Source organism: Poecilia reticulata, chromosome 19, assembly GCF_904066995.2.
Source record: "Poecilia reticulata chromosome 19, P_reticulata-male-v2, whole genome shotgun sequence".
Classification (NCBI taxonomy): Eukaryota; Metazoa; Chordata; class Actinopteri; order Cyprinodontiformes; family Poeciliidae; genus Poecilia; species Poecilia reticulata.
In genome coordinates this window covers 16,964,177-17,106,579 of record NC_088848.1, presented here as the reverse complement: position 1 = coordinate 17,106,579, position 142,403 = coordinate 16,964,177, and the positions used below count along the sequence as shown (strand labels likewise).

The following is a 142,403-nucleotide window of genomic DNA, read 5'->3' as shown; positions in this document are numbered from 1 at the left end:
CATATATTCAAATTGTGGTGTCAAAACTGAGGACTGGTAGAAACAATGGACATTTCTCAACTTGTTCAATGCACCATCGCGGTTATGTAGCCACATGTGTACTATAATGCATACATGTTGGCACATCGTAACTGTGAGAACGCTTAGACGTAGTCAGTTTCTGTGGCAGCAGCACAGTTCTGCTGTGGCTGAAAAAAAAGCTCAAGAACTCAGCTGGAATCCTGAAATATATTCACATAGATCATCTGTTCCTGTGTAAACGAGGTGCTGCATGTGCTGAAATACAGCTGCTGACCTAAAAAACAAAAGCCCAGAGTTTAGCACCTAAATAGAATGATGGATTTTAGATGTAGTTTGGTCTCTATGTTGGTGGGTTTTAAAACAGTTTGTAGAATGACATTTATTATTCCCTCATAAGGCCATGGTGACATGTTTGTAGTCTGTGCTGTAGAAACTCCAACCACCCAATATCATGCAAACTCACAACAGGAAATGAAATAAGTTTTTTGACGCATTTATGATCTCAACATTGAACGTTGTCTAAGCTACGCCATTCGTTCTTCGAGGCGCTAATCTGGTTTTGTCAGTGTTTTCATGTCAAAGCCTAAGAACTGTTAAAAAAAAAGAGAAAAAGAAAAAAAATACACCCTCTGTTGACATAAAACTACATTATAGAATTTATTTTAAAACACATTAACAGTTCAGATGGTAATATTTTTGATTCTTTTTGTTAGATAAGTTAGGCAGCTGAGTCACTGATCCTAAGAACTCGTCACGTTTCCTGAACGTTAAATTCTGAGAAGGTTCACACGGGAAAAAAAACACACCAAAAATATTATTCTAGAAAGATAACAGAACCGGTCATTCAGAAAATATCCTGTTCCATCCTAAAGTTTGCACAGAAATGTCTTTCTGTTCAGAGTCAGCTGGTTTTCACAGGGTTTGGTTTCTTTCCAATCCATTCAGGTTTGTCTAGATTTGAAGAAAATGTTTCTTATGACATTTTTTATTTTGAGTTTAAATGACAAAAATCCATCTAGATGAAAAACTTTTTTTTTCTTTTTTTTTTTTAGCTCAGTCAGACCTGCAGCATGGATAAACCTGAACGAGGACTCACCACCAGGGGCCTCTAAAACAAGGTGAGAGAAAGTGCTGAATCTCTTTGGGTTCTAAAGATTTTCCATTTTTTAAAGTGTGTAAATACACACTCCCTGATGAAGTTAAAGCTAATTCGTAAGCTTCCATTATTTTGGGGGTGTAAACAATAAAAAAATAGATCTCTAGCAGGAAATAAATATATATATATATTTCTTTTTTTTCTTTTGCACTCCATATATTTCTTCATGCCATAAACATTGAATCTGGTTGAGGACTTCAGAAACAGCTTAAAGGTTCAGATATAAAGAGGAGAAAGTTTGACTTGGAGAAGGCAGAGCTTATTCATGTACACAGTCTTCAGAGCATAAAATATACATAAAAACAGGTGCAGTATGAAAGCACACCTGCAGGGGGCAGAGTTTGTAGGAGAGACCCAATGTTCTGAAAGTGCTGGGCCGGAGGGTGGTGATGAAGAGGAGCGAAAGCATCCAGGATCAGATCCGTGGTTCAGAAGTCCATGGGAGGAGTCTTTATGGTCAACAGAGAGTCCTAACAAATATATATTTTTATATGAATCTGTGTGTGTGTGTTTGTGTGTGTTGGGGGGGGGGGTGCGTGTGTGTGTGTGTGTGTGTGTGTGTGTGTGCGTGCGTGGGTGTGTGTGTGTGTGTGTGTGTGTGTGTGTGTGTGCGTGCGTGTGTGTGTGTGCATGTGTTTTACTCGACTCAGAGCAGGTAAAAGTCACAGCTCGTGTAAATCTGACGCTTAAAGCAAACAAAGGACAAAGGATGTGCTGCTGGAACAAACAACCCCGTCAGAAAAAACTTCTGCCCGGAGGTTAACTTAACGTCGAGTCGAGTCGGTTAGGATAAGAACTGCATGCACTGAGGTGAGAATCGCTGATGTGTGTGTGTGGGGGGGAGGTTGTGTGTGTGTGTGCGTGTGTGTGTGTGTGTGTGTGTGTGTGTGTGTGTGCGCGTGTGTGTGTGTGTATGTGTGTGTGTGTGAAGCCTGTGTGAATGTCCTCATCACAGCGGCCCGTGCTGGCCCTCGTACTTGGCCAGGATGTTCTTGGCCCGTCCGAGCTCCTTCCTCATGTCGGCCACCTCCTGCCTCAGGGCGGAGTTCTCCTTCTCCAAGAAGGCCGCCCGGATAGCAATCTGGTTTTCCTTAAGTCGCCGGGCGTCGCGGGAACGCTTTGCTGCCATGTTGTTCTTCCTGCGCCGAGCCCAGTATTTGTCATCCTGCTCAAAAAGAAAGAGAAAAAGCAAAAAAAGAAAAACCAAAGTTAAAAATGTGGATATCTGGTGCTCCTTATGAAGTCCACTTATTAATAGTAAAATACAGTTATGAGCTAATATTTGATTTTGTTTATTGGTCAGAATTTGATTTTGAGTTACTTTGCCAACCTTTTAGGCTTCCGTAGTTTCAGACGGGAAGTGATTTTCGTGTGGAAGGGGAATTTAAAAAACAGAGACCTGCAGCTCATTTGTTCCCCAAACACTTAAAAACCTAAGAGCGAGGCAGGCGGTGGGATCACTCTTTTTTAAGCCGCTTAACCTGGAGGACCCGCCTCCCTAAGGGTAGGCTGGCCAATAGGAGGGCTAGATCTAATGATGGACAGACCAAGGACTGTGTGTCCCAGCATGCCGTGCTGCTGTGAGGCTGTAATCAGCTCTGAAGGATGAGTGAGATCTGTTTAAATCACATACTGTGATAAACATCTGGATAAATAATGGAGGGAACAGCAGCCCGCCCTGGACTTTACTGCAGGAAAGTAAAGAAAACAAACAGAAAGTCAAGCTTTGGGTGGATTTAAAAAAATATATCTTTCAGTTTGTTGGTTGTGACAAAAAATCTGAATCAAATATGATCAAACATGGACTCCTGGTTCTTACATTTCTGATAAGACTAACTGATTTTTCAAACTCTATTTTTGACCACCCAACCAGAATCTCTGAACTGTGAGTTGCAGAAATTGACAAAGAAGAGAAGAGAAAAAGAAGAGAGTTTGCTCAACTTTGCAGCAAATTTTTGCTCTCTAATTTGGTACTTTGTGTCTTGAAAAAACCCCCCCAAAAAACAAACAGAAACAAACCCTGACAGAGGACATAAAGTGGGCTGAGCGGACCGGTACCGCCCTCAGGACTGGCTCCAACTTACCTTCAGGTCATCGGGAATGAAAACCTTCCTGGCCTTCTTGATCATCGGCTGAGGCTTCAGCTCCTCGGCAGAGAATTTGCGCTTGCGCGGATCGAAGATCTCCTGACCCGGAACGCTGGACAGGGCCAAGTCCGCCGGGTCAGGTTCGTAGCTGACCGGAACCTGGATGGACTCTGGATCGATGGGGCTGGGGGTGTTTCTTGAGTTCGGGAGGCCTGACAAAGAAGAGAGAGGAAGGCTAAGAAATCATCTCAGTTTTAGCCTTTTTCCACGTTTTACTTTATTCTCCTCTGTTTTACTTTCTCTATTTCTTTACACTGATTCTTTTTTTAAAGACTATTGGCTTTTTAGATCCCTTCATCATTTAGTTTTCAGTACGCTTTTTGCTTAGCTCATCAATCTGTACAAAGGTCTTTTTTTTTCATTCCTATTTTGATTTTTTCCAGTCTGGTTTCTTCCCTATTGTGAGTTCTACTGATTTTGCTTTGTTTAATTTAAGTCTTTATTTGTGACTTTCAGCTCATTATTTGCTTTATTTTGCCATACAACCATTCTGAGGGAGAAACAGTTTTATGTGAGTAATTTCCAAGTTAAAGTTTCAGCTCTGCAAGATTTTATCTAGTGTTTGGTATCAACCACTAGGTGGCGACAAAGTGCTGTTTGTGTCAATCTTGAGCTCTGAGAACCTCGAAATGCTTTTTTTCCTATCAAATGTAAAAGTAAAACAGAATCTTTAAGAGCTTTTCATTCTTACTTTCTTATATTATTGAAGACACCTGTTGCAGTGGACTAACCTAAATATGATAGAAAGTGTAAAAAAAAAACTATAAAGACAAGCAAATGATCTGAAGATCAGTGCAAAGCCGTGGTTAGTTTATCTCATGTTTAAAACAAGCTCCTATATCTTATTTAAAAGCTTCTTCTAAGTTACTTTTGTCTTATTTCAAGTATACAAAGATATTTGCACTAGAAACTAGACAAAAAGATACTGTTTAATTTTGTGTTTTTGTGGTGTAAAATGTACTCACTCGCCAGATACAAGGAGTATTTATTATTTTCTCTGTAATGTACTGGGTACTTTGTCATATTTTGCTACGTCGGTTTATGGTGCTTACATGTTACTCTGTGTAACACAGAAATTAAAAAGTTAGTTATCAAACGTTAGAGGTTACTTTAACAAGTTGTTTACTTGATCTTAAAGGTTACAGTATTTCCTGCATTATAGATGCTATTTTACCAGACTTGTATCTTATTTTCTGGAGTTTACAGCTTGCCATACAGAAAACTTACAGGCTATTTTCTGTTTCCATCTCCAGCTTATCACAGTGTGTCTGCGCCCAATGGAAGTTGTGCGCTCTTGTGTATATCTGTCATCGTTTTAAAAAGTTGACATTCTGGGAAGACACTCTGCTGTGTCTGCTCCGGTCCGTGCCCACATTGTTCGATCTGCTGTTTTTGTGTCTGCAGGATGCCCAGGTCTTATCAAGATAAGTGAGTTATAAGCAGCTGGCAGCGCGGCGAGGCCCCGCTGAATCAGTCAGGTGTGAGTGAGTGATGGGGAGCCGGAGGCTTGAGGTTACATGCGGAGAAGCAGGTGGATGCTTGACAGTCGCTGCTGTTGAAACGTGATGCAGACAGACGGCCCGCCGACACATGTGAGTTTTAGTGCAAAACGTGAGTCGCGTGGCTGGCACTTCCTCATGTTTCCCCCAAAGAGAGCCGAGAGCGAGGCTGCGCCCTTCTCAGAGGTAAAAACGTGTCCACAGGCTCAAATAAATGTGTTCAAAAACGTTGATCGAAGACCTGTCAGGTTTATGTGACTGTTCCTTAAATTTACTTTACACAGGATATTACTTATCTAGTTACTGATATTTCTGATTCTGTATTTCTTAAGCGGTTTTATCCATCCTTCCATCCAACTGTCTTTATTCTAGGTCAGGTCAAGAGGATGACATGAGGAGAAAACCACATGCTTTTCTTGAATAAAGAAACAAATAACCAACAAATCTTAAAAAAAAAAAAACTATTTATCCAGCTATTAGCATTCAAGATGTAATCTCTGCCCATTTGGTCTTGGAAAACTTCTCCATGTCTCTGACCGTGTGAGTCTTTGTCTACAGCCCATTTTCAGCAGCTCCACGGATATTCTGTCAGACTGCCGTAAGTTTTGGTTTCATTTCCCCTTCATGGCATCATTTGGTTACCAATCCTACTTCATCTTCAATTTTCCAACAGACACTTAAGGTTGTGGGTTGAAACCCACTGGTGTTTGAAATTGCTCAAAAATGTGCCTAACTCGACCTCACTTTTTGGAGAAAAATAACCCAAGAGCATGATGCTGCTCTTGGGTTTATGTTGACTGAACATGTATATATGTTGTGTTCCTTTTGCTGTTGGTTTTTTGTGCCAAGATGCCTTTTTGGTATTGTGACCCTAAAACTTCAAGCTTGGTTCCCTCACACCTTTGCACATTTTCCCCCAAAAGGCTTTGGGATTTTTTTTATTTTTTATTTTTTTTAACCAAGTCTGAATGTTTTCAACCAAAATCTGTTGTCCATACACATAAAAAAAAACAGCACAGAACAAGCAAAATTCCTGCAGCTCGTTCAGTACCGCCGTAAATCTCTTTCAAATTACATCTAGTTCTTTCAATTAAGTTGGAGAAAAGTCCAGTTTTCGTAAGGTCACTTGTCCCATATTTCCTAATTATTGATGGCCATCCGTACTTTGCCATGGTATATAAATAAAGCTGTGGGACTGCTTGTTCCCTTCTTCTGACTTTGTACACTGAGATCCTTCTGACCCTTTGTAACCACTCTGTAAATTTTGGCTCTACACAAATGTTGCAAATGTCAAGAAAATCCAGCTGAGGCAGTCAATCTTAAGGTTCACTATAGTTGGTGGCTATGGTAAAAAAATAAACAAATAAAATAAATCTCAAGAAGTCTACGCCAAAAGATGCTTCAATAGGAGTATTAGTTTATTGGTGTATTTATTCCTCCAGCTTTTTAGCTTTTATCCTAATAAATGTTTGATTTTTAGTGAAATTGTGCAGAATGCTTTGTTGTCCAAATAAAAAAAAGTGATAAAGTGCTTTGCAGATGTAGATTTAGTCACAATTTCTCTGTGTGTTGCTTTTGTATCCGCAATAGAAACACGAGAAAAGTGATTTTGCACCTCAATCTGAAAGGAACAAATGTTTTAAACAGTGACAATTCATTCGGTTTGAGCTGCTGGAACCGAAGCTGTCTCCTCACGCCACCCTGTCTGCTCTCGTCTCTGATCCCCACCTGCCTCTCCTCTGCTAGTGTTTTTGGTATTTAATCTGAAACCTGAGGCCAGAGCCTGTGAGGGGAGCAGAAACCATTTAGGAAGGAGCTAAAACACGAGACGGCTGTAAAGGAGAAGGAGGAAACCTTCTCAGCCTCTCCACCTCTCCTGCAGGATGTTTGTGGATCTGACCTGTTCCTGCTTCCTTATCGCTTGTGCCATCCTGTGGCCGTATGGGAATACAAATATGCCAGATTATGCAGTAGATTACGCTGCTATATTTGGCCGGCGGAGCAGCACATTATCTGTGGCCTGAGCTTGACACAAGCACAGTTTGGATCTGCAGTTCTCAGGCTCGTGACGGAAAAATGATTGGAGCCGGTCAGTGGAAAAACACTGGCAGCACCCACTGGATCGAACCTTGAGAAATACCGTAATCAACTTTGGTTTAATGAGCTAGTGCTAGTTCTTGTAGAATATTGTCAAAATATAAAAAATATAATTTTTCTCATTAAAAAGATTTTTCTATCACAAACCTCAATGAAATGTCTTGCTTAATACGCTTTATTTGGTGTCATAGTTATTTAATCTCAATGTGGAACCAAAAATAAGAAGAACTAACCAATCAGATACAGAATTATTTGCATTTTTTTATTCTGATAAATGCATAAAAGTTAGTGATTTAATTTTTTGACAACTTATGTAGCCATAAATTAATTTTTATTCATTATTTGATTAGTATAATGTGCAATTATTTTATTATTTATTCATGTTTTTATAGCAGTTATTTTTTTTTATTGTTTACCAAATAGTATCACATGTGAGAGTTATTTCTTTTTGGCTTGTTTGTAATTATTGCTTAAATGGACAGCTCTGTATAATTTGCGACATTGTTTTTGTGCATGCATTTATCATTTATTTTATAACAAGCCTAAAGTTGAAGAAAGGCTGAGCGAAATTCACTGGTGTCATGAAGTGTCACTGGTAAACAAACTTACCAAGACAAAAAAACTAACTCAGTCAAATTATTTACTTATCTGATATGTAGGGAGAGTTCTAAAAATTAAGCTAGTGAAAATATAATCTTCGAGTACCCTGATAGGTGTAAGTTATTTACTTCTGAAATCACTCTCGTATTGAAGTTTGAAAAGTTTCTTTTTTAGAGCCAATGGAAGTTTCTGTTTTCTCAAAAAGAAAAAGAGAGAGAGGAAAAGAAACTTTTCCAAATATTTGTCCAGGAGGCCTTCAACAAATCAGATCCAGGATCAGAGGAAAAACTATGCCGAGATGTGTATCCTCCACCCCGTTGCAGCATGCGTGTGCATGTGTGTGCGTGTGACTTATTAGTGGATGGGAATGTAAACATTCAGTGGGAAACGTGTGGATGTGAGAGCTGCCGCCCCCTGGCCTACTTCTGCAGAGAACACTATGTTCTTAAAACACTGATCTCATGCAGGGAGGGCAGTCATACACACACCAACTCACGCACACACTCACACACACACACCCCCACACACACACACACACACACACACACACACACACGCACACGCACACACAAGTGTGCGTGTGCGTGCGAAGAGACATGCAGGTCACATGTCTCTTCGTGCTGTTAGGACGGTTTGTTTTCTGAGGATCACTCAGAGCAGAAGGGCTCTGAAAAGAGGATGCTCCCTTTAAGAAAACAAACGCCGGACAGTGAGTGAGCATGAGCGTGCACAAACAGCCGAGGCACATGAGCGTGCATGCATCCAACCAATTGTTGTGTGCATGCGCCTTCTTGCCAGTGGGGGCGCTCTCGAGTCGCTGTGGATCTAACAGGGAGAACAGCTTTTCTGGCTCTGGGCATGCGCGGCTCAGAATAAACAAACAAGCTCTTGCCAGAGTAACATCGTAGCAATTTGTTTCCTCTGTGATCCACAGGTAGGATAAAAGGCAACTTTTATAAACCCATAGAGTCGGCTTCTTTCAAATGTTTGGCAAATATGCAAAGATTAGTTTTGTGGTGTTTCGTGTAACTTGTGTGTGTAATTTGGATAGTTTTGTACTGAGCTTTGGTCTGTGTCTGATGACTTGTTTTTTGTTGTTGGAGCCTTTGGGATTTATTTAAATTGAATAATACGTCAATGTTGTGTTTGTTTTTGGGCCCTGTTACCATATTAGTATTTGTAGTATTTTTATTTCTTATACTGCCAAATGTCCGTATTTACTGTGTGTTGTAGATGGAATTTTTTGTTCAGTTTGGTTATGTTAATTTAGAATTAGATTTTATTCATTTTTTGATATTACGTTATTTTATTTGTGCATTTTGTTTTCTTTAGTTTCTTTGCGTAAACTCCGGATGTTGTTGATTGAATTTGAATTGTATTGTAATAGTATTTTATTCATTTATTTATTTATTTGTTTTTCTTTAATTGAAAATGTGTGTCAGAATAAACAAGCTCTTGCCAGAGTAACATTGTAGCAAATTGTTTCCTCTATGATCCACAGATCTTGGTTGCACAGGATTTCTCTGCCTGTGCGCCACATGATACTGACTCAGATTTCCCCGTAATCTGGTGCCGGTAAGACAATCTATGCAGCTACATCTGCTCAGCTTCTGCTTCTAATAACAACAGGCTCTTATCTGTGAAATCTGATCTTTAAGAAACCCACCTAAGCTCACGCCACGCTTCCCCGTCGCATGACCCCAGCAATGCAGCAGCTGGCCCCTTTCATGAGGATGATCTGAACTTTGTGCTCCAGGTTGATCAGAGCAGACAGTGTTTTCTCGGTCTGATTAACATACAGGTGATATGCTTGATGGAGACATGTGCCAGCAGTAGCACAAAAACTGTTAAAAGATGATGGGAAGTTGGGTTTATGAGGGCTACATATCACCCTGAGTCGGTCGTAACAAACTGGGGGCTCGTCCGGGCTCATCAATAAACCCTCAGTAAACAAATACTGCAGGTGTTTAATAATAAAAATGTCCTTAATATTTAAATTGTTCACATAATTAAACAGCTAAATGTGGTCTGGTAGGGGTGAGCAATTATCATAGTGTTTATCATTTATTATGATAAAAAATTTGATTTATTCTTGTCTTGATAAATTCCAGTAAAAACGGCCCATCTTGTCAGGATTGTTAGTTTCATCCTTTTCTTCACTGTTTATTTAATGAGATTATCATTACATATAAATACATTTAAAAAGTACGTTTAAAAGTGGTTATTGTGTGCGGTTTATTGATGCAAGTCACACTTTTTTATGTGACTGGTGTCCTAGAGAAGTGTATTACAAATGGCTGTGTTTCTTAAGAGCAGTATTTGCATTTGAGGAGCTGGAATTGCTATGTAATCAAAGATAAAAATCAAATTTTGAGTATATAACTATGAATAGATGCAAAGGTAAATAATTCTCATTTTGTAGCTAATTAATGTGATAATTAAAGTTTTTCAGCTTAAAAGTTTCCAATTTACATAACACTTTAATAATCAAATGCTGAAGTGATAGAAAGTACCTCACGGCAGCATATAAGGTATTTAGAAATGTTGAGTTATTTTATACCAAAAATCCTGAATCACTTCTTTGCTGATGATACTGTTCTTGCACCCAAATCTAAGCTCTTTGCATGGATTCTGATGGAGTGTCTTGAATGGTTGAAGTTCAGAGGAACGTGACTCTGAACAAAACTGAAACAAGGTTTTGCTTGGTTAACACAATCAGAGAAAACAGCAAAAACAATATAAGCTATGAAATTAGCAAAACTGCTGCGAATATTCAAAAATGCCACACAGACAAAACCAAAAGCCGGAGTGACTTACCTGCTCTTGCTGGGCTGCTGTGCAGGCAGTTAGGGGAGACGACAGAGGTGGAGGCGTGGCTGCTGAGGTCCATCACCGAGCGCGCCGGAGCGGACGGCACCGGGGTCATGATGGGCGGCTGGCGAGGTGGGATGTGGTGGGCCTGGTGCTGCTCCCGGTGATGGTGAGAGGGACTGGACGGGATGCCGTTCTCTGACAAAAACTCTTCCAGATCCATGTACTCCAGCTGGAAGGTGTCTCCATCATAGGAGAGGGTTTTGTCCCACAGAGTTGGTCCGAGGAAAGCTGACTGGGGGGCACTGTGCTCCTCCTCCAGGTTCTTCTCCTTCTCCTGGTCTTTACTAAAAGCTGCAGGACAGGATAAGAGAATGTTTGTCATTCTAGCCTTAGGGAAACAGGGTTCTGTTGGTACCCTAAATTATTCCAGTTGAATATTTGGGGTGTAGGATCATCCCGTCATTGAATATCACTGGATGTTTGCACCAGCACCATAAAGACTTTATTGTGTCATTTCTATTCTATTAAGGATTTTCATACTCGAATCATGGCCACAAAAGGAAAGGAACTTCTTTATGCTCATCCATCCACCAGAACCTCCATGTGTCCCTTCAATTTTTAAACCAAGATTCTGTACCTCCTCACTACAGCTCCATTTTTAAATCAGCAGATGACTCTGAAAATTAATTACACATAAGATAGCAACTTTGTAAGACTACAAACTAAATTTATGACCTCATTCAGTTAAATTACAAAGCTTGTTGGAGTGTTTCCACAACAATGTTCAAGTTAAACTCAAGTTTGTTTCTACCTTCACTGCAAGGCAATATCATCAAGTCACAAAATTCCATACAAGGTCAAACATGGACATAGTGCAGCTCACGCGCAATACGTCATCAAGTGAGTCAAGCGATGCACCTGGTAGGAGAGGTTTGCACTCCATTTGAATTATCATCTGCAGCCCAATTTGGACCCAATGAGGAGAGCGATGGGGGCTCATCTTCATTGTGGAGCCGATGTTAAAATAATATGGTTTGCTTTGCTGCTAATATGAAATGTGATCTGATTCGTTTTCATGTTTTTATTTTGCACATTTACAATCATAAAAGCTGTCCATGGTTTCAGGTAGGAGTCTTCATCTTTGCTCCTGAAGAGCCACTGACAGGCACCTTTTAAAGACCCCTAAATTATTACTGAAAACATCATTCGGTCATTGGATTCATGCTGGATTAGAGATTTAAAGATAATAGCTCCTCTAACACAGGACTACAGGTAGAAACCCCTGGTTTAAGGTTACCCCTTACTCCCACCAGAAAAAAAGAGACCTTCCCCTTCACTGATCATGTCACTTCATTTCAGCAGCCCACTCAGTGCTGCCCCCATCAGACTTCTGGAAGACAGCGGACATTTTGGAAGAGGACAGGAGCTATATCTGATTTTTATATCGAAATTCCAAACACTTCCTCACTCAAGATTTTCTCTGAGTGTTTTTACTATCCATTTTGAAAATGGGTGGCTGTATAAATATATGCACAATGAATTAGGTACGGAAAACACATTTTTCCACTTGCTGAGAGAGTTTATGGTTTCTTTCAGAGGCCACCGAAGATAAATAAGGACAGCTCTGGACTGTGACTCTGTAAAAGTTGATCTGCTGAGTCAGAAAAAAAAAACGCAGACAGCTATTGATGAAGACAAAATGTCCTTTTGAGCAAACTATGTGCTAACTTTTAATCAGCAAACTGCAGGGTCAGTCCAATAAACTCTGTTACTACAAACCCGTGTACTTATCCATTGATAACATTCACAGAGGACTCTGGTATCAGCAACACTTCTGAAAATCAAACTTGGTCTGAGTTGATCAGGTTTCTGAAACTGCACTTTGATGGAATTATAAGCTGAAACGGTTTGAGTTTTAATCAGTTGCTTAAAGTAAAAAAAACAAACATATATATAGAAATTCAATCCAGTCAAATCTGAATAATATCCAAACAAATAATGTGGAGAGTTGATATATTAATATCTTGCCTCATTTCTTAAGGCAACAAACAATCTGATTATGACTCCTGTCTAAGGGGATTCAACATGCTTTATGTCACATTTTATTCAGATGGTTTAAAATAAATGTTGAGAATTTGCAGAACAAATAAAATTACTAAAATAAACAGATTTAAACAGGAATGACAATAAAAGTAATTTCCACTCAGAAAAATAAAAAAAATATTTCTTTGGGCAGTTTAATGACTTAGCAGATCATCTATTATAAATGACTGATAAATAAAAAGTACCTTTATCAGGTGATTTCAAAAGCATTTTTTCCAAAGTAATTTACACCTGCACTACTGAAAGATTGTTCCTGACCCGCTAGCTGCTGACAGAGGCGGTAAATGTCTGATTTTTATTTATTAATTTTTTTTAAATCATTCTGAGGAACTGTTTCTGTCTTTGCTCATATCTGCAGGAACTAACCTATGCACAGCCTGCACATTAATGCTCTCTGGATGAAAACTTTGTGCGCTTGACGCACGTCTGCGCCGCTCTGCACGAGAAGCGCGCCTCAGAAAGTTCAGGAACAAAAAGATTTACAGTAAACAAAGGCACGCTTTGCATTCCTCTGAGTCCGGAAGATTATCAGAAAGAAGCAGGAAGGCGAGAGTGTCGGGATAAATGAGGAGTTTCCTCCAACTTCACCTTCATGATGCAGCGGTAGCTTCATCGGGTTCTCCAGCAGGGACTTCAGAACTCCGTGCGGGTTCGGCGGCAGAAAAGCGGGATTCAACGGGAGAGCGTGTCGGGACATCTTCTCCATCACGCCTCCGTGCGTCGGACCAACCGGATAAACAGCCTCCGGGAAGAGGAGAGGCGGCAGCGTGTAGCGGAGAGCAGAGAGTGTCGGTGTTTCGAGAGGCAGACTGGCGCTCTGCGGATTTACATGAAAAACGGCCGGAGGAGAGCAGAAATCATGAAAGCTCCTCGGAGTAAAAGTTAGTATTAACGACACGCTCGAGCTGAGGAGCGCGTGCGGCTGCTGCGGGGAGAAGCGCACTGAGCTAGTCCCGACCGCGTGCGTGACAACTGAGCACTGACGTCAAACCGAGAGCCAGGCACCCGCCTCTCTTCTCCTCTCCTCTCCACTCCCCCAGCTCACGCACGCGCGCACGCATGCACGCACACACACACACACACACACACACACACACACACACACACTTCCAGTTCAGCCAGCAGAGGCATTAACTCTTAATTAACCGGAAAAATCACCGCATATTAGCAATAAACCGAAATATAACATAGTTAGCACCGTCCAACCAGAGTTTATTATGAAGGTCTGATAGAGTCCTTGGCTCCAGGCTGTTTACAGTAGCTCCTAATAATACTGACGTTTTAAGTCAGTATTATGCTTCGTATGCTTCGTTAGTATGCTTCGTGCAAATCAAATAAACACCCAACTGGACTGAAATCTGGAGGCCAACACCTCAAATTGGTTATTGTCTTCCGTGAGAGAGCTCTTTCTTTCTGCTAGAAAAATCAGAGCAGCCATTTCTCATATCACTTCTGCGTTCTCGGTAGAACCTGACAGTGCCACCATCCATCATCCTCCCATCTCAGGTTCTCTTGAGAACTGGTCTTGGACCAGTATCAAAGCAATACCAATCGACTGTCACAGTTTGGTTCTGGCTAAACCACAAGTTGACCTTTTTTTTTTATGCTTTTCCTTCCTCTTCCATCACAGGAAGTCCACCTGAAATCTGTCTGCACTGAAAAGTGTAACGATGTCTGGTAACGTTACAGGATGTTCTATATGTTGGTGAATACAGTAAGGTGACTTTTTATTCAGTTTGAACTTCTTTTCCCGCAGCTTCACTCAGGATGTCCAACAGTTTTCTTTATTTCTGCTCGTTCCCCCTCACGCGCTCCAGGCCTGCTCAGAGGAATGCTGGGTCACATGAGTGGGCCGGACTGACCTACTTTCATCCAATCAGAGGCCGCCGTCTGCTGTTCTCCTCCCCGTCTCCTCCATGCAGCCCAGTCACATTGAATCTCATGTGCTCCGGAGCAGGAGCAAAACAAATCCAGCAGCAGGGAGGAGGAGAGAGGTGAAGAGCAGGCAACAGAGAGTTGGGGATGGGGAGGAGAGAAGGAAGGGTAAGCAAAAATGAACAGAAAGATAAAAATATAGAAAAAGGAAAAGAAAAAAATGAAAGAAAAAATGACAAAAGGACTTGATAGAGGATGCTAATTTGAAAAAGCGAATGCAAAGAAGATGGGGAAATGATGGGGAAGGAAGGGGAGGAAAATGAATGAAGGGTTGGTGGAAAAAAGAAAGGAAAATGTGAGAAACCATAGGATGTGATGAGAAAGGAAAAAGTAAAAAATAAAAAATAAAGTGAAAATGTAAAAGAATAAAGATGAGAAGAGGAGAGCACATCAGAGATTTGCCCATCATAATGCTGGAGCTCTTTTATTTATGTGATAAATTTGGCTCTATTCCTCTTTCTCTCCTTCCTTCATTCCTCTGATTGTTTCTCGTCCCTCTTCGCTTTTTTCTTCTGCAACCCAGTTCAAATCGGTCGACGATCCCAGCTACTGTCACCTCATCACGCCCTCTGCAGAGTCCAGTGATCGTTTTCTAACTTCTGTTACCTCCAGCTGTGAGAAAAAAAAAAATCATCTTTCACATTCGTTGCCAGATCTGACACTTTCTGGTGTTTCTCTGTTTATCAGACTTCAGCCCATTTAAACGACTCTTTGTCACACTCAAAATGCTAGACGCTTCCGAAAAGTTGGCTCGACTAAATAAAAAGTCAGGTTGTAAAAAACAGGCGAGGTGATCCAGCATTTTCATTGCGTTTTTTGTTCTACTTGCTTTTCTCGTTTCATTGGGCATTGCATCCATCTTGTGACTCTCTCCGTAATTGCTGTTATCATAGACAGGAGACTCATTGTACAATAATAACATTTAATCCTTTTTTTCTTTTTTCGTCTTTGGGTTCCAGTCAAAACAATTTTTTTTGTGGCCAAAAAAAAAGTGTTGTGTCTTTTTTTTTAATTATTATTATTTTTTAAACACTGTAAATCATGTTGCTTCTGCGTGAACCCAATCCGGCAGACGAAGAGGAGCCCTGAAACATAAAGCACCCTAAACGGCGCGTGTGGTTCTGCGTGCAGCGACGAGTCCGACAAAGCCGTCATTAAACACTCCTTAGCAACAGCGGCAACCGAGGGCCTGCAGTGTTGTGACGACCTTTCTGTAAAGAGGAAAGTAGGGCAGCGGCGACCGGGCCTGTTGCAGCTCTGACTCATTCCTTTAACGCGCTCACTGCCACCTGAAGAGACTTTTCAGTCACTGCACAGAAACCTTTTCAGCCGCCGGCATGCTCATAGTTCCCGTCGGCTCATCCAGACGGATGGAGTTTCAGTAAAAGTAGTTAAAATGTGCTGCTTGACAAAAGGCTTCTGCATGAAGAAAGACGAAAACTGAGTTTGTGGAAGAAAAGATTTTATTTAAAAACAGGAAGTTATGTATACATGTACGCCTTTCTCTTCCTTTCCTTCCAGCTGTTATAATGATTGCAAATTACAGTAAACGTGTGACTTTTATTTGACAGATAATAGAATCAAATTACTCCCTGGGGCAAAGTAATGGGACTTATTTTGTATTGAAGTGAATCACAGATTGGTTGACCATGAAATAATAATCTTGAAACAGATAGAGAAAACAGAAGCTAAATACATTGTAAACATCTTATTAAGTCTTCTTTAGAAACAACTGGAAAACTCTACTGTTTTCTATACTTTTTTCCTCAAGCAAAGTTAGTTTAATCTATACAGATTTGCTCCACGTTCTGCCATCTTTGCATCATGTAAAGATGTTGGTTAAAGTCCTAAGATTTTTCTGATCATTTGTCGTTACATCATCGTTCAATAATATTACTCAAATCTGGCTTTGCAGCAGCTCCCATTAACAGAGGAGTGCCTCAGGGCTAGTGGGAAAGGAACCGGAGCTAGTGTGCGAAGCTGAGAGGTTCCGGCTAGAAATAGTCGGCCTCACCTCGATGCATGGCTCTGGTTCTGGAACCAGTCTCCTTGAGAGGGGCTGAACGTACTTCCACTCTGGAGTTGCCCATGGTGAGAGGCGCCGGGCAGGAGTGGGCATGCTTGTTGCCCCCCATCTTGGCACCTGTACGTTGGGGTTTACCCCAGTGAACGAGAGGGTCGCCTCCCTCCGCCTACGGGTGGGGGGACGGGTTCTGACTGTTGTTTGTGCTTACGGGCCGAACAGCAGTTCAGATTACCCACCCTTCTTGGAGTCCTTAGAGGGGGTACTGGAGAGTGCCCCTCCTGGGGACTCCCTTGTTCTACTGGGGGACTTCAATGCTCACGTGGGCAATGACAGTGAGACCTAGAGGGGCGTGGTTGGGAGGAACGGCCCCCCTGATCTGAACTCGAGTGGTGTTCTGTTGTTGGACTTCTGTGCTCGTCACGGATTGTCCATCACGAACACCATGTTCAAGCATAAGGGTGTCCAGATGTGCACTTGGCACCAGGACACTCTAGGCCGCAGTTCGATGATCGATTTTGTAATCGTTTCATTGGATCTGCGACCGTATGTCTTGGACACTCGGGTGAAGAGAGGTGCGGAGCTGTCCACTGACCACTACCTGGTCATTGAATATCACTGGATATCACTGCACGTTTGGGCAGGCCCAAACGTGCAGTGAGGGTCTGCTGGGAACGTCTGGTGGACTCCCCTGTGAGACGGAGCTTTAACTCCCATCTCCGGCAGAACTTCAAACACGTTCCAGGGGAGGTTGGGGACATTGACTCTGAGTGGACCATGTTCCGTGCCTCCATTGCCGAGGTGGCTTATCAGAGCTGCAGCCGCAAAGTTGTTGGTGCCTGATGCGGCGGCAACCCACGAACTTGTTGGTGGACGCCTTTGGTGAGGGATGCTGTCAAGCTGAAGAAGGAGTCCTATCAGGCCTTTTGGGCCTGTGGGGCTCCAGAAGCAGCTGATGGGTACCGGCGGGTGAAGCGGCATACAGCTCGGGTGGTTGCTGAGGCAAAAACTCGGATGTGGGAGGAGTTTGGAGAGGCCATGGAGAAAGACTTCCGTACGGCTTCGAGGCGATTCTGGTCCACCATCCGGCGTCTCAGGAGGGGGAAGCAGTGCAGCACCAACACTGTTTATAGTGGGGATGTTGTGCTGCTGACCTCAACTCGGGATGTTGTGGGCCGGTGGGCGGAATACTTCGAAGAACTCCCACCAACATGCCTTCTGTTGAGGAAGCTGAGCCTGGGGACTCTGGGTCGGGCTCTCCAATCTCTGGGGATGAGGTCGTCGAGGTGGTCAAAAAGCTCCTCGGTGGCAGGGCCCCGGGGGTGGATGAGATCCACCCGGAGTTCCTTAAGGCTCTGGATGTTGTAGGGTTGTGTTGGCTCACGACTCTGCAATATCGCATGGACATCGGGAGAAGTTCCCCTGGATTGGCAGACTGGGATGGTGGTCCCCCTGTTCAAAAAGGGGGACCGGAGGGTGTGCTCCAATTACAGGGGGGTCACACTCTTTAGCCTCCCTGGTAAGGTCTATTCAGGTGTCCTGGAGAGGAGGGTCCGTCGGATAGTCGAACCTCGTATTCAGGAAGAGCAGTGTGGTTTTCGTCCTGGTCGTGTAACACTGGTCCAGCTCTACACCCTCAGCAGGGTCCTGGAGGGTGCATGGGAGTTCACCCAACCAGTCTACATGTGTTTTGTGGACTTGGAGAAGGTGTTCGACTGTGTCCCCAGGGGGTTTGTGGGGGGTTCTTCGGGAGTATGGGGTACGGGTTGTCAGGTCCCTGTATGACCGGTGTCAGAGTCTGGTCTGCATTGCCGGCAGTAAGTCGGGCTCGTTTCCGATTGGCTTCATCAGATCATGATCTGCAGCTCTCGCTGGAATGGTTCACGGTGTGAAGCGGCCAGGATGAGGAGTTTAAGTATCTGGGGATCTTGTTCACGAATTAAGGAAGAAGGGAGCGGGAGATCGACAGGCGGATTGGGGCAGCGTCTGCCGTGAAGCGGGCGCTGTACCGGTCTGTCGTGGTGAAGAGAGAGCTGAGTCAAAAAGCGAAGCTCTCTATTTACCGGTCGATCTACGTTCCCACCCTCATCTATGGTCATGAGCTTTGGGCCATGACCGAAAGAACAAGATCCCGGATACAAGCGGCCGAAATGGGTTTCCTCCGCAGTGTGGCTGGGCTCTCCCTTAGAGATAGGGTGAGAAGCTCGGTCATCTGGGAGGGACTCAGAGTAGAGCCACTGCTCCTCCACGTCGAGAGGAGCCAGTTGAGGTGGCTCGGGCTTCTGGTCAGGATGCTTCCTGGACGCCTCCCTGGTGAGGTGTTCCGGGCACGTCCCACTGGGAGGAGGCCTCGGGGAAGACCCAGGACACGCTGGAGGGACTATGTCTCTCGGCTGGCCTGGGAACGCCTTGGGATTCCCCCAGAGGAGCTGGAAGAAGTGGCTGGGGAGAGGGAAGTCTGGGCCTCCTTTCTAAAGCTGCTGCCCCCGCGACCCGACTTCGGAATAGCGGCAGAAAATGGATGGATGGATGGATGGATGCCTCAGGGCGGTGTGCACGGACCACTGCTCTTTGCACATTTACACAATCCCACTTGATCCTTTATGAACAATGGTACACCAATGAACCTGAAATTCTGGATGCGGCTCCACAGATGCTTCTCTTGTTCCTCTTCAGATTGAAATAATCACTACCTATTGTTTGAGTTTTGAATAGAATCTGTGAGTAAATCTTGCCTCATCGCAGAGACATCTCCGGACCCGGCCCACGAGTGTTTTGATTCACCCTCTTTCTCAACTACCGCCGCGGTTGGCTCTACCGACTGACATTCACGCAAACGCTTGGGCGTGCACCCAAAACTCACCAAGCACTAACCACTCCCTTCTGTTCTCCGTGTTTACATCTACAATGTTCAACCCTTGAATGCATCTTAAAATAGCAGTTATTCACAGAGGCATTCAGTACAAATGAGTGTTTCTTCTCTTACTCCCGTCACTGACCCAATTAGCGTTTTGGTTGTTTTATATGCCATCATTCCAGATTTTGTGATACCTCAGTAGAGGCTCTACAAAAATGTTTGACGCTTATAGTTTCCAACAGCGTCATGCCTTTTTATTTGCCCAATTTCTCTGTTGTTTTTTTTTCCATTGCCTTCTGTCTTTGTTTCTATGTTTGCTTCCGTAGAAACGGGGTGCTGCCAAAGTTTGTCTTAGCTGGTGAGTGAGATAGATTTACAATCTGAAATATTCTAAAAGATTATAATGTTAATAATTTATCCAGTTTCTTTATGAGGAAAATTTTCAAAATGGAAAAAGAAAAGGGGGGATTTATTGATCTCTAGTGATGAAAGTTTGAAGTGAATTTCTAGCAAAAGAGCTCAGTTACACGGTTTTATGGGTCAGTGTCATTTAGACATAATGACAAACAACATAATCACGTAATCGTCGTATGTTTTACCACAAAGCAGTCGAAGTACCGAGTTACGCAACCAAAGCTGGCCTAAATAAGCCCAGTCAGAGCGCGTGGACCTTGCGTTGCCTCTTAATACTCAGACTTATTCTTAAATCTGGGCTGTAATCAGACCTGTTTGTATAAAAAGGACGTGAACTTTCTCCCAGTATCCATCATCAGGCCAGTTATGGATCACTTTGCGCGGGTCTTTTTAATCCAAGCTGCTCATGGAGCCGATGACTCTCAGCTTCTCCAAATGGAATCGAGGAAAAGAGGCTTTGAATGTTGTGTAACATCACGGCAATGTTGGTTTTGGAAACTGTTTACACACTGCTAAAAAAACAGAAAAGCAGGAGCGGACGTGTGCGTGTTCACAGATGTCAAGCATAGGTCTCTCTTCACAAAAATCATAGATTACCATGAAGGAGTAGATAAAGAAGTCAAGGTTACGACAATTTTATTGAAGTCAGTTTAATAAAAAAAATAATAATTTTATTGATCCCGATAAGAAATTAAATCTTGTTAGTTCATTCAAAATTCTTCTAAGAGTTACTGTAGATGGTGACGGCTGCGGGGTTTAAGGATGTCCTGTAGCGGTCTGTGTTAAGGCGAGTCCGGAGAAGCCTCTGACTGAAGACGTTTTTCTATGACAGTCTCATGAAGAGGATGCTCAGGGTTGTCCATCATTTTCAGGATTTTGCACCATCATCTAATTCACAAAACTGAATATGCTCAAAATAAAGATTTCATTCAATCATGAATTCATCGAAACACTTTCGCTTCCGCTCATCTCCCGTCTTCCTCAACTGCCAGTGATCTGCATCTTAAAATAAGGAAGGAGTCCACTGAGGGTAGTGTCTGTATGTGTGTGTGTGTTTTCTGTTATCTGTGCCTCTGATAACATCATATTTATAGCCACACTTGTGAACACGAAGAAAAATCAATATTTGGAGCCGCTGGCAGGAAGACTATTGGCTCAGCTCCACCTCCAGCCCACACACACACGCATACACACACATAATAAATACAGCCTTACACACCACACACACACCGATGCTCTCGCACAGAAACAAATACGACCTCTTCGCCCAAAGCTAAACGCCAAAATAATCGGATTATGTGACATTTATTTTGTTGCTTCCAGATCTGACGTCAGCAACACAAAACAACAAACGCATCTCATGAAATGGAAACTTTTTTTTATTTTTATTGATCCATCTTCATGACATAATACTTGCTGTAGTTTCATTATAACTACAGAGCCTTCCAGTCCCACTGCTGAATAGAAGGATCACAGAATCCTGACAGGGTTCCATTATCGCTTTCTATAAAGCTTCACAAGATTTCTAAAGCAAAGCGGGGCGTTCGTTTCAGGTTTTTACGAAATGTTAAGTATCAAGAAGACGCTGCAGTAGTGAAGCAGGGAAACTGTGTTTTTCTATTTTTTTAACGCAGGGATTAATTAGAGACGTACAAACCTGCCTGGGAAACACTTTGAGTGTTGTCAGGTCATTAATCGGAGAGAGAATTAAACGATTTACATAACTGTTTGAAACATAATCAGTGGAAATCATTCAATTTGAATGACAGAAACACTGGTAGTGTTACCTACCGTCTAACATCATTATATTGAAAGGACTTTATATTACATTTGAAAAGGCATTTTGAACATGTATTCAAAAGGATTTTGAGACTCCAAAATGTAGTTTGCAAGCAAAAAACACAAAAACATGTAGATGATGACTGCCTTGCTGATTAAAGACTTTCTTGTGTGCTGGATTATATATCAAATGTACAGGTTATCTTTTTAAAGTGTACTATACCTTCTAAATATATATATTTTTTTATTTAACCAGCAATTTGTAACTTAAAACTGAGCATTTTGAAATGTTAATTCAAATAATACGATTTTTCCCGTTTCATCATCAAACTTCAGACTCCACTGGGGCCCTGAAGCACTATTCAGAAACAGAAATGCCTGGGCTTCCTGAACAACTTTCCTCTACTGGGAGTAAAATCTACAAGTTCTTAAAGATAAAAGAGCAAGAGAGAGAGAGAGAGAGAGAGAGAGAGAGAGAGAGAGAGAGGAATGAGAGCTGAAGCCTTCTGAAGAGCAGCCAACAAATGACAACTAAAATCAAGAGTAGAGGGGAGAAAGAAAGCAACACAGATGAAATCCTTCCTTAAAAAATACTTTTTTTCTCTCCCCCACTTGAATCAGATTCCAAGGAATCTGATTCAAGATTCCTTGGAATAAAAGCAGAGCTCGACAAACAGCATGTCCTCGACAAAAGCAGTTTGCTCGAGAGTGGAAACACGACAGAGTCTGAAGTAATTCCAGCAGGTGTCTTCTCTGTTGCCTTTTGACCTCCTTCTTTTCTAAGTGATTATTCGGTTTTGCACTACATACAAAAACAAAACATTATAGTAATATTTTTGTCTTTATTTAAAATAATATTTCGCTATGTTGTGGCTGTAAAGTGCAGAGAAAAAGGAGTGGAGAAAATGCAAAACATAAATGAAACGCAAGTCCAAACTTTCTGAAAAATCTTCTTTGGCAGTCAAACAGAATCAACCGAGGAAATATATATAAAAAAAGAGGAAATGGCTGAATGGAATGAATAAATTAGCATAGACACAAGAAATCTATTGTTATTAAGCGGAACATGTACCCAAAAGGTGACAAAGACACTCTAAAGCATGCATTATATGTTAAAGGGAACCTGTAGTTCACAGGAAAAAGGCTTTCAAAATAAATCAGGAAGTGCAAACTTCCCTGACGAGGACAGTGAGCGCTGCAACTCAGATCAGAGCAAGAAAAACAAAAAGTGAAATCGAAAACCACGATGAAAGAATCTGGACATCCTATGCCTTCGTGTTGCTTGCAGTATTGGTTATTTTTGCTTGTGACAAGTCTGACATTTTTGTTTTGTAGCAAGTCTATTTCACATCACAGTGTAATCTCATGTTTTGCTTTGCAGATGCTCGATCCACACCAGAGATGCTGGAAAGTTATTTTTTGCCCCCCCCCCACCAAATCTAAGTCAAATCTCAAGTCTCACCCCAATTCAGTCACCTGTCAGAAAGAAACACTCTCTCGATGAATGAATGGATGTCACTGGTTGATAACACTGGGTTATAAACAGTATCTTTTTTTTTCTCCAACTGAATTAGGACTATTTTGCACCGCTGAATCCAAAAAATGACGTCCATTTTTCTCAACCAGGTCAGGTTTTTATTCTAATATGGTTTCGAGAAATCTGATCTTCTGATTAAATTGATTACGCTTTTGTGACATGATGAGTTCATTTCCTTTAATATTCCCTTTCCATAAAAAATAAAATAAAAAAGGCTTTATGAGACAAAAAATGGCTTTCTAACAGTGTATTAATTAAATGTTACAAACTTTGATTTCTGTAAATTGAATAATAAACACTGATAAGGGTAAGTACATGTGAATTGAACATTACATCATTGATCCCAGATTCTGAGGAAACCGGTCCAGATGTGAGAACAGATAACGCATTTCTGGCGCTCATATTGCATCCATTTTTGGTGATTTTTGGATTCAGCTCATCAAAATGACTCTGAAACAGTTGGAAAACCTCAGACTATTTTTTGGCCGCTGACCCCAGTGTAATCAAGCAGGTCCTTGATCCTCTTTTGATTTCCAAAAAAAGCTATTTTACAGGTCTCTTGAACAATGCGTCTACATTTGGATCAAATTTGGCTTAAAAAAAAATTCACCTTACGTTTAAAAAAAACCCCCAAAGGATTATGAGCAGCTGCATTCTGCAGGGAGAACGCCTAGAAGAATTCAGTAATGATGGAGATGACAGGATGGATGACTGAGCTCCTACATGTTGGTCTCGAGAGCTGGACTCTGCTGCGTCTCTGTCTCCTCTCCGTTGGATTCGGGCGCCGGCGACGAGGCCTCCTCCTTTGGAGGCGGCTCGGTGGCAGTGGCGGCTTCAGGTAGGCTCCATGATGTCGTCTGGGTCATGTGACTGCCCCGATTAATAAAGCAGATGGTTTCTAGGTTAATAAATACTGTTTTTGATACTCCAGACAAGTTGAAGTTACGAGTGGGAAGGGGATTTTATCCGGTTCTGCTTCCTGAGCTTTATGACACTCAATCAAAAATCCAAACACAGATCTGCATCAGCAGCGGCAGCATTAATGTGATGTTTCTCTGGAGTCTTAATGGTTTCACTTTCTGGCTTCCAGCAAATTTAGTAAGATTCAGTGTTTTAATGTTCTCAGTTACAGATCATCTTCCTTTTTTCTGAGAACTGTGGAATCCCATCTGGAGTTAAATCCACAGAGCGTGATTCATCCTACATCTCCGCTCTTAATCCGGTCCAATCCGAACAGGTTTAAAAATCAGATCCTGCTCTGTCAAGGTCTGATTATACAAGAACCAGCAGGAAATTAAGGAAAGTTGTTGGACAATGCCTGCCATAAATAGACAGGAGGTGTTTTTAACCTAAATGAAGAAGAATTGCTGTGTTTTTGTTTTTTCTTCCTTTCTTTTTAGGAACCCGATGTTGGGATCTTACTTGACAAAGTACATGACTCCTTCTGTGGTGTAGGCCTGCTCCCAGCCATAAGGCGGACCTGGCAGGGAGACAATAAAACATCTTGATAATTATTTTTGTTTCAAAGTACTTACACCTTTAGGGTGTTTCCACATTTTGCTGTGTTCCAACTTCTTCTATGCCAACATGTTCAATGGATGAAAACGAAATGCTCAGAGGACACAAAACAACAATGCTTCTAAAATAGTCAGAGATAAAATACTTTAAAGACAATCTCAAAGAACAAAGTTAAACCAATGTAAGGGCAAAAATATGAAAAGCATACGGGAAACCGAAAGAAAACAAACAAAAAAACTAGGATAGGTAATAAATGACCATGACACAAACGGGAAGAAGTGACAGAAAAACAGGAGCGTGGATAATGAGGGTGTGGTTGCTGGATGAGAAACGGGCGTGCTGATTGGATGGAATGAATCACAATGGAAATAAATGGTTTTTGCAACAAAAGCATTACAAACTCAACTTTTTACTTCCTGGGGGTTGCCTCAAACAAATGACATCAAGAATGCAAGCAATGTATTTTCAGCATGAATACAATCATTAATAAAAAAAATTTATTTTTTGAAATTTTAAGTTTCAATGTCATTTTTATCATAATGTGACACGTGCACACAGCTTCAGAAAACAAGCTAAAGAAATAATAATTTAAAAAAATAAATAAATAAAATAAATAAAGAGCTCCGGTTTGATTTTTCAGTCTCTCTCCTTTATTTTTGTTTGATAAACTGCTGAATTTAAGTTCCTCCTTATCGGCAGTTCAAATGACTGAGACTGCAGCCGCTGAAATACATGAATGAATGCATGCGAACTCTTCTCTCATCATTTCTTCATGCTGCATGTGAGAACGTGAACGAGCTGTCTCAGAATTCATGTCATTTTTTATCACTCGGAGTCTTTTTTTTTTTTCAGTCCCTTCTGTCTCAAGTTTTCCAGGAACTCCATCGCCTCCCTGCATCTACGAACAGCAGCTGACACGTAAGTACACAGAAGCAACAATGAAGTTCTCAACACCGGAAAAAAAAAAAAAAAAAAAAAGATGGCGGTGCAGCTGGCCTTGTTTTGCTCTGAATACTAACCATCATACGTTTCACTGGCGAGGCAGAGGGACCTGAGGCGGTTGGTAATGGCGGGTCACACAAACAGCTAATATGCTAACACCTTTTTAAATCCGTTTCCCCCCCAACAATCATCCTCGAATGGATCCTCCATACGTCTTGAAGGAGTTAAGAGTTATCCACTACTTTAGGGGTGTCAAACTTATTTTATTTTCGGTCTAAATTAAGTTAATTCTGTCCTCAAGGGGCCAATTGTGACAGTATATAACTATCTATTAAACTGTTAAAATATTGTAGCGTTCTCTACATTCACTGCTTAAAAGTTAATATTTAAAATACTTTTACATTGATGTAGTTTGGCACTATACAAATAAATACTCATTTGATTTTGGAATAATACTTAAGCAAACAAAGTTGCTCTCTTTAAGTTCTCGTTCTGTGGCCATTTAGTGTCTAGAGGGCCCGAGAAATAGCTTCGAGTTTGACACTTGATGCTCTACATGGTCTGAAAAAAGACGTGGGATTAATACAACAATGATATGTGTTTAATAAAGCAGAATGTTAAGCTGCTGTGTAAAATTGTTGTTCTCACACGTTTGTTTTTGATTTCAAGTAAAGCAGCTATGCAAGAGAATAACTTCAGATGTTTTGTCTGAGGCTTGCTGCGTTTGTTGACCCAGCACCGGTTCCTCCCTTAAGCTGTTTTTCTTAGTCATTCAGTTTCATATGTCAGGTTGACTGAAACTCCCTGTGTCTAAAAAACGACTCCAGAATCCCTTAAGAAATAATGAAAAGCCAATAATAAACGATGCAGAAATCATTTCTGGATTCATGGTGTTGAGCAGAACAGTTGTAAAAAAAAAAAAACAAAAGGGACTGAATAATAGTTTCACTGCAGATTTAAAAGTGGATTTCTGCTCCGAACATTTTAGGGTACAACATTCCTTTACCCGTTTCTACAGGAATGACTTCACTTAGAGATGATCATTTATTATTAATGCGGCAGACAGCAGAGTTCAGCAGGTTCGTCCAGTTTACATACAGTGACTTAATGCGTTACACCTTCTGTTGAGTATCAGGCAAATCTGCTGATTTAAAAAGCTGTCAGTGACCACGCTGCTACTCCAGCTCTCTGTCTTCTTTTCAGTTTTTACTCCCTTTTTTTTTTTCCTGGTTTGAAATACTGACCAATTTCACTTTTCCCCCCTCCTTTCAGTGAAGCTCTAAATACAGACAATAGCTATTCTCTGCCGTAAAAGCTAATTGTGACTTTAAAATAAATGAGCAGAAGCAGCTGGAAGTTGTTAAATTATTCCAGATGTGCTTAAAATTATGTTCTATATTTTGTCTGTAACAGATTCCTGATGATTTTTTATAAATTTTTTTTAAAAAGCTGTACATAGATTCCATCTCGTGGATTTCGCTCGGATCGGTCGGACTTCACCTAAAATGTTATTTTTGAGCGTTGCTGGGGAAGACGTGGGCGTCCTGCCGTTGTCTTAGTCCCACAGACGTCCTTCGGCGTTCGTGGATAAATCGGGAGAAAGGAAGGACTGTGAGACCGAGCACGACTCGCGCAGAAAGTAGGTCAGCCTTTGCAGCTCACATTCAGACACCGACACATTTTGTCGACGATGGTTTTAGACAGAGGTGCACATTTGGAAAGCAGGACGTTTCAGCAACAGGTGCGAAGTTGGGCCTTGACTTCCTACCGGTCGTTACATGACGACTTTAAAATCCGTTTACGATTTTAAAAACATAATAAAATAGGCAAGTAACACCACAACCAGCATTAAGAGAGATACCCTGCAACTGATCCTGACACCATAAGGAGAACCTAAGAGAAGGGAGTGGATACTTTTGTTTTTTCTTCATTGATGATAAAGAAAAATAAGCAGTCAGTCATTGTGAATTTTTCCCCATAGAGGAAAGTATATGTGCTACAATACTCAGCATGGTCTGTGCTGCAGATTACATTTCCCTTGTTGCCTGGAAACAGGTTGGGCTTTAGAATCTTAAGGCTGCTGGCAGGACTTCTTTATCCTTCAGCAGTTTCTACCGGTTTAATTGTCGTAGCGCTATTGAGGTGTTTTCACCGGTTATCCTTACAGGCTAACATAATTTACACACTCTTAAGCGACTAAAAGGAAGTTTAGTCTCCTATTTACATAATTTGCCATTTTTTTTCTTCCTAAATGAAGACTGGGATTGGGAGACAGAAGCACTGACTGTGCTCTTTCCACTGTGGCCATCGCCCAATTCAGATCAACTTGTTAGTCTTCTTGGTCGCAGCAGGAAGTCACATTTTCACAACAACTGGGCAATTAACAGGAAGCAAAATATTCAGCAGGATCCACAGAAGAACGAGACGGGGAAAAATATTGCCATGACAACCTGTCATCCATCTGTAGCTCTGTCCTCGGAAACACATTTCAGGTGCGGCAAACTCGTTCACTCCAGACTTCTCAATGCAGATAGTTCAAAAGAAAAAAACAACAACAATGTCCCAGCTTCTGCTTAGTAGCTTAAATAACACTCTCTCCAATATTACGTAACCCTGACCAACTTGTGTTACCTGTAAGCTTTCCGATGTCATAAGCTTCAGATCTGTCTGATAGGTCTGGTTATCTCGTCGGATCGAGTTTAGAATGAGGATCTGAGTTCTGAAACAACTCAAGCTGTTTGGTTTTGGCTCCTTCCTTCCAGTGCAAAATTTTGTTCAATTTGGTTTATTTGAATTTAAATCTCAACTATTCCCTCGCAGCTTTAGTTGTTGTCTCTTATATAAAAGGGCGTTGCTTCTAATTGTTTCAAAAATAAAGTACAGGACATTACGCCACAGGACAAAAACGGATCGTAGTCTTTTAATTGGTCGGACTTAACTCGACCAGGAAGTGACTCTCTCTCTGTGACGCTAAGGTTAGCGTCCATCTCTTCTCACCAGTGCATCGGTGAAGCATCTGCCGAGGAAATTTATTATTCCAAGCTCTGTTCCTGACAAGTATGCTTTTCCTTTTCAGCTCATGCAAGGCAATGCATCTTCTTAAGCTCACTTATAAACACCCCCATCTGCCACAGAACCCAGAAAATTTCCGTGCAAATCAAACAGCAGTTTTTCTTCTACGTAGTGTTTTATGACCAACCTCATGATGAATCCAGGAATTCCTCTATAAAACTTGCTAAATATGTTCTTTTAAAATAGTTTTAATGCAGTTTTACAGTTGGTTACAGACATAAACAAAGTTGTCATCAACGTTTCATTGGAGAAGCACACGGGACCGATGTACAGCAGAATCCGCGCCACGGACAGCAACAACCTACAGCTCCGGTTCAAATGAGGCTCGAAGGCCATCGACGCTCGGGCACGCCACGTCTCCTTCACCGTTTCGACTAATTCTGAGATCGTGTTTGTAGAAAAGTCGTATTGTGCTCAACAGAAGATGCTCAGTCCAATTTATTTCCTCTTGTTTCAGTTTGAGATAACGGTCAAAGGTGTTAATCAAGAAGTGCTGGGTTAGATTTTAGTGGCACTTGATGAAAATGTTGAACAATTTTGGAGTTATTTTAATATACTTCTATGTGTTTTGAAAATCTGAGGCAGTGAAAATGTCTATTTTGTAGATTCGGAATTGACAAGACATTAACATTTTTGAGATGTGCCACGATTTCCTGCTGGGTTCAAGATGTGTTTTAATCAAATATTATCACTATCAGTATGTCACATCAAACACCTCATTGACACTTAATGGCCATCTGAGTTGATTGGTCACAATAACTCTAGACAAGTTAACAGTCGGAGCTGATTTGGAGCCACAGGTCTTTGGAGAACTGTCAGTTGGGAGAAAAAAGATAGAAATGGCACATAATAGTCTTAGAAAAGTAAGTAAAAAGACCCACACTTGTTCTGATTCGATGTATTCACATACCTCTGTAGCAAATATTCTGATTTCAACTCATCTTTCTACATTTTTGGCCATTTCGACTCAGAAGAAGCCCAGATCTACGGGTTATTAATGACCTGAAGAACCAGGAGAAGTTTTTTTTTGTTTTTCAAATCAAAATATTTATTTCATCTGATTGTATCAATCACAGCCCAGCTGGTCAAACAGAGCAAGCAGCTTCACAAAGCTGGTTACAAAGAACAACTCATGGTCCATTGACCTTGAATCTGAAGATTTACTCTGAAAAGGAAAAAACTGCTGATAATTCCAGATGGGACGGAAGCGTTCCCACCGCCGTCACGGCTTCCCTCCCTCCCCGGCATCTGTGGGTACATCAGGCGAGCTGGGGTTTCTCCTCGTGTGCCGCTTCACGGTATTGCTTCGTCTTCTTCGGCTAATCTACTGCACTAACACGAGCGTTCAACCTCTAAGATACAAAGCTAAACAACTGAGCAGATTAACAGTGACAGAAAGTTACAGAGACTTGGATCCTACGCGTGTGGGTTCTGGACGGAGTATGGCAACCGTTCTTTTTTATTATTTTTATTTTTTAAACTGTGATGCTGAGGTTTCTGATCTCTACGGGTCGGTGAAGGTGCTTACCGATAAGAAAAGATGGGTCAGAGTTAGAGGACCACACCAACGTTGCCGGAGTTCCACCGACTGATCGCTGCAAAATCAGATCAGGGGGTCAAACTTTGAAACATTCATGTTGTCCATCAGGTTGGGGTTTTTTTTCTGCAAGAATGTTCTTGCGCAGCTTTTTTTGTTCTGTTTTGTTTTGTTTGTTGGTTGGTTAAAATGTTGATATGCAGAAACACAGCTGTAGACTAGCACGTGTCATGCAGGTTTGCCGCATGGAATTCCAGTAGCAGGAGGCGAGAAGGTGAGGAGCGGCAGCGAGGAGAGAACGAGGCCGCCGACGTCCAGTGTCCTGCGGGAGGTGCTCCTCTAGAAGGTCAGCACTGAAATGGGGTGGGGAGGGGGAGGACAGTCACTCACGGTGGCAGCCTTCAGCTTCGTCCGGTGGGAGCGGCATGCGGGGCGGCACGGAAGACGGAGAGGAGAAGGAGGAGAAGGAAGAGGAGGAGAGGAAGACCTCTCACTTACAGTCCACCTCCAGGATGGCTCTGACGGACCGCGTGAGCTCTTTCGCCTCCTGGGCGAGCGTGGCGGCGGTCCACGGGCTTTTCCTGTAGCGAGGGGGGACGCCGTGGGACGACGAGCCGGCTTTGACGTCTCCGGAGCTGCGAAAACAGGCGAGGCGGGGTCAGCGGAGGGAAAAAGTGCAACTCAAGGAGACCCCCCGGAAATACTCCCAGAGGATTCAAACTGACCACAAAACAGTAAAAAAGTGACTGATGGTTGTAGCAAAGGATTCCTTTACATCGGACACCATTGACTTTTCTTTTTCTCCCAAGGTTGATTAAGATTATCACTTCTGAAAACAGATAGCAGGCAGCATTAATCATAGCGAGGCACAGAATGGAGGCCTTAAACTAATAAGAGTTTTGTTTTTGGTAACACAGTGGGTGCTGGGTTAAGTTTTCCTTTTTTGTGTGGAGTTGGCATGTTCTTGCAGAGCAAGCCAGGATTTTCTTTGGGGACTCCGGATTATAGTTTAGATCTAAGGGCCAAGACCAACCAAAACAAGACCCAAAATTCTAGATGGATTGGGGCAGAATTATGTGCTTGATGGTTTGAATCCTGGTGTTACAGTACAAATAGAGACATAGATAGTTAACCTGTTGAGGAAATAAAGAAGGTGGGGTGACGAAAGTAAATCAAACTGTAAACAAAGGCAGCGCACTGAATGCAAACGCTGTGGGTGGGATTCATAACATAACAAAGGATAGCATAACATGAGGAGCAAAAATAAAATGTATTTTTACTTCCAATTTTTATTTTTAAGGTAATTGGGACTGAAATGCAACCTACCCAACCAGATTCAGTGCAAATTGTTCCTCAACTTTTGGGGGTACATTCTACAGGTGTTTTTTTTGTTGGTTTTTTTTACAGTGTAGTAAAACATGTCGCTCACACCTCCTTTCTTGATTAAAATTTAAGACACTTTTCAGTATTGAAGCCTCACCTTTGCTTTTCCAAGCATACGTCTTGTTATTGTGTCCATCCTGCATTGAAACCTTCAGCTGCCTGTCAGTGATGCCTTTGAGTTTGATGTTTGTTGCACCTGTGCAACAAACATCTAACCTGATGAAGTCAGGCAGAAGTTAAACTGCAATATAGATCATTTCTCTGATGATTTTTTTTTCTTTTTATAAACTAATTTTGATTCTGAACTGAGCTCTGAGGAAATATGACTTTAATCTGTGTCAGAATACAAAAAGACATTGAGGAAGCTAGACCAGGCCATTTATTTCTGACAAAAAAAAAAAGAAATTTAACAATACTTCCTTTATTGAATCTATGGATCAGACAACGAGTGGCCTAGAAAACGAACAAACCAGAGAGTAAAAATAACAGAAATAGGACCGGGGGTCCGCTATGGGGGGTAGAGTGTCCAGCAGTTATGAAAGCTCAGGTGTCCCACTGACCTGCAATGAAATAAAAGAAGCTGGCAGGAGGTTTCATAGGTGGATGACTTAATAGCATGACCAAGTGACCGGATTTACAGAGTCCACCTTACACAAGCTCTCAGGGAGATAAACTGGGATCAAAACACGGTGGAGGAACAAAAGGATGAGGGCAGATGGAAGGAAATATGAAAGATAAACAGGCAAAATAAGAAGAGAAAAGGGAGGAATAACAGGAGAGATTATGAAAATAAGCAGGTTTAAAACAGGTGAATAAGAGCATAGATGGAAAAAAAATTATATATATATATATATATATATATATATAAGAAAAGGAAAACTCAAAACAGATCAAAAGGGACACCAGCATCACAACACAACATCAGAAACGTTAAAAACAAAAAATAAATAGCAGGATAAGGAACTTGCACAAACAGATCTGCGGTGAGGAAGTGGAAGGAGAGAAGGAAATGAGACGAAAGATAATTTATAATCTTAAAAAGTTGTAAGAGACAAGGGAATGTTATGCAATTTTGGATTATGAAGTGAACCCGTTAGCATGTTTTGTGGTGATCAGGGTTATGTGTTGGTGGTTAATAAATAAAGATCAATAACTGGATAGGGAAGAGTGATTGGTGACCTCTTACTTGGTGGAGACATTTCGTAATGCCGCCGCTCACAGCGGGAGCCCATTACCGGGAGCCAACCGGTGCTCTGCCTGAGCTGAAGTGGGCCAAGCCGGACCACTGAGTGTGTGCGAAGCCCAGACTAATGGGCTCTCTGCTGGAGACGTCATTACATGACTGAGAAACACGTCTCAGTTGCCTTTACTTCTAACTTATTTCCTGTGGACTGAACGTGCAAAGGGAACTTTCCTGAACCTCGTTTAGACTTGTTGAAAGTCATAAAGATGTTTAATGAAATTGTTAATTTGTTATTTCATTGATGTACAGAGAAACTGACACCCTGTGTTAATGTGCAGGAAACAATTTACCTAACCAAAGTCCATTATTAAAAAAACAAAACGAAACTTTGGAGTAATGAAAAATACGGAGAACGAATTATGAAGACATAAGAAAAACAGTTTTTTTTTTTTTTTTTACCTTTTTAAGAATTTGAAAAATAAGAACACATTTATTAATTCCATGATAATTTCCTTTGATTTGTATCTGTTTTGAAAAATTTTAATGAGAAAATGGTAATAACACTTTAAACAAAACTAAAATTGGTTCAAGCATATATTTTTCAACTACAAACACTAGATGAGGATAAAAGTATTTAGTTTTTACATGTTTACATGTGTTGCTGTTTAGAAAATGAATGCTTAAATACTTTATTTTTTTATCAGTCCCATCACTATAATTGTCTGACTTTGTTTTTTTTTATATTACAGAGAAAAACAAAATTATAATAATTTAAAAAAAAAAAGTAAAAAAAAAATTTATGGGATTTTTTTCCTGTTCAAACATTTGTTTACATATTTTCCCATCTGTACATGACTTGTATGTATATTTAATGTAGAACTGCCTTAACACACGCTACATGTGTATATCAGCAGCAACAAAGCAGAACACGGTGGTAAAGGTACACACACATGCACACAAACTGTAAAACGACGAGCAAAACTAACATGTAGAGATGAAGGTTGCTGGTTGCTACGGCAACCGTTTCCCCCAAGGAACCGGACTCGTTAGTGCAGACTCTAACGAATAGCAGGCAGCCAATCAACCTTTTGTCACTCTGAGACACACACACACGCGCACACACACAGACGGCTTTGAAGTGTATACCTGTAGCTCTTTGTGGGTCCGTGACTTTCCAGCAAAAAGTCCTGAACGTTCTGCAGTGAAAGGCAAAAAGCAAAACAAGAAACGTAAACTCCACAACGATGATCAAGGTTTAGATTCAGGGTTTGGTTTAACCCTCTCACCTCCACAAAACTTAGTAGCTTTCCCGTTGACATCTCAAAACCCTTTTTGGCCGTTTCACTCTTCCGTAGCTGACACTCCAGAATAGCCACCTTCTTCTTAAGCTCGTCGGCTTCCTCCTAGGTTAGAATGTAAAAATTCACGTCTCTCAACAAAACTAAACTAATTGTCAATATTGTACAGAGCTTTATGTAATTTGTTAGTAGGATGATATTTTCTCCAGTAGATCCGTTTTAACACAAAGGATTTCTTTTAGCACCATGATGACTCTGTGATTGGCTACCTTCTTGGTCATTGCTGGATGCTCCACCCTTTGAGTCTTCAGCTCGGCGATTTCAGCCTCCAGCAGGTGGATGACCTCCTCGTAGTCCATCTCCATCCCTCTGGCCTGCTTCTGGGCCTCCTCGGCCAGCTGGATCCGGGTCCTCAGAGTCCGACTCTCCTCTGCTCCCACTTTCGCTTCCTGGAGAGAAAACGTGATGAATGTGGAACATCAAGTCTTCAGGCAAACAAATTGCCCAGTGAACGCTCAACAGGGTTTGCAGGTCCACCTTTGCTCATAAATCTGCCTAAATTTCAAATGTTGGTCAGGCTACCAACATCTGAGCGTCTTGTAGTCATTGGCTTATTTCACAAATATTTAAAACTATGATGCAGACAAATTTCATGACAACCTCATGTTGTCGCGCCTCTGAGATGTCCAACGAAGAAATCAAAGCCCTGCATCGGCTGACTTACTGACTTGCAGGTCGAGACTGCTTGCACACTTGCTCTGAAGTGAATCGGGGGCTATGGGAAGTTTCTTTGACCTTACAACAGCGAGTTTGAGAACTCGTGTATGCAGAAAAACAGCTGGCTTGATTTGTGATTTAAGAATAAGCACAGAAAATATGAGGGGTTTGTTTTGCTAAAGCAGGTCTAGAGGCGTTCATGAACTCCTCTGTGTTATTCTAGAATGAAATGTGGGACTCTGAAAAACTGAATTTTTACACGTCTGCACGCCTGAATGCAGAAGAAAATCTACCAAAGAATGGCTGAAAGAGAAAAGAATGAAGGTGTAACGGCCTGGTCAAACTGTTGCTAAACCTGGCACCAGGTGTGTGATGATCTAATCAAGCTGTAAAAAAAAAAGACAGCCATTTTCACTATTGTTATTTTACATTAAATGTCTCAACACCAAGAAAAGGAAATAACAAAAGGAGACTTTTTAAACACAGTAAGCAAGTAAATGTACTCTTTTATAAGTCAAAGAAAATGTTACATACCTTCATACGGAGATAAATCCATATCACAATATAGATATTTTTTTAAAAAAAAGCTTTACTATTTCAGTAAGCACTGTCTAATGAACCAAAGATACCTGAGGTGTGTAACTCAGTTGGAAAACGTGTAAAGCTTAGTTTATGTGCTGTGTGTGACTTCCTTTTTATGACTGAAAGGAAACAGCACACAGCACATGAATTGTCGACTTAAGATATTTAGACTTTTGACCCGCAGGACACAGGGGCTTTTACTATGAGTCAACAAGGTTTTCTGAAAATCACAGCTGAGTCAGAGAGGAAACTTTCAATGTCGGTTTAATTCAACAATCACTTCAAGGCCGACCATACGAAAATTGTTCCTTCAAAAATCTGGAAGCATCAATTCTGTTCAACTCTCCCATTCTCACGAGATATTAAATTTACTTATTCATCTTTTTCTTAACAATTTGCCCTTAATCTCTTTGAAAATGAATGATAAACTCTGTGGTCTATCTTTGAATTTGCTTCAGCTTGTTTGTGCTGAATATTTGGTTTCAAAACAAGCCGTTTGCTGGAACACACCGACTGTTGGTGTTAAAATTAGACTCTTTCAGCTGGGTTTGTTGTGCAGAGGCCATTCAGAATGCACTTGAGCTGCAAGGGGGGTGTTAGGGTAACTGCAGGAACCCTGCTATGACGGTCTATGCCTCCAACTGCTGCCTCGAGGGCCCGTGAGGGCTGACCTCCAGCTGCAAGGTCAAAACAAGCAGGTCAACACACTAACCCGCTACTCACTGGGAAAAAGAGGAATTAGGGAAAAAAAAGAAAGCACAAACTGTGCAACCGGAACAATAACAGAATGACAACGGCTAATCCTGGATTAGCTCAGATGAAAAGATGTTTTTCTTTGCTTAAAAATTTCGTAAATCTGGTGACTAACAGAGCAAAATACGAGTTTTAGGTTAATTGGTTACTCAAAGTTGACTCAAAGTTGTCTATCCTGTGAAAGACTGGTGAACTGTCTAATGCAGGGATGTCCAACGCGTGGCCCTGGGGGCCATATGAAGCCCTCTGGATGATTTTGTTTGGCCTCATGGTCGACAATTCAAGAATGGAGCGAATCCATGATTAAGTTGAGATTTTTTTACACACAAAATCTTCTTAAACATTTATTTATCTACAAGACAAAGTATTTGTCTTTTAATAACAATGTTTCTGTTTTCAATGATTATACTTTGCTAAAGCCAGCAACCTTTGTTTCAAAAAGGAAAAAAAGAAAAAGGAAAAGAAAAAATGATGACAGTAAATCCCAAAACGTACAGCAATTGTCCAGGACCCTCCATATGTTTTGGGTCATCCATTACTTGCAGATTCCTTTTCTACAAAATGTAGACTACTTTGATTTATCAAAATATTGTCTAATTAGAATATTATCAAGCAGATAAAAACAACAAATATCTCAAAGAATCGATTTTTTTCTGTTTTAATTTTATAGCGTGGCCCTCGAGTTTTCTCAACCGAATATTGGTCCTGGTTGCAAAACATTTGGACACCACTGTCTAATGACCCACATGTCAATAATCATATAAAAAAAGAAAATAACATGCAATTACAATGAGACTAATGTTGGGAAAACATTATAACGATGCACTCAGAGTTCATGTTCAGTGCTGCCAAGAATCTCCTCGTCTCTCCTGCGACTGTCCAACCAACAGATCGGAAACATCCCGCCAGAACCTCCGCTGGCTTCCTACATCTGTCAGCTGTGTCTAAATCTAGATATCGATCCATTTACGCAACACTACAGAAGCCGAGAGGCGGCGAAGTGGGAGCGAACGAGGGCGAGACCCTTCAGCTGTGAATCAGAACAAACGGGAGGAGGAACTATTTTAGAGCCCGAAAGATGAGCGAATGGAGGCCTCGCACTCCTCCAGCCGCTGAGTGGGTTCAACTCAACCTCCCACACTCACACACTCACACACTCTCATGTTCATGTGTGTGTGTGTGTGTGTGTGTGTGTGAGTGGAAGGCTCCACCTGCTGATCTATTTTTACAGAAACACTCAGAGTCATGAAAAATCTAAATTTATCAGACAGCTCTCCTGCACCACCTTCAAAACACAAAAATGATGTGATTTCGTTTCATATTGAGTTTGTGTTGCAAGAAGAGGAAAAAAAAAACCCCACAACAACAGAATGAAGAAATCTCACTTCTACATCCTCAAATATAAAACAAGACGATTCGTGTCCCTACTAAACTGAGCCTCAGGTAGTTTTAGTTTAGGAAAACTAAAGGAAAACTAAAACTAGGCGATTCTATTTAAAAGCAAATATTTCTCTAAAGTCCAATAGGTGAGGGGGGAAAGTTAAGATTAGACTGACCTGTTTGACCTTGTTGAGCTCATCCTCCAGCTCATGGTGAACTCTCTGAGACTCAACAAGCTGCTCCTATTGGAAATAAACAGAATGTGTTTTTTAGTTTGTTTGTTTTTTTTTTTTCTCCCTCGCCCCCAGAATCAAACCTGGAAGGTTTCACCACAATCCTCTAACATTTTATCAGACTTCAGCGAGGTCACCTGCAGTGTCTTGATCTCCTTCAGAGCCTCAATGTGCTCCTTCCTCAACTTCTCCATCTCCTCCAGGTCGTCCGAGTCTGACAGCGACGGCTGCAGGAAGAAACAGAGGAAATCAGGAATGTCTGGTGTAAAAATATCCCTGAGGTTCTTACTGGAGGACCCACTGTCAGAGGGGTTAAAGTTTTGGTACACATTTGTAATTTTTGTCTTTTTCTATTTAAAATCTCAATTTCAACTTTGGGATGAAGTCGTTAAATTGTAACTTTTCTCTGAAGATTAACAAAAGTTAGTAGGCGTTTTTGTTAAAAAGCCAGTGTGTGAAGTTTTAGACAAATCCCAGAAGTTATTAGCGGTCTCATTATTAACTTAAATAGTAAAAAAAAAAAAAAGTATATTTCATTTTACTTTTTAAAGTGATATGGATTATTTCACTTTGGAAGATGTCCTTTTTGTTTTGAAGATGTCAGTAGATGTTTTATTCAAAAAACCTAAAACGAAGCTTGCAGATGTTTTATGTGAGTTTTAGTCCGCAGATCCCAGCCTGAGCCGTTACCGGTGGGTTGGTTGGAGACTCCAGCAGGCTGGAGAAGTCGTCTGACGTGAACCTGGAGCTGGACTGGGTGCCGAACAGTTCCTCCAGCTGAGGCTTGAACAGTTCCCGGATCAGGCTCTCGAAGTCTGCAAGCGCAAATAGAAAGGAAGAGTTCAACAGAACGTGCCCTTTGGAAAAATCTCACCTGGTTTTTTTTTTTTTTATAACTGCATTAATCTGTTTTTAATAAGTTTTTATGGTGCCAGTTGAATAGGTTTAAACAGTAACAAAACTGTTTTGTCTTATGAAGCTCATTTAAGAGTAGATCTCAAATAAAACCAGGGTTTTTTTCTTTTATTTTTTTTTGCATTTTTCTGGGCCCGATCCTATAGAACAGGTTTTATTTGACAGATCTGCCTTAACTATTCCCTAAGAAATACTAAGCTGGTCTGTGATTCAATCCTATGTTAATGAATCTAGATGCATGCATGTCTTTAACAAACAAGTAGATGTAGAATAACATGACTAATCCCAAAGAAGAGCCAGTGAGGAAAACATTGTCACAAAAACAACATTACAAATGAATTAGTCACTTTACTTTAATTGTTTTGAGTAAACTGAAGGACATCACAGAATGTTTCCATCTGTTCCTAAGCAATAATATCCCTCTGCACTGAATGAGCAACAAAAATAAAAACCATTCAGTCCAGCAGGGGGAGCTATTGTAAACATGCAAGCTCTTTTTTTGTTTGTTTTTTTTACAGAAATGTGGAGAAGTTTGGAGAATACCATCTGTGCTCATAAATGCAGGGCAGTCACAAGGTTATCATATCAGATGTAGAACTTTTCAATGAACATAGTTTTCTCTAACAATTTGTGTGGTCGGCACATGAGGGTCAGTTCTATTGAGATATCTTTCACACATATTTTCTGCCAAAAGTGACTGGTAAGGCTCATTTAGATATTTCACATACCTTAATTAAGATTTTAAGATTAGTCAGTTACAAATTAAGAGGAAATATAAATTGTGAACAAGTACAGATTAACTTCTAACACAATACGAGTGCCTGCTTCAACATGCTAAAACAAATGTTTTTAGCTATTACTCAGTATGGAACAAACCATAATGCTAATAAAGACAACCTGTTAAAAAAATATCAGACTGATGCATATTTTCTTTCTGTTGCTGCCGTTAGATCCTTTACGTGAAACATTAAATCAGAATTAAATTAAATCAGATAACTGAATCAGGGTAGAGATCCACGTCATGCTAGTAAACCTAGCATAACAAAACAAATGAAAGCATGCTAAAAGTCAAAGCTTGTTGCTATTTGAATCTCCTCCATGTGAGTGTGAAGTGAAGGATGATGGGAGTTGTTGTCGTACCTGTGAAGGCCACTGTTCCAGTTGGATCGGCTCGTAGTCTGGACCTAAGAGCCTGCCGCTGCGCATCTGTGGGCTTCAGACCGATTAGATCCAGCGCCTGAAACACACACGCATACACAGATCAATACACACAGCTAGGGGTGGTGAAAACATCGATCGGGAGCTACACTGATGTGCTTCACTCTCGTTCTCTTCACATGTTTTTATAGGTTCTACTGTGATCACAGTCTGAGGATTGGGATGTCCCGCTGATAATTCTGCAGTGGAACAACAACAAAAATCAAAACTTTTCTTCCTTTACATTTGAATCAGGCCTGAAACTGACCTGCTCCAGTCGTTCCAGTTTGAATCGACAGCTGGAACTGAGCGAACATTTCCTCTGAGGTGGCTGACTGCTCCCAGAATCTGAAACACACAAACACAGATTTATGTTACCTGGTGGAAAAAATTTATATATTTAAATATATTTTAAATGTGCTGCATTACATTTTTAGTATGTAGTCAAGTGGATATATTTGTTAAGATTATATTAAAAAATGTAGGATACATTTTTAAAAACATGCTTCTGTGCTTTTTTTTTTTTAATGTAATGTGATGACTAATGATGTTTAGAACGCCAGGGAGCCGACTCTATTTATCTCATTGTAATGAGATATAGTATTCACATTTCCCTTAAAGTGCAGCTGCTTTTTTTATCGTGTTAATTTTCATAAGCATGTTGTCACTTAGCATATTTATTTTTCACAAGGGTTCCCGTCACTGTTCAAGTTTAATCAGTTTTTCACGCTTTTACAGAGAGTTCAAATTCAAACCTCAAAATATCACTGAGAAATAATGGTTTTGTTAATTGTTGTCTTACATTTTTCCACAAAAATTACAATTAATAAAATCTTGATATAAATGGGCTACTTTAAAAAAAAAAAATAAATATATATATATATATATATATATATATATATATATATATATATATATATATATATATATATATATATATATATTGATTTTTATCCTGAACTATACTAGGCTGACCTGGAGGAAGGGAAAACGAGACAGAAAATTATAAAGGAAAAGAAAACAAATGAACAAAAATGTAAAATTAAACTTAAATATACACCCAAAGTGTAAAATGGTGAGTATATTTTACTCGAGTGAATTCATGTCGTGACGTCAAAGACGAAAATCGGGATGAATTAACATATGGAGGGAGACCTCAGGATTCCTCGCACACAGAGACGTGGTGGAGCTTCACACCTAGCTGAAGCCAATCGCAGCCCAGACCTCCCGCTCGCATCACTTCCTCCTTCCTCCTCGGACCATCTGCTTCGCTGCGACTGTAAGGCCACAGTTTGGAGGCGCTCGGCTGTTCGCAATCTGTTTGCGCTTACAGTCAGGGGGTTGTGGCGAAGCGACACGCCGTGACATCACAAGCAGCTCAGCATTTAAATGAAAGGAAGGGCGGATGGATGTATGAGCAGGTTGGGTCAGAAACTGTGATGTGTTCACATGTATTTACGTCCGCAGGGTGTTAGGTCCTGGGCAGGTGGTTTGTCGATCAGATAGGAGGTCAACAAAACAAAAAAATAAATAAATAAAGGTTCAACTGGAATGATGCTTCAGCTACAGTCACGGTAGGAAAAAAGCACACCCTTTTTTATTCTTAATGTTTTATAATTCAGAAAGTATTCAAAAATAATTAGCTCTTTTCCAACATTCAAAAATAGTTTCAATCTGTTCAGTGTATAACAATGACAGACAATGTCTTCTCCGCTTCCAGACTTACACAGGAAGGTGTGGAAGAAAAAAATGGGAACATTTTGATAATTAAAGAGATGTCTTGACTTCATCTTTCAAAGGAAACATCAGATATTTATGCCTAATCATGTTTTTCTTTCAATAAGACTATTTAATTTCACTGAACAAAAACGAAAAAAATTATTAACCACATAAAAAAGAGAACTTTCTCCTGCTAAAAGAACTTAGCAGGAATAACTAAAATGCATAGCTATTCCTGCATTTTCAATTTCACAGCAGCAAGAGAATGCTGTAGATCATTATATTTTATGGTCTTTGTAGATTTCATGTAAAATCCTACAGTCTTCTTACAGGGTTGAATTTGGTTGGACAAAAAAGACCTGAGCATGTTGGCAGTTAATTTCTAAGTTAGATCAGATGCAGAGCTCTTGGAGATTTTTTATCAGACTCATAATCTGTTCCAATCTTCTAGTATTCTAGTCTCTCTGTCGGGTTTCGAATGATGTCCTAACATTTCCTCACTACTGTATACAGATAAAACTGTTACACTTTTACTAGGCCTTTAGTATTTTGAGCGTAAGGTTTGGGTTTTTGTGAATATTAAGTAGATTTCATCATGTGGTGCAGGGGATGGCTGTTGGTTTCAGGAGTTTCAGCTGAAACTGAGGTTTCAGTTTTACAGCTCGATCCCACCATCATCATGTTAGAGGAAAAGCAATGTGAATCAAGCTTCTAGTTGCAGCTCTGTAAGTATTACTATGCGCTGCCGGCTTTGTGACTGCAACAGTGAGATCTCCTGAAGAGTTTCTGTGGGTCTCCAGGTTGTGTTCAGTTCTCCTCATTTAGCCGGTTTGAATCTTCATCAGAGCTAGACGGAAACTCACCAGGGTTTGTGTCGGCGCTGCTGTCGCTCTGTGGCACTGAGGAGACTCCCGTCTGCTCTGTTCTGCCTGGAGCGACTCGCACCTAAAAAAAAACAACAGGTCAAACGTCGACCAGTTCCTCCTCGTATCAGACAGAAACATCTAAAGTTAGACAATACAGATGCTGTGGCCCATCCATCTCGTGAATCTCAGACCTGCGTGATGTTGACCGGCGGCAGCGTCTCGCAGGCGGGGTTCCTGCTGGAAGTGATCTTGGTCACCATGGTTTGCTGCGGAGCCGTGGAGCCCAACCCAAGGGCCTTTGTCTGGGGTCCGGCTCCGACACCACACCCCTGCAGACAGACGGGGCTGTGGGAGCCGCTGCTGGAGCTGGACGACGACCTCCGCCTGATGAAGGCAATCTCTACCGTGGGGTCTGGTCTGCAACGCAAACATAAGGATGCGTTCAAACACTGTTCTTCCCCCGGACCCCTTTGAGCCTCGTCGTCACAGAGACACTCATAAATATTTCTGCTGTTCGGCTTTGATCCGCCATCGGTCTGACTGGTTTCGCTCGTGTCGAACCTGAGTTTGGTGCGCGTCAGGATGCTCCGGGCCTCCTCATTCGTCACTCCGATAAGAGACTCTTTGTTGATGGACACCAGCTGGTCTCCCACCTGCAGCCGGCCGTCCTGCAGCAGAACCACAGGAATTATCAAGATATATATTGTGCAAATCTGTCCAAAATTAGATCGTGTTCATTTTTTTAAAATAACAGGATGTGCCATTTTGTTTAACTAGTTCAATAATTAAATCAATCTTACACCTGCAACAACAACATGTATGTAATACATTATAAGAGTGAGTCTGGAGAGCAACCGGCTGTCCAGTTGGTATAATAACCACAGAGAGTTTTTCTGTCTCTACCAAAACTGGTCTTCAGTCTGATGCTTTGGTCTCAAACATCCTCTTTTTTGAAAGACAATTTCATCTACAGAAACTTCAGAGTTAATTTTATTTATTGTTTCTGTTGTTTTTCTTATTTATTTTGGATAATGAAAATGTCTTCCAGTTTCAATGTTTAAATGTTCATCAGAATTTCAAGTTTATCGGGCTTCAGGAATGCGTTCTTACATTATTCTTCCATTATTCCTATTATTTTACAACAATATTTTTGTTTATCGCAATGAGTTCTGGGACAATTTATCGTCTAGCAAATTATTCAAAAACAAGGTATCATTCCCTTCCATTTCACAACTATGCACCACTTTGTAAAGAAGGTTAATAGGTCTGGAAACTTTTGCAAGTCACTGTGTCAATATTTATGCAACAGCTTTCATCGAACAGAGTCTCTTCCTCCCAATTCATGTTTCCATCTCTGGCGATTTTGCTTTGATTATAACAAAGCATTCAGTGAAAGAAGACTCTGACCTTCTGGCAGTCTCCTCCAGGCACTATTTCTTGAATGAACACCATTGGTCCTTCAGCTCGGTTGGCCCCTCCCTTGACGACGAGTCCCAGGCCTGTTCCCTTGGCGACACATATCAACTGAATGACGCTGTCACTGCGGGAAAGAGGAGAAGAGACGACGGGATGACAGAGATTAAACTCAGAGCTCGGAGTCAGCCGGAGAGCCACCTAATCTTCATCCATCCTCCGCTTCAGAACTGCTGAAGATGCTCTTCGCTATTTTTAGTTTCTGCTGGTGTTTCCGTGCAGCTCAGTCGCAGTTGGACAGTTTATGTAACCAGAGACAAACTTTCTGGAAGTGCAGAATGAACGTGAATGTCACTGAACAGACAGCAGAATGAATAAACCAAGTACTCCAGGGATTTGTTCGTCTGCTTCCCTTATGGAAGAAGCTCGACGTTTTTCAAAAGCTTACAGCCAAGCTGAAAATTTTCTCTTGAGAAAATATGCTCAGAACTGTCATGCATATTAATGAACACTGAATTTGCTTTTAAATATCAGCATTCGGCTTAACATTTCTGTAAATTAAGGAACAAACTAGTATTTCTGCTCAGCCTCTGTCATTTTTCTCAATTTTCAGCTACCACACATGGTGCAACCTGGACACAATGGGGGATAGAAATAAATTACATCCACATCTACCACCAGGGGGCGGGATGGGTGGCATAATGGTTTATCAGGCAGCTCCTGAAGCATCCAACAGATCAGAACAATGAGTGAAGGTTAGCAAACACACAGAATGCATCATACTGGTAGATTAATGTACCAGAAGTTTGAAAGAACACAGCTCCATCTGTCATTTCTGAGTTACTTCTGAAGTCTCGGTCTGCAGGTTTCACCAATTCAGATTACAAACTTTTTAAGACCATTAGGAATGGAATTTAAGACCAATAACACAACATAAATGTACAGAAAAAGGGAAAAATAATAAACTGTATGGGCTGGCAACAGAAGTGAGCCAATGGCTTTAATTCAGATAACGGATTTGCATTATAAAGCCATGATGGACGTAAAAACAAAAAATAAAAAACTAGCTAGCCAGCAATGGAAATATTAGCAGCTAGCTACCAGTAGCTGCAAATGCCACTGCATGTGACGCAAACTTTCACGAAACAGGTAAAGTCCCGCGAGAAATCCTACCGCAACAAAAATTTAAGACATGTGATTAGCGTGTTCACGGTCAACTTATTTCCTGAATGAACACAAGACATTTTAACATCTTAATTTTAGACACATGAATTGTAAGGATGCCCAGATGCCCTGAATCTGCTGCGTGCGTCGTCCTACCTGAAGGCGTGTGCCGGAGTGTGCACGGTGTAGGCCGGGGTGGTGGCGTAATGCGGAGCGTGGCTGTAGGCGGTGATTCCTTCTTTAGGACTGAGTAGCTGTGGGCTCTCCGACCGGGAGGAAGACGAGGAGGACGCCGTGTCCGTCAGCTTCCCTGAATAGAAACAGAAGAAGCTAGCATGAGCACAGGAGCAAAACAGTATTTTAAGAATCGAACTCTTTGTTAGGATAAAAAAAAAACTTGCATAATAGGAGAGAGACCTCTAAAAGCATTTTTATTTTTTTTTAAAAAGACATGTTGGATGAATGAAAAGCTTCTCAAAATCGATGTGGGTATGTTTAAAAGCTCCGAGGACACAAAAATAATTTTGAAAAAGGAAAAAACTTGTAAGTTTATTGCTGATGAAAAAGTACTAGTTCCATTTGTAAATTATTTCACGTATACCAAGACATGTTCAATCAATATTACGGTATTATTTACTTAAAACAAGCCCCTATCTGTTGCTGAAAAGTTACTTGTAAAGTAGTTTTGTCTTAATTCAATCATACTAAGACTATTTGCATTAGAAACTAGACCAAAAACACTGGATAAGATTTTGTGGTGTTGGAAACTTTTCCAAAGAGCTAATTTCCATCAGGCTGTAGAAGCACCAGTATTGTTGAAAAGGATTTGGAGGGTGAGGATGCTCTGACAGAGAAAAAAGTAGACAAGAAATATTTTTGTATTTCTTCAAACTTGGGATACTTTTAAAGAAAGAGGAGATCGTCTTAAGTACAGATTCTCTGAGATTTTTTTTGGGAGAGGAAAATGTTTTTTGAAATGTTTCCTCAGGACGTTTCCTCCAGCCGTCGGTTCTTTGAGCGATCGTCAGAGAAGCGAAGCTGTTAGATGCGTCTTACCTGTGGACAGCTGCGTTGGAGAGATTCTTCCCGACGCCGTGACGTTATTGGAGCTGTACTTCTCCATCAGCTCAGCAAACTCCCTCCTGAAGGACACACAGATGCATCAGGCTGATGGGATTTCAGCACAGAATGATGTGGATAAACAGGATGTGCAAGCCACTTTTTTACAAACATACTCTACTGATACCTTACATTTTTCAAAGTTTGCTTGGGATTTTTACTAAGTTGCAGATAAATTTAGGCAACTCCAGATAAAATCTTACTGGAAATGCAGCAGGAAATTTCAAAATCGGTTGAAGCAAACAACATTTATGTCTCTTCCTCTCTCTATTGGTTTCAAACATGTTTTATTTTTTGGATTCGTCTGAAAGCATGAGTCTATAAAACTTCAGCTGCAGCAATGTCTCTATTTCTAGGTTTTATTCCCTGTCTGATCTGTGAGTGTTTGTCTCCCTCACATGGAGGTCAGCCGGTCTCACAGCATCATCCATCACCGCCTGATCCGATTGGCTGTTAATGCCTTTTAAAGTGGATCTGCATGGCTGCAGATAAAAAACACTCAGAGATCAGGAATTACACGCTGATCCCTTCAAACCTCTGAATTCCTGCCAGTTTTTCTTTGTTCCAAACACTTCCTTATCTTTAGTTTCAGTAAGCATCATTCCTCAAACTTAACCTGAGCTGCGCAGATAGATAAAAAAAATAAATAAATTCTATAGTGGGTGAAACTCTAGAACATTTTGTTGAATTCTCAATTTTCCAGATGTTTTAGTAGTTTTGGTTCTTGTCTGAACATTTTGTTTTCTTCTGAAAGCTGCTGACGTTTGGTTTGATTTGTTAGGGTTCAGCTATTGTTGCAGACATTTTCCAACACGTTCCAAGTTGTGGCTAATCTGCATTTCTGCAGCTCTCCCTGAAGAAAAGGAAAGGGCAACACACAAAACTGAGATTACCTCATCTGCTTAAGTTCCTGTTCACAGTTCAATCTACAGACATCCCAACATGCACTGCTCCATTAATTGGCGCCCTCATAAGATTAAATCTTCTAAATAAATAAAGAGGATATCAACTTTGTATCTGTCATGGCTGAAAGTCATCTGTAATGTTTTCCCGTTTCTGAATATATGAGTTGTAATACAGTACATCTCAAGCTCCTGGATGTTACCACCTTTCCTCTAATGTCTTTTCAGAAAATAATGTGGAGTGGTTCACTATCGTTACTCAATATAGAGTAACTAAAAAGATTGTCAATTTTCCTCTAAAATGTTGCCAATATTTCCATTGCATGCGCTCTGAGATCTTTAGTCGACCTGACGGTCTTAAGCATCGTTTTCCCCTCGGTGCGGTGAGGACACACAGTCAAATCCTCACAGCGTGATTGCCTCCGGGGCGTCCTCACGGCAACCTGCAGATAATCATCATAATTTGTTTTTTAAAGTGTGAAACAAATCGCTGTAACAATGGAGGTTGGGCTGTGGGGCGACTGCGTGACGCGTCGTCGCAAAGCTGCTTCCGCAGCAACACTCTGCCGCTTTCGTAACAGAGAGGATGGGAGCGAACAGACAGAGGTGAGACGACCTTCTCTGTGCACTCACAACACGCTCTAAGCTACTAAACTTTTTTTTTTTTTTTTTTTTTCCACCAGCTCCATCTGTTCGCCTGCAGAGCGTGACCCTCACTAAGGACACAGACTGTTTCTGCTTAATTTGGGAATGCTGCTGTTGTTTGGGATCAATAAAAGGATTATCCCTCCGTATTTTACAGCTGAGTGCAGCACTGAGACTTTACTCACATTAAAAAACTCCCAAACAGCAGAGGGAAGAAAAACAAGAAAACAAGATTTTAGCTTTGTATTAAGACGTTTCTGTCCAGATGCTGCAGATTTGAGTCAATTAAAGGAGAACCTGCAGCAGTCTGGAGTGCATTCTGCATGACTGGTGCCTGTCACCATTTTATTTTTTTTGCTGATTGCAGCGAGTAGTTGTGCCGGAACCCCGTGGTCAGACAGCAGGGCGTCCTTATTGTGTCAGGCTGTGTTTGAGTTGAGGCTGAGGGCTGACGTGGAAAAGCACATGGGCCATCAGGGGGTCAGATCAGAGAGAACACAATGCATTTTTTTTCATGAGCAGACGGAGCTGGAGGAAATAGGAGCTGTCCATGCCGCGAAACATCAGCTGGTGTCGAGTAAACATCCCACCGGGAAGGAAAGTAAACTCTTTTTTCAGAATTCTCAAATGAACAAACATCTAATAAAGGAGCTGAAACCAAACCTGCCAACATTCCTGCACAATCCTTTTTTATACTCAATGTGCCTGTAGCTTGTTCCACATGCAAAGCAGTGATCAACTGATTTACAACAAGCTGACATGTCAGGAAGGGCCACCAGGGGGCATTAATTCAGGTATCAGAAGTAGAGTGACAGAGATGTGAGGAATTGTTCAAGTGTCTACAATAGATCAGAACATTGAGTGAAGTTCAGCCGACTTTGAACAGACGTCATAAACTTAGGCGGGGTTTCTGTCAGCCCGAGGGTTCGTGTTGTGTAACCATCTGACATGACTGTCTGGTGCCCCTTACTCACTCCTTCTGGGGCTGCTTTGGTTTCCATCTAAAACACCTGCTGTCGAAGCCACGTCAAAGAGATGAATGTTCAACAGTGACGCTAATTCATCTGGTCTTTAACACACACCTAAAAATAGTTATTGTTCAAACCTTAACAAGATGTGAAGCCAATCTTGTCCACCGATCTTATCTACCTCAGCAAAGGTCTAAAAATCAACCACTATTCTCACTATGCTCTTTCTGCTCTCCCATGAGAGGAGAGCAGACTGATGGTGGTCCAGTCCACCAAGTCATGTCTGCACGTTTGTAGTTAACAATAGTCAGCTCACTGTTACCAACTCAGCAACATTCTTGCTATATTTAGCAACATTTCAGACAAAAAAGAATTTGTATCGGCAATCGGCCAGAAAACTCCAACGCTAACCCTAACCCTAATCTTAAGATACAGTCAAACTGTTTTCTTGATAATTTATTAAACAGGATGAACATGCGCAGCAAAAGCAACTCCTCTAAACTAAAAAAATAATCAAAAATAAATAATTAAAAAACTAGGAAAACTTGTAAAACAATAAAACTATAAAAAAAACTGCAATATATTTAAATAACCCTATTAGTTTAGATTAATACTAACATGAATCATACTATAAACTGCACATGCTCTCTAAGAAAAAAATCTATATTTATTCATTTATTCACTGGTTAAGTGACTGAAAACATCTTTTAAGTGAAAATAATGGACAATCACTGTTTTCTAGAGGGTCTGATCGCTTACCTGGATTCGTCATCTCTGGCGACAAGCAACGACATGTGATTGGAGAGCGAGGCGCTCCTCAGGATCTCCACCGCCCTGACACACAAACAGCACGAGGTGTAAACGTCCAGCTGCGACACGCTCAAAAATCAGGCAGTGTACATCTTTAAGACGTCTTAACACTTGAGTCTTGAATTCTGTGATCTATTTTCTCATTTGAAGGCCCGAGTAATCAGAAGAGACTGAATGACGACTCTAATCGGTTTGTCTAAAAGAGATCAGCAGAAACTTGGACAATACCACCATCAAACACTGTCGACAGCTTCATCCAGAACTTTAAATCTGCATGAATGCCATAATATTTTGAGCTTCTTATAAATTGTTTCAACCATTCCTTTCCTCCAGTGCTTATATAAAGCTTAAAGAGCAACTGAAACGATATACTTACTATTTATTTAAATGTCTTTTAGCAGTTTATAGATAAACCTCCTAGTTTTTGAAGCCATTAACAGCGTTCTTGCATAACTCTGCATCACTCTACTGGTCAGAAATAGAAGTAGACATGGAGTCCATTTTAAGGGTAGTCCATAAATTTTCAATGGGATTTAGGTCAGGGCTTAATGTTAGCCTGCTTTCTATAATCCAAAACCAGTTTGGGATCATTGTCCCATTAAAATACCAAGTTTCAACCCTCCTGCCCGGGCTGTGCTCCACAGGTGAAATTAAGTTGTTTTGACTGCTCAGTAGCAACCAGGAAACACCAAGACTCAAGCCTGGCACAGCCTGGAAAGCATCTGAACACCTGCGTTACTCTCCATACTGAATCCAGTGTGGAGAGAGAAAAAAAGAAGATCCGCTCCAAATCAACAGCTGAAATCTCTGGCTTTGGAAAAATCTTGATGGCCAGATGAGACAAATACAGACAAAAGTTTAGGTTTTTAAACCTCAGAACACGATACCAACAGTCCAACATGGCAGTGGCTGCGTCATGCTGTGGGACTGACAGCTCAAATAGTAGATGTAATGCTGTAATGCTGAAGTGCTATCTATGCACTCTGACGACTGTCTCCAAGTTCTTCAACTTCCCTAAAAATCAATAAGCAGCTTCTAGAATGGCCTATCCAAAGCCCTAACCTCAAATATATTCAAGATTTGTGAATTGTATTGCCAAAAAGGGGGATGTATTGGTGCAACAACCTAATTTAAATGACCTCTACAAACTGTGACAGGGAGAGTGATAAAATATCTAGAATGATGCCTTCTGGATGGACATAAGAGACATTTAACCAGAACATGTGTTTAACCATGTATGTATAATTTTGACCTTCCATGGATTAAATTCAAACTCACGTTCTAAATCTTTGAAATATTACTGCAGCTTTGAATCTTCAGTTTCCATTTTCAAGTACTATCATGGTAACGACATAATAATGCAAATACACTGTCTCAACAAACAATAAATTGTAATTTCTAAGTCATTTTAATAAACAAAACATTGGAAACAACAAATAAAGTGGATACTGAAGTCTCTGTAAACAAAATTGCCCTTGTAGAAAGAGGCTTGTTGAGACCAATGACTGAAGCCGGACAGAGGTTTCTTTGCCAAGGAACCTCTGTCTTCCTGTCTAGAAGGTTTGGTAACGCTAAGCTGCTCAGGCAGCAGTGAATTAAATCCAGTCACAATTCAGGAGTTTAAATCACTGGCATCGGCTCAGGAACACTCAGTGTGACCACAATAAAGTTGAAGCACGAAATAATCCAGAAATGCCACTGCTTACTCTGAGCTAGAAATCATTTAAAGACGACTATCGGTTTGAACCGTGCCGATCGGTTCGCGCCACTCAAACTCGGGGAGCGGTTTTTTAAAACTTCGGATCAATAATCAGCATCTGCGACGGCTCAGTCGGCCCTTGATCGTCTGAGGTGTTATTCGGACAGCTTCTGTTTAAGCCGTTGGGCGTACCGTTCCCACTCCGCGCCATTGCTTCACTGTCAGGAACGCCACGAAAGGGGTGAGAAGGTGAAATCATCCAGATTGGATTAAAGGTGTTGCTGTGAATCAGTCAAAGTGAACTGATTCGCCGAAGCAAAGTGGTTTTATGCTTCAGTCACACACACAGGAATTTGCACACTCAGCCAATCTCACCTCTCATTGGTCACTCCAATCAGGCTGATGTTATTGACATCCAGAATCAGGTCACCTGACTTAAGCCGACCTAGAGCACACAGAGAGACAGGTGAGTGTGTGTGTGGAGGGGCGCGAGGAAGGGAGGGGGTAATGATATCTTTTCTGAAATGAGATAAACACTCAGAGCGGACGTTACCGTCCAGAGCAGCCAGGCCACCAGCGATCACACGTTTGATGTAGATCCCGAAGTCTTCACCTGTCAGCTCCCTGTAGCCTCCAATTATTTTCACCCCTGCGAAGGAGCAAAAAAAAGCTCAGCAGAAGCAAAACTGTATGATTGTCACACACTGGTCATCGGCTGGTCAATGGGAGGCGGAGAAGGCAGGGGTGCATGAGGGTGCTCACCGAGTCCTTTCTTGCAGTCGGAGAACTCCAGCCTCTGGACAGCTCGGTTGATGCCATGGGGGCCCATGATCGTCCTGGAGACAAACAGAAAGCTGATGGGCTCAAGAACATCTCAACATGGTGCCTCGGGCAAAGCCTCTGCGTGTCCTCAGAGCCCTGCTGCACAAAATAATCAAATCATCACAGGATTTTGTTATTGTCTCCCTCGCTCTTCTCTTACCTCCCTCCCCACCTCCCTCCTTCTGCCCGCCACGCGCAACCAATAATATCTGTCTCCTCCCAAACGACACAGCAGCTGAACCACAAGTGACCTGGATGTTCAAAGGCTCCAGCGGTCGACAACAATGACTCGGGATAATCGGAGGAACAGGAGATGTCATTTGTTAGATCCCAGACGGTCTTCACGAAGACATCCGAGGGTGAGGAGGTTTAAGGCTTAGGCAGCAGAGGCTCCTCGCGGCGCGGCTGTCTGTTGGTTCTGTCCTCGTTGCTCAGGCTCAAGCTCAGCGCTGCAGTACGGTGTCAGCCCGAGCATCATTCAGATGTTTTCAGCTGGTTCTGTGACGGCTGCAGAGACCAACGTGAATGCACAAAGCGGGGATTCAGACTTTTTGAGGCTTTAAGCTCAGTTACAGCTCTGACTCAGGGATGTTCCGCATGAGCCTGTCGGAGCAGTGGCTACGTCAGGTTGATCTTGTCCTAAAGTGGCTCACCTGTTCATTATTAATGCAACACAAAAGAGCCGCAAGCAGGGGGCGCTGAGGCGAGAAAAATGTGTTCCAGTTGTGGTCGGATCTGGGAAATTCCGACTGGGAAATCAACTGGAACAACCTCCAAAGTCGGATTTCCCAGTGGAAAAGGGGGAGCCACTTCGACTACCCCGGGTTAAAACTTGTAACGGTAGTCAGACATAGTGGAAACATGCTTACTTTAGAGGATACACATGTAAAAGCATGTTTAAGTCAATGTTATATAGTGCCTGAAAACTCTACATTGAACAAATCAAAAATGGAGTTTGGTTTTGAAAATTAAAACTTAAAAGGTTGTTTGTAACAGGTATGGCGAACAATGTCCAATGGCGCCGCCATGCTGAAATTCTCAACTGGAACGCCTGACGTCAAACCCAGCTCTTAGTTACGACTTCCTAACTAGAACACAATAAAAGAAACTTCTCACAGTGAGGACTTTTTCACCAAAGTGTCTCTAGTTCAGGATTCAGATCCTGTCATGTACAATAAAAGAATAGATTTGGTTTTCTACAACCTGAAAACTACGTCAGAGCTGGCATTATGTCACTTTAAATATCTCATTCAGAAAATGTTTGGTCCTGTTTTATATAGAAGTGGGCGATGTAGACTTTTATCATGACATTTTGCGGTACTATCACCATAATGACAAAAATAACTATTTATTACATATGTTTTAGGTTACTATATGTTACAGACTGACAACAAAAATTAGAAATGATCTCTTTTTCTTAACCTTATCTTATCTTCTCTAGGACACCAATCTCATAAAGAAGAGTATCACTAAACTGCATACGGTAACTGTATTTATCGCTTTATCGGTATTCAGTGATGCTTCTGTTAAACAAACGGTGGGTGAAATACTTTCAATCCCGACAACAAGGACAGCTATGGGGAGGTTTAAACGTCATTAATTGGAATTTATCATGACAACAATAAATCAAAATTTGTGTCGCGATAAAAAATGTATCACAATAAATGACAAAACGATACGATAAATGCCCACCCCTAGTTTTATATAGAGTTTTTGTTGGTATCACAATGCTGGACACAAGACAGTTTCACCACACAAAGCACATGATTTATCATGTTAATCCAGCAGCAACCTGACTTCTTATGAATGCATACACCACAAAAGACTGAGCTTCGCTTTTAGACAGAAAACAAACCAAGTAACAGAAAAATCCCGCTAGCATTCTTTGAGTTATTTGACATAACCTAAGAACAGATCGATAGCAATAAATGCAATTCATCCTGCAGATGATTTGGACTCCAAAATAATAACAGTGAACGCACAAGCAGAAGAAGCAAGTTCAATTTACATTTTTACTGTTAAAAAAAATTCAAGCTGCACAAAAACAGTCGTGACTTAAGTTCATTCACTCTCTGAGTCATAAAACCATCAACAGCTTCATTGCGGTTCTACACGGCTTTAGCGTTTACCTGAGGCTAATTACGCGACTATTTCTCCAGCTGTAAGGTTTTTAACTGAGTTTTTGCTTTTCCCTGAGCAGGACAATGCTTTGTAAGAATGTTTGGGATGATCCCCTTCCTTAAATACTGTCAACACAGAGCCAAGGAGACTCCTTAGAGTTCCTCTGCTCTGATTCTCTGTCAATACTTCCTTTATTTGCTGCTTTGAAAGGGAAGCAGCGCAGCTATCAGGACCGGCGTGCATGTACTGAATGTTATGAAAGGGATTATGGGAATTGAAGTCAGGGTCACTTTGATCTGTTTGAGTAGGCTTAATTAGGAATAATAACATGATCCATCTCAACTAGCAGCCGGCAGCCATATTTACTGCAGGAATATTCTTACACTCAGAGAATACAGATTGGTTTTCAGCGTTGAGGAAAGTGTCATCAATCTTTCTGTCATAACTGATAATCGAACGTCACACTTAAAACAACTCTGCTTTGAGTTTGCTGCACCCAGCTTCTGAACCCACCAGTATAGCGGGTCCCACACAAAATAGTCCCACAACATCATCTATTACTATGTCAGTATCCTTGGTTAGACTAGTTTGAATGCACGGAGCAAAACAGTCTGGAAATTTGAGAGTGGAGAGCCCGCATCCGCTCTAACAGGCTGGTAATAACAAACTAATCTGCTTGAGCTTCTTCAGTAATGTTGCTGCAGATCAGAGTGTCAACAATATGAGTCACAACTGAGGCTGCAGTTCTGCACGTGTCTGAAGAAAGAAATGCTAACGTCAGGACGCAGGCTGGAGACGTTACACGAGTTCATACAAAACGTAAAGAGTTCAGTTCCAACCATACATCCATTCATCCACACTTTTGCACCTTTAAACTTGCAAATCATATTTTGTTTTCATATTTTTTTTAACTACTAGTAAGTTCTCATTTTCATCATTAGTGACAGAGTTCCCCTCATCCTGTTGCTATGTCTGTGTTCATTTCCATCAGTCTTTAACTTCCATATCCAAACGGTTTATTTGCTTTAGTTCAAAGAATTTGGGGTTGGAATATGACAAAAATTTGAAAAAGTTAAAGATGTAGGAATACTTTTACAAAACACCAGTGCAGTATCTACTGCTTTATGATTGCACACTGAACCCATCTCTATCATATGTCAAAAATGAAAATATTTACACAGCATTTTTTTTATATAATTAATAACCTTGTATGCATTTTCTCACTTTTTTCAATTAGTGTGTGTGACTTCTTAAACTTCTCCCTATGTTGGCCAGACAAATTAGTCACCTGTTTTTTTTTTTTCTCCTGAAAGGCCATAAGTCAATTAACAGCACAAATAAAGACAATCAGAAGACAGACGACCTGGATTTAAATAGTTTAGAGGCTCATTAGTGCCACCGGCTACCAGGCCTGATTAAAAGGATAAGACCCAGTCTTGAATTTTGTGAACCCGTGCCCGACAAATTCTTTTGATCCCCACGAAACTATGAATCAGAATCTGTCATTTCATTTTCTTCTGCCTCCACCTCCATGTGGATCGTCACACCGATGTGGGTTTTTGCCAGCACGTAAATTAAACAAATCTTCCAGCATGGAAAAAGTCCCCGGCAGCAGCATTTTTCTGTAGATCAAAACCAATCCATGACAGTTTCCAACACACAACGAAGCCAGCGGCTAGAACACGAAGCAGCAATTAAACTGATCACTTAATACCTGATGATCTGCATTACCTGTCGCACATCATTACCATCACACTCCGGCTGGCTGCCAGGGAGACACTTTGCAGCACGGCAGCAAAGTCAGCCAGGGTGAATGGAAGACAGGCACAGATTACACTGGAGTTTAGATTAAAAACATATGAGCATTTGACGTCACAAAGCAATATAATTTTTGAAATGCATCTATAGAAAAAGACATCAGAACATATTTAAGCAATGTAAATAAACTGACTATGTAATTTCACATTTATCCATTTGTTCAGAACTAAACTATTGATTTTATTTGTTGTGACTCGTTGGATTATTTTATTGATACATAACTCAAGTGAGCGTTAGTTTAAGGCCATAAACTGACGGCCGGACCGAGTTATAGCAGGTCATCCGAGCCCTGAATCAGCCTCAAAACATCATAATAGCACGACTATACTTTACTGTAGGTCTTATCTTTGAAACACCGTTAGTTTCATGAAAACATTCCAAGTTTGTCTCATCAATGGACAAAGTATTTTTTAAAGGTGTTGTGGATCTAAGAGTTTTTTTGGGGGTCGGTTTGCTACGTTTTTTCCTTTTTTGCTAAATAGTAATTTTGACCTTGGATTTCCCCAGTGGATTCCAATTTTGCCCAGTTCTTCTCTTATGGCTGAATCACAAACACTGGCCTCACTGGAGATTTGCAAAACTTTGGATTTTATTTTTTGGGGTTCCTTTGTGGCCTCCTGGATGAGCCGTTGATACACTGTCTGAATAATCTTGGTAGACAAACCCAACCGAATAATATCCTAAAACCTTAGAATTAGCTTTGTAACCCTTTCAAGATCGATTATGTAAATTACTTTACTCCTATATTGGCTTAGTACTTTTTTTTTTTTTTTTTTCCTAATACAGCCAAAAACCTAATTAAAAGTTTTTGGATTATTTAGGCATGGCATAATAAAAAATAATCTTAGATTTCCAAAAATGTAGTTAACTGTTGCAATTAATTCATGATGCAATTACTAATTTTCACAGATAGGGCCAGTTTGGATCTACTTTTCTTCCCCCTTTGCAAATTAAAACATTTAGAAACTTCTTTATGGGTTTACTCAGATTATCTTACTCTAACAATATTTGTTTGTTGAAACATTTAAGCGTGACCAAAACAAAACAAAACAAAACAATGGAAAACAAGAAGAAATTTGTAAGGACATTCTAGAGAATTCTGGGGCGGAGTCATCACTGAGTTGTGAACCACCAATGGGAAAAATCCATTAATCATTCAAAACATATGAAAGACCTCAGCTGACTCTTTTTGATGTGAAAGAGAAGATCCGAATACCGATGAGGATCTTCATCGGTATTCTGGACGATGAAGATCCTCCGTTTATCTCTAATGTCCTTATATTCAGGATCTCCTTCTTTCAATCGTGATACGAGACGAAAAAAACAAACGGGTGAGTGACTACTTCCAGTCACTCACCCATTCATGCACAGACTTACATGCACAAATGTAGATGGAGCGGTAAATCCAGAGCCTCACCCCAGCTGACCTAACGGAACTGCTTTCGCCAAACCAGGCGGAGCGTTTCAGAGCTTTCCAGAAGAAAACCTGAGACGACGAGCAGTCGACTTTTGCATAAACACACCACAAGCTGTAGCAACATCCTCATAACTCAGAGGACAATTATGATTAAACTTTTTAATGTTTTTTAATTGTGGACTTTAGCTTTAGACTTAACTCACCCTCCACCAAATGCCAAAGGTCATGGATTATAAAACAGATATAAGGACACTAGCTTTTTTACCCAAATCTCCAAAAAAGTATTTCCTTTCTTTTTTTGGTTCCTATCTAAAAAATAAAGACCAACTAAAAACATCCAGTTCATATCCGGCATTGTCTGTTTTCTGTTTTTTTGTTGACAGAGATGCACCGTTTGAGGATTACTCTTTGCTGTTTGCATATTTAATCTCCTCCTGTCTGCTTCTACCGTATGCTGAAGTGTTGAATAAAAACAAGAGGCGAGGGTAAATAAAAAAGATGAGTCTGTCTGCAGACTGATCCAGAGGGGCCATCAGAGGTCACACAGGAAGCTGGGAACTAATCTCTGCTCCTTGCTTTACCTCAGACCATTCATCCACCACGTTGCATTAACTCTGTCCTCCTGAGAAAGTCCTGAGTCTCTTTGTTTTTTCCCCCCTGCTTTCAGTTACAATTAATGTCCAACAGAACATGTTTGGTTATTATGTTTTGAAAAACCAGGAAATGTAGACGTTTGAGCATTTCTTTTGAAACCCATGTTCATATTTTGAACATGTGTCAACTAAAAAAATCTGGAAAGATTCTCCAACTCATTTAAGTTGCATCTCAACGGACTGAACCTCGGGACAGACTGAGATCTCCAATTCAACTGTGCCTTGACACATTCCTGCTGAAAGAAAAAAATACTTATAAACAATTTGAGCCATATCTTTTTGCAGAGCCGGCCAAAAACTGTAAGGGGCCAGGGCAGAATTTAATTTGGTGTCCCAATTTGAGTTTTTCTCATGAAACAAATCAAATGCAGTTGTGAAGAAAATGATATTTTTCTGATTCTAATTTTGGAGTCCAAACAAGTGTTTGAAGGTACGCACAGTGTGGAAACAGGTACCAATTGTCATGTTTTTTTGGGGGTTTTTTTTTATGACACGTGACCTCGGCACACAAGCAGCAGAAATGATTAAGTGAGTGGCCAAAGAAACAACAAAGCAACAGAATTTCACAATATATCAACAGAAGACTGCTTGGATGCAGTGTTTGGTAGTAAATTAAATCCTTGTGGACACAAACTGTTTACAAAAATCTTAATTGACTTCATGTCATAGATTGACCACATCTGATTTAAAGGTTAGTGATCAAAATAAAATTTTTTGTATTGTCAAAAAAAAGTGATTTCACAGTTTTCTAATATCATGCGATATTTTATGTGGTAACAACTTGAACATTTGTTGTTTCTAAAGTAATTTTTTTATTATTTTATATGTAACTACAGATATGAACACTTTAGCTCTATCTTCTACTCCAGTTAAAGAGCGCCTGTTTATGAATGGAGAACAATTTCTATGCATGAGTTCCTTCTTGCATAGATTATATTTTGTTCAACTTTTTGCTTTTGTTAGACAAAAAAACAGCAAATCGTAATTTTCCAGCTGTTGTGATTGCAGAAGACTTGTGCTGTTCTCCAGTCACAGCTACACAAACTCAGCAGTGGCCAAATCAAATTGTAATTTTGGCTAATTTGGTTTTAGGTTTGTGCAGTGAATTTCCTCTGACATCTTTTTAATAGTTTATAGTGAAAAATCACCAAACAGCTATTGGATCCTTGCGTGTTTTATGCTTTTTGGAATATCTGAGCAGTAGTTTTCTGAGATGCTTGTTCGGTTTTAACACTTTTGTAGCTCACATAACTGAAATGGATCAAATAAACATAAGTTAGACGATAAGCCTGGACACACCAACAGTTGCAGCAAGAAGGTATCTAAAAACTGCAGAACAGAGACTTTATATTATATTTCAGCAATTTTCAAAATAATATAAGGCTGTCTTTAGCACTTTAATTAGTTAAATGTGGATAAACAATTATAAGATAACTCATACATTTGAAGAATGTGAAAGAAAATTATGGAATAGGTCATTAAGTCAAAGGACAAACAGTTAAAGTGAGGTCAGACCTCTTGGCAGCTGTTATCCCAACAAAGTCTAAAAAGGGCCACACTCAGATATACTGGAACTGAGTGGGAAATTTGTAACAATGAGGAAAATATGCCGTTTAACAGCCTGTTTAGTTTTGACTTTTATACATTGTGCTACAAAACGTTCCTTTTTAAAAATATACATATATTTTTTATCATTTGTATTTAATTTGTACGTTAACTAACCAGGATGACCCTGTAGCTACAAGAACCCCCATACAAAGTGAAAAAGCTTTATTGCTTCCCTTACTTGTGCTTACTTGAATCACAATCATTTAAATATTCACATATTTGCATTTCAATGGTCTCACACACATCTGGGAGCTAAATATACGTAGCCTATAGCATAAAAGACCAGTAGTATTAATCTTAAGAAGCAGCAGCTGACATGTTTTATATCCGGTCGCTTTTATTCCGCTGTTTTTCAGCGTTGATATGTTTTCACTAAGAAACGAGCAGCAGTTGCCACAAACTCATAAATACAACAGCAACAACAAAAAACCTAGAGAAGAAATTGGTATTCCTCTAAAATCTCTTGAGACGACGGAGGTCGTAACACGCGGCCGTCCTTTAAAACGTGCGTGACCCAGAACTGCGCTCAAGCATGTGGACTTAAACTGCGAGGCATCTGTCGCCACACAGCCTGCGAATCTATCCCACCTCTGCGCAGAGTGACCCACATGGAGCAGGAGCGAACAAAACAAGAGCTAGCAGACCCCCACGATTTCTGCTGTTAGCCAAATTAAAAAAAAGAAAAGAAAAAAAGGTGTGAAGGACGAAGGTGAGCAACAGATGAAAGCAAGAGACGAAGGAAGAAACTCACCAGTAAAGTAGAGACAACCCATCGAGGCGCTCAGGTTCCTGCGGGAGGAATGGCATCGCACCCCGGAGTGTGAGAGACCGAAAATATGTCCGCGCACATAAAAATAAATAAATAAATAAATAAAAGCACACGCTCTGCTTCACACACACAGATACCCGCACACCCACACACACACACACACACACACACACACGTGAGGCTGCCGGGAGGCTGAGAGGAGGAGACGAATGAGAGGAGACAGCGGCGGTGGTTCAAACCGGGTCGGTGCACCGAGCGGAGCGCACAAGGATGGAAATCCGCCCCGACAGGGAGAAACGCGCTTACCTTTCCCTCTAATCCACCCTGATACCCGTCCGTCAGCTACATATACGGCCGCGCACACGCTGCACGCGCACACACAGCGTGAGGCGGACGCAGTTTAAAGTAGAAAAGCAGCAGGAGCGCGAGGAGCTTAAATGTGTTTAAAAAAAAAAAAGTGTGACCTCGTCGGCAAACCCGGGGTTTCTTTTGTCTCCCACACACACACACACACACACACACACACACACACACACACACACACACACACCCCCACACACACACCACACACACACACACACACACACACACACACACACACACACGCACACACACACACACACAATGTGAGCCCCGCTGACCACCACTGATGGGATTAACCAGGAGAAGATGAAGCTGAAATTAGGCTGGTAATGTCAAGAGTCGTCTAATTGTTAGATTATGACTGGTTTTATAAACATCCAGAACAAACCGGTGACTTCCTGTGAAGGAGCGAAGTGTTGCTGAACTAAAATGAAGGGGATTTGCAACTGGACTTGAATCCATTAAAGGGCATGCCTGTAAGATGCATTAAATACTTAAAACAAGAAAGTACTTTTTTTGGGGGGGGACATTGTTACAAAAACGATTTGTTGTATAAAAAAAAGAAAAAGTAAAAAGAAAAACGGGGAGTGGGGGCCTCAGCTACATTTAGGTTTATTTGACAATGTTCTAAATAACATTTTATTCTAAATAGTATAATGAAGTTCAAAGTTTGCAGATATATCATGGGTATCTTATGTCATTGTTTTCATTCTTTAAAGAAAACAATGGTGTACCAGGATTCCCGTAGCATTATACGATACTTGCTAGGTGTATTCATGATGTTTCAAATAGAACCCTGTGCAAAGAAAATTACAAAAAAATAAATAAAAAATGCTTGTTGAACTCTTCCAGTCTGGTCATTGAGCTGTTGTCAGATTGTAATCACAGTTTAAAATGTTCAGACAGAGAGATTCTCAAGTTGTTGGTGGTGCTCCCCAAGGCTCTAACTTAGGCCTCCTCCATTTATTATATTTGGGGATCTCCAAGAAAATTCCCAAACTTGCGTACTTTCCTGCAGATTGTAGTTGCAACTCCACTCCAACATATCTGGTGTTCAAACACTTCAGAGCAGAAATGAACTCTCTGGTTGCATCAAGTCTTTCTGAACTAATGTCTCTACTGATAGGTGGAAGGTCACCTGCATTATTATCATTAATGTTACACGTTTAGTAGGTTTTATTAGGTCAAATATTTGAGAATCAGCTTTAAATCACCAACAGAATATGTTGATTCTTTTAAATCCTCCTGCCAGCTGGCTCAACTCATACATTGGCAATTTTTGTGTTGTCAAACTTCCTCAAATCTTAGAACATAATCACCAGCAAAAGTTCAACTGATTTCCTAATCCTGTGTCAGTCAAAGTTTGACAGGTCAGCAGTGACGCCGTAGCGATTTCAGCAACCTGGAATACTACAGGAACTGTGATTCAAAAACCACATGAACTGAAAAAAAAAACTCCACATTTGGCTATTTTAAATCATTATTGACATTATTATTTTAGGTACTCTACTTTGATAGACACAGATTGCCACAAAACAAGTAAAGAGAACAATGACCCAAAGAACATGTGTTTCGACAAGGCTGGTCTGATTAAAAGTAATGTTTAAGCAACTATTAAACATAGTCTTCATTAAGCCCACATTTCTGAATTAAAAATGTTTGAAACATTTAATCTTAAATGTCTTGTTTACATTAGTGTGAAGTGGAAATCTGTTGTGGCGAACAAAAACAAAGGCGTGACAACAACAGTCTGTGAGTGATTACAGCCGTTTTCATTCACTGAATTTAGCTAATGAAATAAAACAACTTCATTAAAATATTCAGATTTATTAAATATAACTGTAGTAGTGGTGCAGTGAGAAAAACAAAAAAGAAAACGTCTCTAATCTACAGTAATTTTGACAATCACAGAATTTTACCGTATAAATTTAGATTAGAGACGTTTGGGGTTTTTTTTACAGTGCAAGGTCATTTTAAAAATAATCACAAAATCAAACTGTTGTGTTTTTATAAGTAACTGATCAATTATGACTGATCAAAAAGTCTTAGTTCGTACGGAAGGATCAGTTTAAAAGTTGCTGAGTTTCCATCATGTAATGTCTAACAGGAATCTGTGCCAGAAAGAGTTTTTCTTCTTTTTTTTTTTACTCTTTTGTGAAATATATTACAAAATGTTTCTTTTTCCCCAGGCTGCGTCTGTCACTTTTTACTTCTCAAAACGTAACTGGGCAACCAGACAGGAACATGCCCCCCCACCCCCACATCCCTCAGTAGAAGCTTTAAATACACCAGTGAAGGTCATTCATCCATCCATATCTTCCTGCAGCTCTTTATGAATGAAACAGTTCTGCTGGTGAGTAGTGGATTAATCTAATCTCCTCTAATTCTCTGCATTCAGAGTGGAAACAAACACAGTTTAAATTTACCAGGGTGTGCGGGTTTGACTTGTGTTTCTACCATTAATGAGGTAGAGAGCAACATGCGCTCATCGTGATTTATGAGAAAAATATGTATTTATTTATTTATTTATTTATTTATTTATTTATTTATTTATTCATTTCAAACAAATATATAAAAATGTTATGTCTTTCCTTAATATATATAAATTGTATGTCATTTGCTATTATCACTATCATTATGACTGATTTATTTTTTTTATTGAACTTTTCTTTTATGTAATCCTTTAAAGTAATATGACAATCACTGCTGTATAGCATTATAATTAAGAGAATCACATTTCCACTTTTAGATATTTAAAACTTTTTTTTACCTTTAAATGCACCAGCAATGTTTAGTGATTTAGTCTGTAACACAAGTAAATGTTCATCATGTCCTAAAGTTCTTTCTGCATGGTTTTTAATGTCAGAGGAAAAAAAGGAAGGACTTTAAAAGAGGAATTTGAAAACTCCAAGTTTCAAAACTTTCTACTGTTTGTTCATTCGGGTTATTACTTAATCACTAAAACCACATGCCTGTTTATCAGTAACACATCATAATCCCCCCCTTCTTATTCTCTTCTCTACAGTCTAATGGTATTTTGAAAAAATGGTCCCACAACCAAACTTCACCACAGTTTCAAACCTCACAACCCCTGTCCCTGGGGGTGGTGGATGCCCACCTGTCGGCATCCAGCTGGAGGGCCTCATCATGCCTCCGGTCCTCATCATCGACGTCGTACTGGGGCTGATGGGAAACTTGGTGGCGCTGTGGATCTTCTGGTTTAAGTTGAAGGCCTGGAACCCCAACACCCTGTTCCTCTTCAACCTGGTCATCGCTGACTTTTTTGCCCTGGTGAGTCTGCCCCTGAGGATTGACGCCCTGCTCAGGGGCCACTGGGTGTTTGGAGATGGCATGTGCCGGATAAACCTCTTCCTGATGTTCTCCAACCGATCGGCCAGCATCGCACTCATGACCGTGGTGGCAATTTACCGATACTTCAAGGTGAGGAAATCTGTGAATTTATTTTGAGAGTTCAAAGGTTATTTCTGTATGGGTCTACCAATTGGGGTCTCTTTCAAGAATGACTCCTTTTTCTATCCCCAACTCCACCTACTATTTTCTACCTTTTTTGCCAGACTATACTTAGCAAACTCCTGACAAAACTGCTCTTAAAGAGGCAGAGGCCCAGTTTCAAGGTGTTAAATTACAAAGTAACATTTTTTTTAAGCCATTTTAGGTACATATAGCATGTTTATGACAACTGAAGCTAACATAGTTGCTTGATTGTGCTATAAAATGGCACATAAAACACAAAACACTGACTCCTATATTGAATTTCTACCTTGCTTCAAATATACGAAGCCAATTTGACTACTGGAGGTACTTACACACCTTTACATCAGATAAAGCTGTATTATGTTGAATTAGATTTAGTTTTCTGTACAAAAGCTCACATTCAAAAACTCTTTCTTATGACTTTAAACACTCTGCAACATCACATCTGCTGCTAGGCTGAACAAAAAAATTATATGAAATTAGCTAAAAAGAGAACTACACTGAATCATTGAAAGTAAAGTGCTTCATTTCTGGATTCTTGCTCCAGGTGGTCCACCCTCATCATCGCTTCAACCGCATGACCAAGCGGCAGGCTGCATTTGTCTCAGCGTTTGTCTGGCTGTTGGTGATCAGTCCTCGGGTTCCCATGCTGGCCTACAACCACATCAAGGGTAAAGGCGAGAAGACCCAGTGCTTCTTCTTTACATCCTACAAAGAGGCATCCCGCGCCATTATCATCCTGGTGGGCATGCACCGTATTTTGACGGTGGTGGAGTTCGTCATCCCCATGGCCATGCTGCTGTTCTGTTCCGTCCGAATCTCCAACTTCCTGAAGCAGAGGCAGATGGGAAAACCTGACAAGGTGCACAAGGCCATGAGAATGTGTGCCGCCATTGTGGCTGTGTTCATCGTGTGCTTCCTTCCCACCACGGTGACCACGATTGGTGTGTGGGTCATCCGCTCTTACCGTCCATGGGACTGTGCCGCTTTCTACACCTTTACTCAACTCACTATTGTGTCGTTGGGCCTGAACTTTCTGAACTCGGCTCTGGACCCTATCGTCTACGTCTTCTCCAGCTCTATGTTCAGGAAGGCACTACTGGGACTCGTACCCTGTGGAAAGGATGAAAGCCAGAACACACAGTCTTCATCGGGAACCCAAAGCACCGCCCAGCAGGAACTGAAGTCCTTAAGGACTGACAGAGGAAGTGAAGCCATTTAATGAGCAAGACCCCAGTTGTAGTGACAGAACAATAGCTTTGATTTTATATAGCTAAACTTACATATAAATTTAAACATCTAAAGGTTCATCTACAAACAGCTCTATGCAGTTTGACAAGGTTTTTTTTTTCATAGATACCACACTGACTAACAATGATTAGATTGGAGCTACACAGCCCAAACTTAGCTTTTCCCCAGTTTTGTTGTGATGCTGAGTGTTGAGATTAGAATACCAGTTTAAGAACCTGGGATTTGGACCATGTGAGACGTTTTTGCACACAAGAATTGACATCCTAAAAATGTTAACATCCTGGCAAATAAAAATCTCCATAAGGGACAGTCAAGTGGATCACAGAGAAAGCTGTTTAACAAGTAAACGGACTTCAGGAACATGACGTGTTCCAAGGTTGCTGAGCATGTCATTGCAATGGCTGCTGTGAAGGACTACAATCACTTCCTGGAAAGAGTTGACCTCTCAGATCCAATGACTGGTTGTTGTTCTTTAAAGAGAAATTCCAGGAACTAATACATGACTGTCTGTCGTGTATCAATTTATGGTCCTTTGCTGTATGAAAAAGGTAGTTACTCAAGACGGAGCTGTGTGGCAGTCAATGATGTACCAGGTTTTCCAGGAACACAGCGGGTTGGCCTCACAACCAGTCCCAAAGTGCTGTCATCAAATCTCTGCTGCCATTGTTGAGAGAGCATTTGGCCATAAAACACAGACAGGGAGGCAACAAGAAGTGTCACAACTCCATGACGTTAATTAAAAACAAAACTACTTAATGACTCTTTTTTCTTTCTGTACAGGTCCCTTTTGAAACGTTATTTTGAAATATACTTCATCTTTTGTAAATTTCACACAATGTATCTTGTATTGTTTGTTGTTTCTACAGTTTATAAAACTGCGTCCATTCTCTGGCTCCCATTTTGTGGAACCTTAGTTGCAGTTACGAAATTTGTGCAGCAAAAAAATCATGAAGAAAAAAACGTTGTTGTATTTTTTTGTAATGTATTGTACTTGTCAGCTGTTTTTTTACTTAGTTACCATGGAGCCACCCATGACATGCATGTTAATAAAATGAAGGTAATGAAGGTTGAGTTGATGTATAGCTAATTGAATTGTCCAAAAAAATGCAGCATATAAAAATCTAAGCACAAATTCTGGCACATTCATTCTATGGCAGGTCTTAAAAGGTTAAATGAAGTTAAATAACTCCACAAGACACCATCACAGGGTTTAATTTACAGAAATCTGCATCTGCTCAATCCAATCATGCTGACTAATAGAACAGTGACATCTAGTGGATGAGATAAGTGTGACAGTCCAGATTCTGCTGGAGTTGCTGAAACAAAGTGTAACAGAGTATTTTTGAGGTATCTTGGAGACTACAAAGAGACACTAGGCTCTGAATATTTAAGTCCACTGATGTGACTTCAAACAGTTTGTTCTAATTGCAACTGACTTATATGATATTTTACACATTCACAATAATTGACAATGTGCTGATAACATACATCGTTTATTGTTGTTGACTGTCAGCAAAGGCAATCTTGCAACAAGAATGTTTTAAGACTTGTTCTGACTTCCTTAAACTACCTCTAAGGTTATGCCCCAGAAGTAGGCACAGAAGTAATATCACAGTGAAGAAAAACAGACATGAAGGTTGGTCATGAAAAGTCCCAGAAAATACAGAAAAGTCAAACTAACACAGCGGGTTCATATTCACCAGGTGTGTGTCCAACAGGCTCTGAAAGTCTTTGTTGGAAAATGTGAGACATTTGAACTTGGTAAACTAATGATGAACATCCATAATATGTGTAAATTATGCTCTACATCACCACAGTGCTATTGGATGGCTCTAGTGAGATAATGTGTATAAGTTGCTTTTGCAGAAAAATGTTTGATAAAAAGGTAAATATCTCAGTAACCCCTTTGATTGTGTGACTAATGTTTTAACTTTAAAAAATGACAGTCGCTGTACAAGCAGCACTTTTTACTTAGATCTATTTGCTCAGATGGAATTTGAAAGCCTGCTCTAATGGTAAATTAAGATTTCTGGGTAACGTTTGTGTGTTCCATGCAGCAAAAACACAACTGAAAAATCCTTCATAAGTTTGATGGGCATTTGTTAAACAAACTTATATTTAAGCACTCACATGTCTATAAACTTTGGATGTTTTTCTTTTTACACTTGTCGGGTTCTGTTTGCACCCAACTTAATCTTCACTCAACATTAACTGGACATGCACTAATTGTGCTCATAAAATATTTTATTTTTAATAAACTAAAACCACAAACTCAGTAATAATACTGGAATAATTTGACTTTATTCTACAGAGGCAGCAACACTGAAAGGTCATAATTTAGGATGTAACGACACAATGTTGTTGGTTTCAGGAAAAGTTAGCATTTTTATCTTATTCCTTCAGTAAACAACAGGTTATTATTTAGTTCATGAATCAAAGTAATTTTACTGACAGAAACAGAAGAAATTCGGACAGGTGCAACAGCGACATCTGATGGATGAATGGGTAGACTGCAGCTTTTTAAACCTACTGAAGTTGCTGAGGCAGCAACTGAGCTCCTTCTGAGTTCAGTGCCTGAGTGGGACGATTCTGACCAGTTGAATTAAGTCTGACCATTTCTCCAGTATTTGTTTATGTTCAAAATTTCGCTCAGCTTCCTTCATCACGTCCTGTGTAATTGCTGGAAATCCCTTCCTGGGTCCTTGAAAACTTCTGATGCCGCTTAAATCCCATCCCAGTTCACTGTACTGGACGGATCTTCATGCTGATGGCCTTCAGGGAGTAGGCCCTGCCCTTCCAGGAAATCCACTCCACTCCGATGGCATAAAGAGTGCTGTCGGCCCCCCAGAGGTACACGCCGTTTGGGTTTGCAGAGTGACAATCGGAGTACCAGAACCCTGCAAGGAACGATCGGGCGCAGCTGTTCACCCAAGTGTCCTGATCTTTATCGAACGTAGAGAACTTCTGTCCACTGATGTGACTTAGAGAGTCTCCTGAAGAAACAGAAAGTCACATAAACGTGAAGCACATTATTTTCCTAAATTATAAAGTATCTTGCAAAAATTTTGGTTTCTTGGCAAAACAAATCAAAACATAATGTATTTTTGGAAATACTCTCTCAAGTTGTTCAGTAAGAATGTTTTTTTTTTTTTTACTGAGTAAATGGTAAAATATTAAAGTTGTTGGTAGAAAAATAAAGTGCCAGATTTTTCTCTGCAGGTGCTAAAGAAGAGGGGAGCAGGGACGTGGTGTAGGGTTTGGGCTTCATGCTGGCTCTTAGACAACAATTCTGAGTGCGACACTGCTGGACATTTAAAAAATAAAAATATATAATAATAATAAAAAAAAGATATCTTACCAGAAACAAAAACAAAATGTCTGTCTTTACCCACCTGCCCCTCCATTAGTGAACCCAGTCAGGTGAAGTCTGTAGCCGTCAGTCTCTGGGCCCACGGAGAATGAGGTGTAACGAGCATACGACTTGTTTCCATCAAAGTCCTCCATGTCGATCAACAGCTCTGTTTTCCTCTTAGTCAGGTGGAAGACATTTTCCAGACCTTGAACATGACAGAAACATTGGAGAAAGTGATTTCTTTGAACTTTTGACGGGTGCTCCCTCTAGTCTTCATAACTGCTGCGTTGGCTTCACGTCTCACCGAGCCAGTATTCTCCTGCGGCGTTCCCGAAGCCGAACTTGTACTGATTCCAGGGCCTGTAGAAGTTCACAGAGCCGTCCATCCTCCTCTGGAAAACCTGCAGGGAGGTGAGGACAGTTATCCAGCTCAGGTTTCCTCACAATGAGCTTTGTTGCATTTCGGAATCGGATGTTAGAGTTGGATTTCAGAAATGCATGCAAATAACAAATCACTTACAATTAGATCAAACAGTGTTTAAGTGTTTTTGCTTTGGATTCTTGTAAACTCTGACTGTAGATGGTGAGCCCACTGATACATTTTTTGTCGTGAACTCGAAATTATTTCCAGTAGTTTCCCTTTAATGAAACCAGTTGGCTACAGGTAAGAACCCTATCTCAAAAAGATAATGATATGGATTCAAAATGCATATTATTACAGTTGTATTTTAACAGATGACATTGAATTGAATTCCAAAGAAAGGTTTTGAAACTGTTGCCTAAAATAATGAAAAGAATAAAAACATAAATTAACACAGCAAAAAGAAACAATCCCTACCGTCCACTTTCCTTCCAGAGAGTCCATGTCGCAGTAAACCTGCAGACACAAACATAGCAGCTGATTGAACCGACATACAGATTCAGCTGCATGTTGAGACTCTTGTTTCTGATTTTTCACAAGGAACATAAAGAAACAAAACCAAATTGACCTCCTTCTGGACTCTTGAACCAATGCTGTAAAAACAAGGAGCCCCGTTATGTTTGAATCAGCAAGATACCAAGCATCAGAGCTGATAGATCCCTATCAGGTGACACAAATTTGATGCTTGGGATTTTTTTTTATCAAGGTTGTTAAAAGAAAACTTTTTGGATATTGAACTATATATTAATAGTGAACATGTTAATGTTAACATCAGGCATTAAGATTCAGAATGTGATTATTAATTACTAACATTTATTCCAGAAGGTTTGAGCGTACCTGGACGGCCGATGTGGTTCCGATAGGATAGATAGTGTAAACTCCACTGGGTCGGCTGGTGTCTTGGTTGTAGACGTCATTGCAGTCCAGAGGGAGGCTGAGATCTGAGGTGCTGGTCACCACGGGAACCAGAAGGAGAACAAACAGCTGCAGCAGAGGAACAGTTTGCTCACGACAAGTCTGGAGAGTCCAAACTTTTCTCATTTGTGCTAAAAGCAAAAATCAAGCAAATGAAGAACATTCAAGAGTCCTTTCTTTAACATCATAAACTCACCTTAATGGTCATTGCTCTTCTGGACGGATCTGACATATGATGTCTGTCAGGTGGAGTTCTGCTACCTGCTTTTATAACCGGCACAATGAGTTACTGGACCATGAAAGTCCCCTGAACGCAACATTAAAAAGAACCCACTATTTGGAAATCAGAGAGTTTTTCTTTCAAATGTATTGCGCAATTGATCTGGCAAAGTCACAGCAATACACCTCTCTACTTCTCCTGTTCTTATTTTAAAACATAGTTTCCCTCAAATCTCAGTTAAACTTTTGCTACTGGACTTCATGTGTTTGCCCAGTTGATTTTACTAACTGTAACTACCTGTTTGTGTTCCTTATTTACCTGTCAGGGCCACTGTTCACATTAAATCTTTATTAAATCTATATGCTCTGATTTTCCTTTTCATCAAAAGTGCTTTGGACCATTGTTTTAGGATTTTTTTGTCCCTTTTTACTTGTTAATTAAAAATTATATATAATGTAAAGCAAAACATCTAATTCAAAAACATGGGGTTGCCAGCATACAGACTTCTTTACATTATGTTACAAAGAGGCCCACATTTTGAGTCATTGAAGATTCATTGCATATATTTAGGTTATAATATGAACTAAGCAGTATAATGTTAAGCTGGAGCTCTGATGTAGTATGATGCAATTATAAATTCCTTTATTGTCTAGTGGGTTTAATTTTTCCCATAGCTATGGATTGCATAAACTTTGCTAAAAGCACTAGAATATGACTTGTCAGAACCTAAACCTAGGAGAAAATATGCATATTTTTCTTTCAAGAAAATTAAATACAGAGTATTTATGGGAGACAACAAAAAAACCAGAGGTTTATTTGCATTATTTTTATTAGATTTCCCAACATTAGAACAGTAGCCTGAATGAAGTAATAATATAACTTTTTTTTCCCAAAAGCAATCATTTTATTCAAAAGTAGTCAAACGTACACATTATGTGGCAGAAAATGAATAAAGAAAGCATAACTGGTAATCAATCATTAAGAATCAATAATAACACGAGTACAGGAAAAACACCACAAAAACTGTAAACCCCACCAAAACTATAAACCCCCACAAAAGCTGTAAAATAGTAAATAAAAAATAAATAAATAAATAAAAAATCTTAACATGAAATCTATAACTTTGGCAACATCATATATCGACAATACACAGTTATGTATCCCATAGATGTGATAAGTGAGCAAAAAAAAAGCATTTAAAACAGGAAGATCATACAATTATCAATAAAAAGATGCAAGCAGCCATTTCTTGCAAAAAAAGTAATTGTTTTAAAGTTGTACAGTTAATTATAAAGGAGATATATTATGCAAAATGTTCTTTTTTGCCTGTTTCTGTCCTTTCATTTGGGTATCTACTGTTTATAGAAACAATCCTAGAGCAAAAAAAAAAAAAAAACAGCCATTATTTGGCAATTAGTAAATGTTTTACTGGTGTCTGACCAGTTTCAAAAACCTCTGCAGTACAAAGTCCGTTACCGATGGCAACTCCATGCCCAGCCAAGTTCCTCGCCTGAAAATCCAACTGGACTTTCATCCACTTCATTACAAGAAGAACTACAGTATGTTACTGTGAGAAAAAAAATCACCATGTAAGACTTTCTTTAGATTTATCACTTCCTTTCTGGCAAGGAGAGAATGCATTGAGTTACACCGACTGCGGGTCAGAACCTGTCTGCTGGAGAGAAACACTTTTCTTCTTATCTCTATATTTATTCTCAGCTTTTAGTCAAACAGGCCTTTTTAAAATTGTCACACTTTAACGCGATATTAAACAACTACAGAGGAGGGACAAATAAAACTCTAACTACAGTTTTTATGAGGAACTTCTTATTCTATTTCAACATGAGGATCATACATAAATTATTACCAAAACTAAAAAAAAACAGAAGTGACGGAACTTTTATGTTCCTGCAACTACAGTGGTATCTCTCCAAACGCAGCACCGTTCGCATTACTTATGTTCCTTCTTATATACAAATCTATGAGTATGTTTTACATTAAATATTCTAATTAGAGATTTGGCAACATCTCTAATTAGCGTAGCTGTGCAGCTGTAATAGACATAAAGAAGTTCATTCTTACCTGGGATGATTTGGTCTTTATTAGCATCATAAAGCATGCCTAAGGTGAAAGGTCGACCAAGAGCAGCAACTTGAGTATCACCTTTGTCCATGTTTCCTAAATGAAAAAAAAACATTCCAATAGTATGACTTAAATCTATCTATGTGTTGTGGAATAATAACAATTATGTTATTTGTTAATCAATATGTTGCTTGGGTAGTTTTGGTCAGTGAAATGTTTCAGGTCATTCATACCTGGAAAGAATATCTTCACATGATCTAGTAAATGATCCTGCCTGAAGAGTCAAAAAAGAATCTAATAAAATATTCAAAAGCTAAGTGAGCGGTTACGTAGCTAAGTCTTGAGAAATTCCAGCTGTGAACAATTTCTGGAAACTCTCATCAACAATGTCTTTTTTTCCCTCCTCAATGGCATGAGCAATGCCATCCCCATGAGACAAAATATTGTTGGAGGAATCAGGAGCTTTTCTTCAAAGTGATAGTGATATTGGTGAGATACTAGTCTCCAAGTGGCCATCAATCTCAATCTCAAAGATGAAACGTTATTATTTGTATCTGAGACACTTTTATGTCTCATGATAGTTTATTTTCCTTCTTCTTCTTGGTTTTACTGGTAGTTGGCAACACATTTTTAGTAGGATTACTTCCACCCGCTGGTATGGAGTGTGATTCGATGATTGTTAGAAAAAAACAAACAAACATGAAGAGTCAAATCAACTATCAGCCTGCAAAATAAGAGTTTAGCATTAGCAGCGTTATCTGAGCCAACACTGAAGCTCCACTTCTCAGAAACCATTTCTCCAAGCACATAACTCCATGCTGTGCTTTTAAAACAAAAACCTTGGAAGTGGTACAAACTCAGTTTGAAAGGGTTACAAAGTCTTTTTCCGTCAATGCTGCACTACTGCCCTCTCCTGGATTTTACTTCACATCATTTTCTTTCCTCAAATTCTATTAATATTTGTCAAAGAACCAAATGTCTTCCCTTTCCCTAAGTCATTTTTCAACCTAGCAGACACATTTTCAAACTTCAGTTCCCTTTACAACTCAATTTCCAAACTCAATGTTTTCTTTGACTCACATATTTCCTGCAAATAATAAAAACATTGTTCTATTGTTTCTGTAGTATTGAACCGATTACATAAACCAATAAGTTGTTTCCCCCATCTTAAAAAGGAGAGTCATTAAAAGCACTGTGACCAGTTCTGATTCTGTCTATAACGAACTCCTCCCTCCTATTGATCCACTAACTCTTGTAACATCAGCTGCATTTTGTGTCTCCCATTGTCTCATTATCCCACCTGGTTTTTCCTAATTTCTTGATTTCTTTTCAAATTATTTTTCAGATTTAGATCACTATCTGCATACCAACATCTACCCACTGCAGGGTTCCAGGTGAACACGATGAGTTTAATTAGAACAAGCTGAGCCGTCTATATAAAGCCAGCTGCAGCCACAAACCCTTCACACCATGAAGCTTTGTGTCCCTTACGCTTTCTGTCTGGTGCAGGTGTGACGTGGACTCAGAGGACAGCATGGTGCTCCAGAGTGTTTTCAAGTGAGTTTGGGGGCTTAGGGGTTTTTTTTTCCCACTCTCCATTCTAGCTATTTGATGACTTTGCTAAAAAAAAGAATTGTCTGTACAGGTGTCTTTGGATTTATTTGCTGCTCTTCACCATTGGATCCTGTGTGCCTGTGCAAAAAAGCAAGTATATGTGTTTAAACTATTTGCTCCCTAAGGTGCCAAGTCAAAATCTTAGTTGTAGAAGGGGTTCTGACAAAGATGTGTTTTATGATGTTTGCCTAGCTGAATATTGCTCTATGCTGGGGTGGAGGCAGAAAAAAGAATTGGTGACTTGTTTGGGGTCTTTAGTGCAAGGGTACAGCCAGAAAGCTGCATGTTTTAAGGAATATAAAGCATGGCTCTTACTGACTCAAGCACATTAACATGGGCTCTAAATTGCCAGTATTTTCTAATTTGATGCTTCTGTCTAAGGTCAAACTGGTGAAGGCTACTACTCCAGAGGTTCTGTGTACAGAAGGGGCCGTTCTGGAGGCGTCTCCAGTTTTGGAGTTGGATCAGATGGTGGCGTTGGCTCTGGTTCTTCCACCAGTTTCTCTGGTGTCAGTGCTGACTACTCAGCTAACCAAGAAGCAGAGATTGCCGAAATGGTGGCCACCCTGCTGGGCCTGAGTCCCGACGGTAGTCGTCCTGTCCTGCAGGGTCGCTGGAGCGCTCGCAATGTTCCCCTCGGAATGGTTGCGACCCGCCCTGTGTACCCTTCATCCCTCGTCGTCCACACCGGCTACCAGCGCGCAAGAGGCTTCCGCACCGACTCCAAATACACCCAGGATGCATCTGACCACATTCCTGTACCTGGAACCCCACAGAACCCAGGGAGTGGGTCTGAAGGACACCAGATGGGCAAGTAAAGTAGACTCTAATTACTGTCTGAAATGTTCAACAGCCTGCTCTGACATTAATGGCTTTCTTTCCTTCAGGTGAAACTGGCTGGATGATTAGCTCCTGGTGATGAGCATCTTTGCTGTGATGCATCGCTCAATAAAGCACTGGCTAAATCACCTTCGTCTTGGATTTTACTGAATCTTGGTGTCAAGAAAAGTGAAACTTGGTAAATGGATTTCCTTCAATTTCTATCCATGTACCACATTTTTCTAAATTCCTTGGGATTTCAGCCTTTGCACCAGTTGACATTTAAATTAGTTTGGAAGTTTATCCTAAACTTTAGCCCTCTCTGTTTGTGTGGAAGTTTAGACGTTGCCAATATTTTTAAAATCAGTTTTGAACAAAATCTGGCATTAAAATTGCAGACTTCCCATCGGGGGCAGGTGAAGGTCTTGTATTACAGAAATGGAATTGTATTCTAGCAACTCGTTGGACCTGTTAATTTCAGGATTTGGAACTCTAAACAGAAATGGCCATCCAAAAATGAGAAACTCTGAGAAACCCTCCCAGGAGTGGTTGGCCAACCAAATTACTCCAGAGAGCATTCTTCTGTCAAGACCCAAAAATATCAGACTGCAGGCTTTCATTAAGGTCAGTGCTTCTGGACAATGTCTCATAAGATGCAGTGTAGACGGTTTATGACCTCGAGCACACTTGCATAGCATGGAGAATAAACCTACTTTCCACACACCCTTCTCCAAAGAAATGGGTATGGGTAATGTGGTATTACTTGGTTGGAAGACCATGCAGACAGAAACCGACATGCAAGCCAGTCCGAGTATTTCTAAGAAATGTCCTGACTCATTCAGACAGCAGCTGGCTGAAATGGTCCGTCACTGAAGTGGAGATTTGAACATGCATGAATTCACACTGAAACCGAACCGAAGAGCTTCTTGATGCTGCAGCATAAATAAACGTCCACTCGAGCAATCAGAGATATTCCACAATGTGCGGAGGCCGTCCTTAAAGCTGATGGCGGCAGAGGTCAAGAGGAGCTGCAGATGGACTAGTCGGTTCTTCAGTTTGCTCAACAACTGGATCTGGAGGCGTTAAGATGTCTCTTTCCAAATGATTACGGCTACATTTGAACAATGAAATCAAAAAGCACATCAGTGTTCAGCATGCATTTTCTGAGGCTTTTATAAGTGATTTATCTTGGATAGAAAGGTGAGACCACATTTGGGTCAAGGTGGGGGACTCGATCCCTCTGCAAATAAAACCAATGTTACTCGTATGAAGGTTCTGGTTGTGTAAATGCAGCCATAACTTTTACAGCATTCTAATACATTTTTGTAGAGAACAAAATGGACACACCCTTCTGTGGCCACCAGAACCCACTGTTATTCCCAGCTTCCTAATAAACTTTGAAAAAGCAGAGAGAGGAAACCCAACCTTGATTTACTGAGACTGTTCACTGCTGAAGGATTGGCTCAATCTGTTTTGTACCGTGACTGAAATCTGACATTTTCATTGAAACAGTTTTCATCATTTTTTCTTAAGACGTAAACCTAAACATAAGCTATAAGTATGCATAAAAATGTGTACTTATAGCAAAATGTTAGGTTTTAGCATTAGGTTTATCTTAAATGGATTTCACACACATATACAGTATGTATATACACATGAAAACGTACTGTACTGTGGATGAGCCTTGTTGAATGATTATTGAAGTTTGTACGTTATTTTTCTGACTTCTACACTTTAAGATCACACTGAACAATATGCTTACAAAAAAGGCCTCCGGATATCATTTGATCTAGATTAAAAAAAACTTTCTGCTTGTATGAGAAGGTAAAAAAAGAAATCTCAGTCTGTTTAAAACTTGCACATTGTTGTGTTTCTCCTGGCTATTAAACCAGTGTTTTCTGAGATCTTTTAATTCCCACTTGGCTTTCTAACACCAAAGTGAACAGCTCTCTCTTGTTGGTTGCTGTTTTTGTGCATCACAAATTTAACATGTGAAACAAAGAAACGTTTTTACAAAGCAGGACGAGAAGACAGTTCTCTTTGTATAAGAACCAGGTTCACTTAATTCTATTTTATTCGTATACTCAGTATGTTACAGTAGTTTATGACTCTGTCTCCTATAATTAGAAAAAAACAGAACAAGAAACTCCACAAACTTGTATAATAAACCAATCTAGACTGAATTAGGTGCCAAACCACAAAATTGAATCCGAGTGCCTGCTATAGGCACAGCTCTATCCATTTCACAAGTGTCATCTTGTTAATTTAGGACCTCTTAAAGCTTAAGTTGCTTTGTGAAACAATTTTATCATTGGGAGATTCTTTTAGTCTTTTGGAACATGGGCCTTGATCGCTGTTAAGCATATTAAGCTTAATTTCAGTTGAAATAAACACGTTTCAAACCCAACTATTCAATGTAAACTTTTTGGGGAACATTCGACCATCTCAGCTGTCAAATAAGCAAAAAGTTCCGGGACAGTTGGCTCATGTCGAAACAATGCCGGCTTTCTTCTGCTGAACATGGAAGCAGCAGCACCTCCTGTGTGTGTGTGTGTGTGTGTGCGAGTATGTTTTGTTTCTCTGACAACATATTTAGCCAGGAGGGACAAAAGCTTCAAACGGTACTCGCACCTGCTCTCTGTTCAGGCCAGAGATCATTGCCCCAGTGTGGAGTCTTGGACCAGTGCACACAGCCTCCGAGTGCAGCACTGAACAAGGACATCCAGACGCCTCAACTGTAAGGCCTTTTTTGTTGCTCCTGTGTTTAATGGTTCCAGCTCTCTGATTCACAGGTAAAAAAATAAAAAGCAAAAAATCAGAATGTCATCTTGTTTTCTGATGTTCACAAGGGAACATGTGGGGCAGATGAAAGGAGTCGAGGTTAAATAACTTCCAGGTTCCCTTTTTTTCCCCTGAACCAATTAAAATAAAAATGTAGTTAAGGAAGTTTTTTTTTTTTCTGTACGTTTCAACTTTTTTCTGAATTAAAATCAATCTAATATTATTCTTTAATTGATCATGCAAGTTCAACTTTTTTCTGCTTTGGAAAGAAATCAGCAAAGTTGGTTTCTTAGCGTTTCCGTCTCTCAATTACAACAGTTTCATTTATGACATGGATACTTTCTGGCATTTTCACTTTTTTACTGTTTCATTTTCTTTCTTTGATAAACCCCTTTGGCTAAGAGTGTGTTTTATTAAAGAGCTTTTGTTTCTGTACAAATTAAACTAATTGGGACTTCGACTCGGCCACTGCGTCCTTTCAGCAACAAAGCCGATGGTTTGCAGATTCCATTTTACCTTCTGCAAAAGTACCCCTTCTGGAAAGCGAAATTGTTTATAGATTTACATGAGAAATGGAGGATGTAGAGAACAAAAACAATGAAACATTCAGATTCTCAGTTAAAGCCAAAACCGGAGATGTGCTTCATTCTAATTTCTCTGGCATGAGGTGGCCGACCCGAAGCCCCGACAATTACATGAAGAGGCAATCAGCCTTAGAAATTAATGACATAATTGCTGCCAATTATCCTTCCATCTATGAGACGTCTTTAACATATCAAAGACGGCAACACTCACATCAAACAACGAGATATAAATTGGAAGAGCATCAATTACCCAGACACCCTCTCGGGGGTTTTGTGCATTAATCTGTTGGTATAAAACAATTTTTTTTTTTGCGGGGTTTGCTTTCAATTGGCAACGTTAAGCTTGTAGATATAAAATTATTTACAGTCGGTATTGAAATGCATCAGCTGCTGTGTCATTATTATAAATTTAATAAAAGAATGAAGCGTTGGGGGTGTCTAATTTAAGAAATGCACAATAGATTTATCAGTAGTTTGTTCAATGGCAGACTTTCTGAGTCTCGTTCGGAGAGAGAGAGAAAGGCATAAGAAAGTTGTTACAAGAAGGTTTTTGAAGAGCCGGTGTGAAATTTGAGCATTAAAAAATTGAGAGAGGATGCCACAGAAGTAACAGAAGTTTCACACAAACTTTGAATTCCAGTGTGTAATATATCCATTTTGAGTGTTGATTTTTGACTTTGGTGGCTTACCGTCCATCACTGTCAAGGCCATGTGTGTGTAGGTCACAGTCATGACAAGAAACACCTAAAATATGTAATTCTGTGTGTATGGGTCAGTTTATGAGATTCGTTTTTGAATCTAATAATTAAAGCAAATGATTATATTTTTAATATTCTATCTGATTGAGATGTGTTCACTCAAGTAAATGGCTTTGCAGAGGAGCCAGATAAAATACAAAAAAAAGGGGGAAGACAATTTATGGTGATACATCTTCTAAAATAATCTGATATATTTCCAGATAATAGTTCATCTCGGCTTGGTGTCTGAAAACCCTCAGAGGTCCTGGATCTGACCGGGAATAACGCAGCAGTCGTTGAGCTCTGAGGAGTTAAAGGGCATCATGTCCAAAGAGATCTCCGGCTCGCCCTCAAACTGCAGGAGGGCGGGGAGCAGCAGATCCCGCTGGTTCCGGGGATCTTCGGAAAGTTTGTCGAAGTTCACCTGAAGCTCCCCGGCCGTGCGCGCCGGGACGAATCTCTGCGGCCCGGGCCCCGTCGTCACCTGCTCCTTCTGCAGCGTGGTGTCGTGGTGATAGGACACCAGCTCGTTGCTGAAGTCCACCGTCTCCACCGCCGAGGCGGAGCAGCATCGGTTGCAGCCCAGGATGGTGGAGAAGGCCTTCCGGAAGTCCGCGTTGAACGCGTAAATCACCGGGTTCAGAGACGAGTTGGCCCAGCCGAACCACACGAAGATGCTGAAAGTGGTGTCGCTGACGCACGGCGCGGCTCCGGGCTGGTCCGCGTTGCAGAACGGCACCACGCAGTTCAGGACAAAAAACGGAAGCCAGCAAAACACAAACACCCCCATGATGATGGAGAGCGTCTTTAGAACCTTGGTTTCCCGCTTAAAGGTTGTTTTCAGCGTGCTGTCGTTGTGCGTCGAGGTGGAGAGCCGCTGCGTCTGCGCGCGGGCTTCTGGAGCCTTCTCCAAAGAGGAGATGCGTCTTATCTGGGTCTGCGCGATGCGGAAGATTCGCGTGTACGTGCCCACCATGATGACCACGGGGATGTAGAAGCTAATGAGCGAGGAGGAGATGGCGTAGGTCCGGTTCAGGCTGGCGTTGCAGTCGCCCGAGCCGGCGCGACTGGAGTTGTCCGCGCGGTGCCAGCTGAGCTGCACCGGGATAAATGAGATGAGGATGGAGAGCGTCCAGGCGACGCCGATCATCAGGAAGGCGAACCTGCGTGTCATCCTGCGCTCGTACCTGAACGGGCTGGAGATGGCCCAGTAGCGGTCCATGCTGATGATGCACAGGTTGAGGATGGACGCGGTGGAGCACATGATGTCGAAAGCCACCCAGGTGTCGCAGAAGCGCCCGAAGAACCAGACGCCGGCCACCTCGGAGACCGCGCGCCACGGCATCACCAGCACGGCCACGAACAGGTCGGAGACCGCCAGCGACACCACGAAGGAGTTGGTGACTTTGGAGCGCAGGTGGCGGAACTTAACGACGGCGACGCAGACCAGCGTGTTGCCCAGCAGAGTGGAGACGATCAGGACGCACAGGACGCAGCCGGTCAGCGCGCGGACGCCGAGCACCCGGTCCGGTCCACGTACGTCGTCTCCGGCCGCCTCCACTTGCGGCTGGCTCAGGTGGCCTCGGTGTTCCAGGATTTTACTTTTATTTAAAAACGTTCCCATGAAAAAAAAAAAGAAAGAAAGAAAGAAAGAAAGAAAGAAAGAAAGAAAGAAAGAAAGAAAGAAAGAAAGAAAGAAAGAAAGAAAGAAAGAAAGAAAGAAAGAAAGAAAGAAAGAAAGAAAGAAAGAAAGAAAGAAAGAAAGAAAGAAAGAAAGAAAGAAAGAAAGAAAGAAAGAAAGAAAGAAAGAAAGAAAGAAAGAAAGAAAGAAAGTAAGTCACCCTCAGCACGCCCTTTCCGTGTCCATCCTATCCATATTTCAGATGGAACTCAAGCAGAGAGACGTGCTCTGGTCAGAATCCGGGGACTGAATCTGGAGAGTCTCAGCGCATCAGACTCAGTCAAATCACCCTAATATGTTTCACTTCTCCATGATCTCAGCTCGAGGGCGGATCTAGCGGGGTGGCAGTTGCCACCCCAAACGAGAGCCTCGCCACCCCTGTTGCCACCCCAGCTGGCGACAATGAATTCAATAAATAGTTATGGCAAATCGGACATTAAGCGCATGAAACTCTTTTCCCCCTGACAACATTGAATGCAACACAATGTAACCTGACAGTGCGAGAGGAGGACAGAGCGCGAGGCAGCAGCATTGATAGATGTATATGTTACTGGACTGGACATTATGTGATTTGTCGTAAGTCACACATGCGCCATTTCTGTCCATTGAGTCAGGAATATTGGTGGTCAGGAAACTACTACAATCACGCAAAGAATCAGAACAACGGACGCAATGTTTAGCAGTTAATTCAACTATAGATAATGGTAATGAGGGCTTCAGATTTCACAAGTGAGGAAAACGTTTTAATTTAAAGAAAAGATTGAACAAGTGAGCAGTGGGTCAGTTATACTAGCCTAACTGTTGCTAGCCTGCTATTGACTTTGATAACCTTAGCATGCGCTGCGCAGTTCGGTCTGTTTAGGTTCGGTTAACACTAAACAACCCGCCCTCCACGTCATCAGTAGAGCAGCTGTTTAAATCAGCTAATCAACCGCCGCTGTGCTCAGGCGAAAACTTATTAATAATCCAAATATAGACATTTAGCCTGACAGCATAAAGTAACAGACTGGATGTTCTGTTTGAGTGTTTTTGCTACTTTTTTTTTTTTTTGTGGGAAATGTTTGTTTTTTGGTGTTGATTCCTCTGATCGGTAATCTCTGCTCTATGTGCTCGTTGAGCTGTTCTTTCGGTTGCCATGGTAACGGGTCCGCGTAAAGCGACACACAGAGCGAGAAAAGGCAGAATAAAAGTTGTTGGAGCTATTTTTTCTTTATTTCTTTATCCATTTGAATTTTGTTACTTTATTCTTAAATTTCTATTTTTTGTATTATTTACAGAGTTTATTTGTAGGTTGATAATTGTTGATTTTATTTATTTTTTGGTTTTATTATTTTCTTATTTATTTTCTAAATTTAGACAGGAAGTAATGTGGGTCAGTACACATAGAGAAGTGCAGGGGCCTGGAGAAGGACCAGCAGGCATTTGGGTTTGGGGCCGATGGTTTTTAAGAGTGGTAGCATGAGAACAAATGAAAGTTTAATCTCTGTAATTGTTTGGTGAAAGAGGAAAATAAATCACCAAGAACAATCAATAAGTTTGGACATTGAACCTTGTTTTGCCCGTGTCTAGAATCATGACCCCAGCGCCTTAGTAGTGGCTTGGTGGAACTTTTATTGGATGTTTGGCTTTGCGAACAGTCAGAAGTGGTTTTGTTTGGTTCTTCATCTGTTTATCAGCTTTATTGTGGCGCACTGCAGCCGCTGCAATTCCTAAAAACAAGCGACAAAAACTGAGCTAATCCCCTGTGTTCTAAAAACATGGTGATATTTATAACAGTCGTCAAACTACGGCTCCTACATCATATTTAAAATGAAACGATTGACCGATATAAGTAGATATTCGCCCTTTCTTGTATCTTGACAGAACTAACAGAAACTAAACTGTTTATAGATTTGTATCATGGAGAATTTATCAAATACCAGTTTTCTAATCTTTATTTTAAGTTGTATTTAATAGAGAGAGGATGCCACAGAAGTAACAGAAGTTTCACACAAACTTTGAATTCCAGTGTGTAATATATCCATTTTGAGTGTTGATTTTTGACTTTGGTGGCTTACCGTCCATCACTGTCAAGGCCATGTGTGTGTAGGTCACAGTCATGACAAGAAACACCTAAAATATGTAATTCTGTGTGTATGAGTCAGTTTATGAGATTCGTTTTTGAATCTAATAATTAAAGCAAATGATTATATTTTTAATATTCTATCTGATTGAGATGTGTTCACTCAAGTAAATGGCTTTGCAGAGGAGCCAGATAAAAAAAAAAAAAAAGGGGGAAGACAATTTATGGTGATACATCTTCTAAAATAATCTGATCCCCTGGATCAGATTATTAAGTTGTATTAAGTTGTATTTAATAGATATATCAAATAACAAATGATGGCGCTACCAATATTTTTGTGACAGATTTCTCCTTGTCCTGTATCGGGATAAAATGGTTTTGTGGACACAATGCATGTCAATTGATATGCATATCAGTAATGCATATCAATTAGCAGGAGTACGAAAGATGTGAAAATAATTAACTATACTACATTAAGAAATTGTATTTAAGCCTCGGTGCTACATGAAGCTCATTTTGAAACAATGCAAGTTAAAAACAATATTTCGTATTGTTTTTAATACAAAATATTAAAAACTATATATATATATATATATATATATATATATATATATATATATATATATATATATATATATATATATATATATATGCTGCCACCCCTGAAAAAGTCCCTGCCACCCTCTTGCCACCCCATAAATATTTTTCTAGATCCGCCCCTGCCTCAGCTTCACTTTAAATACACCAAAATCAACACATAGACCACAGTTATTTTACTTTAAAGAACTGGATATAACTGAGATGACGCTGAGTTTGAGTCTGTTGGATACCATTTTCAAACTTTTAATAAAAATGTTTCAACTGATTTGCCTTGGTATGATTCAATGAATTCACGTTTAAGGCTTTTATAATGAATTAAATAAATTCTATGGTCAAATGACTTTGGTTTAGTGCAGTATAGACATAGAATGTGTATTTTTAATTTCTAATATAAAAATATTTAAGCAGTGGGGAATCTAGATACAGACGGAGAAGGATTTGAAAGTGTGAAGCCCAGAAAACAAAAAAGGTTAACTCTGCCCTCTGCTGGACAGACACTGATAGAACCACTAAAAGTTCCATATTTGTCGTCTCCGACTATACACGGTTTTTGTGAATCTTAATCTTAAGAATCTGGAGCTTCATATCGCTTTCGCAGAATATAGGGATAAGTAAGGACATCTATATGTCCTTACATATATATATATAGATAGATAGATAGACAGACAGACAGACAGACAGACAGACAGACAGACAGACAGACAGACAGACAGACAGACAGACAGACAGACAGACAGACAGACAGACAGACAGATAGATAGATAGACGAGATCAGCATGGGAGGGCTGACGAGAGTCATGGTGCGAAGAAAGGGATAGCGGATCGAAGAGAGGCCAGGATGGGGGCAGCTGAACTTGACAGTCATGCTTTTGGACTATGGGAGGAAGCCGGAGTACCCAGAGAGAACCCATCATACACAGGGAGAACATGCAAACTTAATAATTAATTATCCATCCATTTTTGGTACACCCTTGTCCTTGCTGGTGCCCATCTCCAGCTAACGTTCCGGGCAAGAGGCGGGGTCACCCTGGACAGGTCGCCAGTCTGTCACAGGGCAACACAGAGACAGACAGGACAAACAACGATGCACACACACACACTCACACCAAGGACAATTTAGAAAGACCAATTAACCTGACAGTCATGTTTTTGGACTATGGGAGGAAACCGGAGTACCCGGAGAAAACCCACGCATGCACAGGGAGAACATGCAAACTCCATGCAGAAAGACCGGGGCCGGGAATTGAACCCAGAACCTTCCTGCTGCAAGGCAACAGCTCTACCAACTGTGCCACTGTGCAGCCCACATTACAATCAAAGTATCTAAAACTTTTTAGAACCAGTACCTCCAAATGAACCACCCAATTCAGGGGATGCTGCAGGCAACCAAAGAAACCCCAAAATTACAGGTAAACAACCTGGTTGTCCATTACAAAAAGAAGCAATACATTCCAGGTGAGTAACGTCGTTTTCTCTTCATGGCAGGAAAGAAGGTCCAAAAGACCCAGTAGACGACGTGGCTTCCAAACAAAAAGTCCCAAGGCCCCAGGTAAGGACCTCACTTTGAGGAATCTATTTAGTCTTTTCTTCTATCGTGTTTGTATTCATTTTGTCAGATAAGTAGTAACATTTCTCCTCCTTTTTAGCAGGAAAACAGTGAGGAGTGCCCAGGATTTCAGTTTCCACCGAAGAAACAATATAATCTCCAGGTAAATGAATCAATTTCAGGGAATTAAACAGAGAATACAACTAGTAGGTGAATAAAACTTGACCTTTGACCCTCCACAGGTCATGCAAAACAAGTGAAAGTGACAAACCATCCGTAAAATTGTATTTAGAACCTCCTCATCCTCTTACATGCTGAGCCCTTAGAAACTGCATGATAACAAAACCTCTGTCCAACCGTCCATTTTCCTCTGCTGTTTCTGGATCATGGGGTAACAGCTTCAGAAAGGAGGCCCAGACTTCCCTCTCCCCAGCCACTTCTTCCAGCTCCTCGGGGGGGAATCCAAAGCGTTCACAGCAGACACTGCCCCAATCCGCCTGTCGATCTCCTGCTCCCTTTTTCCTTCATTTGTGAACAAGATCTCCAGATACTTAAACTCCTCCACTTGAGGCAGGAACCCCTCTCCCAATCTCTCCCAGAGAGAAGACATTCCACGTCCCAAGAGCCAGGTTCTGCAACTGAAGATCAGGTCGATGGGAACCCCTCCCTCAAGCACCATCCAGATTCAGAAGAGGACAGGACAGTTTAGGACAGAAGTTTTGTACATACAATCATAGCAATGCCTGCAGCTGCCCCTACACCCAGGCCAAAACTTAACCCGCTCACAAATGACTCTCCACAATTTGATAAAAAGCCCCACATGCTCCAGCTTGGACGCTGCCGCTCTTGATTAAAATTTTCAAGAATAGCTTCCACTATTTCATCCTGATCTGATTCGTTTAAATTGTAAGATTTTTTAAGTTTTTTAATAAGACCTGTAATTTCACCTAGCAACTCCTCTGTATTCAAATGTTGTAATCTCCTCCTTTGAACCCTGATATAAAAATCCTCAATTTCATCTCTCAGGTTGTTGTCCATGTTTAAAGTTTGAAAAGTGTCTTCCAGTCTTTCTCCAGCGCTCGAATGAAAGATCTTGGGAAAGTTCAAGTACTTAGAGACAGTTTTATGATGTCATAAGAAGAGAATGATATTATGACATCACAGAGAGAGTGATGTCATAACTGTCATACATTTGGATTTGCATATATTTATGCATTTTATAAAATATGTTGATATGGTTTTCTTTTGCATATTATTGAAATATGTTTAATCTAGGTCATGCTAGTTCTGCTATTATATTGTTTTTGTCCTGTTTTAGTTTGTGAGAAAGTGTGGTGGGAATTTAACATTATGGCTCCTCCTTGCAGGAACTTGTTTTTTGCCAGACACTGACCTTACCTCGATGCCCATTGTGTTTTACCAAATCTCTTTATTGCTGTTACAGATGGTTAATCAAACTTGAATGGAGGGTGGTGGGCTTTACAAACAGTTTACATACAGTTTTATACAAATATATGATTCATGTATGTTCTTGCATTGTTCCAAAATACAAGTTTATAGGAACTAAAATATAAAAATGGCATCCAGTAAATAAAAGGTCAGTATTTTATTTTACTTGCTTTACTTTCTTTGAAAAGGATAAGAAGGATGGTCATGTTTTATTTTATTTCTTCAGCTCACTTCCACTGGATGCAGGATTATTGCTTATATCTGAAGATTGGAATTTTGATTGTGGAGTCCCTTTTGTCATCACATTCTTATATTTTCTTTTTTATTTCTTTATTTCATAACTCAGTTTTTCTGACTTGAAGCTTGGTTCAGCTTTTATGCTCACTTCTGAGCCCTGCCAAGAGCTGGAATTGTTCAATCAGAAAACTTCTCAAAAATGCCATGTAGTTGCATTTTATTCGTGCTGCAGTATATAACTTTAATAAAAAACATGTTTTCTCCATATTTGTTAAAGCTGTGTTACCATGTCATGACAGTTTGTTATGAGACAGATAATCATTGAAAACAATCAATCTCCTCCACCTCCTTCCTGAACTACTATTATCTAAAGTACTGCATTACCAGATAGCACACGATGTTAAATCAACGTTGAATTATAGTTAGAATAGTTGATTTTTGATTGAAGTCGACAAATGACGCTGGATCAACCATCAAACAACCATCCAATCAAACAGTTGAAACTGTGTCATTGAATCTATGTTGTTTTGTGGTTGAAATCTAATGAATGAAATGCCGATGTCTGATCAACATCTGATCAATGTTGAATCAATGTCAGCTGTTTTGCCACACACCTTCCCCTCCTCATCATAGCTCTGGGTGAAAGCATTTTATTACTGAGGAGGGGTTATCACATTTTTAATGACACTGATAGTCAGTGCTGATTCCTTTCTGTATATTTTCTTACTTGTTCATAAAAATTCTTACAGACAGTTTGTGTGTGATATATTGACACGAAAACATCTACAACTTACTACAAGGAGTGGAGCGGTCCACCCCCACCATTTACATGAGTGGGATCTCCCAACCACACAGTCACTTTGCTGTTGGCTTGTTGGCAAAAGATGTTAATTCAATGTTGAATTATGATCACAAAAGTTGAATTTATGGTTAAGGCTGACAACAGAAGCTGGATCAACCATCAAACAACCATTCAATTCTAGCCAATTAACTAACATTGAAAATGTGTCATTGAATCAATGTTGTTTTGTGGTTGACATCAAATAAATAAAATGCCAACGTCGAAGTCAGTGTGTTTCAGCACTGGTCCTCCAGGCCCTACAAGTTTTAGGCATTTCCCTAATTCAGCACACATGACTTTAATTGACATCTGATTAACAGGATTTTGCTGAAGTCAAAGAATGCAGGTCAGTGTGATTGAGGACAAGGTTTGGGGAAGAACTACTAATCTAAATGTTCAATCAATTTAAGCTGTTTTTTGCACCCCTCCACCACCACCCTCCATTCAAGCGACCAACCCCATTCCCTCCACCTGCCAAAGACACACACATAGTCCAGCCACGCCCCGGCCCAGTCACGGAAGGCTCTCCTTACTGACCCGAGTCGGACTGTTTTGTTGACATTCTAGCACCGAGGCTTAAATACAATTTCTTTACGTAGTATATAGTTCATTATTTTTACATCTTTCATACTCCTGCTAATTGATATTTATTACTGGACTGGACAGCGCCCATTGGTCGCTATGTGATTCATTGTGTCCAGAAACCATTTTATCCCAATAAAGGACAAGGACAAATGTGTCACAAAAATATTAGTAGCGCCATCATTTGTTATCAGATATATCTAAATAAAGATTAGAAACCTGATGTTTGATAAATTCTCCATAATACAAATATTTAAACAGTTCAGTTTCTTAGTTCTGTCAAGATGCAAGAAGGGGAAAATGTCTATTTATATTGGTCAATCGTTTTATTCTAAAAATGCTGTAGGAGCCGTAGTTTGACGACTGTTATAAATATCACCACGTTTTGTGAACACAGGGGATTAGCTCAGTCTTTGTCGCTTGTGTTTAGGAATTGCAGCGGCTGCAGTGCGCCACAATAAAGCTACAATAAAGCTGATAAACAGGTGAAGAACCAAACAGAACCTGATTGTTTGCCAAGCCAAACATCCAATAAAAGTTTCACCAAGCCACTACTAAGGCACTGGGGGTCTTGTTTCTCGACACAGGCAAAAGAAGGTTCAATGTCCAAACTTATTGATTGTTCTTGGTGATTTATTTCCCCTTTCACCAAGCAATTACAGAGATCAAACTTTCATTTGTTCTCATGCTACCACTATCTCTGAACTATCAACGAGCAGATAGAACAGAGATTACCGATCAGGGGAATCAACACCAAAAAGCAAACATTTTCCTCGCAAAAATTAGCAAAAATACTAAAACAGAGCATCCAGTCTGTTACATTATGTTGTCAGGCTTAATGTCTATATCCTCCTGACTACCAGTAGTTCATTTTTGTCCTCTGTAGAGGACATTTCTAAACTTGAATATCTTCCACCCACTGCATTCTACTGAATTAATTCCTTTTGGTATCTGGAGAGGACATTTAGGGCTTTTCATTGATGCCACATGTGAAGGGGTGGGACTTTTGTACGTATCTTTTTCTAATTCATAAAAATGGCATTTATCAGTAATAACACATTTTATGGGAAGAGACAAAGTAATTGCATAAAACATTTTATTACCTTACAAATACTGTGGGATTTAAAAAAAATGGTGATTGGACAATCTTTTTTTTTCCTGGTAGTCAGGAGAGTATTGTGATTATTAGTAAGTTTTCGCCTGACTACCGCGGTGGTTGATTAGCTGATTTAACTAGCTGCTCTACTGATGACGTGGTGGGCGGGTTGTTTAGTGCTAACGGAACCAAAATAGACCGAACTGCGCAGCACATGCTAAGGTTATCAAAGTCAATAGCAGGCTAGCAACAGTTAAGCTAGCATAACTGACCCACTGCTGACTTGTTCAATGTTTTCTTTAAATTAAAACGTTTTCCTCACCTGTAAAATAATATATAATATCTCTCAAAGCTGCTGGCGCTCTGTCCTTCTCTCTCACTTCCCGCTACTTAGCAGTGGGTGTCAGGTTACATTGTGTTGCATTCAATGTTGTCGGAAAAAAGAGTTTCATGCGCTTAATGACCGATTTTCCATAACTATTGAATTCATTGTCGCTAGCTGGGGTGGCAACAGGGGTGGCAGCTCCCACCCCATGCAACCCCAGTAGATCCGCCCTAGGTGGTCTCCTCCTCCACAGTGAGAGCGGAGTTTTCGTTGCATTGCGCTGTGTACCTTTAAAAGGTTAAATTCTTCGGTCTGTGAGCGCTGGATTGTGTCTCCACTCGACTTGGCAAACCCACTCGGCTCAGCTGTGTATGTGTGCGTGTGTGTGTGTTTCTGTGTGAGTGTGAATGATTCAGCAGCTCGCAGCGGCAGCAGCTTCTACTCTGCTCCTTATCAAGAAGAGCAGCGCCAGCTCTCCGCGGATTTAACCAAACCCGTATTCTCACCAAGACGCGCGAGGGGCAGAGGCAAACCCCTGCAGGTGACAAACATCTATCGGAGACCCCGTACTGCAGCGTCCACAGGCTCCGGGCGGAGAGCAGAGGGGACCACAGGCTCCCGCAGCTCCGCATCCCTTCTCTTCCCGGTTCTCCGGGAGGATTTTCACCGCTCTTCATCGTTCTAATTAGGATTCGTGTGTCTCCGTCAGACTGACTCCTGTTGACTTCAACTAAAACACATCTGAACCTACTGACTGATGATTTAGAAAGAAAGAAAAAAAAAAAGAAAAGAAAAAAATAACAGCGGCGACATTTCCGGGATTCTGGTCTGGGTCTGATGCTCGGAGTGTCTGCAGGTGAGTGTGACTCTCCATGAGAAAAATTCGCAAATGCCAGCATATCAAAACCAGCATTTAATGTCACCATAGCGCAATAATGTCTGTCTTTAAGGGAAACAGAATTCCACTAGGTGTAAGGTAGGGGAGAAATATTGTTACATAGTAAAGTAACTACAGATAAAAATGGCCTATAAGGATGGACCGCAGTGTTCTCTGCAGAGTTGATGCTGTGAAACGATCAGCAAAGCCTCTGACCTCCAGTGGAAGGGCAAAATTATTGAAGAAGTTGATTCTTTTACAACTACAACCTTTATAACAAATCGTTTTTAAATTAGGTTGCGTGAACATTTCACACCTCAACTACAAATGCTGTATATTTTTGTGTTGAGTAAAAGAGAAAACATTTGGTTGTCTTTTTGTCTGTTGTGTTTGTAAGTCAGGACTGCAGAGTTGACAGAGGGGCTGTTCTGTTTTCCTGAGCTCAGAGACAATGTGAGGAATGTCTCCAGAGCCAATTAAGTGTTTTCTGAGCAGGGACATTCTTTACATCTTTGGCCCCATTATTCTCATGTTGAAGTCCCACTGCTTTACATTTCCTCAAGTGGCTGCCAGAGCAGCGTGGAACATCATGGTTCTATCATGTGAGGGTTTTAGTTTTAGTTAAGGCACAAGTTATTTTAAACCTCAGATCCTTTTGGGGCTTTCTTTGTCCTTATTTTTGTGTTGCTAGTTGTTACTCTGGAACCGGTTTTGCAGTTAAAAATAAAAAATAAAAATCTGATTTGAAATTTGTTCTGCTCTCTGGCGGATTTGTTCCACAAATTCTGTTGTTTTTTTTAAAAAATATGCTCTACGAAAAAATCCACCAATTTTTTGCTAACAATTTTGCGTTAAATTCCACAGACTAACACACAAATAGGTGGGAGTCCGCTTTACTGAACCCTTGTGGATTTTGTTTCCATAGATTTACATTGTTTGTGTAGTGTAATGGGTAAAAGTCTTTAAAAATCAAAATATATTAGTTTTTCGATCTTCTAAACAGGGAGAATTTTAATCAATCGCTTGTGTAGTAAATCATATCTTTGACTATCAGTGCTGTTGGTCGTATTGTGAAACTCAACCACCAAAGAAGACTGTGGAAGTTCTTCTTCTGTTACAGATTTCAACCGAAAAACCATCAGATTGATGAGAATCTAACAAGCGAGCTGTGTTTTTGTTGAAACGGACCACAATAGGAGGAAAGAGTTTTCATCTCTTGCTTCTTAAAACCTGGTGAAGTCTCAGTTGTTCGTCTCAGATTGCAACTATTTATATTCTGAATGGAGGAGATCTGAACAAAACTGTTCCGAAACCTGTTCAGTGATTAGAATGACTATAACATGACAAAAACAATTCAAAATCCAGTAAACTGTTTTATTCTTCTTTGGTGTAAACCACAGTGTCTTATTTTGGCCTTGTTACAAATTTACTTGAAATGATTTTTTTGTTTTGTTCCGTTTTCTTGTTCTGGATGTTCTCTCCTCAAGTCCCTGAATGCGTCGTCCCATTTCCGTCAGCTCTGTGATGCTTTCTGATAAACGTCGAGTCATTTTGTTGTCTGGCGTTGTTATCTGTTCGCTGCGCATTGCAGCTTCACTCCACTTGATCCACTTCTTCTGCGCTGACTTTGTGATCTGTTGGTTCTGCCCGGTTCTCGGTGCCAAGCGGCGGATCACAAGCTTGCCTCAGCTGCTGTGGGAGAGAAGCTGCTGACCGCTCGGAACGAATCGGCAGAGCGTGTTACGTCCTGGCTGGGATCCAGTCTATTTTTTTTTTTTTTCTGTCCGTCTCTCTCAGGAGTTTCCACTTAATTTCTTCCCTCTGGCTGCTTGAATCCCCACAGAGGGGAAGACTTTGTAGAGATAAAAAGTTCTACCTCTTTTTGTTGCAGTTTGATTTAAAACTGACAATGAGGCCCAGGCATGTCTCACTCAGGCATTAGATTGTTCTCTGACACTGTGATTTTTCATGGAGGAAGCGTAGATAATGACTTTGCATCTATGTGATAAAAGATGAATTGTTTCCTGTCTGTCTGATTAATAGATTAATTGGAGGACGCCGTCTCCTCAGGCGTCCTCCAACATCCATCATTAGATCACTTGACCTGAGTTAGCTTTAGCTATAGAAGTTACACTGATAGACATGTCGGATGGGAACTTTCTCACTTCATGTTCTACCATTAAATGGAGATTATAACTAACAAATGTCATTTTTTTCCAGTAGCAACTTTCACAAGAATTCAATAAAATTAGCTTTAAAACAAGACATTTTCAGGGATTAAAACAAGGGAATATTACTGTTATTGTTACCAGTTTCTAACTTTACTTGGTGAACTGTTTGTCGGTTTACTGGTTTAGCATTGGCGCTAAGCTAATGCTACTAGTAGGGCTTTTATTTTCCTCTGTCCTCTTTTCCTCTTCCTGTCCTCATTTGCTTCTCCTCCTGTCCCATTTTATTGCCTCAGACTCTTTTCCCAGCGAGCTCTGATGGATAATTGATGTCGTTGCTCTCAGCGTTGCCGCTGGCAGCAGGAAATGTTTGGTGAATCTTTTCATCTCTCTGCCTGGGTGGTGTCTCTTTCTGCTGTGCTTTCTCTCTCTGATGGAGCCGCTGCTGCTGATGGTGACGGGGAGGAAGAGGACTGATGTCTCATTTAGCATAGAGAAATAATAAATCTGTAGCATTAAATCAATGTTATCCAAAATAAAATACAAAAACTGCCAGTTTGTAAATGACTAAAATCGCCCCAAAAAAGATTAGAAAACTTTTCCCCGGAAAGAAAGTATATAAAACACTTGTTACATGTACTTGCACACACAAAAAAAGAATTGCTGTGAAACTTACAGGACTAAACATTTTATTTTAGGGCAACATGTCGAACACTACTTCAGCTTTTAAGCTACAAAAGGCATCAAAACTCAAAGTTTTAAACATTTTTGTCCTGCTTTCTACGGAAAATAAACATAAATTTGATCAGTCTTAAAAAAATTACATTAAATAAAAGTAGGAAGAAATCTTTATTTATAGATGTGGGGTTTTGTTTGTACCATTTCAACAGAAGAAAGTTTTCCGATTGCTTGAAGGCTTGACTTGAGTTTGCTCATATGAGGGAGGCTGCTGCTCCTCTGCAGGCAACATGGTGAAAGAGATGCTTTGTAGAAGATTAATGCTGCTGGTGGAGCTGCAGCACAACAGGAATGTTGTCCGTGCCAAGTTGCTATGAAACCCAGAGGAATGGTTAGGGGGTAACCGGGGAGGGGGCTGAGGGGGGGTTCATGAGGGGCTCCCAGGAAATGCATGCTAGCTTCTCTCTCAGAAAACCTAAAAGGTTTAATCATAAGTGTTTCTGTTGCATCCTGGTTAATGCAGGTTGATTTATTTTTATTTATTTTGCGCTATTTGATGTTTTTTTTTGCTCCTGAGATAAAAACCAAAAGGATGGAAACTCAGAAATGCAGTCTTTTTGAAACAAAACGTCAGACAGGAGATAAGAGGGAAGATGAGCTGTGTTTATGTTTCGCAGCACAGTAGAAACACGTGAACCAGTTTGACCAGTTTCCTGTGGGAAAGAAAACTGCAGCCGAAGGCAGAGGGACCGGGAGAGTCGGGACGTCCTGTGGTGTCGTCATGGTTTCAGCGCGGTGGAAGTGTGTGTCAGAGGACGACGCTCAGTCAGTTGGGATGTTTGTGTCTGTGAGTGGGTGTTGGTTTAACGCCCAGCAAGGCAGGGCGTTCACGGAGTGTGTCAAATCAGGATGTCAAAGACAATTCTAGTAGCCTATTCATAAAAAAATGACAGTGTGTAGTTTGGTACATTATGTCTTTTTAAAATTGTATCAATTGCATTTTACTCATTTCTGAATAAAAACTATCAGCCAGCTCAAAATTACTAAGTAGAATTTAGTTATAGTTCATCAGTAAGGTAAACAATATTAAGTAATTTATAAATTCTACCCAGTGGGTACTCCTTGGTTTTAACGGCACTGATTGCAAATGAAGCTAAATTTGGAACAGTGCACAGTGAATGATCCGTGGCTGTTGTGGATTTGGTACAACAGAAACTCTTCTTCAACCGGAAATTGTTAAATCAGTATGTGTTTTACTTACAGTTGAAGTTCTTAAAATCTATTCAGTTACTTTAATATTTTCCCACCATCACTGCGTTCAATACATTAATCACAGGTCTCAAATTTTATTGTGGTGCGACCATTTAATCTCGTATCCACGTAGTTCTCTTTTTTCTCATTGGACTTTACAGTTTTGCGAAAGTTTGTGTCACAAAACATCAAACGGACATCTTAACTGTGGTTGCAGCTACTGGAAACTAACTGCTAGTGTACCCTTGCTAGCTAGCTAGCTTGCTAGCTTTTTGTACATCCATCGTGGGTAAGTGCAAATTTATCACCAGTTAGCTCAACGATGTTTGTCTTCACCATTTAGGACAATCCATTGAATTTATGTATGTGCAATTATTAAAATATGATTTTTTTGTACATCTATGTCGTATTACAGGTCTTAAATTCTGTTCATAATGGTCTTTAAAAGATCTGAAAAAGTCTTAAATGTTATTCGTTAAAACCTAAAGACACCCTGCATCCCAATCTTTCAGCTGAAGTCCTGTCTCCTCTGTGAAACTGATATGTTTTGGATTTTGTATAGATTCAACTAGAGAAAGGGGAACAAATTGGATTTTTTTTACTAATCTTTTGCTAAGCCTGAATGTATATGAATTTAATTGATCAATTTGTCTGTGAGGGGGTTTTATGACTGAAAGTGATTGCGTGAAAAACAATTGGTTTTTTTTGCTGATCCACATCCCGACTCCGTCGCCCAGTTTGTTTTTCAGCCTATGAGTGGCTGACTTCAGATCAGGTTTCTATTGATTCATTTATCTGTGGACGTTGGAAGAGGATCCTGCAGCCGAACACTGAGCTCGTCTTACAGCTTTAATGGACAGAAATGTGTTAGTGACTGCAGCCTGCTCTCTGGGGCCAGGGTCGACCAGTTTCCAACCCACACTGGGACCAGTCTGGGACCATCTGTCGTTTTACCTCTCCATCTGTGGCACAGAGAGGTGGTTGGTTTCACTACAATTTTCAAAAGCATGAGCTCATTTTCAGCCATTATGTTTAATTAGGCCTAATTTTAAGATTCTCAAAGAACATAATTTAATTTTTCACCATTTAACTTGTGTTTTAAATTTTTCTTTTGGCTTTTATTTTTTTGATTTGGTAAAACATGGCTTCCACTTTCATTGTTTTCAGAAGGTTTCCAAACACTAAAAGTAAACAGTCTATAAAATGGAAATCGTTGTTGTTGTTATTCAAATTAAGTGGATAAATCTGAAGGCCTGAGATTAAGCTGTTGACGTTTTTCTGGCTTTCTAGCCGCCGGCACTCAGCTCCTCTCGGCTCAGCGAGCGAAGAAATGGAGCATGACGACATGATTGGTCTGATGTACAGAGAAAGAAGAAGAAGATGGGTCAGAAAGGAGGAGGAGATGCTGGATTTGTTTTTGGATCATTATTTTCCATCAGGGTCCGTTTGAACCTCTATTTCTTTTTAAGTTTTTAAAAGATTTTTTTAGTTACTTCATGTAATTACAATGTGACCTTTTGAGTCTTCATTTTGCCTTTTTGAATACAGTTTGACCTAATATACACTTCCTTAGTTTTGAGCCATCTTTAGTCCATTGTGAATGATACATATTATACAATCAGAAAATAAGAACTGCAAGAATTTATACTGGCTTTTGAACTGGGACTTTTGGTAGATCACGTCAGAAGATTAATGTCAGCCCATTTTAACCAGTTCAAAACCAATTTGGATCAAAATTCTGTTGTAGTTCCAGCCATTTCAGATCTGAAAAGTTAAAGTATCTGGATGTAGTCCTCCATCCACTTTACCACTTGTAGCAAAACAAACTCTCAACATGATGCCAGTTTCTTCAAACTACTAAACATTAGCTTGGTATTTGTAATTTTTCAGAAATTGCTCCACAAAAACTCACCAAAACCAACATATTTAGTTTAATGTAGTAGTAATAGTATTTGAGTACTTAAAGAAAACTTGGAATCCTGCAAATGTTTAATAATTTCTCCAGATTGTTTGTTTAACATCCTTGTTATGTTTTAACAATTTGCACTTTCTCCATATACAGGGATATTTGAATTAAATCCTTAATTACTGTTTGATAGACAACATGTAATTAATAACATCAGAGCGACTTCTTGTAAACTCCTCATATAGTTCACGTGACTCATTGTATTTTTCCGATTAAAGTTTGACCTTCGACCTCGCTTCAGTTACAGACAGCAGTTTACACGCTAACCGAGACGAAGTACTGTGGCACGGATTGCTGCTCTGCGCTGCATTAATGAAAGCGACTCATTAGCCCAGCACAGTATGTTCAGCTTTAGTCTGCCATCATATCTGTTATCAGAGTCGATAACGTAGCTGTCAAGGTCAGGACTTGTGAGCATATCTGTTCCACAAACAGCTAAAAATGACTTAGTGGGATTATATTGCAGATCACTTTTATTGCTGAAAGTTTTTTCTAATATTCCTGGTGGTAGTCAGACAATGACCTGATCGTTTTGCTGCTTCTGGACCAATCACAGCAGAGCTTTTTTCTTCGCCTATTGGGGCTGTAGCTGACTTTGACCCCAGAGGTTCATTAATTCAGATGGACTCTGTGGCTGTCAGCCAACTCTGCTGACTCATCAGAACACAGATGACCACACTGGCTCTGTGTGTGCATGTGCGTGTGTGTGCGTGTGTGTGCGTGTGTGTGTGTGTGTGTGCGTGTGTTTCCTGAACACTCACCTTCTGTAACAGAGGCATAGAAACAATGGAATCTGGCAGGATTACAGACGACAGATTAAGGTTTAGTTCCCCTCAGAGGCGGTGGTTGTGAATCAGCGAGGGAGGAAGGTTCTGATCGATCTGCTCTGGTCACATGGTGACACTTTGAGCCCAGGGAACATTCCCCTCCAACAGAGTCTGCCCGCGTGGCAGACCGGTCAGTGTCAAACTTGTATTGATTCCGTGTGTGAATCTCCAACAGGTTTTTCTAAAGGAAACACACTGATTTTTGGTTTGATTTTCTTCAATCGTACATGGTTGTTATAATGTTCTGAAAGGTTATTCCTTCCTGGTTTAAAAAGAAAAAGCAATTGTTTTCATCTTTTATTGTCTACATATATCCCAGTTTCTTCTGGCATTTTGTCATTGTTTCCATTTATTAAAAAAAACTATCATAGCTTTAATGAAACCGCTTATGTTTACCTTGTACAATATCTGAATTGTATGGCAGACATGTTTAGTTTAATGTCTTTGTTAGTGTCACAGTCTTGAAATTGGTAAATCAGGTTATAATTTACCAAGAGTTTTCCCTCTTTGGATTTTGTAAAGCTTTGATTCACCAATACAGATTTCATTTAGATTTTCCTTAAAGAACTACAGTGTAGCAAAGTATAAGAAGCACTTGTTTTTATACTTTGCTTTCAGATGTTTTGGAATGAGCAGTCATTGATTATTTCTTTTGGGAGTGAAAATGATGTTGTGTGTGTGTGGGATAATCACTTTGAAACAAAGTTTTAAGATTACTTCAAGACAAAATAACTATGGAGTTCACAATTGTAATTTGTATCTTTTATATTAGCTTCTATCATGGCTACCATTACTTAAACAGCTAATTCTGCATATTTTATAGAGAATGCAAATATTTACATTAACTAAGGTTTCCAAAAGACTTCAAATACTTCCTAAAAACTTAACAGATGAAGATTGAAAGCTGCCTTCCTGTTATCTGCTGAAAGCCTTGATCTCTTTCTGCCTCAGACACAGTTTTCTTTCAAATCGTTTTTGTTTTACATTCCTGTGCTTCCTCTGACTGATTTTTTTCCCCAAACACCTCACTGACACTGAAAATAGCTCAACTTGAATCACAATCCAGTAACAGTGTCCACAGAGTGTTGTCAGTAAACTGGGAAAAGCTGGAATCTGCCGATTGTCACCAGTTGTTTTCTTGGCATACATCTAACAATGCTTTAATCCCCTCTGAGTTGCTTTGTTGTAGTAGAGTTTGAATAGCTGTGATTTTATTGCTATTTTTACCCACAGTTAGGAAATCAGCGATGAATGGAAGCTATAAAAAAACTTATCATAGGTGATCTTTGTCTCCGCTTTGAAATCAGACTTTATACGTGACTCAATAAAGTCATATAAACTCCCATGTTAGTCGACAATGCCTTCCTAGCCCAGTTGTGCTGCATATGTGTTCTCCTGTTTGCAGGAGTGAGTGGGCTTTGCATAGGCCACAGCAAGACAGGAGAAACTATTTGTAGATGTAAAATGTAAGGGTGAAATTACACAAATCAATAGAGAAAATCGTGATGTGATGAAACTGTTATATGTTCATTTCATGAACTGATGGAAACAAATATGATGATCAGTGACAACTCCTTAAAGCTCTGCCATATCTGTAACTGTCATGACTTATGTAGGGAGGATATCAGATGATGAGCAAAACAGATTGCTGGTGTGTTAAAAAAAAATCTACTTAAAACAAAAATAAAGAATGCTTAGTCTGGTGGGGGGCAAGTAAAGCCTGGCGACCCGTCAGGCTTATACTACACTATTAGTTACAGGGGTCACTTTTATCATGCTTTAAAAGAATAACAATTTGAATCAAAATAGCAAGGTAAGCTTACCCAGAAAGTTTCTCTAAAGCTGCTGCTTAGCCTCAAGAGATTCACATAAAGAAAAAAATATAAAAAAAGATGATTAATGAGCACAGAGGAACCACAGAGGCATGCAGAGAATGGAGACAGATGCAGCATCTCATTATCACTGAGTCATGACCTCATTCTTCTCTCCATTCCTCCTGTGTGTCCTTCACAGCAGAGACTGCTGCAGTGCACCTCATCACACGCACGCACACACACGCACGCACGCGCACGCACGCACGCACGCACGCACGCACGCACGCACGCACGCACACACACACATACACACACACACCTCACCTCAAAGACACACACACATTCTTTTCCACCAGCATTGGAAACATTGAACTGTCTTGCAGACATAACCAACAACTACTTAAACCAGTGCCTTGTCCGTATAAAGGCATTGTCATGACATCAAAAGGTCCATAGCACATAGCACAACTATGTGCTATGTTGTTTTACAGGTAAAACAACAAAGCACATAATGCCTGTAAAAAGGCTTATCTTTATCTTTGTGTCAGTAACTTGTTAATCAATTACCAGTGAAAACCCCAGATTCCTGCCGTAAATAAGATTTTAAGTTTGAACGGTTTATGTCGTTTATAGGATTATCAAAAATAAATATTTATGTTCAATACCAGATTAAGAGATAATGAGAGATTTAGTTTGGTGTTCCATTCACTCCCTTAACAATTTGGTAAGCTGTGGAGGTGATGTTAGGGCAGGGGGTCCAAAGTGAGATCGGACATAAGGCAAGCGAGGCGTCCAACAGATTTGTCTTTATTACACCGGTTCTGTCAGGACAGATGGGCCAGAATCCCAGCAAACTATTGTGAAAAGCTTGTGGAACGAATCCCAAAACATTTTGAGGCATACGGCCTATGTGAACTTTTAACATTTGCATCTGAATGCATATTTGAAGCAATGGAGCTTGCTGTAGCTGAATGTTCTGGAGGGAATCATTAGTATCAGAACCAGAATAATTCACAGATCCCTGCTGACTTCAGGGAACTTCCGATCACAATTATCCGTTCCAGATACAGATCCTAGTCTTAAATGCCAATCTGATAGTCCATTAATGTTAATAACATCAAACAACACATAATGCTTTAACTCTAAAAGCTAAGCTAAGAAAGCTACCATGCTATTCTCTAACACTCTTTCTGCTTGGGATGGAAGTGAAACGTTGAAAAGCTGCAGTTTTGGACTCCATGTTTGTTGTTTCTGCTGCAGATTGTGTCTCTGTGGCGGTTTTGGTGAGTCTTGAAGCATTGCCTCCGTGTGATGGTGACACAGCAGCAGGGAAGTCATGAGTCAGCCGATTGCTGCAGCTCAGCTTCCTCTTTTTTCACTGCAGGATGGAAGCGGTCGAGGGTTGATGCTGCTCATCGCCCAGTGATCATCAGAGTCTGTTATCCGACATGTGGAGGAGCCTCTGCCTTTATTCTGGACTGCTTGTTTGTGTAATCTTACATCTGTTCATGACCTTCAGAGGGTTGTTAAATAAATAAATAAATAAAAAAACCATCCTCTCATAATAAAATCACAAGCTCCTCAGCTGTTTCCTTTCGGGCTTGAAGAAGCTTGTGATGCACAGCCGGGTGGCTCCGGGTGAGGAAAAGACTGCGGAGGCTTATAGTTATAATTGCTGTTTTATGTTCTAGTTTAAATGAAGATGCCATGTGCTGAGGCTGCAGGGCAGCAGGGTGATGTTGTGCTGTATCTATGATGACTTATGGAGTCGGATCAAGAACAAAATGTGCTCCAGCATAGCATATTTGACCTCTTCTGTTTTTTTTTGTTTGTTTTTTTTGTAATTGAAGAAAATTGACTTCAGAGAGCAAATATTCTGAGGAATTCCTGACTTAAATTATGGAGGGATTATTGAGAGAACTCGGCCTTTGGTGTGAAACTGAGGAATGAGTCAAAAACACAAGGACAACTTTTCATGTTTGCTTCCTTCTAATCCAAATTGAATGAAGTCATGAGGGAATACCAGCAAATCAGCATTAAACCTGTCGCAATTGCTTAATTGCGGCAATTAATTGCTTAATTGCAGCAATTAAGCAACTAATCACATAATAGATTTAAACGAGAACTATCATTTCAATTGTGATTTTTAAAAATATTTTATTCATAGAGACCTCATGATAAATTTTGTTTATGGTTCCAGGTGCAAGTGGTTTTTATTTCCTTTTTATTTCTTGATTTTGGTTGTCGTGTTTTATTTTGGACATTTAAAATGTCTTCCAGTTTCAGTTTTAAGTGTTCTTTACAAAATCAAAGTCGACTAGTCTTGGATTATAAAGGCATTATCAATAACTAAAGCGGTCTCAAAACTGCCATGTTGTCATTTATCACAGTAATTACTGGGATAATTTATCGTCCAGCAAAATTTGTTATTGTAAAATGTCAACGTTGAGGAAAGAACTGCGTCTCTCTTTGTGTAGAAGAATCGACGATCCTTTTCGAACGGGTTATCCAGATTTAATGCAGTGCTCTCACTGAATGTGACTGGGATTCTTCAAAGCGAATGTGATGAAAGGAGGATGAAACAGGCCTGTGACGCCATGTCAGACTTTTATTTCTTTATTGTCCATAAAAGCAGCTTCGAGCCAAAGCCAATAAACTCCTGGTGTTACGGACCTCAACCGCTGCTTTTTAAATGAGCTGCTTTCGGTGTTAGTTTCCTGGTTCTTGTCTGTTTTGTATTTGTGTAAATAAACGGGAGATGGAGCCCACCACATTTTGTCCGACGCTCACGCCAGTCGGTCACAAATGTTAGTCATCTGCAGATCGTCAGAAAAAAGGTTTAAATCATCTACAGTGAGCCATTGTAAGTCACAGATATGAAATACAGCTAAATGAATCCAATTTCCTGTCTCCAAAACGAGTAGAAACAAGCAAAACACAGACATAACTGTGGTGTAAAACTATTGGGCATTCAATCCGTTACTGTGAATTGAATATTGGTGGCTTACATATGAAGAAAGATGTAAAATGCAATTTAAAATAAAGTAATGGCTTCCCAAAACATGCCTGGTTGGTTGAATGTAGGAGCACACACACACACACACTAGCTGATGTTTGCAGTGTTTCCATGTAGACGCCGTACAGTCTACATGGAAACAAAGACGACAGACCACTTTCTTTATGAGCGATTTGCATGTTGACACCCAAAATAACTTTCCCGTTTTATTTTGGGACTAACCCTGCAGATGTGATCATTGAAATGATCAGCAACTGTCAGGAAATAACACTACATATATTCTAAAATATTTGGAGGAAACCTTTGAGAAAGAAAAGCATTTTTATTTCACATTTTTGTTTTATTTGGTACATATTTTTTGAATACATACCACGTTTCCTTGAGAAAAAAAAATGGCATCACAGTTTGTTACTTGCATCACTATTGTCACATTGAACATAATTTACGTTGAATCTTGTAAACCAGACAGCTGACATTTTTCCTGGTTGTTTAAACGCTGATCTTTTCTGTGAGTTTTGTCTCAGGAACTGGTTTTACATTTCCTGCCTCGGGCTGTGTAAATTTCTTGCGTGTGTGTGTGAAAGAGGAGGAGAGAGAAACTCACTGTCATGGTGCGGTGCTGTAGGTGTGTCAGAAACATTCATGTGTTATTAGTATCCTGCCTTCCATTTGCAGGAGCAGCAATACCTCAGCATTTTTATTATGGGTGTGGCACGTGAAGGTATTATCTCGGTTATAGACACGTTGTCAACACACGCATGCATGGACTCAGCTGCCACATGTTTCAGGTGTTAATCACTGACGGGACCCTTTGAATTTTTCCGTTCTCTCGGGGCTGCTGACTCTAAAGTCAGCAGTAAAATTTCCGACCCAAGTATATCAGCTCAAAGAGAAACTATAGTGTGGCTGTTGTTGCTGAGGATAACAACCATTCAAGAAGATCAATATCTGTCAGCTGTCAAAGGAAATTTGAGATTTTCCCTAATTTTCCTGGAATTGCTGTATGTAAGGTGGACAGAAACCTCATGTTAAAATGTTCCAATTTCTTTCTTTCAAACAATTTATAAGGAAAACAACTTTTTTCTGTTTGTTTTATTGCTCTCACCTGCAGACTAAAAGTGGAATTTATTACAAAAACTATGTATCAAAATTACAATATTTATTTTTTTCCAATTTTATTTTTCACTTTTTGTTTGCTTTATTTACCATTTTATTAATTTTTATTTTTTATGTTTCCGGTCCAACAGTGTGGCACTCAGAATTGCTTTCGGAGTGTCGAGGTGAGGCCCAACAGCTTTGCTTTCCCAGGCGGAGCATTGCGGCTTTGGCCATGAAGTTCTACTGGAAACTTTATTAGAAATGACTTTGGGTTTATTTCAAATGTAAAGATCATGGAGATAATAAAAAAAAGAAGGAAAGAGAGGAAGAAAGGTGGGGAAAAGTTGTAAAGGGAAAGAATGAGATAGAAGTCTGCCTCTAAACCTGCAGAAAGAAAAAAATTATAAAACTAAGAAACTACAACAAGAAGCAACACATGCTTATATAATAAGTTATAACTTCATTGGAAAGCACCCAAACTGTGCCTCTTCTCATCATGTTTCTCCTCCCTGTTCAGCTCTCCTGACTCTCCATGGTGAAGTGGGCGGAGTCTGATGTCAGCCCCACCTCTTGTTGACCCCCCCGCCATGCCCACCATGGTTTCCAGGCTGCCGAAGTTCGGCTTCCGGCCCCGGGCCCAGACGGCTCCTGCAGCGGCGGCTCCGCCTGGCGGTGTTGCGGCCGCCGCGGGCAGAACTCGCCTCACCAACGGATTCTACCACCACCCCGGACCGGCGGGCGTCTCCGTGCCCCCGTCCTCTGCGAAGCAGAACGGATTCATCCGAGTGCCGTGTTCGTTTTCCGCAAAGTGGAGGAAGGAAAACGCAGCTGATGGTGACGAGATAATGGACGGAGAGGCTGAGTGCAAGAGAGGGAAAGGTGGAAATGTCGTCCAGAATCGCAGCAACTGCCAGCTGCATTTCTACCAGCACGACGCCAGAAAACACACCACATCCACCACAGCGAAAGGTTGTGGCCAGCTTACATCATACTCCTCGTCATCATCATCCCCTTCTCCACAGTCCAGCCCCAGAGCTTTTCCCATTTCTAAAAATGGATCACGAGCTTCCAAACCGACTCCGAACTCTTCTGTACTGTCCAAGCAGAGTGCAAACACAAGTCCCGGATCCAAAGCAGGGACAAAGGCGATCGCTTCTCTGAGACCACCTCAGAGTTTTGTTCGCCTGACAGGTACGAGGCCCGGCTCGGGCCCTGCGTCCCGATCGGGTTCCCCGCTCCTTAAGAAGCCGGCAGCTAGCCGCTCCCATTCCAGCGACAACCTGGGCTGCGCCGCTTCCACGCGGCTGACAGAAAGTGACCGCTTCCGCTCCCGGAGCCTCACCCAGGTCCGACAGCAGACCTCTCCCACCCTCACCCGGACCACCGCCTCTCCCCACACGTCCCGCCCCTTCTCCACCAACAGGACCACCCAACGGGTTCCCCCCATGTGCGCCTCGCAGGCTCCTCCTAGAGGCAGCTTGTTGAAATCGCCTGTGAGCAGAGCCGCATCAGGCAGGGCGGCTGGCGGCAACCCCTCCCAGCTGCCGCAGTCGGCCCTAAGGAAGCCCCTCTTACCGAGTCCGACCTCCAGGTCCAGCGGCATCAGCTACAAGCTGTCCCGCCCGTCGCTCGTCAAGCAGTCCAGACCCCTTCGAGCAAAAGGAATCAACTCATGCAGAAGTGATCAGGAAGTAAACAGAGGACCAATGAGACGTAAGGACTCTGTGGAGACGCCTTCATCTACCGAAAACAGCCCAGGTTCACCTTCTTAGCTTTTTTTTTTTCTTAAATCGATTGTCATTTTTGGATTTGAAGACTTTGATCTCATTCTAGTCTGGTTTCATCTCTGTATCTGATCTACCTGCAGAAAACACTCCAGACGCTCCGGAGACGGAGCAGCTTTCTGACGACCTTGCATCCCAGGGAGTGGGATCGATTGTCGGTGAGACGCTTGAGGACATGTCCCTGTCCTCCACTTCCTCCCTGGACAGGAATGATATCAGCCAGGAATACATGGATGACTTTGACAATCTTGGTAAGACACTCTCTAGATGTGCTGTAAACATTAGCATAGAAGCTACATAACAGAGAAAATGCATTGGTTGGTGATGTGTTTATGTGAATGATGTGACATTACATGAAAAATCCTCTGTGTTCAAAATCAGAACTTGACTCTGTGTGACCGATCTCCTTTACGTTTTGCATTTTAATACGTTCTCTTCTTTTTTTGTTGTTGTCAGGAAACGGAGGAGTTGGCATCTTACTGTTTTCATCCAAAAATGAGGAGGATGACTCAGGACTCGACCAGTCATGCACCAGGCTGGATGACGACAAGGACGCGATTAGCACGGTTGCCAAGACAACAGGACTGTGCTTCCTGGATGATAGTCTGGACTGGACTTCCATCAGAGGTGAATTTTTAAAAAAAAGTTGCTGTTGAGGTCAGCTAAATACTTTAACTATTCCAACTGAAAAAAAAGTTGTTTTTGTGTCCAGGTGATAAAGACGAGCACCGACTTAACCAACTTGCCCGTCGGAGAAAGTCAAGTCAGCCTGACTATCATGAACAGGTAACTGGTTTAGACAAAACCTTAAACAATATTTCTGTTTCCTATTTTGTTTCGATTAAAATATATGGGTGAAAAATAGTCAAAAGGCGCTTAAACCCAGATCAACTATACTGTTAGAGATCATCGGTCCATTAATCTCTCTGGTCCACTTACTGAACCAGATCAGTGTGACGGCTCCTGCAGAGGGTTTCTTGTCCTAAGGTCCAAAACTTTTTTTTCTTTAGCTCTTTCCTCAAAGTAACCCAAAAATTACAATTTTATGGCTTCATATACATTTAAATGCATTGATCCAAGCATACAAACCTGTAGTATTTCTAACTTCTTTGCTGATGAATGGCTGTGAGTTAACATTCTGGAGCAGAGGTTGCCAGATTGTTCAGCTTTATCTAACCCTGTTTCCACAGCTGTAAATTCAGAGTAGAGTTCTATACATTGAGCGTTTTTATCTAACTTTATCTTCTTAAAAAACGACATAAATTTAAATTGCCTTACGCTTTTAGATCACATTTCAAAAAACCTTTTATTTTAGTCATTATAAGATCCTAGAATTAAACTTTAATGTGTTTGTTTTCTCGCCGTTACCCGAGTACACCTCAGCTTATTGGTTTAACTCGAAATTTATAAAAATTTTGAATTCCTGTTTGATGTCCAGGTCAAGATATCTGGACACCAACTGAAGTCGTTTTCCTGAAATAAAGCATTACAAGTTAAAAATGCGCAGTGACATAACTGAAGGTCTTTCTCCAAATTTTCATCTAGGAAAAAAAACGTACGTATTCACGCTATACAGCTCCAAATAATTAATCCAAAACAAACATGGCTTTTTGTTACACTCTGTTGATGCTGCAGGTGCAGTTTGACCCCACCCAAAGCAAAGATAGGTGAACTCATCAGTTCATTGTTTGAACGCTTTAACACTCCCATCAGCAGGCTGCGGCTTTGCAACCGTCCCACCAAGTTCATTGGACATCTGGACCGAAAATGCTTCATGTGGTTCCTGCTTTGAGTTCTTTTCAAACATGAGTGGAGCAGCATGTGGGATCACAGGAACAATAGTTTTCTGTTCACAAAAGCCTATTTCAGCAAATGTTTAAATTTTTAACCTGTAGAAATGATTTGCCTCAGAGCTGGACACGACATTGTCCCACACAGCTGTTAGCTTGTACTTATAAAGTTCAGTGCGAGAGGAGATGCTGTGCGGCCTTAATGTAATGTAACAGCAATGGCAGAAAACCTTAGGGTAGTGATTCAGCTTGTGACCAAACAAGTGCTTTACATTTAAATTTTATCTCTGCTCCAACTCTGTTTAGTGCACTTTAGCCAAACTCTAGTTTGTGTGTTTAGAAAGTCCGGTTTGTTTGCAGAGATGTGAATGCACAATTAAACAATGACGCAGACCAAAAAAGCAAACTCTGGTCCGCCTGAAAACCTAGGTCTCTGTTCGGTTGAAGTCAGCTGTGGCGCGGTTCGAATGCAAATACGGGTGTAGGCAGATAAGAGACCGCTTCAAAAGCAGGAAGCGATCTATAGCGCAGGGCATTGTAAAGCTACAACCAAAACCAACTCGAGAGTCTAATGCCAGCGGGAGAAATGGCTTGTGGTCGAAACAATGAGGGTGTAATTGTCCACATCAAGAAAATCAAGAACACTAGATTAGAATTTTCCACAAAAATTTAGAAATGAGTCTTGGGAGGGGGCGGGGGGGGAATTGGTCAAATTTTAAAAGACTAACGAGACAAAGATAGGACCTCAAGCAATGCGATTGAATGTTTGCAGAAAGAAATAATCTGCTCTTGGAGAAGACTCACAAAAGAAGAATAACGAGCGTTTCTAGAACATATATTAGACTGTCGTCAGTTCAAATCGAAATGATCCTGAGGTTTTTCCTTTCACAGGGTGGCTCCTCTCTGGACCTGTCCCCCTCTGACAGCTGTGGCTCTGGTGGGACCTACATGTGGGACGAGGAAGGTCTGGAGCCTCTGGGGGGCGCCACCACTACCGCCTCAATCCACACCAATAGCAACACCACCCACCACATCGGGAGCTTCGACTCGGACATCAACAGCATCGTAAGGACTTTACCCCTCATCATTTATTCAGCTGTCAGTTATTTATTCTTGCTGTAACCAGAGGGGGAGATCGGTTTATTATTCCTCACACACAGCTAAAGGTTTCTAGCAAAATATTAGAGCTGTTTCAGACTCTAGGGGTTGGAACTGTAAATACGTGGCAGCTTAACTTCACAGTTAAGTCAGGGGGATGAATTTATAAGATTATTGGACTGATAGTCCCTCTTTATTCCATATTTCCCCTGGAGATTGCTCCTCTGCAGGTGTATTTGCACAAAATCAATCCACTTTTAGGGGTTTTTCTCCCCCCTGCTTCTGCTTCACAGGACCCAGAAACCAGAAGCCAAATATGAAAATTTCATATCAGGCTGATTTTATTGCTTTAGATTTCACTTAAGAACCATAATTTATTGAAGGTGCTGCTGGGATGGACCCTTAAGCGTCAATAAAATTTGTAGTGGTTTGAAAAAGTCTAAACGTTCTCTGGCGCCCTCTGGTGTCCTCTTCTGCTAAGTACAACCCAACCAGATTCAGGTTTTTTTTTTTCTTATCCTTTTGCAGCATACAGAGCTGAGTTCTTACTCGTATACATTTTTTAAAAAATGTCTTCAAATCTACAGATAGTAAACCAATCGTTTAAAAACACAATAACATTTCTGGAGGACCAGAACCTCTCAAACTTACATCTTTTTCCCTGATCAAATAAGCCAGGGGTGTCCAAAGTCGGTCCTGGAGGGCCGGCATCCTAGTGGTTTTAACAACCTCCTCAGCAAGTTGGTGTTCTGCTTAGTCCTTCTGATGAGCCATCATTTGATGCAGGTGTGCTAAACCAGGGAGAGAACTAAAACATGCAGGATGCCGGCCCTCGAGAACCGACTTTGGACTCCCCTGAAATAAGCAGTTTGAGCAGATTAATGTCACAGCTGAGAAAATTAATCAGCTCTGCCTTTCGTCTAATTTCATAATTATTCATCCGACATCGACTCTTTGCTGCTTTTGCGGTTTCTGTGAGATAAGCGTTTGGATCTGATAAACGAAGCCCGGAGGTTTCAGATAAGCTGAAGGAGGATCAGCAGGCTTAGGTCCGGGCTCCGACCTTCAGTTCAGTTCAGCCAGTGGACCCAGTGAGTGATGCAGAGAGGCTGTTAATGAGCCTGCTGTCTCAGTGTGTCCTCTGTGTTAATGAGCTGTGGCTCGCTCAGCGCCTGATCCTAACGAGCGCGGGCCGTTAACGATCTGAGGACTTTAACGAGCAGCTCTCGGCTGAAGTCTGAAGTCTTTCTCCGGTTTGAATTTACACCTGTGTTTGTCTGTTGTCACCACCAGGAGTCAGTGTTGCTCTTCGGGGTTGTTCTCTTACCAATTCTGGTTGAGTGTGGGGGAGAAAAATCAAAACTGAATCTTAAAAAATGTTTGAATTTCAGGACTTTGTTCATTTGCGGAAGATAAAATTTTGAATTTTGTGAAAAACAGATGGCTTATTAAAATGATTTACATGATTTCTAATCATATGATGTCTTCAACATGCGGTATTTGTCCAACTCTTCTCGTTTTGGGTTGTAAGTCACTGATTGAACTTGGATGTATTCACAACTAATTCAAAATCCAAAAAAGTACAACTATACTATCCTTAAACTTGATCTGAAGTTCCCAAACTAACTCCAGTTTAGATGGCACAAAGGTACTAAAGAAGCATAAAAAAATAAGGAAGGGATCAAACTGTACACAATGAGATTTAAAAGAATTAAATGTATGATAAGAAATTCTGGATTTTTCTAACCATAATTATCCAAATAAATCCTTTTGAAATTCCACACTTTTCTGGAAAACGATGTCAACATCAGAAAGAAAAAAAAACAAGAATTTTTCATGGAACCATTAAAAATCTGAGAGAGAATACACCTGAGGAGATTTGTTTTTTTAAAATCCTCTTTAATGTTATTTTTAATGTCACAAATATCCGATAGACTGTAGCTGGAATGGACTCAAATAATGTCCAATATCAGTTTTCCTTGTTTTTCTTTTCTATAACTTGATGTTTAATGCTTTCAATCTATCCAAACATTTTCCTAAAGATGTACTTTTCCACAGGATCTCTTAAACAACCTGGACTCTTGTGATCTGGCTGACGATGACCTCATGCTGGACGTGGATTTCCCAGAGGACTCCTCGCTGCATAGCGGTATGTTTATGTAGAGTCCGATAAAGAAACATGTTTGCTGCTGTCCTCTCTGAGGAAGAGAATTCTCATGAGGATGTATAAGGACGTTTGGTGTCACTTCCTGCTTTGCATCTGCTAAAAATGACCTTAAGAAACTGAACCTTGCAGATGGAGAGGGGCTGTCCAGCATGGCTCAGTGGAGAAGAAGACAGCTCTGTTGGGGAACGCAGGACAACGACATGGAGAGGTGAGAAGACAACTGGTTTATCTAAGGCTGTTTATAGTTAAATCAAACCATCTTATGATTTCTAGCATATGATAGAGCTACAGTAGTGGTGCATTCAGGAAAAATGATTCCTTTATGAGTTTTCCTCCCACTGGCAGATGTGTCTCTCTTGCAATTATAGCTCCAAATTGTAAAAATAAATTTTCTTAATTGAATCAAGTCCAGTTTGGGGGGTTTCAATAAAAAGTTTTTTGTGCTAGGATGAAGTTGTTTTCCAACTTAATTTCACACAACAGCAGTGGAAAACCTTTTTTCTTGCATCATACAAGTCATGTGACCAACCACCTGGGTGTTGTAATGGTGGAAAAGATGAAGTGAACGACAGGAAGTGGCAGGAGGATGATGGTATTTAATGACTTACCACATGGACAAACTTATTCACGTGTGATTTTAATTTAGTTTCTTATTAAATGGAACCAACTGCTAAATTGTGTTAGCCGAATAAAAGCATCAAAAGCTTTTTGTTTTCTTGTAAGTGAATGGGCCTTTTGCAATCATTTAATTTTGTATAAAACCCATGGTGGTTGTATTATTTTAGGATATTTATGAGTGTAAACAATATTCTAGAAAAAACAGTTCTTTGTACAGAACATTACTATTTATTGGCAAGAGGAAGTATTAAACTTACAAAGCATCAGTTCATATCTGCTGACGTAGAGGGCTACCTGTTAACAAACTGTAAATTTGCATTAGTAAAATAATTGTTTCTTAGTTTACTGGGCACCAAAACAGGCTCCAGCCCAGGGCTCCACATCCTTCTACATCCGGCCGTGGGTGGGTGGAAGGATGAGGGAAGGTGTTTTCAGATGAGGCAGAAACATGGCAGAACTTTTTGGAAGATGTGGAGATTTAACCTCTTTTTTTATGTTGTTAGGGGGGGGGAATCTTACAGCGCACATCTTGATGAGGTGAACTCTGCTCATGTTTAAATATTCTCAGTATGTGAAGGCTGCTTGAGCTTTCAGCACATCGACACCACTGGTTAGACTCAAGGCCAATTTCCACCTTTGGAACGCTTTTAGAGCTGTATAAACACCACTTCAGATGTCTAAGGCTTCTGCAGACCTTGACGAGTTAAGAAGTCGAAGTGGGCGGATTTTTTTATTTATTTATTTATTTTTTTACAAAATTCATGCTGGGAATCTTAATTTTTTGTGTGTTTTTTTTTTACTTCTCTAACTCTGAATCTGTCATATGGTCGGTCCACAGTGATACCCAGTGCTACAAACTCTCTCAAGACCCTGAAACAAAGGAGGATAAAATTAGGTAGCGTGCTCTACCAGTATTTCTTTCCTCCATCCTCTTAAAATCACAGCTTCCCTTTATATTTTCCGCCTGCTTCTGTAAACGTTGGTTAAAACTCTGCAGGTCGGCCTGCTGCTCTCCGGCTCCTCAGGCTCTGGGTCTGGATGTGGAGGAACTCGCTGAGGACTGCTCCTCAGTCCGGTCACAGCTGGAGTTCCTGCAGAGGTTGCTGCTGCAGGTGAGAGGGAACGCTCTTCCTCACCAACAGCTTGTCTAAAGAGACGTTAAACTTAGACGTCAAATCATCCATTGTTTATGTTCCAAGCATGGTTTAAAAAAAGTTTACATTTGGCTGCTGGAGCCTTGGTGACAGGCTCCAGAAGAAATTGAGAGTTTACATATTAAATATGAGTCATCAAAATATTGAATGAATCAAGTATCCATAAGCCTAATCTTGTTTCTAATTTAACCATGTCTTTATGTATTAAATATGTTTATTTCCACTCTTTTTTTTTTTTTTAGGAGGAGGATTTGGACGACGACACTCTGACCACAGACACACTAAGTCCAGAAACAAACGACTTGTCTCACAGTTCAGACTCGCAGGTCAGCAAGTTCAGCCTTGTTAGTCTTTTGTGTTAGCCTACATTTCCCATAATCCCTCGGCTCAACATTCCACCTGTCCGTCTGTAGGTGGAGGCGCTCCTTCAGGAGGTGCAGCAGCTCCGGGAGGAACTGAGGAGCCGAGACCGGACCATCGCACAACTAACCATTCAACTGGTGAGTTTGATGCTGCTGCAGGTCCAGTTTGCTCAGTTTTAGTAAAAAAAAAAAGGATTAAGTCTCTAAAAAAAAAACTCACAGCCTTGAGAATTTTAGACATTAACAAATATTAAATATTTTAGTCATTGTTTACCTGTGTACGACTGACGATTGTGTGCATGTGCAGACTGTTCCCACGCTGACCACCAGGTGTCGCTGTCAGGAGGCATCTGAAAGGATGGAGCAGCAAACGCAGACAAGTGTGACAAAAAGCGAGTGTGTGGCCTCGCAGACACCATGGAGAGAACACACTGTGAGAACACACACTGACACACACACACACACACACACACACACACACACACACACACGCATGCACGCACATTTGAACACTTGAACACTTTCATTATGAATGAAATCATGATCCACATGAAATCATGATCCACAAACAGAACCTATAATGATGTTTGTTGTTAGCCCAGGACAGAAAAATCCAGAAAATAGAATGGAGTAATCTGAACTAATCACCATTAGTTTAAAGGTTCTCACAGGAAACATTTTTAAGTTTCTTTTGTGGGGTAAAAATTTTTTTTCAGAAATCCTTTTTTTTTTTTTTTTTTTTTTCTTGCTGTTGGTTGCGCCATCTCTGACTCTCTGATTCATGAATTTCTGATTGTATTTCTTTTCTTCTTTTTTTTGTTTTTTTTACAAACTGTGCAGGCAGAAAGCATCTTTTTTTCTCCTCGCTCTGAACTCTCACTTTCATTACCTGCAGCTATTTTTACTCCACATTCTTTTTGTTCCTCGTTTCACTTATTAGCGTTAAATCCTTTTATTTAAGGGGGAAACTTTCTGAGAGGGCTACCTTCTTTTTTTTTTTTCTCCTCGTCCTTCATCTATCCTGTCGTCTTTTCTCCATGTGGAGTATCAGTATCTTCTCCGTCTCTCTTTGTCCCCGTCTCCGTCTCAGGCGTTTCCTCCTGTCCCTTTCCTCTCTCCACCCTGGCAGTATCAGCGCTCCAGGCCTATCAAGGGGAGGCCCAAGCCAAGCATCCCCTCCCACCTCGCTAGAAAGAGTGAGTCACAAAACTGTCAAGACTCCTTCACCAGACGTTCACTAATTAGCCTTTAATGTTTTAAAAATGTACAGAAAATTTAGGAAAAACTAGTCATGAATCCAACAGTTTTGACAGAAATCAGCCGAATCTACTTGGAGGAAGTTCTTACTATCGCTTTCAAACCTTTGAAGCTCCTGTCTGAGCAGGATGCTGTTCAGGTTTGGCTGAACCGATTCATTGATGTTCTAGAATTAATCCGCTCCACCGTCTCTGAATCATCTGTTCGAAACACATTTTCCCCCAAATCAAAGAAATTCTCCTTACTCACCCATTGGGATATTTATCAGCAAGCCTGACTGCAAACTGACCTCAGATATGAGCTTAACTTAAGTTTACTGAAATTCAGCTTTCTCAATGCTTCCCGTCCAGGTTTCCTTACAAGCAGTCAGGGCTTCTGTGCCCTCCTGATCAATAGTTCTCCAAGGCTTTTTGAAGGTATTTCAAAGTACGCCTGCACATTTTGCTCCTCAATAACTCGACGCGACTAAACGAGTCGAGGTTACACCCCCAAACAGACGAGCGTGTCTTCCAAGTAAAGGAAACCTTGTCGAGACCCAGGAGAGAAGCGTAAACGTTTGGGTTTTCACCTCTGGAAATCCCCTCGTTGGAGCTAAGATCCTTCTTTTGTTCTCTTTTATCTTTGACAATTTGTAGAGATTTGACAAGAGAGGTAGGATTCAGTTTTGACCTCCGTGACATTCGGCTCAAAACAATTTCTCTGAAAATTCGATTTACACTAAATTGTCCTTTTCAAGACAACCCCGGCTCATTAAGTGCCTGAATGAGAAATAGAAGGCTTAACAAACAAAGAAAATACTCTTCTGAAAATGGACAAATCCTAGACTGAGAGAGAATGAAAAATGAAAGTGCAAAGAAACTGAAAGACCTTCAGAAATTCTGGAGGATTGTTGGCCCCGACCTCTTTAACAAAGGAAATCTTCCTTGTGCTTTAAACTGCAGTGAAATCTGATTATTTTTAGCTTTTTTCTCCTCTAACCTTTCCTCCTTCTCTCCTCTCTGTGTCTCTTCTCCATGCTTTCGCTCAGGAGTGGAAAATCTTGTGCTTTACTTCAGTGACAAAGCGTGGTACGGCAGCAACTTTCCTTTGTCTTGCAGTCAAACCTTCTCCGTCTCCTCATTTTCAGTTTTCTCCCCTCCGTTTTCCCATGGTGATTCCCACAAAGCAAGCTATCTGTCAGGACTATGTAATCTGAGCTGGTGCTGTAAATCACAACTGAAAAAAGTTAAAGTTCGGACACTCCGAAGTGATGTACCGTATTTTCCGGACTACAAGGCGCACCGGATTATAAGGCGCACTCTCAATTATGGCGTCCATTTCTGTATTTAACCCATACATAAGGCGCACCGGATTATAAGAAGCATGCTAAAACATACGGTCAACAACAACAAAAAAAAAAAGGTAGCGGAAGCAAAACAATAAGTTTAGTTGAACTTTATTTGATTATGTAACAATATACTCACATTATTTTTTAATTCTTTTTCCACAAATCCATCAAAGTCCTCCTCTTCTGTATCTGAATTGAACAGCTGGGCAATTTCGCCATCAAACATGCCAGGGTCCCTCTCATCATTGTCGGAGTCAATCTCATTTCCAGGTGGCTGTTCAACAATGATGCCGGCTTTCGCGAAAGCTCGGACAATAGTTAAGGCAGATACATTAGCCCATTCATCCACAATCCATTCACACGTGGTGGCGTAACTCGCCGGCGCTGCCTCCCCGCCTTGGTAAACGTGTGTTCGCAGTCTGTCATCCATCGCTCCCACGCTGCTCGCAACTTCTTTTTGAACGCCCTGTTTACACCAATGTCCAGCGGTTGGAGTTCTTTTGTTAATCCTCCCGGAACGACGGCAAACTCCAAATTTAGTTTGCTTCACTTCCTTTTTCACAGTAGCAGTGAGATGGGCGCGCATGGAGTCGCAATTGAACAGGGACGGTGATGCGTGGAAAAACCAATCTGGTTTTTAACTGGAGGCATATGCTGCAGAACTCAGACAACAATTCTCCGATTGGTTTATTGCTGCTGGTGTACGTACTGTACACTTAATGTCTTTGTGTCAGGGACAGATTTTGGAATTCAGTGCACACATAAGACGCACCAGATTATAAGGTGCACTGCTGATTTTTTTAGAAGATTTAAGGCTTTTAGGTGCTCCTCATAGTCCGGAAAATACGGTAGGTAGTCTTTGATGATAAACTACAGATTAACGTTTGTTGATAATACTGCCGGGCTGCACAGTGGCACAGTTGGTAGAGCTGTTGCCTTGCAGCAAGAAGGTTCTGGGTTCGATTCCCGGCCTGGGGTCTTTCTGCATGGAGTTTGCATGTTCTCCCTGTGTATGCGTGGGTTTTCTCCGGGTACTCCGGTTTCCTCCCACAGTCCAAAAACATGACTGTCAGGTTAATTGGCCTCTCCAAATTGCCCCTAGGTATGAGTATGAGTGTGTGTGTGCATGGTTGTGTGTCCTGTGTGTCTCTGTGTTGCCCTGCGACAGACTGGCGACCTGTCCAGGGTGTACCCCGCCTCTCGCCCGAAACGTTGGCTGGAGATGGGCACCAGCACCCCTCCCGACCCCACTGAGGGAAAAAGGGTGCAAGAAAATGGATAGATGATAATACTGCCACCTGGAGGCCAGTTGCTGAGCAGCTGAAGATTGTGGAAATTGTAGTTTTACACCAGAGTGTCTGCGCGTCCTTTAAGAGTCTTAAATTTATGTGTCTAAAATTAAAGTCTTAAATTTATTAAGAAAATGTAAGTTGACCTTGTATATGGTTTGTTGTGGTGGGACTATTTAATGTAGCTTTTTTTTTTGTTGCAAGTAAACATCTTCATTGCTTTGCAGTTGAGGTTCCCGGTTACCAGCTCGTATTATATCCTTGCTAAAGAGCTAGCTTTCTAGCTTATCTGACTGCATCATGGGACCAAAGCTGAGTTCACAGGTTTTGCTATGCTTGACTGTAATGCACAATTTCTCAGCTATCCAATATATTTATAGTTTTTTCCTGTATTAAATTTCAAAAGGTCTTTAAAGCACTTATAGTTTCTGAAAGCTGCAGATAAGACATGGTTGTTTCTCTGCAAATGATTGCTTCACATCAGACAAAACCCTTATCCTCTCAAGCTTGTGCAGATTAACTTAAATATTGTGGGCATTTCAGCTTTTTCTCAGAAAGCTTTGAGTTTTTGTTTCAAAGCGTTTCTGAGAAGGCAATCGTTTCGACCCCTTGAGCCGATCGAAGCGTTAACAACATAGGAACTGGCTAAGGCAGTCTTATCCACCTCTGTAAAGTAATATTGCAGCAGTTCGGAAACCCCAAACCTTCTCAACAAACCCAACTCCGGCACTCATACACTATCTGTTCTCAGATAACCCAACTTCTATCATTTGAATTTTAATACCAGTTCTTCTATTTTCTGACTTGAACAAATCCATTGCCCCATTATTCCAAGCTCAGACTGAGGATTAGTCTTTGGGATCGATCTTGAAGGATGGTCCTCAAGAGGATGAATTCTTTTCTGATGGAAGTTTAGCAACAATGAAACAAACGTTAGTCTCGTCCATGTCAAGATAAAATAAGCTGTCAGGATGTTCCCATTTCCTGTCCATCTGTCAAAGTCCAAAAGGGCTCCAATCAATGAAATTACACTCTAAGCATGAGAGCGACGAATACACACAGTCAGGATAAGTGGTCTCATTACAACAAGGCTATGGATCTTTCCACTTTGCCTGTCTAAGGGTGCACTGACCAGCCCTCTGTTTCTGGATTTGAGTATCTCTACTCTGCAGCTCGTCTTGTCAGCGGTCTCAAGTTAGGCTGAACATGTAAAACACTCCAGTGAGTTCCAGGTCTGCTCTCCTGTTGGCGATCCGGTTTGAACTAAGTTTCAGCTGACATACGAATGTCCTCACGTTTGGTTCTCAAATGGAAAACGGATGAGTTCATGGTCTACTCTAATGAAGCATTGCAAGTTAGTATGAGACGTTCCAGAATTACTGTTTCATCCAGACATAACTTGGCAATTCTTAGTGGAAGAGTCATATTTTGGAAAGATGCTTTATCTTTCAACTTTTCCAATAACTCTTCCTATTCTAACAGTCCTGTCATGAACTTCAACATTTAACCTGCTGACTGCGGTTAAATCGAGTCTGAGATGGAGTTTGTGAGCTTTTGTCTTTTCTCTGAGCTAAACTGAGATTTAAGTTACTGAATTTCTCACCCTTGTAAGGTAAAATAAGCACCTTATCCTTCCAACAGACATTTTATTCACAGTAAAACTCAACCTGTCTCAGTTGCTCTTTTATTTGTCCCGTGTCACTGTTGACCAAAGAAGCCCGTAGCAGTACATGCAGTAATTGCCCAATAATCAGCATTATTCACTTCATTTGTGAGTGCCCTGTGTTTCTACTCATCTGCGTGCGAGCCATAATTCTGCAGAGCTCCATTTCAGTCCTAATAATTTCCAGGGTAATTGAGGAGTTTGACAGCTGCTCGTTGCCTGCAGCTCAGCTCGACAAGCTCATGTTTACCCATTATTGTCACTATTCTAATTGTTGATTTTAGTGATGATGCGATGTGGCGAGATATTATAGCCCTGATGGGCCCCAGGGGGGCTCATAAGAGGGCAGTTTGGGTGGTTCAGCACTTTATGTTAGTATCTCATCAGAACACTCAAAGGGTTGGAAAGGCTTGGCAGCAGAAAGAGAAGAGAGAAAATAGGAGAGTGCTCTTCATTTGCCATCACCATTCTCTGTAAGGTTTCTCATCATTTCTGTGAATTTTCTTGTGATTTTGAGTTACATTCTGTCCTTTTCATTCACTCCGGCTGCTCATACATGTTTTATGAGGATGGATTGAAATGTCTCAGTCGGAAATGCAGATACCAACAGGCTGCAGTTTCTTTTCTGGCCACCAGATGTCGGTGTTTACCAGTTAATGTTTAGTTTCTTGCCATGAACTGCTGATATCATCCAGGTGGGTTTTTTTTTTTCAATACATATGTCTAAACTGTGTTTCTCCAAAATATGTCTTCATAACTACATTAGATTGAAATTACATAACTGAAAACTACAGTTTTCTTTAATTTTCCACTATAAACTCTGGGAAAGTCTGGAATCTAAGTTTTTTTGTTTGTTTTTTTTTTCCAAAAATTATTGATGGGTATAGACCAGTGGTCCCCAAACTACAGCCCACGGGCCGGATCCGGCCCACCTCCACATTTGGTCCGGCCCCCTGAACAATACCAGAGAGCATTTAGATTTTTTTTCATATACGGTATTTTCTGGACTATAAGCCGCTACTTTTTTCCTAAGCTTTGAACCATGTGGCTGATATGTGGATTTTTCTTCAACCACTAGGGGGCTCGTTAGCAGGAAGTGAATCATTGGAAGTCAAAATTGGAAATAAAAGAAGAAAGCGCCCATTAAAACGGATTTAGGTTTTAATAGGGAATTGAAATTTGAGAATGTTGTTGATCAGTTAAATAGCATTGATGGGAAAAAGAAGATTTTTCGTTTTCTAAATAATACTGGGATCATTATGAGAAGAGAGAGAGAGTGAGCTGATGCTCTCTGTGAGAGGTTGAGCAGATAAAGACTTTCATCTGCCTACATTTCCCAGAATGCTATGTGGCTCTGGATCAGAGTTCGGTGAATATTCTGTATGTTGAACCTTTTATCTGTTGCTGTCGATCATGTTTTTATTATTTGATACATTCTTATTGATTTATATCCCCGCATTATAAGACATATAAAACAAACAATTCCCCCGAAACGATGCACAAACATACAGAAAATAGGTAAGTTAGTCTGATAATTCAGTCGCAGCAGGGTCCAGTTTAAAACTTTTTTGTTACTATCATCATTTAAAGCTGTGCTCGGTTCGGTAAAAACACTTATAGGTAAAAATGGCTTCTTTCTGTTCTGAGTTCTCCAAAAAATGACATCACGCACGAATGCGATCGTTTTAAACAGCTTTTTTTTTTAAACGATTTTCGTGACAAGTCCCCTAGCTCTGAACAACAAGCGCTTAAGTCATTTGCTTTTCTACTCAATAACCACAGAGAGGGCTGCCATGAGCTGTGAGAGGAAAGGTAATCAGCAAATACAACAGCAAGCAAGCAAAACCAACAAGTAAATTTAAATAACGGTGTAACGGTGTTGTAATCAAGCCGTACACACAAACCCACACACAAACAGATGAAAGCGAACACGCAGATGAATCGAAGCAGTTTGACTCTCGGATCAAAGTGTGGACGTGTGAAACGATTGTCTACCTGACAGAACAGCTCCCTGTGTCTCTACTCGGCTCCAACACCTGATAAATTATGCAACAAAGAGCTGGAGGTTTATGTTGGTTCAGAACCCAGGCGAGAGCCGGGCTTTTATGTTCTTCCAGAATCAGAGCCAGGTGTGTGTGTGTCCGTTAGCTGATGAAGACCTAAAATGTGTTTTTTTTGTTTTTGTTTGTTTGTTGTTTGTTTTCAGTCACAGGTACTTCACTCCTCCCATCAGGAAGACCAGGAACCACTGACAAACCAAGCCCACGCTGAAATGCTCCCTGACGGTCTCCCCCCACCTTTTAAACCAATCGCCGCCACCTGCACAACCCCAACAAGAGCGATGGACGATGGAAACCCACAGAAGAAGCCGGGGAGGGAGGAAGAAGAGACGGAAAGGAGAGGGACCGGTTCCAGATCCCTGATGCCTCTGCACCGTTCCAAGCTCCGCCTCTTCCTCTCTCATGCCGCCAATGGCTCTGCTCCGGCGTCCGCGAAGGCGAGGCCGTCGAGGCAGCTGTTGGATCGCGTCAACTCTCCGGGGCTGAAGGCGAAATCCTTCGGCTCCGGATCGTCGCGTCTCCCCAAACCAAAGAGCTACTGAGGCAGCGAGCGATCAAACACGCCGACTGGCTGACTGTACCCATCCTGAATCCTAATATTGATATTCTGAGCTCAGATTAAACAAAAAGAGCACTACATTAGGAAGACTGATAAAACCCGGATCTCGGAAGACATCACGGATAAAAACCCTGGATTTGTGCCTTTGATTTGGAAGACGACGTCTCACTGCGGATCGCTGGAACCGCACGTCATTTAAAGTCTAACCTGAGATGTTTCACATGCTGCTGCTGCTTATATTTTAATCTTTATTGGTCCTCTGATGAGTTTCAGACTGACTGCGCCCCGCCTCTGTGAGAGGAAAAGTGTTTGCGTTAATTTAAATGCAGTCTCCGACATAAAACCAGGCCTTCTTTGCATTCCATCGAAAGCACTCACTGTATTCCTGTACACTGGAGTTATACAGTACACTTAAAATATCTAATTTCTTAAGTTCACCTTCAGCAACACATCCTCTCTGCTTTTTTAACCGCTGGTCCAATTTGTTTCTCCCTTTCCACAACCACAGAAGAGACGGGACCCTTCGTCCTTCTGCCCGCCGTCTATCATCTCTTCGTTCAGACAACCTTGACATGAAGAAATACTTTTTCTTCTTGAAGCTTTTGAGCCTCAAACTTTCTTCTTCTTCTTGGTTAAATCCCCAGCTTCTCACAGGGAAAACTTCCTTCCTAAAGGAAGAGTTTGGATTTGTCTAGCTGTTGCTTCCACTAAAACCTTCTTCCAAACTATCCGGTTAAGCTGCACTGCAAAAACACAAAATCTTATCAAGTCTTCTTTTTTCTTTGTCTAGTTTCTAGTGCAAATCTTTTAGCCATTTTTAATTTAAAGTGTATTTTTTTTAAAGTAACTTTTAAGAGCTTCTTCTTTCTTAAGTGTATACTTAACATTGATGGAAAAATACTACCTCCATTGCCAGAAACTTAAAAATGAGTGAAAAAAAATCTTCCAATAGAACTACTAGTATATTTTTTTTAATTAATTTCAAGGAAGTATTGACTTAAAACAAGCTGCTGTCTTCCTGAAGGTCTTACTTTAGTCGAGCTAAGATATTTGCACTAGAAACTGGACAAAAATACTTGATGATATTTAATGTTTTTTGCAGTGTGGAGATTGTTTTTTCCCTTTTGCTTTAGAACGCCACTCTGGGATCTTTTTCTGTCTCGCACTGTGGCCGTACTGTGACATTTCTATTAACGTATTTGTTCTCAATCCTTCTCCAAGCAATGTTTGATCCAAGCTCTGAACTGAAGGATCTAAATCCTTACAGGAGTTATTTTATGGTTAACATTCAGCAGAGGAGCTGTCGTTTGTTTCAGCATCTTTTCTTTTATTTTCTTTTTTCTTTTTTTTTTTTTGTTCCTCAAATGAATCCTGACATTTGGGCTTCGCTTTGCCGTCCGAAGCTGCTTTCAGCCGGAATGTCACATTTCCACGGGGCCCAATCTGAAACCGGGACACGTTTCCAGAACCGTTCCTAACATTTTGCTAAGTCGAGGAGTTATGCACTCGCCTGGATTCCTTCAGGAAGTTTGAACCCAGTGACATTTTCGCTCCGCCGATGCCTCAAACCCACCAGTAAGATCCCGTGTCATCCGTATTGGTGACCATCTGTCAGCTCTGTCTGCTTTCACATTAAATAGCTCTGGAATAAAATATGCAACACCGTTAGGAAAAAACTAAAAAAAAAAAAAAAAAACAGAAACGGACACAGAAATATGCAAACTGGCTTCGCTTCAATTGCACGACTCTAAGTCACAGATGCTGGTGAGTTTTCAGGAAAGCGGTGACTTTTTTTTATATACGACTGGATGACTCCATCGTTTAGCTTAAAGCTTTAATGAGAGAAAGAAAGTTTCTGGGTTTTTGACTGGTGGGAATAAATGAAACTAATTAGATGTCATTCTCTCTGAGATCATAAACTCCTTAAATCTGACGCTTTTCATTTTCTGTGAAAAAAATGTTTTAGTCCAATTTTTTGTTTTGTTTTGTGTTAGACCTTTTAAACATCCAGCTCACCACATAAAATACAAGTTTTTAATGTTTTCTTTGAAAACTAAGAATCTCTCCTTTTCTTTCCCCTTTCATAAATACACTAAAAGTTGATAAAGAGTAAACTTTACTCTGAAGAGTCTGAAATCAGTGTAGGATGATTCTGTCAGGAGTGAAATAATTGAATCCCAATGCCAAATAAAATAGCATTAATACCTCCAGTTTTCACTTCCCAGACTTGTTAACAATAATCAAATGCAAGAGCCATTGCATTCATAGAACAAAAGCAAAATAATTTGGTTCTGTTTTAGATTTTTAAGCATGAGCGAGAATCTTCAACTTGGATTCCTAATTTCAACATTTTTATCAATTATATTAAAATTGCACTTAGATTTACAAGAGTCTCTTTGAGTTTATTTAGTTACCAAAAGCTATTGCCGACTTTCAAAGACGGATGTCGCAAAGCCAAAAGTATTTTAACTTCTAAATGCGTGATTTAAAAATTCAAACAAAATTCAGTCGGAATGAAGAGCGATCGAAAGTTTTGGATCTCATCCGGTCAAACTTTGTGTACGTTTCTACAGCTTGAAGAGAGGATAAATGTTTAAGTCAACTTTAGTCTGAATCTGCATCTCTGAGTTTTAGCATCGACATTGAAACCACCTTTATTATACATATGTTTTAAGAACAAGAAGCGTTAGATAAAACAAAAAGCTGGTGCGTTTTGTCACATTTCATCAAACCAACAAAGATCCGGCTGTGCATTTCTTTTCCTTCCTCTTGTCGTTTTGTTTCCAGGCTAAACACAGATGTTTATGACGGAGCGCTCACCGGCCTCGTGACTCTCTGACCGCCTCTCTTATCCTCCTCCCTCCCTCGCACCTCGCCCGCTGCATTAGTATTATTATTATTTTCTTTTTAGTACCAGCTGTTAGTCCAGTAGTGGAACGGCAGCTTCTGCCCAGGTGTAGCAGTTAAAGCTTGTTGCCATGGCAGCTCAGATCCGCAGCAGCACCCGTGTGGAATCGCAGCACATCCTCGTGTTTCTTTTGTTGTTCCCTGTTAAATGAATCATCACACACACACGGTTAAAACCTGCGGGTGGTTGGGCGGGTTGCTTTTTTTTTTTTTTTTCCTCGTCAAATTTCATCTTCCACTGGATCGGAAAAATACACATCAAAGTTTTTCAGTTCCAAAATGTTTTGTCTGATTTTTATTTAAATTTTTTATTTTTTTCTTGAAAATGCTATAGAAAACAAAGAAATTCTTGTTAAAAGTTTCTACATTTCATTCCACTTTCCGGGTGTTCAGGCTCCATCTGCGCCCTTTTGACCTTGGTGAACTTTGTCGTTAAAACGGGGGAAGGTTCGGACATGCGGCTGCTGCTAATGAGTTCTTATCTGAAGCTCAGAGAACACAGGCAGGATTTCGGGAGTGATAAAAAAAAATAAAAAAAAACGCAAGCAGATTAACAGTTTCTTAGCGAAGGCTTACACTGGATTAGGCAGGTGAATATTCACACAAGCTGTGACGACCGAGAGCTGGATTAAACCTGGAGGTCCTTTCATCTTAGGGAAATTCCGTCACGATGAGGAGTTGCCTCATCGGCGGTGTCCAGCCAAACACGGCCGAGCTGCTCGCCACCAACGCTCTGCTGTTTTTACAAACGCTTCCAGCTTCTGTAATTTATTTATTTATTTATTTTTTATTTTTTCCCTGAACGTTTTGGGAAAAGTCTGGAAATTTGCGTGAGCATGAACTCAGACAATCAAACCCGACGAGGTAAAACATTTTGCACACAAACATAAAGTATTCGACCCTAGGAAAAACTGACGTCCTGAATATTTAGTCGTCCAACCAATAATTGATTAACATTTTTCCTTTCCGTTGAATCGACTTAAGTGAAATCAACACCAACTTATAAAATCTTTTGTCATTTGTCCTTTTTTTGTTGTGATTTCAACATTAAAATGTTGAAATCATGGTGATGTTGTTGGGTGTTGACACTAACTGAGCCTGCTGAGGGAAAAAAACATCAGTTTCTCGTTGTTTTCTATATTGTCCCAAACTCTTCAACTCTCCTTAGTTTATCCTCAACCAATTTCACCACTTTTTACTTGAACATTTTTTCTTGGCTTCATCTTTTACGGTTGTAAATTGACTGAAGACTTTATATATTAAGCTGAATAAATTAAATTTCTTTGTGTGGTACGAGTTTTTTTGTTTTGTTTGTTTGTTTGTTTTTACCAGACAAATCCCTGAGCACCAATGTTTTGTGACGTATGTCCTCCATATTTGTCCCCAATAATTTATTAAAACAAGTTTCTTGATTTCATCTCAGTTTGAAACCCAGACGTCTTGACAGCAAAACATCAAATCTTTTTTTTTTTTTTTTTTTTTTTTTGTGAAGTTTCACTAAAAAGGCTGCTGATTAATAAACCTCTCAAGTGTAGATAAACTGGCGAAACCTGGAAATCGTCCCCCCCATGCCCACCCCTTCCTCTGACAGCTTGGAAATATTTGTCTTTGTCCTGTTTTCGCGCTCTGGACGTCTCAAATCAGAACCTGGGGTAGATTTCACTCTTTAATCTTCACATTTTCCAAATAAACGGGAGGAACTAAGAAATAAAAGCTGGGCTCTCTGCCTGACGGAGTTCTCCGGATGTGTCGGTGTTGTGCGGGTTTCCGGAATAAGCTTACATTGCAGGTGAACGCGTGTCTGTATATTTCACTGTAAATTTAACGGAAGTTCAACAATGTTAATGTGCGTTATGTGTATCCATGATATTCACTGCATTGTGTGTTTTTTTGTTTTGTTTTCTGCTGTAATCCCTCTGTGGGAATGCTTTAGTTTGGATAACTTGAAGGAAAAGCATCCAGCCATTTCGTGTCACTTTATTTTATTATTTTTATTATTTTTTTGGTGCAATAATATCTGCTGCAGCGTTTTTTCTGTTCAGCTACATTAACTCTTATTTATGTGACAAACTGTAAGAAAAAAAGTCTCCTTCACTGTAATATTCATTGTTATATCTGAATGATGAGCTTGTAAAGAATCTAAAAAAAACAAAGAAAGCACTTTATTTAACATAAGGCAACACTGGACTTGTCCAAACTGCTCTATTATTTAACTTTGTGTGTTGTCAAATAAATGCTGCGTTCATGTCGCACAGTAATAATAAGTTCACTCTCTGAACATTTTTGTTTCGTTTTACTTTCGTTATTTAAGCTTTACGTCTGTAATTCCATAGCTGCGAAACAAGATTACAGATAAAGATACAAATATCTGCTTTTTTTCCCAGTTTATTTGTATAATTATTAGTGATTTGCTCATTTTACTCTCGTCAGAGATTAACTTAAATTTGTTGAAAACTCATTTTAACGTAAATCCGTAGATTTATTTCAGATTAATAATATTAAAACAGGCAAAATTTTATATTTAAACTGAGGCAAGTGATAAATTATGCACAGAGGTTTTTTCCTCGGTTTGTAAAGTCTGACTTGTTGAAGGTTAGTTTTGAACAATCAAAATGCTCAAACTTTGGGAGACTCTTGAGTTTATCTCTGGTTTCCCACTGGACCTGAATGCAGCATTAAAGCTTTCCTGTTAGTACTGCTGTTTGAAGCTTTGGTCAGACTCTGTACCTCTGAACAGTTGTGGTTAAACACTCTGGGTTCTGTGGATGTTCTGTGAGTTTGCAAATGTTCTCTGTTCACCGTAAACCAAATCAAACACAAGCGGTAGTTTAAAGAAAAAGGCTTGTATTCCTGTTTTATCTGGTCATCTCACTCCTCTGCCTCTCATCACTGATTATAGTTCTCTTCTGTCACTGGCTGAGGCGACTTGAATGCTGCTGAAATAAAGACTTACATAAATCATAAAAGCTTGTGCATCTCATTCATCTCAATGGATAATCATGAACCAATAAAAGCAAACTGTACCACAGTCAACCACCAAGGGGGAACATAAAGTCCTCAACTCGATTATTGTATAACAGTGGTCCCCAAACTTTTTCCTGTGAGGGCCACATAACTTTTCCCTTCTCTGTTTGGGGACTGGAGTCAGTTTGTAACAGAAAAAGTGTGACGTTTGTAGGAGTGCCTAGATCAGGGGTCCCCAAACTATGGCCCGCGGGCCTTATCTGGCCCGCCTCCACATTTGGTCCGGCCCCCTGAACAATACCAGAGAACATTTAGATTTTTTTTTCATATACGGTATTTTCCGGACTATAAGCCACTACTTTTTTCCTAAGCTTTGAACCATGTGTCTTATATGTGGATTTTTCTTCAACCACTAGGGGGCTCTTTAGCAGGAAGTGAATCATTGGAAGTCAAAATTGTAAATAAAAGAAGAAAGCGCCCATTAAAACGGATTTAGGTTTTAATAGGGAATTGAAATTTCAGAATGTTGTTGATCAGTTAAATAGCTTTGAGTCTACAGCAAACTGTATAAGTATTCTGTCAAAATCAAAAGAACACTTCACATCATCGAGCCACACGATTGTGTAAAACATTAGTGAAAGGAAAGAGCTGGAAGTCTCCTTTTCCTGTTGGTGTTAAAATATTGTGTCACTTCATGCAAACTCTTGGCCCAAAAGTGATAAGTGAAAATGCTCAACCATTCCATAGTTCATTTTGCTCAGACACTGAGGAAAGTATGGGTAAAAAAATGCTGGGACAAACACACAGGAAGCTGAAAACAATTGAAACAAACAGTTGCGCAAAATAACAGATGGTAAAGTTGGCTGTCAGACATTGTGCTTCAATGTTTCCCTGTTTTTGCGCTAGCTGCAGAGAAGTAAATGCCCGCTAACCGGTTCATTGTTCCTCTCTGCTTGCGTCGGCGAAGCTTTGAAATAAACTGAATGAAGCACGAAAAACAGTGATGAACTGTTTGTATCTCTGCTGCAGAGCTGAGAAGCGGTGTTTAACTTCCAGTCAGGTTCCTCCAGAGCAGAGCAGAGTGGATGCAGGTAAAAGTGGGGAGGCTTCTCTCCTCGTTATTTTCCCACACAGTTGGATTTCTTTTTTCCACCCAGCCAGTTCCTGCCGCTGAAGATTACAACCCCAAAAAGACGAGACAGATCCTCAGGATCGCACATGCAACAGGAAGCCCTGTAGTAGCTCTTCTAAGACCAAGGTCAAAGGTCAGCACAAAAGCAAAGACGCCTTCTGATTGGCTTTTTAAAATTTTAACTCAGACGCTGCTGTCTTTAACTTTTTACGGTAGCTGGAATGATAAGGGCATATGGGTTTAAGGCAAATCGTTTTCAAAGCTTGCCCTCACTTCAAGTTTCACTTGACCCATCAATTGTAATTTTAATACAGAAGATTTCTTTTTTTTTTTGAAGATCATCTGGTTCTCTTGGTTTTGAAGCTAGAGAAAAAGAATCTACTTTAGGAGTAAGGCAAGATGGAGTCCTATGGTATTCCTTTGATGTGGTGGGAATTGAATAAAATCGAAAAACGAAACTCAGAAGTTGCATCCTTGTTCCAGATTCCAACCCTCACCAGCCGACATTACAATTATGAGAGACATACGTGTTCTTCATTGCACAGAGAACTGGGACACGACATCAATTGGCATTGCTTCCTGAACAGACTTTGAATTTACAGTGCCGTTTAAGTGAATGTGACTGGTTGGAAACTTTTGAATGGCAAAAATGGCTGGCACCTCTCTAAGTTATTTCAGCTATCACTGAAATAACTTGAAACTGACAAAAGTGAATACTGAATAAACATGTACTTAAAATGAAGCAATGAAAATTAGAAGATGCCAGAGAGGACAACATTTACATAATGAATAATTCTGCAATTCTTCCTTGAAATTGAAGGCGTGACATTAGGTGTATTTTGATTTAACTTCCAATCAGATGCAACAACAACAAAAAAAATGGAAGGAGTAACTTTAAGTTCACCTCTGAAAGGTTCACCAAAAAGAAAAAAAAAGTTTTGAGTGGCCTAGTCAAAGTACAGCCTTAAATTTTGAGCATAATGTTGTGACATGACCTTAGAAAGTAATTTTAAGACTCTTATCTCTGAGGTGATGGTGGAGTTGCATGAGAAAGTCTTCCCATCATTAAAAAAGAGCATGTGCTGCTTTTCTGATTCCATGACCTGTCTACCCTACCCAGACAAAATGTTGCGTTCAAATGCTCCCATTCCTTTCCTTGTCATGAGCTGAAAGCGAAACCGTGCGTCCAATTATCTTCATCCTCATCCTCACTATTTATGAGCGTCTGGCAGACCTGAAAGTGGATAGCTCCTCCAGCACCGTTGTAAGTAAATGGGGTTTTAATGAATACTGTTCGGTTGTTTCGGCACACTGTGAGGTCAGTACAGCTACAATATTAAACCGGTTTAATTTAATATTAGTGAGTGTTGATTAAAAATGCAGGACTGCGAGAGTCCTGAGGTTGTTTCTATGGGACAAAACAACAGAAGCATCCTAAATTCTTTATCAAAAAGTGAAAGTGGCTGCATATCTCCTCATATCTCATGTTCTGCCTTGACCTCTTCGCCTCCCTCCATTTTATCTTTAAGTTCTACCTCTGGAGGCGGGCTAATCACAGATGGACTTTTTCCGAGTCATCAACGTGAAGGTAAGTAGTGAGGTTCACTGCAGTGCTAGCTAATTCGCAAACATAAAAAGTGTGTGCGTGTTATATTAGTGGTTTCCTGCGACGGCTAAAATGTAACTGTCAATTATTTTGGCGGAAAAAAAATAAAGAACCTGAGCAAGGGGTTTACAATGAAGCGCTTTGATGCCTGAACGTGTACAGTCACTTGAAAATTAGTTCCCCGAACTTTTCCACATTTTGACATGTTGCAACCACAAATTTATTTTTCTTTCTTTGCTCGCACGTTATTTGAAAGGTCAATTCAAAGTGGGGAATAATTGTAAAATGTACGAAAAGTGATACTTGACTTTTCTAAAATGTTTTTTAGAATTCGAAAGTGTGTGGTGCTATCCAGCCCTCCTTATGCTAATAGGCCTAGCACTTTTTACCGGTAAGTCAAACTAAACTTGCGTGTACTTCAGTCTTAGTAAAAATCCATTTCTGTGAGGTTCCTTTTCTTTTTCTTTTTTTTCATACGTCAGCGAACAAAAAGTATCGCAAAGACTAAGAAACACAGCAGATAGTTCAAGGATAAATAATAATGAAAGAGTAGCAAGAATGTGAAAATCTAATTTTACTTTCTCTTCTTCGTTTAAGCGTCTCGTAACATGATCAAATACAAACTACATTGCCACCTGGTGGAGGAAATTATGATAACTGAAATAGCAAGTCAGAGTAAGGTCAAGTCCACACGGATTGCTTTTCCCTCTAACTTTAGAAGCATCTCAAAAAAAGTTTTTAGAAATAACTTCAAATAGCTGCTGACATTACTGGCAGCACGGACCGATTGTTTCCAGTTGACAAAACAAGGAGCAGCTGAATGAAGCCATTAAATGCCATTTACATGCAGCACATATCCACTTCCTGAAACTGCAGGCTTTCATTGTTTCACTCACAGTTTGTTCTTTAAACCCAGCGTTGCTGAGCCGTGACATGTGCGAGCAGCGATGTGGAAGTTTATAGTGTTGTTGTGATCGTTGAGAGTCACAGAGGGCAATAATATCAGCGAACACATCAGCTGAAAGAGCAATACGGGAGATAAAAAGTGGCAGAAAGCAGGAGGTGGAAAGGACGCAAAACCGATTTGATGGAAAAACAAGCGGAAGTGAAAAACAAAAGTTCGTCCAAAACCGACTGAGGCGCAGACGGTTGTCAAATGAGCGTGCAGTCATCTGCTCGAGTGTTAAATATTAGGTTACTGATAAATCTTCAGCTCCGTGATGGTTAAAAATTTGAAAAATGCACAGTTTTTCCTTCTTTCCTTGATATATACCCCAGGAAAAATATTGTTTGCAACAAGAAAATTCTAGACTTAAGGAAGGCTCTCCTCTGTGCAATATAGACAAAGTAACTACATTTGATTTCCTTTGCCTCTCTACTTTTTCGCAGCTGGTTCATTGCATTTCACATATAATAAAAACATCTTAACCTTTCAGCGTTTCCCTCTGTCAGTTCAAAAACCACCTGCTACATTACAGATAAACTTTCTTTAGTACCTTCCAAATCCCTTTTTAAACTCTTCTAATAGGGTCACAGAGAGCTGCTCAGGAAATTGAAAGCATATTGACGATTATGGTACAGAACCCATTAAATATGACCTTTTACACCTTTTCACCTCCTGTAGGCGCTAGCGGTCAATAACAGCCCGCACCACTAGAGATTAAAACTCAATTTCTGGCCTTAAGCCAGCAGCTGGAATAGCTTGGACTAACCCTGATTAAGATTCTCTAATACTTCAACATGAGAAGCAACATTGTTGGTTTTTCTAATTTAATATTTTAAATGTATGATTAGTATTATATCTGTAAAATGACTGTTATGGCTGTGGGAGAGAGCCTGGCAGCTTATTTAATATTTTATTTCGATTTAAATAGTGATTTAAAAATCTTTTCAATATGATAGTTTGCCTAATTCTCATAATAGTTTACAGGTTTTGCCACTTTGAGTTCACTGTCATTATTTTAGTATTTAGACTGAATTGATAGTTTATTTATTTGTATTTTTTCCTCAACTGAACTGTAGGAATGAAGTCAATGAAAAGTCCTAAAACAGAAAAAAAAATATTAACCGACAATTTGTCTTGGTAGTTTACCTGGATTTTTTTTTTTTTTTTTGCAATATTCTACACAATAAAAAAAAGCTTACTGCATTTGGCACAATATGGAATTTTAATACAAACAAGCATGCTGCTTGCAAAAGATAGATGAACCATTTTTTAAGTTGGTGGAAATTTGAAAAGGTTGAAAATTCTAGTCACATCATTTCTCATGAAGAAGTAAACTCTCCCATTTTGTTTCTTTGTGCTTGAATGCAGCACGTTGGAGCAGATGTGTCAACTTTGGAGGATTAGATCCTGTGGAGGAAACCTGACAAGCATTTTAAAGGCTGTTTAATGAAAATGGAATGAAGAACGATTGAACCCAAGTAAAGGTAAAGAACCTTATTCATGTTTGCTTCATGTTTAAATGTTGACTTTGAGACACTGCAATGACACGCTGCTGCGTTTTGTGATTTATGATTGAGCTCATAAGTAAGTTTTAGTCTTTCCTAAAATTATCTAGGGTATATTGTCCTGAATGGTTGAACACAAAACTAAAGCTTACAAAATAAGAGCTGGATGGATGTTCTTCCTTTGTGTTTTGATGCATCAGAGGATGCTGATTGAAGTCTCCTTTGGTGAAGAAGCTTCTGTTCTTTTGTGAGCCAGTTCGCTGAAAGCAGCCAGAAACCTGCTGCGTAAGATGAGTGCTTCCTGTTTGTTGCAGATGAAGAACGGTCTTTATAATCTGCAGTTTTGCGTGCGTGCGTGTGTGTGTGTGTGTGTGTGTGTGTGTGTTTTTCGTCCTGTTCTTGCCTCTCAACTGTTTCCACGTTGCTTTGTCATGAGTGCCTCGGTCTGAAGTGTGAAATAGCTGTGCTGTTTGTGTCCTCGGTTTGTCCTCCTCTTACGTTCGGCACTTTATTTTTTAACACTTATGTGGAAAATGGGAGGTGTGTCTGTGTGAGGCTCGCAGCTGAGACTGCATGTGTTCAGTTTATTGTAAGAGCACAGCCTGGGATTTACATTTAGATGGCTGTTGTCGCTGCTTGGTGTGACAGCGGCGGTGATGGAAAACCTGCTGAGTTGCTGTACTCCAAGGGGATCATAGTTGTTTTTTTGTTTGTTTTTTTGTTTTTGTTTTTTTTTAGGATTATGCTAAGTTTGTTGTTTTCTCCAGATGATATTAAGCTTGTTCTCAGAAAGCTGTAATGAAGAACGTCTGAACTTTTGACTTCACAGGACCTGGCTTCTAAGTATTTAAACAACTTAAGCACTATTTCTTTTGAAGTGCGAACAATTAGGCGCAAAATCGTAAACTTTCCTGGCAGATTTGGGTTTGAGATCAGGGAGATGGCAAGGAAACTTTTTTTAATCTCAAAGACTTGGCGCTCATCCTCAAAGACACATTTTCAAGAAAAACTGGAAATGGCTACTCGGCAACCACAAGATGGGTTTCATTTGTTGACTGATTATTTAGAAGGGCAGAAACGATTTTCAACATGCCTAACAAGTTTCAATCAAACGTATCGGTTAAATCAAAAAGACGCTCAAATTTAAATCTGCCAGGCGTATAAATAATTCTGCATCAACATAAACTCGTACAATTCATCACTACGTATTTATTTGGCCCACATAAACTTGAGTTTATTTAACTTTTAGAAAGTTATAACATTGGTCTGTTTTTTTGTCGAGGTTTTTTTTTAAACCACATGTCACCTAAGCAACTTCACTTCCTGGTTTAACAGTTTTGTATTCACTCTGAATGGATTTGATTGGTAAAGAGACCATAATTAATGCCGTAACTATTCAAACTGGACAGTTATGAAAGAACATTTGATCTACTCGTGGTTACTGTAAGTCTGTGAACATGAGGTTCAGTGAAGAAGAAGAAGGAGGAAAAAAATGGTTCTCAAGGGGAAATTGATCAGTTTTTAATAAGATTCTGGCTCATGTGTTTGTAGAATGTTGCAGATTTTTCCGTGAAATAGATAAGAAGTGAAACATATTCAGAAACCCTCAGCAGAGCTCTCTAAACTTGTTTTATGATTAGCATTTTGTGTGTGTGTTGTCGGTCACCGCCTCAGGGAAGGTTGCCTGACTCTCGGCATAAGTAATCACATCTTTATGTACGTGTCCTCTACTGTGTTTACACATTTCTACACTGTTCATTTCAAGCGTGTGTGTGTGTGTGTGGTAATGAATTTGCAGCTTCTATGACTTATTCACATTGAACCTTCTGTCAGGCAATCTCCATTTTATTATTATTATTTTTTTTTGCTTGAATCTTTCCTTTAACAACCTCATGTGGTGAGTTGATGGAAGAAGTGTGTGAATGTGTGTTTGCGTGCGCAGCTGAAGTCAATCATGAAGGCAATCTTTGGTGCCTGTTGTCCCATCAGAGCGACTATATAAAAAGCGAGGTGGCTGTAAATCGGAATGACGGATTTAAGAGCTGCCGCTGCTGGGTTTTTTTTTTGTTTTTTTTTTTTAGTGTCACTGTCTTTGTTTTTGGGCGCTGCGCTGCAGTTCCCACACCTGGGACTCACAAACGATATTACCCTCATTATTATCTGGTTGTTTCTGATGATGTCCTCGTTGTTGCGTCCTCTTCATTTGCATCCTGCGCGCCTGCAGAACGGACGCGCTGCGGACAAGCCCAGTTTTAGTGTTTCCGTCCCTTTTTAAAAAAAAAATCATACTAGGTGAGGTTTAAGTTTCATGGACTCTTTTCACTCTCCACCAGAACCTTTTGAAGGAAATTCCAGCTCAAAAAAATGGGTAGTAAGATGTTTTATCTTTATCAAGATATGAAGTTCCTTACCCTGCTGCCAAAAATAACCCAAAACACTGTTTAAAACCAGTACAAAGTCAGCTCCAGGTGCATCGGGATTGTAACTCTGTCACTAAACTGATATTTTGAAGGATTAATCAAAGAAAAAAACTATTTTTTGAGGTCTGTCAAAGTTGCAGTAACATAGATTTGGCAGACCAAATGACAAAAAGTAAAAACAACAAAAGAAACTAATTAACAAACCACTCATGTGGTCACAATTCTCTGCACTTACTCCCTTGAGGGCCGTGTTCATGAAAATAACAAAAGTGGTTCAAAATAATGGGCTGCACAGTGGCGCAGTTGGTAGAACTGTTGCCTTGCAGCAAGAAGGTTCTGGGTTCAATTCCCGGCCCGGGTCTTTCTGCATGGAGTTTGCATGTTCTCCCTGTGCATGCGTGGGCTTTCTCCGGGTACTCCAGTTTCCTCCCACAGTCCAAAAACATGACTGTCAGGTTAATTGGCCTCTCTAAATTGTCCCTAGGTGTGAGTGTGTGTCTGCATGGTTGTTTTTCCTGTGTGTCTCTGTGTTGCCCTGTGACAGACTGGCGACCTGTCCAGGGTGAACCCCGCCTCTCACCCGGAACGTTAGCTGGAGATGGGCACCAGCAACCCTCCCGACCCCACTGAGGGACAAGGGTGAAAGAAAATGGATGGATGGATGGTTCAAAATGATGAATTGGTGTGTTGTAATTTTGTCCCGATTTTATGTAAAGTTAATGCTTAGTAATATTCCACTGCATAAAAACTTGGGAGTGCCACTGTTTCAATATCAAGTGGAGTCCAGGGTTTTTCATCTGCCCACTAACCAGTGCACTAGAATGAGGTTATGACTTGAGTTTAATACGTAGACTTGAAACATGCTTAAGAAGTGCCACAGCTGAATATACTCACTTAACAGAAAGCTTACTTTGCAATGAAAATTGTACGTTTTTTTTTTTTCATTCATTATCCTGCTTAACATAAAAATATTGAAGAATCTCAAAGGTTGAAGAGATAAAGCAATATTACCACCCAACTGAAGCCGTTTGGCAATTATATCAAACGGTTTTAATGCGCCGCAGTAATTGCGGCGCATTAAAACCGTTTGACGTTCTGAAAAAGCTTCCTATTGTGTCCGGTTGGTGGGTTTCGTTTGATCCCTGAAAACAAAGGGAACTTTAATTTAATGCAGTGGTCTCAAAATATCGCAGTTACACGCAGGTTAATTAGGTGTTTTGAATGAGATGCAGAAAGAAGAAGAAAAAAAACAACTAAACAAGTCGTAGGCGACATTTTTCAGAGTAAATCTTCACTCTGACATCTCACTCTGTTCTTGTTGTCTCCTGAGGGACTTGTGATGCTGAACGGGTGCCGAGTGAAAGTCAGAGAAGCGGAAACAAGGGACAGTTACAGAGAAATGAGCAGAATCAGAACAGGTGCAGGATCATTTTAGATTCCGCAGCTGGTTGGATGAATCCGAGGTGGTAAATAAAGACACGGCGGAGGCCGTGAAGACATAATCTGTCTTCAGCAGATGTGATTATCTTGGGTATTTACTGTCAACCTGCAGCAAAGGGAATGCACAATAATCTGTGGTCAGGGAAAATCTGAAATTGAGGTTTGATATCTGCATCGTGACTGAGGGAGACAGATGTGAGCTTTTCCATGCTGACGCTGGGACACAAATTGGCTTCAAAATGAGAACCTCAGACAAACATACCGTACAGGTGGAGGGAAGAAAAATCCCAGTGTGGGAGTGACTGCATGATGCAAAGTGTTTTAATGGGTTTTATGGAAATTGACGAGGCACACGGTGACTCAGCAAGTGACTGAACACAAACGCAGCTTTTGTTTCATTAGAAAACAATTTTAAAGGGGTAGCAGGATGTAAAATCGACTCCTCCTCTCCTTTACCACAAACATACCCAGGGTATTTTTTGATTCATTCATGTATGTTTGAGAAATCCTTGAATTTCTCGTGGCAACCATTCAGGAGAACAAAAACACCTGGCGTAACCGAGCACCGCCTTTTCCTCTGGACTGCAGTCTCCAAGCTGAGCTTCCGCATCTCTAAGTATCCTGCTAACCCCCACAGCTCCTGCAGGCTAGCAGCAGCAACAATTTGTAATAACAGACACCTGTTGAAGCTGTGGCTCTGGCCAACCAACCAAAAAACATCATTAAGAAGAAGAGCTGCGCATGAGTGAGCGTTCCAATTGGGAACACCATTTACAGATTTATTCTGATGGAGTCGGTCAGAGGTCTGCATTTGGTGTTTATATTCCAGAGTCTGCTTCGATTGCCATCTGAGGAAATGTACCACTCCCGGTCAAAAACAACCAATCAGAGCCAGAAGAGAGTTCTTAACACTTTCAGTCACCTTGTGTGCTAACTTACGGTAACAGACAATTTATTTGCCATCATCGGTGGCCATGCTAACTAGCTTGAGCATTTGTGGTAACAACCGCTGCTGTGAATCATTTGTAGCCTAGCAGAGAGCAAGGGGGAGTGTCCGAGCAGCATGTACATCGTCAGGATGATTTACAGTGCTGAGACCCTCTTCCTCACTCTGATTGGTTGTTTCTGACCACATGTTGTATTTCTCCAGATACCACTGGGAGAAGGCAGTTTTTTTTTTTCACAGATTATCTGTGTCATACCATACTGTTCAGAAATCTGAAGTCTTATTAAGAAGCAAATTTTCATTCAGTGGCAGAGGGAGGTGGACACTGAGAGGATAAGATCTTGTATTTGCCTCCCATGGGAAGAATTTGTCTTAGAAGAGGGGACAAGGCTGCACAACGACAGCAATACTTTAAACAAAGTCAATTATGACAAATGCATAAAACTAGCACAAAAGATTAAATGGAACTGTGCAAAGAAGCACAGAATCGTATCTTAATAGTAAATGTGAATCTTGTGGCAAACTGGATCTTGTTCTTATGGAGGGCAGCAAGTTTAACGGGGATAGTAGAACTCTCTTTTTAATTATGTTCAATATGAATTAAAACCTTACTTGGTTTAACATTACAATTGCAAGAAGTGTATAAAGCCCTTATGGCGTTTGTTTTTAATACAAATCTGTGATCAAGTGATGTAGTACGCCATCTCCACCAGCGAGGGGCAGTAATGCGCTAGTTGGTGCACAATCTACCGGAAATGGCAAAGGAAAAAGAAGAAAAACACCAAGAAGAAGAACTCCGAGCATCTATTGAGCTAACTACTCAGTGCAGTCCTTTTTGGATTAAAAAAATTAAAAATGAGAAGAAAATGTATTTTCGGATGCCCAGGAGACTACCCTCTTTTTAAGCTTCCCAAAGATGAGACGGTTCTTAAGCAATGGCTGGACTTCATTATTCAAAATAACACTCCGACGAAAAAAAATTGGCATATCTGTGCGAGGCACTTTACCGATGACAGCTTTCTAAACAAAAGGGAATTTGACAGTGGACTAATAACAAGATTATCACTAAAAGACGACGCAATTCCAACGCTCAGAAGTGCCCATACACCGTTGGCGTCTGCTCAAGTAAGTTGAAAAGCAACTCATTGTTTTTGTTAGCTTCATTGTTGTTTGGTTTATTTATGATATTATATTATTATTACAATGTGTGTCCTTACACCACATTTTAAGAATGCCATATTGAGACACGTTTGTGCTGTATTTTCATTTACAGAAGCTAAACATGATATAAAAAGCCAGTCAGTTAGCTAGCTGCCGAGTGACCTCCAGTAAATACTGAATTTATATAATCCCTTTGTGAGGGCTCATGTTTGGAGAATATACATGACGCTTGCTTGGCTTGCGAACTTTCAAAAGTCTCAGCCTTCTTCGTCAAGCTTCGTTCGTCTGTTGTCACATACTTCCTGGTTCTTGCACAGACGTCACACAGCTAACCAATCAAGAGCAAGGCTGAATGAATTTAGAGTAGGTGTGCACCGATTGCAGTTTTCTGGCCAATTCTGATTTTGGTCAATTTTTTTTTTAATTGTCTGAAATGTCACTAAATATAGCAAGAAAGTTGCTGAGTTGGTAACAGTGAGGTGACTATTGTTAACTGCAAATGTCCAGATGTGACCTGGTGGGCCGGTCTGTCAGTCAAACCTCTCCCACTGGAGAGCAGAAGAGGACAGTGGTTGACTTTTAGACCTTTACTGGGGCAAATAGGATCACATTCACATGTTTGATCCCAGATCTTCCAGAAGTAAAGAAATCAGCTGCAAGTCGGTGCACTCCTAATTTAGAGAAAATGAAATTAAACAGGCAGATTAAACAAATAAGAACCCTGACTTTAAAAGTTTGAATTTAGTCGATTAAATGTTTGTAAACATTAAAGGCGAAAAAGTAAATCAGCAATTATTTATCGGCATATCTTTCAACCTCTTAACGAAATGTACAGAAATACAAGAATTAAATATTGATCCTTAAACTACTGATAATAGTATCCCGGTAATTTGCTATTGCCACTGTTAACGGAGATTTTATAATGTAGAATATTAATGAAGTCATTGGATGCTACAGTGTGAAATATGTTTACCGGGAATGACCAAGCATTTTTCCTTGTATCTTTTTTCCATTTTCTAATATGTTTTTTGCAAAACATGGAAGATGTCCACGATAAGTGAACTTGTAACATTGGACTCAAATGCTAGTAACATCCAACCTGTATATTTTATGAAGTAATAATAATATCTATTAAAGTCAAACTGATCATTCTTGATGTTTTGACTTCATTCTACCCACATTTTACTATTTGTTTTGGCATTTTAATTCCAAGGGACTACTTCAGATTAAACAAACTCGTCCGCCTGGTGCCACAAATTCGGCATTGGAACATACTGAATGTTTCCTTAGCACAAGATCGGTGTCTACGCAGTTGTCAGCTGGAACGTTGAGGTTACAACACTACCGGAGTAAAGGTAAATATGGTGTTTACTTCTAAGTTATTGTATGTGTCACACATTTCAATTGTAGTTCTGCACAGGTGTACAAGCTACTGTTCACACTGCGAGCAGAGGCACAGATGCCGAGCAGTCTTTACCGCACTTCCTGTCAACACCTGTGAAATCTGCACTTGGCTCACAATCGAAACGACCTCGCATGGAAGTTGGGAAGGAAGAGGATGATGACTTCAGGATCTCCAGTCCTGCATCTCAGGATTCAAACTATTACCCAGGAGATACAGTCACAAACTTCTCTGACCTGATGTAAGATTATTTTCCTTTTTTTTTTTTTTTTTTTCTATTTAATGCAATATAATGCATTTAACATGATTCTGTTTTTCTTTGAACAGTGACATGGAGTCTCCTTCTGAGTTAGAAGAAGATGCAGAATACATTGTATCTGAAAGCGCTCTCAGGGAGATTTTTGAGAACTGCCCCGTCTGCGAGAGACACTGCATAGTACATCTGCGCAGATGTGGAACAGTTGTTGCTTTCAAGCAGGACTGTCCGCATTGTTTTTTCACTCGGAAATGGCAGAGCCAGCCAACGTTGGAGGAAATTACCACAGAGTAATTTGGAGTTCTCAACGGCAGTGTATTTCAACGGGGCGAGGAGGATCATAAACACCATTTGAAAGGGTAGGTTTCATTATTACAGCATAACAGGGTTTCCTTCAGTTTATTGTAAGCCTGGCGGGCCACCAGGCTATCTATAGTTTATTTATTTAATTTGTTTTTAAATGTTTAAAAAAAAAAGTTTTAAGTCTTTTTACTTGATGTTCAGGTATTAGTCTTCCAATCTTCCAGTAAAACATAATTATCAAGAGATATTTTAAAATTTCCTGTCAACTTTAAACATTTTTTAACTCAAAAACACGGCGGGCCGCTTGATGAATGACTGCTTGAGCATCACAACCACCAGGCTTTGCAAGTTTTCTGGGGGAAACCTTGCACGAGTATCTAAATTATATGCTAAACATCATTTCTGACATATTTTTCAATTATGTTTTTTGTAGATGAGCTTTACGGTGCACCGGTGCGATACGCTTAGGAGGCAGAGGATGATGGGACGCCGAGATCTAATCCAGCTTTGCTTGGGAACCAACATGGCTTCCGCAAGAACAACAACCCAAAATCTATCTCCAAGGAATTGCCAGCACCAACTCGCAAAACTAAGATATGCCAGAAATCTGAAACGTCTGTAATTATAAGAAATTGTAAATATTATAACTATTAAGGATTGTAATAAATGTTTGTACATTTTGAAAGTTTTTTTCCTATTTTCTGAAAACATACTCTAAAACTTCTCCAGAGAAGTTCATTACCACTCTATATTGTTGATATTTTTTAGCAAGTTTACTTGAAATCCAGGAAGGTATCTGATGCAATTTAGTTCTGCAGGCAGCTGATAAATCCTCCACACCTTACAGGAAAAATAATGTCAGTTTTTGTTTTTCCTGGAAAACCCCCAAAACAAAACCTTGGCATTTTTTGCCAGGAAGTGGTTAGACGTCCTACTCATTCTGTCTAACCAAATAGGATTATACATTTGACAGAAAATACTAGTTTAACTTGCCTCAAATACAGTTCTAGATAATTAATGACATACACATTTCTAAATAAATATGCTGACTAAAACTATTGTTTTAGTCAATTTTGAATGCTTTGAAATGTTCCTATTGGAGAAGAAGGGACACAGCTTTGGGATCTCCTTGCAGCAACCATGATAGAAAGTAGTTTTGCAAATAGAAACGCATTTATCTTTGTATTATTAATTTGACGAATTCAGAGATTTTAGTTCTGACAGGAAGAGAGTAAAATATGTAGGGTTTGCAAACGTTAGTTTGTGAATGAAAACATTCGCATATGTAATTAACCATATCTTCAAATTCACAATTTCCTGAAAAAGCATGGTAGTCGTCAACGTCTGTGAATTTAGCAAAAATATGGTTATGTAAAATATTAAAGTGTGCTTCTTTGACTTTGTTAGAGAGAATATTTGTGAGGAGAGTTTGTAAATGGCACGTAGCATTGTTGTGCTGAAGTGGGATTGTTGGAAATGTAGGAGGCTCTCAAAGAGGCAGGAACCCAATTTCAAGGTTTTAGATACAGCCAATGCACCAAGTCAAATTTGTTTTTCATATGGACAGCATTGTCATCACTGAAGTTGACGTAGTTACTTGACTTTGGTATAGAACCGCCTGGGAAATGCACAATGCTGCCCCTATAAATGTTCTTGTCTTCCTTCCAGCCTTGTTTTCCCATCTTCCCAATGCCTTCCACTTCAAAACGATCACTCGTCTTGTTGTTTCCCGACCTCGGTGAGATCCAGTCTGAGCATTGCACATTCAAAACCTTTGATCACCTTCATCTTAGCTTGAAGCTGGTTGTTTTTGATCATGCAGCCGCAGAGCTCCTCCAACAAAGCCCCCTCTCTAATCACTGTAAATACTTATCCAATGAAACACTGTAGCTGAAGCATCTTCAAGGCCCGCGCTCTTGTTTGGATCATTGGCGTGGATTACGGCTCGCTGAGAGACGCTTGCATCAGATCCTCGCTGTTTGGGGGAAAAAAAAAAGTGAACAAAGCCAACACTGCTAAGCCTTCTTTAAACCTACAGCGCTTAGCGGGTCTGAGATTTCATTTCAGGGAAGAAACGCACATATAAATGTGTCTGCATGTGCTTCACAGCTGGGACGTCTTTTCAGCGGGAGACTCCAGATGCACGTCTTATTAATAAGGATGAACCTCCTATGAAATTCCCCCTCGATAACAAGAAGGAAGAAAATCTAGTTCACACACTTTAAAGTCTACAGTCTCAACCTTGGTCTGAGGACTTTCTAGCCTGATTGTACAACTTGAAAAGAAAGCAAAAGTGTGTTACTATTTGCTTGGCGTTCATTTAGGTCAACAGTACTGTTTAATAAGGGTTAGGGCTAGTGGATGTTGTAACTATAGCTGGAACACCAGAGTCACCACTTAATATTGCTATAGATATGTATTAGTGAGAGGTATGAGAAGCATTTCTTTCAAAAATTAACACTTTCAGTGTGGATTCTTTGTAGAAAAAGTTGATGGTCAGATGAGAAAGACTGAACCGTTGGTTCACAGTGAGGAATGTTTGGATTAGTGAAGTTGAGGTTTGCGAACCGTTGAAGCTGCCAAACATGAAAACGATTATGCTAATACTTTTAGCCAAGCTAGACAGTTTATTTTCATACATGTCACACACCCTGTTACAGGTGTCCAGCCCACATGGGCTTACAAGACACAATAAAAACAGCCGGTCAGACATGAATATTCTTCTAAACATAAAGTGTCCTCTTTGAGGTACCAGGCTTTCAAATTAAACTGCTAACTGGAACACAAAATACTTACAATGTCGCATTTTATCCTCATCAGTTAAATAAAAGAAATCCAGATAAACATCAAGTATTTTAGTAAATAAATAATTTCTCAAACTCGAGTACAAAGGACAGTAAAACAAAAAGTGCACTTCAACTCTCAATTTCCCTGAAGTCACAAAAAGAACATTTTCTGTCGTCCTCTGGGACTGAACGAGTTAAAGGGCAGTAAATTGAATACATTAATTGACTAAACTTCAATTCAACAGCTGCTACATGGTTGAAACTCAGACTCAACTGCAGGACTGTGACACCCAAACTGGTTTGGAGAATAGATGAAGAAGGTTGACATGCAGAATGTCTTTTCCAGAAACTAGACTGGAATTAAACCAGTTTAAATGAACTTTACCAATTCTGTCAAGACGACTGGTCAAAGTCTTAGCCAGAACGATGCCAGGAAAACATATGGTGTAACTCACGATGCACCTTGCTCAGGGATTTACAGAATATATATATATATATATATATATATGTGTGTGTGTGTGTGTCGTATAGTAATTCACAAGGATGAT

The 142,403-nt window shown here is 40.4% G+C and overlaps 7 protein-coding genes and 2 long non-coding RNA genes across 16 annotated transcripts in view; 5 read left to right on the top strand and 4 right to left on the bottom strand.

Moving 5' to 3' along the window:
- hlfb (HLF transcription factor, PAR bZIP family member b) overlaps positions 1 to 13,157 on the bottom strand; it is a 15,356-nt gene extending 2,199 nt beyond the window's left edge. Inside the window, exons 1-4 of one of the 2 annotated variants that reach the window (XM_008437672.3) lie at positions 13,026 to 13,157; positions 10,338 to 10,685; positions 3,262 to 3,476; positions 1 to 2,345 (exon numbers count right to left, since the gene is read on the bottom strand). The exon at positions 1 to 2,345 is cut by the window's left edge and continues 2,199 nt beyond it. In XM_008437672.3, the coding sequence (XP_008435894.1) occupies positions 2,127 to 2,345; positions 3,262 to 3,476; positions 10,338 to 10,685; positions 13,026 to 13,143 (900 nt within the window). In that variant the 5' untranslated portion in view covers positions 13,144 to 13,157 and the 3' untranslated portion in view covers positions 1 to 2,126. The remainder of the gene's footprint in view (positions 2,346 to 3,261; positions 3,477 to 10,337; positions 10,686 to 13,025) is intronic. The other variant, XM_008437673.3, reaches the window with a different exon arrangement.
- On the top strand, positions 8,125 to 13,375 carry LOC103481884 (uncharacterized). Of its 2 annotated transcripts, XR_014084969.1 has the most exons (3): positions 8,125 to 8,454; positions 9,022 to 9,095; positions 12,796 to 13,375. It is a non-coding gene; the product is annotated as an uncharacterized LOC103481884 (long non-coding RNA). The 2 variants fall into 2 exon arrangements; XR_014084968.1 differs by lacking the exon at positions 8,125 to 8,454 and having other exon boundaries at positions 8,964 to 9,095.
- Positions 13,376 to 24,386: 11,011 nt separating this feature from the next.
- Positions 24,387 to 60,505, bottom strand: stxbp4 (syntaxin binding protein 4). Of its 3 annotated transcripts, none has more exons than XM_081600199.1 (21): positions 60,188 to 60,505; positions 51,760 to 51,833; positions 51,551 to 51,646; positions 51,373 to 51,442; positions 49,248 to 49,322; positions 45,911 to 45,996; positions 45,011 to 45,164; positions 43,685 to 43,817; positions 42,839 to 42,945; positions 42,469 to 42,694; positions 42,275 to 42,356; positions 39,961 to 40,040; positions 39,636 to 39,732; positions 38,271 to 38,395; positions 37,718 to 37,807; positions 37,524 to 37,589; positions 34,185 to 34,364; positions 33,904 to 34,020; positions 33,764 to 33,813; positions 30,550 to 30,686; positions 24,387 to 24,462 (listed from the first exon to the last, which is right to left on the bottom strand). In XM_081600199.1, the coding sequence occupies exons 1-21, from the start codon at positions 60,241 to 60,243 to the stop codon at positions 24,401 to 24,403; spliced, it is 2,163 nt and encodes a 720-aa protein (XP_081456325.1). In that variant the 5' UTR covers positions 60,244 to 60,505; the 3' UTR covers positions 24,387 to 24,400. The 3 variants fall into 3 exon arrangements, with proteins under 3 accessions (XP_081456325.1, XP_081456326.1, XP_081456327.1); XM_081600200.1 differs by lacking the exon at positions 24,387 to 24,462 and adding an exon at positions 30,313 to 30,404; XM_081600201.1 differs by lacking the exon at positions 24,387 to 24,462 and having other exon boundaries at positions 30,477 to 30,686.
- A 2,001-nt stretch (positions 60,506 to 62,506) lies between these two features.
- Positions 62,507 to 67,505, top strand: LOC103481881 (hydroxycarboxylic acid receptor 2-like). Its single transcript, XM_008437668.2, has 3 exons — positions 62,507 to 62,921; positions 63,594 to 64,009; positions 64,611 to 67,505. The coding sequence occupies exons 2-3, from the start codon at positions 63,614 to 63,616 to the stop codon at positions 65,283 to 65,285; spliced, it is 1,071 nt and encodes a 356-aa protein (XP_008435890.1). The 5' UTR covers positions 62,507 to 62,921; positions 63,594 to 63,613; the 3' UTR covers positions 65,286 to 67,505.
- An 88-nt stretch (positions 67,506 to 67,593) lies between these two features.
- On the bottom strand, positions 67,594 to 70,358 carry LOC103481880 (microfibril-associated glycoprotein 4-like). Its single transcript, XM_008437667.2, has 6 exons — positions 70,199 to 70,358; positions 69,925 to 70,071; positions 69,505 to 69,543; positions 68,971 to 69,067; positions 68,707 to 68,871; positions 67,594 to 68,307 (listed from the first exon to the last, which is right to left on the bottom strand). Exons 1-6 carry the CDS (start codon positions 70,232 to 70,234, stop codon positions 68,054 to 68,056), a joined length of 738 nt encoding a protein of 245 aa, XP_008435889.2. The 5' UTR covers positions 70,235 to 70,358; the 3' UTR covers positions 67,594 to 68,053.
- Positions 70,359 to 73,723: 3,365 nt separating this feature from the next.
- LOC145549103 (uncharacterized) lies at positions 73,724 to 74,886 on the top strand. 2 transcript variants are annotated; one of them, XM_081600621.1, is made up of 4 exons: positions 73,724 to 73,861; positions 73,950 to 74,008; positions 74,300 to 74,732; positions 74,806 to 74,886. In XM_081600621.1, exons 1-4 carry the CDS (start codon positions 73,839 to 73,841, stop codon positions 74,807 to 74,809), a joined length of 519 nt encoding a protein of 172 aa, XP_081456747.1. In that variant the 5' UTR covers positions 73,724 to 73,838; the 3' UTR covers positions 74,810 to 74,886. The 2 variants fall into 2 exon arrangements, with proteins under 2 accessions (XP_081456747.1, XP_081456746.1); XM_081600620.1 differs by having other exon boundaries at positions 74,300 to 74,737.
- Positions 74,887 to 75,018: 132 nt separating this feature from the next.
- On the bottom strand, positions 75,019 to 81,531 carry LOC103482083 (D(5)-like dopamine receptor). The gene has a single exon (XM_008438012.3). It carries the CDS (start codon positions 80,461 to 80,463, stop codon positions 79,096 to 79,098), a length of 1,368 nt encoding a protein of 455 aa, XP_008436234.1. The 5' UTR covers positions 80,464 to 81,531; the 3' UTR covers positions 75,019 to 79,095.
- A 2,666-nt stretch (positions 81,532 to 84,197) lies between these two features.
- LOC145549104 (uncharacterized) lies at positions 84,198 to 86,004 on the top strand. 2 transcript variants are annotated; one of them, XR_014085061.1, is made up of 4 exons: positions 84,198 to 84,591; positions 84,668 to 84,731; positions 84,829 to 84,891; positions 84,971 to 86,004. It is a non-coding gene; the product is annotated as an uncharacterized LOC145549104 (long non-coding RNA). The 2 variants fall into 2 exon arrangements; XR_014085060.1 differs by having other exon boundaries at positions 84,198 to 84,731.
- A 3,286-nt stretch (positions 86,005 to 89,290) lies between these two features.
- ccser2b (coiled-coil serine-rich protein 2b) lies at positions 89,291 to 139,754 on the top strand. 2 transcript variants are annotated; one of them, XR_014085059.1, is made up of 19 exons: positions 89,292 to 90,114; positions 103,471 to 104,711; positions 104,821 to 104,988; positions 105,194 to 105,364; positions 105,450 to 105,523; positions 107,419 to 107,592; positions 109,684 to 109,774; positions 109,922 to 110,000; positions 111,249 to 111,305; positions 111,408 to 111,522; positions 111,807 to 111,890; positions 111,978 to 112,064; positions 112,234 to 112,359; positions 119,669 to 128,672; positions 131,005 to 137,072; positions 138,322 to 138,463; positions 138,529 to 138,751; positions 138,838 to 139,125; positions 139,503 to 139,754. XR_014085059.1 is itself a non-coding variant. In XM_081600619.1 (16 exons), exons 2-16 carry the CDS (start codon positions 103,508 to 103,510, stop codon positions 119,712 to 119,714), a joined length of 2,622 nt encoding a protein of 873 aa, XP_081456745.1. In that variant the 5' UTR covers positions 89,291 to 90,114; positions 103,471 to 103,507; the 3' UTR covers positions 119,715 to 119,849. The 2 variants fall into 2 exon arrangements, 1 of the variants encoding a protein (XP_081456745.1); XM_081600619.1 differs by lacking the exons at positions 131,005 to 137,072; positions 138,322 to 138,463; positions 138,529 to 138,751; positions 138,838 to 139,125; positions 139,503 to 139,754 and adding exons at positions 113,017 to 113,122; positions 114,211 to 114,250 and having other exon boundaries at positions 89,291 to 90,114; positions 119,669 to 119,849.
- Positions 139,755 to 142,403: the final 2,649 nt, after the last annotated feature.

Coding starts and splice junctions, on each gene's coding strand:
- stxbp4 (XM_081600199.1), bottom strand. CDS start 60,243: ATGCCATTCCTCCCGCAGGAACCTGAGCGCCTCGATGGGTTGTCTCTA. Junction 34,365..37,523: donor AGCTCAACAAGGTCAAACAG/GTCAGTCTAATC, acceptor TTTTCTCTCCAG/GAAGCGAAAGTGGGAGCAGA. Junction 30,687..33,763: donor GGACCCACAAAGAGCTACAG/GTATACACTTCA, acceptor CTGTTTTCGCAG/CTCCGGAGACGTCAAAGCCG.
- LOC103481881 (XM_008437668.2), top strand. CDS start 63,614: ATGGTCCCACAACCAAACTTCACCACAGTTTCAAACCTCACAACCCCT. Junction 64,010..64,610: donor CAATTTACCGATACTTCAAG/GTGAGGAAATCT, acceptor TTCTTGCTCCAG/GTGGTCCACCCTCATCATCG.
- LOC103481880 (XM_008437667.2), bottom strand. CDS start 70,234: ATGTCAGATCCGTCCAGAAGAGCAATGACCATTAAG. Junction 70,072..70,198: donor GAAGAGCAATGACCATTAAG/GTGAGTTTATGA, acceptor CCTCTGCTGCAG/CTGTTTGTTCTCCTTCTGGT. Junction 68,308..68,706: donor GTTCACTAATGGAGGGGCAG/GTGGGTAAAGAC, acceptor CTGTTTCTTCAG/GAGACTCTCTAAGTCACATC.
- LOC145549103 (XM_081600621.1), top strand. CDS start 73,839: ATGGTGCTCCAGAGTGTTTTCAA. Junction 73,862..73,949: donor GTGCTCCAGAGTGTTTTCAA/GTGAGTTTGGGG, acceptor TTGTCTGTACAG/GTGTCTTTGGATTTATTTGC. Junction 74,009..74,299: donor CTGTGTGCCTGTGCAAAAAA/GCAAGTATATGT, acceptor CTTCTGTCTAAG/GTCAAACTGGTGAAGGCTAC.
- LOC103482083 (XM_008438012.3), bottom strand. CDS start 80,463: ATGGGAACGTTTTTAAATAAAAGTAAAATCCTGGAACACCGAGGCCAC.
- ccser2b (XM_081600619.1), top strand. CDS start 103,508: ATGTCAGCCCCACCTCTTGTTGACCCCCCCGCCATGCCCACCATGGTT. Junction 104,989..105,193: donor GGATGACTTTGACAATCTTG/GTAAGACACTCT, acceptor TGTTGTTGTCAG/GAAACGGAGGAGTTGGCATC. Junction 111,891..111,977: donor CTCACAGTTCAGACTCGCAG/GTCAGCAAGTTC, acceptor GTCCGTCTGTAG/GTGGAGGCGCTCCTTCAGGA.